The sequence below is a fragment of the Anomaloglossus baeobatrachus genome, chromosome 5, assembly GCF_048569485.1.
Source record: "Anomaloglossus baeobatrachus isolate aAnoBae1 chromosome 5, aAnoBae1.hap1, whole genome shotgun sequence".
In the NCBI taxonomy this organism is placed as follows: domain Eukaryota; kingdom Metazoa; phylum Chordata; class Amphibia; order Anura; family Aromobatidae; genus Anomaloglossus; species Anomaloglossus baeobatrachus.
This window is the reverse complement of record NC_134357.1, coordinates 326,504,765-326,648,943: the sequence shown is the minus strand read 5'-3', so window position 1 is coordinate 326,648,943 and position 144,179 is coordinate 326,504,765. Positions and strand designations below refer to the sequence as shown.

Genomic DNA, 144,179 nt, shown 5'->3' with positions numbered 1-144,179 from the left:
ACAAGTCATGGTTCAGCAAAGATTTAGCTAACTACCCCGGTGTCATCCTGGGGATGGTTAAGTATGGCGTATTTTTTAATGTGCTTGATGCAAATCTACCTGTGAAGTGTACAACTAGGGCACAAGTGCTGCTACTGATGGGGTGTGTGTGGGGCCCAATTTTTGGAAAAAAGGAGACTCCGCTTGGAGTAACCCTTGCTTGCTGTGTTTTTTAAAAGGAGCCAAGATGAACAGAGCTGGGATCAGGAAAGACTTAGCTACCTACCCTGGTGTCCTCCTGGGGATGGTTAAGTATGGTGTATTTTTGAATGTGCTTGATGCAAATCTACCTGTGAAGTGTACAACTGGGGCACAAGTGCTGCCACTGATGGGGTGGGTGTGTGTGGGGCCCAATTTTTGGAAAAAAAGGAGAATCCACTTGGAGTAACCCTTGCTTGCTGTGTTTTTTAAAAGGAGCCAAGATGAACAAGTCATGGTTCAGCAAAGACTTAGCTAACTACCCCGGTGTCATCCTGTGGATGGTTAAGTATGGCGTATTTTTGAATGTGCTTGATGCAAATCTACCTGTGAAGTGTACAACTGGGGCACAAGTGCTGCCACTGATGGGGTGGGTGTGTGTGGGGCCCAATTTTTGGAAAAAAGGGAGACTCCGCTTGGAGTAACCCTTGCTTGCTGTGTTTTTTAAAAGGAGCCAAGATGAACAAGTCATGGTTCAGCAAAGACTTAGCTAACTACCCCGGTGTCATCCTGTGCATGGTTAAATATGGCGTATTTTTGAATGTGCTTGATGCAAATCTACCTGTGAAGTGTACAACTAGGGCACAAGTGCTGCTACTGATGGGGTGTGTGTGGGGCCCAATTTTTGGAAAAAAGGAGACTCCGCTTGGAGTAACCCTTGCTTGCTGTGTTTTTTAAAAGGAGCCAAGATGAACAGAGCTGGGATCAGGAAAGACTTAGCTACCTACCCTGGTGTCCTCCTGGGGATGGTTAAGTATGGTGTATTTTTGAATGTGCTTGATGCAAATCTACCTGTGAAGTGTACAACTGGGGCACAAGTGCTGCCACTGATGGGGTGGGTGTGTGTGGGGCCCAATTTTTGGAAAAAAGGGAGACTCCGCTTGGAGTAACCCTTGCTTGCTGTTTTTTTTAAAAGGAGCCAAGATGAACACAGCTGGGATCAGGAAAGACTTAGCTACCTACCCCGGTGTCCTCCTGGGGACGGTTAAGTATGGCGTATTTTTGAATGTCCTTGATGCAAATCTACCTGTGAAGTGTACAACTAGGGCACAAGTGCTGCTACTGATGGGGTGTGTGTGGGGCCCAATTTTTGGAAAAAAAGGAGACTCCGCTTGGAGTAACCCTTGCTTGCTGTGTTTTTTAAAAGGAGCCAAGATGAACAAGTCATGGTTCAGCAAAGACTTAGCTAACTACCCCGGTGTCATCCTGGGGATGGTTAAGTATGGCGTATTTTTGAATGTGCTTGATGCAAATCTACCTGTGAAGTGTACAACTAGGGCACAAGTGCTGCCACTGATGGGGTGTCTGTGTGGCCCAATTTTTGAAAAAAAAAGGGAGACTCCGCTTGGAGTAACCCTTGCTTGCTGTGTTTTTTAAAAGGAGCCAAGATGAACAAGTCATGGTTCAGCAAAGACTTAGCTAACTACCCCGGTGTCATCCTGGGGATGGTTAAGTATGGCGTATTTTTGAATGTGCTTAATGCAAATCTACCTGTGAAGTCTACAACTAGGGCACAAGTGCTGCCACTGATGGGGTGTCTGTGTGGCCCAATTTTTGGAAAAAAGGGAGACTCCGCTTGGAGTAACCCTTGCTTGCTGTGTTTTTTAAAAGGAGCCAAGATGAACAAGTCATGGTTCAGCAAAGACTTAGCTAACTACCCCGGTGTCATCCTGTGGATGGTTAAATATGGCGTATTTTTGAATGTGCTTGATGCAAATCTACCTGTGAAGTGTATAACTAGGGCACAAGTGCTGCCACTGATGGGGTGGGTGTGTGTGGGGCCCAATTTTTGGAAAAAAGGGAGACTCCGCTTGGAGTAACCCTTGCTTGCTGTGTTTTTTAAAAGGAGCCAAGATGAACAAGTCATGGTTCAGCAAAGACTTAGCTAACTACCCCGGTGTCATCCTGTGGATGGTTAAGTATGGCGTATTTTTGAATGTGCTTGATGCAAATCTACCTGTGAAATGTACAACTGGGGCACAAGTGCTGCCACTGATGGGTTGGGTGTGTGTGTTTGGCCCAATTTTTGGAAGAAAGGGAGACTCCGCTTGGAGTAACCCTTGCTTGCTGTGTTTTTTAAAAGGAGCCAAGATGAACAGAGCTGGGATCAGGAAAGACTTAGCTACCTACCCCGGTGTCATCCTGGGGATGGTTAAGTATGGCGTATTTTTGAATGTGCTTGATGCAAATCTACCTGTGAAGTGTACAACTGGGGCACAAGTGCTGCCACTGATGGGGTGGGTGTGTGTTGGGCCCAATTTTTGGAAAAAAGGGAGGCTCCGCTTGGAGTAACCCTTGCTTGCTGTGTTTTTTAAAAGGAGCCAAGATGAACAGAGCTGGGATCAGGAAAGACTTAGCTACCTACCCCGGTGTCGTTCTGGGGATGGTTAAGTATGGCGTATTTTTGAATGTGCTTGATGCAAATCTACCTGTGAAGTGTACAACTGGGGCACAAGTGCTGCCACTGATGGGGTGGGTGCGTGTGGGGCCCAATTTTTGGAAAAAAAGGAGACTCCACTTGGAGTAACCCTTGCTTGCTGTGTTTTTTAAAAGGAGCCAAGATGAACAAGTCATGGTTCAGCAAAGACTTTGCTAACTACCCCGGTGTCATCCTGGGGATGGTTAAGTATGGCGTATTTTTGAATGTGCTTGATGCAAATCTACCTGTGAAGTGTACAACTAGGGCACAAGTGCTGCCACTGATGGGGTGGGTGTGTGTGCGGCCCAATTTTTGGAAAAAAAGGAGACTCCGCTTGGAGTAACCCTTGCTTGCTGTTTTTATTAAAAGGAGCAAAGATGAACAAGTCATGGTTCAGCAAAGACTTATCTAACTACGCCGGTGTTTTCCTGGGGATGGTTAAGTATGGCGTATTTTTGAATGTGCTTGATGCAAATCTACCTGTGAAGTGTACAACTAGGGCACAAGTGCTGCCACTGATGGGGTGTCTGTGTGGCCCAATTTTTGGAAAAAAGGGAGACTCCGCTTGGAGTAACCCTTGCTTGCTGTGTTTTTTAAAAGGAGCCAAGATGAACAAGTCATGGTTCAGCAAAGACTTTGCTAACTACCCCGGTGTCATCCTGGGGATGGTTAAGTATGGCGTATTTTTGAATGTGCTTGATGCAAATCTAGCTGTGAAGTGTACAACTGGGGCACAACTGCTGCCACTGAAGGGGTGGGTGTGTGTGGGGCACAATTTTTGGAAAAAAGGGAGATCTCCGCTTGGAGTCACCTTGTCGTGTTTTACATGATTTTAGAAGGGCGTGCCATGCCTATATCGGTGTCTCCTCCTCTTTTTCCTTGTCCAGCTCTTTTGTTTTCACATAAGTATATGTCCTTGTCACTTTCTCATGTTTTTGTGTTGTGTTGTGAGTTGTTTGTCACCTTTTGGACACCTTTGAGGGTGTTTTCTAGGTGTTTTTATGTGTTTGTGATTGCCTGCCATTGTTTTCTATGCGGTTCGAGTTCAGTTCATCGAACGTTCGCCGAACTGAACTCGAACGAGACCTCCGTTCGACGAACCGAACTTGAGCCGAACCGCGGCTGGTTCGCTCATCTCTAGTAGTAACCCTGCATGAAGTCAGAACCAAACAACCACTACCTCCGCACATATCTGCCCAAGAAGCAGAACTTCTCGCCCTTATCTGGGCAATTGAGTTTCTGGAAGAATGAACAGCGAACATCTACACGGACTCAGCCTATGTATTTAGCATTGTGCACGATTTTGGCACTATCTGGTAAGCTAGAGGATTTCTCACAGCCACAGGAAATCCCATCAGGCATAGAGCCTCAGTGAAAAAACTAATGGAAGTAGCCTTGAAACCAAAGCAGCTGGCAATCATAAAGGCTGCTGCACAAACCAAGGCCCAAACACTTGAGGCAAGGGGAAATCACTTGGCCGATCAAACAGAAAAACAAGCAGCCTTACTCCCTTTGAAGGAGACGGAAACAGTGTCAACGACGGAGGAAAAGATGCAGAACCTCTCTGAGACACTGAAAATGCCTCTGAGGAAGAAAAGGCCGGATGGAGGGCCAAGGGGCACAAAAAGTGGAGGGGACTTGGTGCCTAAACGGACTCTCTGTCCTGCCATGCAGTTGGTTCCCTGCCATTTTCCAAATACTCCACTACCCTACGCACGGTAGCACAAATTCAATCATGAACCAGATGCAACCTCATTGGGTAGCCCCCGGTTCAGACAATACACCTCCCAGAGAATAAAAGCTTGTCACATCTGTCAACAGCATAATCCAGGCCAGCTAACAAAACCCCCGCAAAGACACATTCCAAAGACGTTTGCCACGTTTCAAAGAGTACAAATAGACTATATCCAGCTGCCAAGACATGGCATCTACGAATTTGTACTTCTCTGTGTAGACCTCTTCTCAGGATGGCCAGAGGCCTACCCTGTCAGCTCAGCCACGGCCAAAATCACAGCAAAAAAATTGGCCTGTGAGCTTGTACCCCGGTTTGGACTCCCCGAAGTCATAGAGTCAGACCGAGGTACCCATTTCACTGGACAAGTGTTCCAGAATACCTGTTCCCTGTTAGGCATTCAGTCAGCCTTACATACGCCTTACCACCCACAGTCATCAGGGAAAGTGGAAAGTTTAAATGGGACTTTAAAGCTCAAACTAGACAAGGCAGTGGAGGAGACTGGTAAACCTTGGACAGAATGTCTCCCCATAGATCTTTACTCTATAAGGACCACCCCGCAGGGAAAGCACAGGCTCTCACCTTTTGAAATACTGTTTGGAAGTGCCCCCAGATTAGGAGGCTACTTGCCACAGGAATTACACCTGCAATGTGATAGCCTAACATCATATGTTGTCTCCCTGCAGCAGACTAACTGAAACCCACCAAAGGGTCTATTCTTCTCTGCCCGACCCTGATGCCGTTCCAGGAACCCACTCCCTAAACAGGGAGTGGCCCCCTTCTTAGTGAGCTGGACATTTCATTCTGTGAATCCCCCTGACTGTGTGTGTCCTGTTGGGACCCGGTCGCTCTCAGCCCTTAGCCACATTGAGGCCTATTTTAGACCCATGGTTAGGTTTTAATATTAGAGAGTGTAGGTACTATCCAAACTGGGTACACCTTGACGTTTGGTGGGATAGCTTTATGCTTTTTTTGATCAAAAACAGTGTTTACTAAGTACCCTATGTTTATATGCACTATGCTTTTATTTATTTAGTTACAGCAGGGTATGTTTTCACAATTTTTTCCTTGGTTTCACATAGTAGAAGATTGCATTTGCTGAGAATCATATGACTTCTGGTGGGCTTCCCCATAACGCTTTGCAGCTTTAATAAAGCATAGCCAATCAGAACAGACTTTGATATCCTGTATAAAAGCCGATGCAGGAAATGCAGCAGTAAGGCTATGTCGCAGCTCACAGCTTTACCATAGAGATAAGTAGAGGAAGCCATAAACACTGAAGAAAAATTAGAGAGAGGCTATCTTCACACAGGGCTTTTTTAGTAATTTTTTTCCTAACCGATACCTGATCTTGTGGCAGGAAATCTCTTTTGAGTCTGCGTTTTTGGTGCGTTTTTGGTGTGTTTTTCATGGCGTTTGTAGTGTGGATTTGCCGCTTTTCTTTCTACAAAATGTGTTGTATCAATGAAAAAACGCAGCAAATCTGCAGCAAAGAATTGATATGCTCATTCTTTAAAAACCTGACCAAAAACGCAGGTATTTGACAAAACATTCAGGGGAAAAAACCTGATGTGTTTATGTGTGTGGGCATGAGATTTCAGAAATCTCATAGACTTTGCTGGGACTGTAAAAAGCAGCTTTTTATTAGCATGGATTTGCATAAAACCAAGGCAAATCTGCAGCTAAAAAATGTAGCAAAAACTTACCAAAAAAGTCCTGTGTGAACATAGCTGTGACGCCCTGGGCAAGCCAGGGGTCACAGGTCACAACACCACACGCACCCCACATTCCCTGCAGGTACACACAAAGTCAAAACAGAAATCCTTGTTGCCTTCCTCCAGGGGCTGGTGTCCACACCAGGGGGTGGGCCAGGCGGTTGGCTCCACCCGCCGAGGAGTTCACAGCTCTGGAGGCGGGAAAACCAGGCAGATGAGTGTTAGAGTTGAAAGTGAAAGGAAGTGAAGTGAAGTGGTAAAGGAGGAAAGTAGGAGTAGTGACAGCAAGAAGCCTGAATTTAGTCCAGGTGTGTGCCCCGGACTGAGACAGCAAGGTTGGCAGACGGCGGTGACCGTCTGCAGGCGAGACTGATTGGAGGTTGCCGAAAGGACCGTGGATGGGTGGTGACCCGGCGGTACCGGAGCGGTATACGAAGATTAGTCAGCACCAGGGCAGGGGCCTTTCGGATCCCGGCAAGGCTAGGAGTCGCCATAATTTGCCAAATCCGTCAGTGAAGGGGACGACTGTCTCCCAACAACCAAGTCCCGATTGAAGGCAACAGTCCAACCGTTAAGGGGAGACACCGCCACCGCCAAGGCACCAGTTTCCCAGGGCCAGCGCCTGAGGGCAAGAGTGGAGCTCCTCCGGCACCTCCACAGGCCCCCCTACCCGCCTGCCCACCATCCCAACCCCATCACTGGGCCCCGGGATCACCAACCCCTACCCACGGAGGGGCAACACAACAACTGGCTGCTCCACACCATCACTCCCGGGATCCCCAGCCAGAGAAGCGGTGGTGTACACTCGATCACCACAACCGTGGGTGGCGTCATGGACAATAAACAATCCCCACACCTAAAAACCCCCTTTCACTCACGGGCGAGGAGCGCCGCTAGAGTCCCCGGGATCCGGCCCATCGCTCGAGCCACCGAGCAGCAGCAGGCTGCGGCAGCCGCGGCAGCCGGACCCGAGCAGTGGGAGAGCGCGGCGTCCCCTCCTCCGCCCGCGACAACTTGGCGTCACGAACAGGATCTTACCGCTCTGCTGTCTGGTAGAGGTGCGCCTTGTTACCGCCGGAGGTGTCCGGCAGAAAAATTTCAGAAGCCGCCATCTTTGGCGCGAAGAGTTCCCGCTCGAGCGTCTTCTCGAGTAGCAGAGGCGCGAAGGCCAAAACCCCGCCCCGATAGAGGAGGGGCCGGAAAGAAGCTAAGGGGGACGGAAACAAAATGTCTGCGCCCGACGGAGCCGCTGGAGGAGTGGTGGTCCCAGCCGCGGTGGCACCCGTGGATGGGAATGGGCCTGCCCAGGTCCCGGCCGCGCTGGCGGGAGGTGCCGCGGCCCCCACTCTCGCTCAGGTGATGTCATTCTCCTTGCCCTATGCGCCCGGAGCTACCTGGCTACCGCAGTATGACGGGAAACCTGATGCTTTACAGGTCTTCCGGAAAAAGCTTAATCCGCTTTTGGAATTGTACCCCCTGACTGATAAGCAGCGTGCAGCGGTAGTGCTGGGCCAGCTAACCGGCGCGGCTGAGCAGGAAGCGGAGACCTGGGCCGAGGGGGACCGGCTCTCTGTAGCCACCATATTCGAGAAGTTACAGACTGCCTTTGAGACCCGTACTGAAGCTGAGCTGAGGATGCAGTTTTACCAGTGCCGGCAACGACTTGGGGATAGCATTCGGGACTACGCTTTACGCCTGCAAACCGCTCTTCGCACCCTAAAGCGGGTGGACACTATCAATTAGGCGGATAGCAACAAAATGCTAGTAGAGCAATTCGTGCAGGGGATGAAGTCCTCTGAGGATCGCAAGCAGCTCTGGCTGTGGGCCCTGTTACACCCTGATGTGGACTTTGCTGTATTAAAGGAACGGGCCATTAAAGCACTGCAACCCCCAGCTTCGGAAATCTCGGAGCCAGCCTCGTGGCCCATTGAGACAGCCCCCGTCGTGGTGGCCCCTGCTCCACCAGCCTCTTCAAGACCTGCAGCTTCCAGCAGCACAATGGAAGAACTAGCAGCCCAGGTCCGCCGCATGGACGGAGACCTTGCCAAGATTCTTGCTGCACTCCAACCTTTGACCAGATCCCAGCCTCCACCCAGGATACAGCTAGCCGACAGCCCTGAGGATGTCCCCTGGATGCAGCGGAGGAGTGCTAACAACTCACGGAACAGGCCTTCCACCTGCTACAAGTGCAACCAGCCTGGCCATTACTTCCGACAGTGCCCGTTAAACGAGCAACCCCTGGGGCCACGGGCCAATCCTCAGGAGTAGAACCCCGTGGCCCTCCAGACTGGCGGGACCGGTATATCGGTGCCCGTCCCATCATTCCCGTGGCTGTGGACGGCATCCCGGTGATGGCTCTCTTGGACACTGGATCACAGGTAACCACCATACCATACACCTTATACTAGCGGTATTGGGGGACAGACGAGCTGGCACCCCCAGATACTAGTATAACACTGATTGCCGCTGAAGGACTCCCATTGACCCAAGTGGGTTATAAACAAGTGGCTATGACTGTGGGGTGAGCTGAACTGCAACACCAGGGTATGATTGTGATTATGAACGAACCCAGTGACCATAACCCGAAGATAGTGCTAGGAACCAATGTGATGGAGCACTGCATGGGTGATGTGTTGGCCCTACTGCAGCAGTTGGCCGCCACGGCAACGGGAAGCCGGCAGAGAGCTGTGCAGCGTGAGATCCAAGCCCTGATGTACCGCCAACATGTGAACTCAACAGGAGGAGAGATTGGTGGGGTGAGAGTGATGGATGCTGCTCCATTGATTGTACCCCCTAGGAGTGAAATGATGATTTGGTGTAGAGCGGCAGAAGGGCCTCAGGGGTGTGACTACCCTGCCATGATAGAGCCCATGCCCTCTGAACACTGGCCCACCGTAATGGCCGCCCGAGGGGTGGTAGATGTAAAGAAGGGGAGAGTGCCCGTGAGGGTGCTGAATTGTGGGGAGGAAGAAGTCAGGCTTCCCCGGTATGCCACCCTTGCCAAACTGCTCACCCTAGATCCTCACACGATTCACGAGGCAGCTCCCCCGGTCTCTCCGCCTACTACCAGCACTCACCCGCCTCAAGGGGAGTTAAATGAGTGGCACCAACAGCTACATGTGGGCACTGACGACACCCCTACACATCACAAAGAAGGGGTGTACAGGGTGGTGCGGGAGTATGAGCAAGTTTTCAGCAAACATCCCTTAGACTTTGGGCAGATTAAAGGGGTCCAACACCACATCCCCACCGGTGAGCACCCCCCTATCAAAGAGAGGTACAGGCCTATTCCCCCTGCGCATTATCAGTGCGCCAAAGATATGTTGAGGAACATGAAGGAGGCAGGGGTTATTCGGGACAGCTGTAGTCCCTGGGCTGCCCCGTTGGTGCTGGTCAAGAAGAAGGATGGCACCATGCGGATGTGTGTGGACTACCGGAAGATTAATCAGATAACGCATAAAGATGCTTATCCGCTGCCCCGTATTGAAGAGTCTTTGGCCGCACTGAGGACTGCAAATTACTTCTCTACCCTTGACCTTACCAGTGGATACTGGCAAGTGGCCGTGGCACCGGAGGACCGGGAGAAACTGCATTCACCACCCCAATGGGGCTCTGTGAATTCAATAGTATGCCGTTCGGGCTGTGCAATGCCCCAGGAACCTTCCAACGGCTGATGGAGTGCTGTCTGGGACATCTAAACTTCGAGACCGTCCTATTATACTTGGATGATGTGATTGTGTACTCCCAGACGTATGAAGCCCATCTGGAGCACCTGGCCGAGGTGTTCGGGTCCCTTGCCAAATACGGGATGAAGTTGAAGCCCTCCAAGTGTCACCTGTTGAAACCCCGAGTGCAGTACCTGGGGCATGTGGTGAGTGCAGAAGGTGTCGCCCCCGACCCGGAGAAGATCACTGCCATCCAAGGCTGGCCGAGACCAACCACAGTGAGGGAAGTAAGGCAGTTTCTGGGTCTGGTGGGGTACTACCGGCGCTTTATCAAAGGGTACACGAAGATGGCTGCCCCCATGCAAGATCTCCTCGTGGGACAGAGCAAAGGTGGTAGACCCATCGGAGCCCCACTGGTGTGGGAAGAAAGGTATGAGGAATCCTTCTGCCAGCTGAAAGCGGCCTTGACCGGAGAAGAGGTCCTAGCGTATCCTGACTATGGCTGCCCATTCATCCTCTACACAGACGCCAGCAATGTGGGATTGGGGGCAGTCCTGTCCCAGGTCCAGGATGGGAAGGAGAAAGTGATTGCTTATGCTAGCCGGAAGCTTCGGCCAACTGAAAGGAACCCTGAGAACTACAGCTCCTTCAAGCTCGAGCTCCTGGCATTGGTATGGGCTATCACAGAGCGGTTCCGCCACTACTTGGCCGCAGCAAAATTCACCGCTTTCACGGACAACAATCCGTTGACTCACCTGGACACAGCCAAGTTGGGCGCATTGGAGCAGAGGTGGGTGGCCCGGCTAGCCAACTATGACTTCACCATCAAGTACCGAGCTGGTCGTGTCAACATTAATGCTGATGCACTCTCCCGAATGCCCCATTTGTCAGAAGAAGGGTGCGAGGATGACGACCTCGAGGAGATAGAGTTGCCTGCATTTCACCAGCCACCAACTGAGAAGGTACATGTACACCAACACCGGGTGGACCTGGATCCACGGCCCAGTCAGGAGTGGCAGGAAGCTCAAAACCAGGCGCCGGCTGTCCGCCTCGTCAAGACCCTGGTGGAACAAGGTGCCGTTGGGATGGACCCTGCCGCCCCAGCTGAAGCCCAACGCTTGTGGAAGGAACGGAAACGGCTGTATCTACATCAAGGGAAGCTGTACCATGAGCTGATCAACCCAAAGACTCATGAGAAAATCTGCCAGTTGGTTATTCCCCAAGCTGATGTGGCCACTGTTTTGCGGGCATACCATGATGGTGCCGGACACATCGGGTGGAAGAAGCTGGAGATGCTGTTGAGAGAGCGGTTCTACTGGAGTGGGATGCGGGAGTCGGTAGAAGCCTGGTGCCGAGAGTGTGGTCCTTGCACGCTGAGGAGGAAGGACGAGGCCAGCCAGAGGGCGCCCCTACACCCGATCATCACACATCAGCCGCTGGAGCTGGTCGCCCTGGACCATGTCAAGCTCACCCCCAGCCGAAGTGGGTACGCCTACGCGTTGACCATCGTAGACCACTATTCAAGATTCATGGTGGTTGTCCCAGTCAAGGACCTAACTGGTCGAACTGCCGCTAGAGCGTTCCAGGCTTATTTCTGCCGACCACATGGATATCCAGAAAAGGTGCTTACTGACCAAGGCCCGGCCTTTGAAGCAGAGGTGTTCCACGAGTTCTGCCAGCTGTACGGCTGTAAGAAGATCCGGGCCACCCCTTACCATGCCCAGACCAACGGCATGTGTGAGAAAATGAATCACTTGGTCCTGGGACTCCTCAAGACGTTACCGCTGGAAGAGCGGAACCTGTGGCCGGAGAAGCTACCCGACTTGGTCGATATGTACAACAATATCCCGTCCAGCTCAACAAAGTGTACCCCAGCATATCTGATGAGGGCTCGCCCCGGCCGCCTGCCAGTGGACCTGGAAATGGGATTGGAGGCCCCTGAAGCACTCCCCTCGACAGCTGAATGGGAAACTCGGCGGAGGGTACAATACCGGCAGATTCAAGAATATGTCGAGGAGAACTTGAGTCGGAGTCGGGAACTGCAGGAGCAGCGCTTTAATCAAAAGGTGTCTGCTGGCCCTTTTCAGCCCGGAGATGTCGTACTGAAGCGGAAGAGGAGAACCCACAAGCTGGATGATCAATAGGAACAAAACCCGTACGTCATACAGCCCACAGGATGGGAAGATGGGAAGGCCTACCAAATCGGCCGTGATCAAGGAGGCACTTTGGCCACAGTTTCCCGGGACCATCTGAAAAGGTGCCCACCAGCCTTAAGAGCGGCGGCAGAAGTACCGATTCCCCTACCAACAGAAAAGGCAAAAGAGGTGATCCACACTGCAATGGGAGACTTCCCAGCGGACTGGCCTACACAGAACGGCGCGGTGATTCTTGCAGTGATACTGTTCCCACAACCCGTGGATGAAGAAGTGATGGGAGAGGTCAACCGTGAGTCAGTGCCAATGCCCAGGGATGAACCTGTACCCAGCTCCCCTACGCCTCCGCCTGCCCCACATGAAAGCAGGGAGGAGGAACTGATTGTTCCCTCTGCCCCGCTGCCTAGCCCTACTTACACCGGACCCCGGAGGTCCACCCGTCCCAACCTAGGTAGACCCCCACTTAGGTATAAGGAGACCGTCCTTTAAAAAGGGGGGGGGGGGAAGAAGTTTGCCTGTTTATGTTTGAAAGTTTAAAATGATGATAAGAAATGAAACCGAACAGTTACCTGATTGTCATACTGTGATTGAGAAAACCGGCCGTTGCCGGCACCGTTGTCCCCGTGAGGACCGTTTAAAAAGTTGCATAAGGGACTCCTTATGGACAAGCCCGTGAACTTGCAGGGCAACCACAAACGTTAGTGGAATATAAATAAAAATCTGTTTGTTGCAGCTACCGTTACCGCCTCCGGAAAGGCAGGTTGGAGGAAGGGCCCACAGTAGAGCCGGCTGGGGCCCAGCCGCCACAGGAACCGGTGGCTACCCTCTGGAGGGGAAGGACAGATCCCGCTCGGGTAACTTGTGCTGGACTGGGGTCAAGGGGTGCTGCCTGGGTTTTAGGGGCAGCATCAGGGCCAGGTTACTTGGGTGGGAGAGAGTGGCAGCCGCAACCGTTTGTTACCGTAACGTTTAAGAAATGTGCCTCCCGATGTGGGATGATGTCATAAATTGTAAATATGTTACCATTTTCTACTTTTTTCAGAAAAACAAAAGGAAAATAAAACCGATGTTGGACGGGCAGCCCGAGGACGGTCTGCGTTTTGCTAAGGGGGAATGTGACGCCCTGGGCAAGCCAGGGGTCACAGGTCACAACACCACACGCACCCCACATTCCCTGCAGGTACACACAAAGTCAAAACAGAAATCCTTGTTGCCTTCCTCCAGGGGCTGGTGTCCACACCAGGGGGTGGGCCAGACAGTTGGCTCCACCCGCCGAGGAGTTCACAGCTCTGGAGGCGGGAAAACCAGGCAGATGAGTGTTAGAGTTGAAAGTGAAAGGAAGTGAAGTGAAGTGGTAAAGGAGGAACGTAGGAGTAGTGACAGCAAGAAGCCTGAAGTTAGTCCGGGTGTGTGCCCCGGACTGAGACAGCAAGGTTGGCAGACGGCGATGACCGTCTGCAGGCGAGACTGATTGGAGGTTGCCGAAAGGACCGTGGACGGGTGGTGACCCGGCGGTACCGGAGCGGTATACGAAGATTAGTCAGCACCAGGGCAGGGGCCTTTCGGATCCCGGCAAGGCTAGGAGTCGCCATAATTTGCCAAATCCGTCAGTGAAGGGGACGACTGTCTCCCAACAACCAAGTCCCGATTGAAGGCAACAGTCCGACCGTTAAGGGGAGACACCTCCACCGCCAAGGCACCAGTTTCCCAGGGCCAGCGCCTGCGGGCAAGAGTGGAGCTCCTCCGGCTCATATCCAAGCTGGGGAGCGGGTTACCAGTGGGAACCCATCGCTACCAAACAACAACACATAGGTGCAGGGAAGAGACCGTCACCGTCAACTGCAGGGGATATCAGCAACGCAACCATCTGAGGGACCCGTCCAACCAGCCGTTTGTTTACCGAGAACTGTGTCGTGTTTACTGGCTGAGTGAGTACCTCCGTGCCGTGCGGCACAGCGCTGCCCCTGCGCCCCTGCACCTCCACAGGCCCCCCTACCCGCCTGCCCACCATCCCAACCCCATCACTGGGCCCCGGGATCACCAACCCCTACCCACGGAGGGGCAACACAACAACTGGCTGCTCCACACCATCACTCCCGGGATCCCCAGCCAGAGCAGCGGTGGTGTACACTCGATCACCACAACCGTGGGTGGCGTCACGGACAATAAACAATCCCCACACCCAAAAACCCCCTTTCACTCACGGGCGAAAAGCGCCGCTAGAGTCCCTGGGATCCGGCCCATCGCTCGAGCCACTGAGCAGCAGCAGGCCGCGGCAGCCGCGGCAGCCGGACCCGAGCAGTGGGAGAGCGCGGCGTCCCCTCCTCCGCCCGCGACATAGCCATAGTGTGTGACAGCACAGCAGTGAAGTGTGCCGCCCCGGGGTGGTCGTGGCTCGAGGGGTCCTTACTCGGGCTCGGCAAACACTCCGATCCTTGAAATGGGGTTATTTACAGGGGAGAAGTTTGTCACGCGCACCTGCAGGTTGTGGTAATGGGAGTACCGCCGCTGCTGGAAGGAGTAATGGGGCAGATGGTGTGGAGCAGCAAGGTGTCAGTCTCTCTGCAGGTAGGGAAGGCCCCAGCCTCTGGGGTTTTTGTGGATATTTGGGATCGCAGGGTGCAGGGGACCAGGATACTCACTGTGGGTTGTCGTGGTGCTGGATGAGGATTATAAAGTAGACACTCACACTTAGAATAAACCAAAGTCTCTGTGCATCACAGTAACTACGGGGAGCCCATCCAGGTGTCCGCTCCCACCGGTGTCACTTGGTAATCCGGAGCCGCCTCCGTGCACAATTTAGTTCTCTGTTGTGGCCCCTTGGCTTGAAGCTGTTAGGGCCCCGCTCACTATATTTAGTGTAGCTGTGCTCTCGATGGCTGGCACTTGGGATTTTAGTAGGCCGCTTTACTGGAAAGCCCTATTCCCCGCGGTGTGCTGTCACCTTCAATCTCTGAGCTCTTAGGGAAGTTCATGAAGATATCTCCTTCCCAGGTTAATTATCAGGATGTTTAATTGGTTACTGACTTAGGGTCCTGTACCCTGTCGTGCTCGGTACCGGTCAGTTCTTTTGGGTTTCTGATGCCGACAGTCCTCCTAAACTATTTCCGTCGCACCCTTTTCCAATGTCACTGCCGCCGGTCCCCGACTCCTCTGGTCCCGGACCACCGCCTGCGACCAACCTCGGTCTAGCTCCCCGGGAGATAACACTCCAGCTCCTCACTCTTTGAGGGCTCTCACCACTCTGCTCACTTCCTCCCACCAGTCTGCCTGACCCCTAGGTGGGTGGCCCTATTCCAGCTTGATCAACCCACTGGTGTGTCTGACATCCTCATGTGTGATTGGGATTTGTGGTGCTGATGGTAGTGACACCGGTTTCTTAGGAACCTGGAACCATGGGGGTAGGCCCTGCACCCTGGGTAAGGATTGCAGTACCCTGTGTCATCCTGATATACTCAGGGGTGCCACAGAAGAATATCAGTGTGAGGGAAAAAAGAATGGAGGCATAGATTTTTTACACTTGAATTTGTGGCTTTTGAGTACTTTTGATTAGGTGGATCAGTTGAATTAGTCTTACAAAGATTTGCTCATCTCTATGAAATATAACACATTTATCCTCTTAAGAGTTGTCTAACAGGTTTTTAAGGGGTGCGCCTTCCAGTAAAATGTTCTTGGGAAGCAGTAACCGACAGCCAGGATGAAGCTGTCATTTCATGTTTTCACTGCAAGCTTCAGCTCATTGGCAATCATCCCACTAACACCTGGATTGCTGCAATAATAGACGTGCAAGAGCAGAAACAAAGGACTAATGTTCAGAACTAGTTCAGTTGGAAACAATATCACTCACCCCTTGCACTCCTTGTTTAGTAGCTACATTTACAAGCTTTCTGCAGTTTGTAATTAGGCAATAAAACAGAAACAATGGAAATAATATAACAAGAGGTTTGTCTAAATCCAGCACAAGATTCCACAGTTACTGACTACATCACTCCATGATCAATATCTTTAGTAGTTCCTTTGGCTGTTATGACCTATGCAGGCACAATGCATAAATAAACACCAGTTTTTGGCAGCGTTCCTGAGGGATCTATTCCTTGTGTGCAATGGGGTTCAAAGTCAGGAGTGTTATGCGAGCAAGGGATTAGCGGACCCACTGGGTCACAGCTGACTATGGAACCACACCTGGTTTTCCCCAGAGCCTCTAAAGGTGAGGGTGTTGCACTGCAGGTGTGAGACCGACTGCCACTCAGGAAGACTGATGCTGCGATGGCTGTCCCAGGGGTATGGACAGGGGCGGATTAAGGGTAACCAGGGCCCCGGGCTGTTCAGGACCTGTGGGCCCCCCCCCATCCCTACACATGGGTCATGTGACCGGTCCATCATCATACACCTGAAACAGATCATTTCTGCAAAATAGTTGCCGAAGCTATAACCTTAAAAACATCCACTTATCTAATAAGTATACCCTTCAGCTAAAAAACCCCACTAAGGCCCGTTTCACACGTCAGTGAAAAACAGTGACGTTCTTCACTGACGTGTAAAACACGCCCATGTCTCTCCGTGTGCCGTGATTCACGGCACACGTGGGTTGTCTAAGTGCAATCCGGGCTCCGTTCTCCGTGGCCCGCGATTGCACTTAGAAATCAACTCACCTGTGCCCGCTCCCGCTCTCCATGGTGCTGATCGCTCCCGCGGTGCAGCATCCGGCCGGCGCTGACCCCCGCAGCAGCTGCTTCCGGGTCGGCTGTGTCGTGCATCATGAATATGCGCGACAATATAAAGCCGGCTCAGAAGCAGCAGGCAGAATGGGCTGCAGAGAGTGTCGCTGGAGCCGGGTGAGTAAGAATGCTTTTTATTTTAGAAGCACGTTTTTTTCTGTCACGTGTTTCACGGATCACACCATAGTGTGGTCGGTGGGACATCCGTGATGCCAGAAAAAAATTGAAATGTCTCCGTGCGGCAGTCACGGACACGCGGGCATGCTGCACGGAGACACGTTCAGGGACAAATCACTGACGTGTGAGCAGACCCATTGATTAGAATGGGTCTGCGTATGTCAGTGATTCTGGTACGTTTAAAAAAAAGCACAAACGTACCAGAATCACTGACGTGTGAAAGGGGCCTAAGGCCCGTTTCACACGTCAGTGAAAAACACTGAGGTTCTTCACTGACGTGTAAACACGCACATGCCCCTCCATGTTCCGTGATTCACGGCATACGTGGATTGTCCATGTGCAATCCGTGATCCGTGATTGCATATGGACATTACTCACCTGCCTTCGCTCCTGCTGTCCATGGTGCTGAACTCCTCAGCTCTGCAGTGTCCGCCCACTGCTCTCAGCAGCTACTTCCGGGTCAGCTGTTCCTGCTTTCATGAATATTCCTGAGCCGGGCAGGAGCTGCAGAGAGCGGAGGCTGCACAGCGCATCGCTGGAAAGGTGAGTTGAAAATGTTTATTTTATAATATGTCAGTGTTTTTCTGGTATGTGTTTCACGGATCACACACAGATCACACCATAGTGTGGTCCGTGGGTCATCAGTGATGCCAGAAAAAAACTGACTTGTCTCCGTGCAGAATCACAGACACGGGTGTACGCTGCACGGAGACACGTTCAGTGAAAAATCACTGATTTGTGAGCAGACCCATTGATTATAATGGGTCTGCGTATGTCAGTGATTCTGGTACGTATAAAAAAAGCACATACGTACCAGAATCACTGACGTGTGAAGGGGGCCTAAGGCATAGTATTGAACAGTCCAACTTTAATCTGTAAACAAGACTATTGCCAAAAAAAATGAGCAAAAAACCCCCTGTGTGAACATAGTTTAACAAATACTGAAGTAAAAAAACTCATCAAATTCTCATTCTGTGCACAAGGCCTTAGGCTACTTTGACACATTTTTTTTCCATCAGGCACAATCGGATCCGGCGCCGGATCAGTTTTATCCCCATTGATTTGTATTTGCGCCGGATTGTGCCTGACGGCCTTGCGTTGCATCCGTTTTTTGACGGATCCAGCGCACTTACTCAATGTGGTAACTGGATGGAACGTCTCATTGAACATTTTTTGTCTCTAAAAAAAAAAGTATTGTACCGGATCCGGCGTGATTTACAATGGAAGCCTATGGACGCCGGATCCGGCAAAAAACGGATGCGGCCGCCGGATCCGTTTTTAAACTGAGCATGCTCCAATTTATTGTAAAAACCGGATCCAGCAAAAAACCGGATGAAACTGATGCTCCGGATCCGTTTTTTGATGGATCCGGTATACCGGATCCGTCAAAAAAAAAAAAAAAGATCCAGCGTATCCGTTTTTGCATATTCTGCGCTGGATCTGTTGCATCAGGCAAATGCCAGATTGTGCCTGATGCCAAAAAACTGATGTGTGAACATAGCCTTAGGGGTGCTTCACACACAGCGAGATCGCTGCTGAGATCGCTGCTGAGTCACGGTTTTTGTGACGTAGCAGTGACCTCATTAGCGATCTCGCTGTGTGTGACACTGAGCAGCGATCTGGCCCCTGCTGTGAGATCGCTGCTCGTTACACACAGCCCTGGTTCGTTTTTTTATTGTTGCTCTCCCGCTGATAAGCACACATTGCTGTGTGTGACAGCGAGAGAGCAACAATCCTGAATGTGCAGGGAGCAGGAGCCGGCGTCTGACAGCCTGCGGTAAGCTGTAACCAAGGTAAACATCGGGTAACCAAGGTGGTTACCCGATATTTACCTTAGTTACCAGCCTCCGCCGCTCTCACGCTGCCAGCGCCGGCTCCCAGCTCTCTGCACATGTGGCTGCAGGACACATTGGGTAATTAACAGTGCTCAGTGTGCGCGGCTCCCTGCTCTCTGCACATGTTGCAGCACAGTGACACGTGTCGTTATGATCGCTGCTTCTGCTGTGTTTGACAGCTAAGCAGCGATCATAACAGCGACTTACAAGGTCGCTGCTACGTCTCAGAAAATGGTGACGTAACAGCGACGTCGTTGTCGCTGTCGTTTAGTGTGACCCCAGCTTTACACAAATGATAGTAAATTCTTCCTGTAGTGATAACAGGGCACTTGAGGTGCCTTGCCTTTGATACATTGTTCTCATTGAAGCCTTGTCTTATCTAATCGGCACCACTCATTATTTTTAAGTCTGCAAAAACTTCACACACAATTAGGGTAAGTTCACGCAGTGCGTTTTTCGCGGCGTTTTTGCGCGTTTTTCGGGTGCGTTTTTGCTCAGAAAACGCTGTGACATTGCTTCCCCAGCAAAGTCTATGAGTTTTCATTTTTGCTGTCTGCACACAGTGGTTTTTTTTTAGCTACGTTTTTGTGGTGCCCACAAAAACGCAGCATGTCAATTAGTTTTGCGTTTTTCACTGCGATTTCCACCCATTGAGTTCAATGAGATGTTCAAAAATGCAATGAAAAACGCAAATTGAAAATATAGCTGCGTTTTAGTGCGTTTCTATGACTAAAAACGCAGCTATAAACGCAAGGGATGGGTAGTAAAGTGACATGTACAGGAAGAGGATTCCTTCTGTCAGTAAACACAGAAATGTGAATCCTCCCGGTACCGTCACTGCTGCGTCCACCTCCCGTCCTGTGCATGTCTGCTCCCGTGCGGCGCCATGGCTGGGCGGAAGGTGGAGACAGCTGTGAAATCAAAAGTGAACAGTAGAAAAAAAATGTCATACTCACGTGTCTGCAGACTCCCGGTGCCATGTCCGCTCCCAGCTCCTCTCCTGGTACCGCCGCTCCGGCTGTGTGCAGTGTCCCCGGGCACGTCCGATGGCTGCAGGACCTGGCGATGGATCACCTGGTGCAGTAAACCAGTCTTTACAGAGACTGACAGCCAGGGAAAGAGATAGAAAGACAGAGAGAGACAGACAGAGAAAGAGACAGAAAGACAGAGAGATATAGACAGAGACAGAAAGACAGAGAGAGACAGAGAGAGAAAGAGAGAGGCAGACCACATACACATATACACACAGTCCTACAACAGGCACATTTCCTTACACACTATACATTACCTCATGTTGCAGTGCAGGAGAGCAGACACTGGGAGCTACACGGAGGCTGCAGCAGCTGAATAACAGGACCTGCCACATCACCGATCATGTGATCAGGCAAGGTCCTTCATCTCAGCCTCCGTTCTGCTCCAGTACATTTCCAGTCCTCCTCTGCACCGATCATCACATAGATCAGAGCAGAGAGGACATCTCTCTATGAGCGACCCGGGCCCCCCTTACTGCTCTGGTGGCGGCCCCGTCCCCTGGGGCCCGGTGAGCAGAGGAATGAAAGGGGAGGGGCCCGGGCTGTCATTGTGTCCGGCCCCCTCCTGGCTTCTGCTCATGGGGCCCCTACAGGAGTCATGATTGTAATACCCTGAAGCCGCTCCCGTCCTGCCGATGTGCTGCAGGGCGGGCAGATGACCCAGCAGCTTAATGCTTCATGCGGATTATAATGGGGGCAATTTACTTTTCTGAGCATGGGCCCCCTGGAGCCTCGGGCCCCGGGCGGTAGCCGAGATTGCCTTCATTATAATCCGCCTATGGGTATGGACACATACAGTCTCTGACGATACGAACAGAAGCAGCATCCGGGGTCTTGAGATCAGTAGGTATGTAAGACATCCATGGCCAGTCATCAGTTCTTGTGTGCGGAGGCTGACTGGAATACTGACAGGCATGTTTAGCTGTTTTTTATCTACTGCCCTCTGCTGCTCAGAAATCCTTGCCAACATATGTGATGTTGAGTTCAAGTGCATAGGCAGTTCACAAACCAATCGGCGAGATGGCATCTGCAAGTGCTGCTGCAGTACTGCCAGACCAGCAACAGCTGTAGGTGACTTGCGGAAATGCCGCACACGCAGTGTACCTTGACAAGTAGCTCAGGCAACTGAATAGGATAACTGAAGTGAGCACTAATTATATATATATATATATATATATATATATTATGAGTGCAAGCCAAAAAATACATACTATATAAGGATAAGGCTGCACATCAAACTTAGATAATGGTATAATGCCTCAAGCATATGGAAAAATCTTGGAATATACAATGAAAAATGCTACTTGCTAATTTGAACATGTGAATAATGAATTGCATACCTGCTATGAATATTAGGAAAAAGGAGATATTTAGCAATCGCATTGATCAATGTAACTGAGCCCCAAAACCTCGTCAAGGTATATCTCTATATTGGGGTCCCTAGCTCTGTGACCCTAACTGTGTGTCATCTCATTGCAATTAAAAACTGCTATGGGTGGAGAGGGGTAACTAAGGACTTTCTTATATAGGAGATGGAAAAAACATGGCCGAAAGGGGCGGAGCTGTGTTCACATTCAGAAAAAAACTGAATGTGAACACAGCTCCGCCCCTTTCGGCCATGTTTTTTCCATCTCCTATATAAGAAAGTCCTTAGTTACCCCTCTCCACCCACAGCAGTTTTTAATTGCAATGAGATGACACACAGTTAGGGTCACAGAGCTAGGGACCCCAATATAGAAATATACCTTGACGAGGTCTTGGGGCTCAGTTACATTGATCAATGCGATTGCTAAATATCTCCTTTTTCCTAATATTCATGGCAGGTATGCAATTCATTATTCACATGTTCAAATTAGCAAGTAGCATTTTTCATTGTATATTCCAATATTTTTCCATATGCTTGAGGCATTATACCATTATCTAAGTTTGATGTGCAGCCTTATCCTTATATAGTATGTATTTTTTGGCTTGCACTCATAATATATATATATATATATATTAGTGCTCACTTCAGTTATCCTATTCAGTTATATGTAGTTTTTTTCTGAATGTGAACACAGCTCCGCCCATTTCGGCCATGTTTTTTCCATCTCCTATATAAGAAAGTCCTTAGTTACCCCTCTCCACCCACAGCAGTTTTTAATTGCAATGAGATGACACACAGGGTCACAGAGCTAGGGACCCCAATATAGAGATATACCTTGACGAGGTCTTGGGGCTCAGTTACATTGATCAATGCGATTGCTAAATATCTCCTTTTTCCTAATATTCATGGCAGGTATGCATTTCATTATTCACATGTTCAAATTAGCAAGTAGAATTTTTCATTGTATATTCCAATATTTTTCCATATGCTTGAGGCATTATACCATTATCTAAGTTTGATGTGCAGCCTTATCCTTATATAGTATGTATTTTTTGGCTTGCACTCATAATATATATATATATTAGTGCTCACTTCAGTTATCCTATTCAGTTATATGTAGTTTTTTTCTGAATTTGAACACAGCTCCGCCCCTTTCGGCCATGTTTTTTCCATCTCCTATATAAGAAAGTCCTTAGTTACCCCTCTCCACCCACAGCAGTTTTTAATTGCAATGAGATGACACACAGTTAGGGTCACAAAGCTAGGGACCCCAATATAGAGATATACCTTGACGAGGTCTTGGGGCTCAGTTACATTGATCAATGCGATTGCTAAATATCTCCTTTTTCCTAATATTCATGGCAGGTATGCATTTCATTATTCACATGTTCAAATTAGCAAGTAGCATTTTTCATTGTATATTCCAATATTTTTCCATATGCTTGAGGCATTATACCATTATCTAAGTTTGATGTGCAGCCTTATCCTTATAAAGTAGCTCAGGCAAACATGGGTAGGTTTTCAGAAAGTGCTGAACCATTACGTTGAGCACGTGGGTGAGGCATAGTACGTGTGGCAGCTTACCAAGCTTCAAAGATGTCACCAGGTTGTCGGCCTTTATCAACACGATGATGCTTGGTTGAATGCCACAGATATGTCTGGTCCATTAGCGCTTTCAACAACTCTGCGAAAGTATGCTGTTTTTTACCTAACCATATGAGTTTTAGCAGAGTCTATTGCTGCTTCACCAAGGCAGTGCTACAGTGCTTCCAGCTAGTGACGGACATTGACAACAATTTTGATATAGAGGATGAGGAGGAGGGGTTGCAGGAACTGGTGTAGGAGGTGGAAGAAACCGTGATCGAACTAGGGCCCGCAATTCTAGGTGTTGGTAACACATGTACTGTCCCAGGGTCTGACTCAGTAATGGTGTTCAACAATGTAATGTCCCTGGCCACAAGCAATTGTTTAACTTGTACAGTGGAACTTCCCAGTAACTGCATTGGTCAGGGCATGGATAATGTTATTGGACACATGCTTGTGAAAGGTGGGTATGGCACATTGGAAAAAATAGTAGTGGTTTGGGACCAAGTACCAAGTGATGGCCGCCACCGCGAAAAGCCTCAGTATCCACAAGCCTAAATAGCCACATTTCCAGAGGAAGTAGTCTGGAAATGTGGTTGTTTAAGTGGGCTTTACACGCTAGAATATAACGATGTGTCGGCGAGGTCACATCGTAAGTGACGCACATCCGGCATCGTAAGTTATATTGTAGCGTGTGAAACCTCCGTGCACGTTAATTGCACGTTAAAACGTTCATCGCATGCACGACGTTCAATTTCTAAAAATTGAACGTCAGGTTGTTCAATGTTCCCGAGGCAGCACACATCGCTGTGTGTGACACCCCGGGAACCATGAACTCGGCTTACCTGCGTCCCGCGGCTCCCGCTGGCAATGCAGAAGGAAGGAGGTGGGCGGAATGTTTACGTCCCGCTCATCTCCGCCCCTCCGCTTCTAACTCCGCTGTGACGCCGAACGTCCCTCCCACTCCAGGAAGTGGATGTTCGCCGCCCACATCGAGGTCGTATGGATGGTAAGTACGTGTGACGGGAAATAATCGTTTGTGCGACACGGGCAACAAATTGCACGTGCCGCACATACGATGGGGGCAGGTCACATCGCATACGATATCTTATGTGATATCGTAAGGTGTAAAGCAGCCTTTAGTGTTTAGGCCTGAGTGAGTGGCTGGGTATTTCTGCTTGCATTCCAAGGCCTTGGCTAGAGACAGCTGAATGCTGCACTGGGACAAAGAAGTGGACTTGATTGGTGATGTGTGATGCCGGCTTCCCTGCACTGCTCATCCCCCTCCCAGCAGGGATGCCAATTCACCTCTATGGCCAGTCCGCACCGCCCTGCCTGGTTTACCCATGCCGCGGTCCTCAATATTGGTCTCTCCTGCTTCCTCCTCCTGGGTCCTGTTCACACCGCAAAGGTCCTCTGGGAGTGCGCGCATACCTGCCCATCTAAAGGAGCAGCCTCTCATTTCCTGGAAGTGCCTCTCAGCCTATCACTGAGAGGCACTGGTTACTTAAGGCACTCTTCCACTACAGGATGTGCCTGATCAACATGGTAAGTTAGTTAGGTGTTGTTTCCCTAGCTAGCTAGTTGTAAGGTCCCCTTGTCCACTGTGCATCCTCATTCAGTGTGCACCTTCATTTCTTGTCACCAGGTCCTGGCCGTACCCCTGGTACCGGCCTGCCCCTGTTGATGATAAGTCTAGATGACGACTGTTTGTTGTTTTCCTACAGCAGGCACAGTTAGCCCTGGCCCACAGCTTCTGCGTGCACCATCAGTGGGACATCCATTTGATCGTCCCTTACCACATGTCTTGCACATTTTATATTAAGTATGCAGCTAATAGCGGTATTATTAGAGAATATAGGCCTGAAGAGGACTTAACGTAGCAGCAACAAGGAATGTAAGGCAATAATCAGTTCCCAGATGTCTCAAAAACTATCCCTGCTCCACCAGCTAGTCCTACACTAATTACAGCTAAGAGTGGTATTATTAGAGAATAGAATATATTTTAATTAGTCCTGAAAAAGACTTTTGGGTTAACAAAGCAGCAGCAAGGAATGTACGACAATAATCACTTCACTACACTATCCCTTCTCCAGCAGCTATCCCTACATTATTTCCGGGGTACAGTGCGCCAAGCATGGCGTCACTGGGTCATATATTAACCTGATGACGAGATGCGGCTGGCCAATCACAGTAATGCCTGTGCAACGTGGCTACGGTATTACTGTAATTTACAGGCAATCCCTCTGTGTTTAGTGGCTGAAAAACAGGTGCGAAACATGCGGGACAGGGACTTAAGCAAAGTGTTCAAGCACAAGGATACTCAATAGAGTACCGAGCAGTTTCACGCATGCTCACTTATTATCAGTAAAAAAAAAATACATATTTAATATTAAAGTGATTTTTTTAATATTTTTTTTTCTTCACCTCTAGAACACAGGTACATAGAAATACACTGCTATTGTCGCGGGCGGGGAGGAGGGTGTCAGCACACTACGCTCACCCCTTCTGCTCGGGTCCGGAGGCCGCTGCTCAGTGGTGGCTCGAGCTGTAGGCCGGATCCCGGGGGTTTCTTGAGCGGCACTCCTCGCCCGTGAGTGAAAGGGGGGTTGTTGGGTGTGGGGATGATTATTGTCCGTGACGCCACCCACGGTTGTGGTGATTTCACCACCGCTGCTCTATACGGGGCTCCCGGGGATGGTGATGCGGAGCAGCCAGGTGTTGTGTTGCCCCTCCGTGGGTAGGGGCTGGTGATCCCGGGGCCCGGTGATGGTGAGGGCCTGGTGGGTGCAGGGACGCGGGGGCAGCGCTGTGCCTTGCGGCACTGTGGTACTCACTCAGCCTGAGACGTGACACAGTTTTTACGGTAAACCAAACGGCTGGATAGACGGTCCCACGGACGGCTGCACTTGCTCTCCCGGTAGGTGACGGTGATGTCCCTTTTCCTGGCACCTTGATGTACTGGTTGGTTGCGATGGGTCCCCACCGGTAACCCGCTCCCCGGCTTCAAGCTGGACCGGGGGAGCTCTACTCTTTGCCCGCAGGCGCTGGCCCTAAGAAACGGGTGCCTTGGCGGTGGCGGTGTCTCTTCTATACTGGCTGGGCTGTTGCCTTCAATCGGGACTTTGTTGTTGGGGGATCTACGTCCCCTTCACTGACGAATTCGGCAAATTTGGCGACTCCTAGCCTTGCCGGGGTCCGAGAGGCCCCTGCCCTGGTGCTGACTGTCCTTCGGAACACTGCTCCAGACCGCCGGGCACACAGCCAACGGGGTCCTTCCAGGAACTTCCAAACGGTCCCCCTCCAGACAGTCACCGCCGTTGCTGACCTTGCTGACCTGGTCCTACACACAGCTGGACCCTTCAGGCTTTCTTTCTTTCTTGTCACCTCACTTGCTTTCCTCCTTTTCTACTTTTACTTGTTTACTCCTCCACTTAACTCCTCACCCTAGCTCTTCCCTGAGCTTTCTGCCTGGTTTTCTCGCCTCCAGAGCTGTGAACTCCTCGGTGGGCTGAGCCAACCGCCTGGCCCACCCCCTGGTGTGAATCATCAGACTCCTGGAGGAAGGCAACAAGGATTTTTGGTTAGCTTAGATGTTCCTACCTGGGATGTAGGGTGTGGTGGTGTGTGACCTGTGTCCCCTGGCTTGCCCAGGGCGACACATTCCCCCTTAGCAAAATGCAGACCGTCCGCGGGCTGCCGTCCAACACCGGTTTTATTTTTCTGTAAAAGATAACATAGAAATTTAACATATTTACATTTTTAATAATAACTCTTTCCAAGACGGGAGGCACATTTTCTTTAACGTTGCAAACGGTTTACGGTTACGGTTTCCGCTCTCTCGAACCCAAGCAACCTGGCCCTGATGCTGCCCCTAAAGCCCAGGCAGCACCCCTTGACCCACAGTCCAGCACACGGTACCCGAGCGGGATCAGTCCTTCCCTCCAGAGGGTGGCCACCAGTTCCTTTGGTGGCTGGGCCCCAGCCTGCTCTGCTCAGGGCCCTCCCTCCAACCTGCCTCTCCGGAGGCGGCACTGCGGAAAACGGTAACGGTAAACAACATATTTACAAGCCACTTAACGTTTGTGGTTGCCCTGCAAGTTCACGGGCTTGTCCATGGATAGTTCCCATGCTAAACTTTTTAAACAGTCCCCACGGGGACAACGGTGCCGGCTCCAGCCGGTTGCAATCACAAAGCAAATCAGGTAAGGCATTCGGTCATCATCATTTTTCATCATTTTCAAACTTTTTCAAACTTTTCAAACTACAAACAAAGTGGTGGTCCCAACGGGGACGGTGCAACGGGCATCTGCGGCCCTACTCCGGACTTTCAGGTGCTCCTTCCCAGGGAGGGGGCGCGGCGCTCGCTCGGGCCTCTGGGCTGCCCCTCAGTTTAGCGTCCAGCGCGAACCACCCCCGCTCCCCAAAGAACCGGGTGTATTGCACGAGATCTCCCGACATCAGATTACGGCCGGGATGCTCCTCGGGCAGGTGGGCATTCACATCCCGCCGGGCTATAAACACTTCGGCCTCCAGGCCCAGCTCGTAGATGAACCCATAGCCCTGGCGGACATCAAACCGCCTCACCTGCCCCTCGTACAACGGTCCCCGGGCACGGGCGGTTGCATGCCGGAGGTGCTCCTTCTCTCGGATCGCTCGGGCCACCAGTTCGGCCTTCTTTCGTTCTCTCTCGGCGATCTCCGGGCCCAGCGGTACCGGCTCCCTATCCCAATACGTTGCTGCCGCCAGCGCCGGCGCACGGGTCGGGCCCCGCGGGACATCCAGGACGTTGCCCACTGTCAGGACTCTGGGCGGCATGTCCCGCGGTGTCTTGGCCTTGGGCGCTGCCTTGCAGCAACAACCCGGCGCTACCTCAGCCGAGGTGTGGGGGATGGGCATAGCGGCTTTCCGCTGCTGGGCCTTCGGCTCGGAGCGGGTCATCGGCTCCGGCTCGGGGAACTTCTTAGGGGATGCCTCCGGTTCCACTTTCGGAGTCTTCCACGGTAACACCTCCGGGGTGCCGCGGGCTCCGGCTACAGGTCGGCCCGCTTGGGCGGGGACGCTGGGTACTGCTACCGGTTGCGGTGGTAGCAGGCCTAGTGGCGGGGTCACGGCCTCCGGGACGGGTGGCGAGGGAGGCAACGGGGAGAGAGGGCTTGGACCGGGCCCCACAGCCGCGATGACCGGCCCTTCAAGGGCATCGGGACGTGGGTCACTCACCCTCCCTTTCTCCGCTTCCTCCTCGCATCTCCGCACGGTGGCTACAACGTCCGCCATGTCGGCCTCCCACTCCTCCATGAGGAGCTGCATCCTGACCTGCAGCCTTTGGTAGAGCTGCGCGGTTCGGATCTCCACCCACGCCGCGGTTCCAGGCGCGGGGGCTACGGTGTCGCGGGACGGCATCCACATGATGGCTTCTTCTTTTGCTTCCAGGAACGGTATGTTTGCAGAGTCCTGGCGTCCCTGCTTTTATAGCCGCAGCTACATGCGTCCAGCCGCCATCGCGTCCCCCTTAGCTCTTTCCGGCCCCTCCTCTTTCGGGGCGGGGTTTTGGCCTTCGCGCCTCTACTGCTCGAGAAGACGCTCGAGCGGGAACTTTTCGCGCCAAAGATGGCGGCTTCTGAAATTTTCCTGCCGGATCCCTCCGGCGGTAACAAGGCGCACCTCTACCAGACGGCAGAGCGGTAAGATCCTGTTCGTGACGCCAAGTTGTCGCGGGCGGGGAGGAGGGTGTCAGCACACTACGCTCACCCCTTCTGCTCGGGTCCGGCGGCCGCTGCTCAGTGGTGGCTCGAGCTGTAGGCCGGATCCCGGGGGTTTCTCGAGCGGCACTCCTCGCCCGTGAGTGAAAGGGGGGTTGTTGGGTGTGGGGATGATTATTGTCCGTGACGCCACCCACGGTTGTGGTGATTTCACCACCGCTGCTCTATACGGGGCTCCCGGGGATGGTGATGCGGAGCAGCCAGGTGTTGTGTTGCCCCTCCGTGGGTAGGGGTTGGTGATCCCGGGGACCGGTGATGGTGAGGGAGGCGCAGGGCCTGGTGGGCGCAGGGACGCGGGGGCAGCGCTGTGCCTTGCGGCACTGTGGTACTCACTCAGCCTCAGACGTGACACAGTTTTTACGGTAAACCAAACGGCTGGATAGACGGTCCCACGGACGGCTGCTCTTGCTCTCCCGGTAGGTGACGGTGATGTCCCTTTTCCTGGCACCTTGATGTACTGGTTGGTTGCGATGGGTCCCCACCGGTAACCCGCTCCCCGGCTTCAAGCTTGACCGGGGGAGCTCTACTCTTTGCCCGCAGGCGCTGGCCCTAAGAAACGGGTGCCTTGGCGGTGGCGGTGTCTCTTCTATACTGGCTGGGCTGTTGCCTTCAATCCGGACTTTGTTGTTGGGGGATCTACGTCCCCTTCACTGACGGATTCGGCAAATTTGGCGACTCCTAGCCTTGCCGGGGTCCGAGCGGCCCCTGCCCTGGTGCTGACTGTCCTTCGGAACACTGCTCCAGACCGCCGGGCACACAGCCAACGGGGTCCTTCCAGGAACTTCCAAACGGTCCCCCTCCAGACAGTCACCGCCGTTGCTGACCTTGCTGACCTGGTCCTACACACAGCTGGACCCTTCAGGCTTTCTTTCTTTCTTGTCACCTCACTTGCTTTCCTCCTTTTCTACTTTTACTTGTTTACTCCTCCACTTAACTCCTCACCCTAGCTCTTCCCTGAGCTTTCTGCCTGGTTTTACCGCCTCCAGAGCTGTGAACTCCTCGGTGGGCTGAGCCAACCGCCTGGCCCACCCCCTGGTGTGAATCATCAGACTCCTGGAGGAAGGCAATCAGGATTTTTGGTTAGCTTAGATGTTCCTACCTGGGATGTAGGGTGGAGTGGTGTGTGACCTGTGTCCCCTGGCTTGCCCAGGGCGACACACTATGCACAAAAGTATCTTAATGTACTTGTATAATCTTCTTCTGGGTTCTCTATCTGCACCACAGGTCTAGTATACCAAATTCTATTTCTCTCAGTGTCGGCGTTAGAGCTACAGAAAAGGAGTTCACGAGATGGAGTCTTGGGGAGACTAGAGCAGAGAAGCCTTTATTTAAATGATGTGCAGAGAGATCTTGGCCCTGCCCCCTGAGGAGAAGGAGCTACAGAGCCAGTGGTGAGAGATGAGAGGAAGACAGGACAAATCCCTGACTGCTGGAACACAAGGATTGAGGCCTCAAATCGGGACAGCCCTGCTTTTTGCACGTAATCTTGGGAGGTTACTGGGAAGTGGTGGAGGAGGTGATTGTGAAGCTCCAAGTTATTCTATCAAACACAATAAGTGGAGACTGGTTTACTAAACTGATAAAGGGGCTAATTCCTACTTTGTTTCCTCTATCAAGATTTAAGGCAGTAAATATGTGGCGCCCTGGACTTTCCAGGTCGTCACAGGTACTACAACACAACACCCCCCCACCCCAAGATAGGCACATCAGTCAGACACAAATCCTTGTTGCCTCCCTCCCGGGCTGATGTCCACACCAGGTGGGGTGGAGCCAGGCAGTTGGCCCCGCCCACTGAGGAGTTCACAGTCCTGGAGGCGGGAAAAGGAAGCCAGTTGAGTGGAGGAGTGAAGTTAGGGAGGTCAAAGTGAGAGGAGTAAAGTAGTAGTAGAGGAGCAAACTGACTGTGTCCGGGTACGTGGCCCGGGCACCAAGAGCAAGGTTGGCAGACGGTGGTGGCCGTCTGCAGGAGAGGCAGATCAACGCGGAACCGTAGGACCGGGGACGGGCGGTGGCCCGCCGGTACCGAAACCGGGTAGCGAAGTGAAGCCAACACAAACCGGCAGGGCCTGCGGACCCTGACCAGGCTTGGAGTCGCCGTTAAACAGGTCAAATCCGTTAGGGACCGGAACCCCAGGGGTTTCCAAACAGCCAAGACCCGATTGAAGGCAACCGTCCAAACAGCAAAAGGGAAATACAGCTACCGCCACAGCTAGAGTTCCCAGGGCCAGAGCCTGCGGGCAAAAGGGCTCCTCCGGCACATATCCACGCTGGGGAGCGGGTTACCGGTGGGAAGCCATCGGGACCGAAGAGACACAAAAGGTGCAGGGAAAGGCAGCCATCACCAACCGTCCGGGAGAAACCACAGCAGCCGGCTGCGGGACCCGTCCATCCAGCCATTTGTTTTACCAGAGACTTTGCATCCATTTGTGGCTGAGTGAGTACTACCGTGCAGTCCGGCACCGCGCTGCGCCGTCCAAGCGCCCCTCCACCTTGCCCAACCCTGCCTTCCCGTCACCTCACCGGGCCCCAGGACCACCAACCCCCTACCCACGGAGGGGAGAGAAACATCCCAGCTGCTCCCTGCCATTTCTCCCGGGATCCCCGTCAATAGCAGCGGTGGTGCCCAATCTCACCACAACCCGTGGGTGGCGTCACGGATGAAATCCCCAAACCCAAACTACCCCTTTCAGTCACGGGCGAGGAGCGCCGCTCGAGTCCCCGGATCCGGCCCACCGCTCGAGCCACCGAGCAGCAGCAGCAGCGCCAGACCCGAGCGTGGTGAGCGCAGCGCCCTCCCCGCCCGCAACAACTAAGTATTCAAATATCCTAATGCACTAGTCTATTACAATCTCGGTTTGTGTTTCTGCTGCCATCCAGTGTCCAAAAAAGATATTACACTCGTTTCTGAAATTTGAAGTCTGCACAGATCTCCATGGATCACTAGACATATAATATACCATTTTGGGAACCAATCTGAGATACAGAGGTTACTTTCCACCCCATCTTAACTCCAATATAAAGTTTTATTGGTCAATCCAGAATACAACGGTTCACAAACTATCACAAATAGTAGAGCATTTCTTACTGTGCCTATCTTTTATTGACCAAAATAGCCTACTATAGATCCCAGTTGTCTACTAATAATAAATCACTGATCCACCACGTTTATTCTGATAACTAGTTGGTGCAGGTACAGGGCTCAATTGAGATTATATGCTATTTGTGCTGTGTGGACCCAGACACCTGATAAGGACTTTTTTCTTTATCTATGTCCTTGGGGAATAGGATATTCATCTTCATTGCTCCGCAGGCCTACAGAGAAATTCCATATGGCAGTTTTTCGCACCAGTTATCGTAGAGGTGTCTTGCGCCTTTTTAGCTCAGCTGGCATTGATGCTTAAGCCACCAGTTAACTCATGTGGAGCCCCTAGGATACCCAAGGAGAATATAAACCCACATTCTGTGATGGGGCGTTTATCCAGGGAACTAGTGTGATTGCCGTATGTGGAGTCAGGAAGGAATTGTTTCCCTTAATGTGGCGCTTATTGTCTGCCCCATGAGGTTTTTTTGCCTTCCTCTGGATCAACATGTTAGGTTAGGTCATGGGTTGAACTTGATAGACCTAAGTCTACCTTCAACCTTAAAGGGAACCTGTCTCCAGTTTTTTCAGTATTGACTCAAAAATATCACCTTCTGCAACCCCTGGGCTGCATTTTATGAAGGTACACCTTGTTCCTGACTCCCCTTGCAGGCCCCAAAAATAACTTTAGAAAATCTGACCACCACGTATGCAAATGACCTGTTATGGTTGGATGGGCGTGCTCTATTTCAGCTCCTGTCCACCCCCTCCTGCCGCTGTTTTCTGTCCTCCTTTGATGATTGACATGTCTAACGCCTCCGTCATCATCCACGTAGCTGGGCTGAATCTCGTGCTTGTGCAGTCATTCCCCGCTCACGCAGGCGCACTTCACTCTGCCCCATTGCGGGCAGAGCCAAAAACATAGGTGCACTTGTGCGAGCCCGTGAGCTGTCTGCGTAGACGCGGGATTGTGAGCAAGCTCACGGGCTTCGCACATGCGCACCTATGTGAGCGAAGTGCACCTACGTGAGAGAATGACTGCGCAGGCCTTAGATTCAGCCCAGATTTTATAAAGTTATTTTGTTTGTTTCTCCATTGAATGTGCCAGTGTGGCGTCCCTGAGGCTCCATTCACCAAAGAGGTACTGCACCTCAGGCATAGGTGTGGTATTCCATTCCTGAGTAAGGAGGAGGCCACAGCTCGTTGCACACAGACACACACACACACAATCCATCAAGCCAGGGGTTTCTGTGTGTAGGAAGGAAAGTGAAACTAATATAACAGGTCAGAACAAGTCTGGAGGAAAATGGAGTAGGTCGTGCAGGAGACAGATCCTAGGGGACTTGAGCTGAAGAGGCTCACCCTTGGACCAAAAGGAGAGAAGGGGTCCTAGAGCCCACGGGAAGTGCGCCATACACCCGTGGTCTCATTCCACAAACGGCATAATGGAGTGGAGGCACTTGGCCGCAAAGGGGACTGGCCCCTCAACTAGTGGAGAACTACATGGTTCAACTAGCAAAACCGGAGGCTAAGGTTACTGCAAGTACCAAAGCTACATCCACACACATCTAGTGAAAAGGTGACTACATAGGACCAAGGGATAGAGCTTCAATTCACCAGACAGGGTCCGCGGACACCAGCTTGGGGCTCTGTGTGTGAGGGCGCAAGGCAGGAAGGAGAAGCCAGCACAGGAAGTTGACCAGGGAAAGAACACAGAAGGGTGTACCGGGTTGTGCCTCTGAACTATCTGGGGATCGACTGGGGCCCATCATAGCAGGTCTCAGTGCTCCAAAGGCAGCATCTCAAACAGTGGGTAAAGAACTTGTGACTAGAGATGAGCAATGTTTGAGGTTCGCCAATTTCATGTTCGAGAGATTTTGGGGGGTGTTCAAGAGGTTCGTCGAACTCGAGCTTTTTGCTAAAAGCTCGACAGTTCGAGTTAGGTTCGAGCACCAAAAACGTGGCTTTTCACAGTAAGGCTGTGTGCATATGTTGCTATCTGCATGCGTTCTGCGTCCCCAGCACAATCCCTCTCCCTTTCCTACTCACCGATCACGGGCGCCTCGCTGCACGTCTGTCACAAATCTGCGGCGTCTTTTCCTCTTTAGAAAATGGCTGCCGCTTCATTAGTCAATCAGTTATTCCGTGCTTTCCCCGCCCACCGGCGCCCATGATTGGTTGCAGTCAGACACGTCCCCAAGCTGAGTGACAGCTATCTCACTGCAACCAATCACAGCCGCCGGTGGGCGAGTCTATATCGTGCAGTAAAATAAATACTAAATAAAAAAATTGCGGTTCCCCCCATATTTGATACCAGCCAGGATAAAGCCATATGGCTGGAGGCTGATATTGTCAGGATGGAGAGCACCACGTTATCGGGAGCCCACCACCCTAACAATATCACCCAGCAGCCGCCCGGAATTGCCGCATCCATTGGCAATCTGGGTAATAATGAGTTAATCATGGCCGGCGTCTCCCCAAGATACCTTCCATGATTAAACTGAAAGTGAAAGTAAAGAAACACACACAGCAAAAAATCCTTTATTTGGAATAAAAGACAAAAAACACCTCATTTACCTCTTTATTAGTCCCCAACCAACAATCCAGGTCCGAAGTAATCCACACGACACTGTCAGCTCTGCTACATGAAGCTGCAGGAGAACCGCCGAACACGATTGCTCTGTATCAGCTCCACGTAGCAATGAAGTGAATCGCGCTGTCAGCAGAGACTTCAGTGTGCAATGCAGACTTCAAGATTACCAAATCTGCCTATCTTTATCAGTAGAGCCAGTGGCTCAGAGGATAGAGCACTCGCCTAAGAAGCATTAGTTCTAGTCCCGGCCGCCCTGGAAAAAAAAATTCATTTATTTTTAATTTTAAATTATAATTATTATTTATTTATAATTATAATTTAATTTAATCATGCACTGAGGGGAGGAGCCGGATATCAGCTGTGAGCCACGGGACACACCTCTAAAATCGGAGAAGTTCACAGAATGAGGCTGCATTGCTCTCTCCTCTCTCTCTTCTCTTTCTTCTCTCTCTCGTCTCTCCCCTCTTCTCGCTCTTTCTCTGTCTCTCTCTCTCTCTCTCTCTTTCTCTCTCCCTCTCTCTCTTTCTCTCTCTTTCTTTTTCTCTCTGTCTCCCAAGGAGAGAGAAGAAAGTGTTTCAGGGAGGACAGTGTAAACATACTATAGACAAGGAGAGGGATGAAAGTGTTTCAGGGAGGGCAGAGAAAACATACTATGGACAAGGAGATTGAAGAAAGGTATTCAGGGAGGGCTGAGAAAGTATACTACAGACAAGGAGAGGGAAGACAGTGTTTCAGAGAGGGCAGAGAAAACATACTATAGACAAGGAGAGGGAAGAAAGTGTTTCAGAGAGGGCAGAGAAAACATACTATAGACAAGGAGAGGGGAGAAAGTGTTTCAGGGAGGGCAGAGAATGCATATTATAGACAAGGAGAGGGAAGACAGTGTTCCAGAGAGGCCAGAGAAAACATACTATAGACAAGGAGAGGAAAGAAAGTGTTTCAGGGAGAGCTAAGAAAACATACTATGGACAAGGAGAGGGGAGAAAGTGTTTCGGGGAGGGCAGAGAAAGCATATTATAGACAAGGAGAGGGAAGGCAGTGTTTCAGAGAGGTGAGAGAAAACATACTATAGACAAGGAGAGTGAAGAAAGTGTTTTAGAGAGGGCAGAGAAAACATACTATGGACAAGGAGAGGGTAGAAAGTGTTTCAGAGAGTGCAGAGAAAACATACTATATTATAATGTAATTATTATTTATTTATTATTATAATTGAATTATGTACTTAGGGGAGGAGCCGGACATCAGCTGTGAGCCTTTGGACACACCTCCAAAATCGGAGCAGTTCACGGAATGAGGCTGTATTTCTCTCTCCTCTTTCTCTTCTCTCTCCTCTCTCTCTCCTCTCTCTCTTCTCTCTCTTCTCTCTTTTCTCTCTCTCTTTTCTCTCTTTATCTCTCTCTCTTTTTCTCACTGTCTCCCTCTCTCTCCTCTCTCTTTTTCTCTCTTTCTCTCTCTATCTCCTCTCTCCTCTCTCTTTTCTCTTTCTTTTCTCTCCTCTTTTTCTCTCTGTCTCCCTCTCTCTATTCTCTCTTTTCTCTCTCTTTTCTCTATCTTTTCTCTCTCTTTTTTCTCTCTCTCTCAGACCTGGTGATGATCAGCTGATGCGGTCACCTGACGGAATCAGCTGATACTATAAGTCGAGTGGTGAGGCCGGCTTTTTACCACCCGGCCAGCTAAACTATCAGCTGATGCTGTCGGACAGGAGTCTGCACTGAATTGTGTATTTTTTTTTTTTTGCACTGATGCATTAGCTGATTGTATAAAAGCTGTTTATACAATCAGCTGCTGTGTCATGTGATTCAGGCCCTTGAACCTGACACATCATCTGATTGCTTTGCCTTCCAGCAAACTGATCAGATGATATTGGATCCGGATTGGACGGCGCGGGACCCTTGACCCAGGATTACTGCGGAGGGGGATTTTTATTTCAATAAAGATGGAGTCACTAATTGTGTTGTGTTTTATTTCTAATAAAAATATTTTTCTGTGTGTTGTGTTTTTTTATATCTTTACTAGAAATTCATGGTGACCATGTCTAATATTGGTGTGACACCATGAATTTCGGGCTTAGGGCCAATTTATAATATACAGCTAGCTCTAACCCCACTATTACCCAGCGAGCCACCCATCACCAGGGCAGCTGGAAGAGTTGGATACAGTGCCAGAAGATGACACTTCTATGAAAACGCCATTTTGGGGCGGCTGCAGACTGCAATTCGCAGCATGGGTGCCCAGAAAGCTTGGGCACCCTGAGCTGCGGATTCCAATCCCCAGCTGCCTAGTTGTACCTGGCTGGACACAAAAATTGGGCGAAGCCAACGTCATTTTTTTTCTAATTATTTCAGGAAATTCATGAAATAATTAAAAGAAAAAAGGGCTTCCCTATATTTTTGGTTTCCAGCCGGGTACAAATAGGCAGCTGGGGGTTGGGGGCAGCCCGTAGCTGCCTGCTGTACCTGGCTAGCATACAAAAACATGGCGAAGCCCACATAATTTTTTGGGGGGGCAAAAAACTCCTGCATACAGTCCTGGATGGAGTATGCTGAGCCTTGTAGTTCTGCAGCTGCTGTCTGTCTGTATGGAGGAGAGCAGACAGCAGCTGCAGAACGACAAGGCTCAGCATGCTCCATTCACTAGTGTATGCAGGAGAGCAGACAGCAGCTGTAGAACTACAAGGCTCAGTATGCTCTATCCAGGACTGTATGCAGGAGTTTTTTGCCCACCAAGAAAATGACGTGGGCTTCGCCATATTTTTGTATGCTAGTCAGGTACAGCAGGCAGGTACGGCTGCCCCCAGCTACCTATTTGTACCCATCTGGGAACAAAAAAAATAGGGAAGCCCTTTTTTTAATTATTTCATAAATTTCATGAAATAATTAAAAAATAAATCGACATGAGCTTAGCCCCATTTTTGTGTCCAGCCAGTTACAACTAGGCAGCTGGGGATTGGAATCTGCAGCACAGGTTGGCCTGAGCTTTCTGGGCCCCTCTGCTGCAAATTGCAGTGCGCAGCCACCCCAGAAAATGGCACTTTCATAGAAGCGCCATCATCTGGCGCTGTATCCAACTCTTCCAGCAGCCCTGAAGCCAGGTGGCTTGCTGGGTAATCATGAATTAATACTAGCTTTGTTTTACTAGCTAGTATTAAGCCAGAGATTCTTAATGTCAGGCAAGTTTGACCTGGTGTTACGTCACCACCGGAGTCCGCTCCATCGACTTCTACTCCGATCGCCAGGCGACACCGTCTTCCTGCCGTGGATAGTGCTGGTGATGGGAGAGGAGTCGATGCCAGCGGCGCTGGTGGGCGCAGGCTCCGCTCATCCACTGGTCTGGGATTCCTGGGGATCTGCAGTATCACTGGCTCACTGTAGGTGGCGGGTGTCTCCCAGCTGAAGTACCATCATTCAGCTACAGCCAATGGGAAGACACCACACACTTCTTAATTCCCCTCCTGTCTGCTGACCTCTGCCAGAGATAGTTCTGATTTCCTGGCTCCTGTTACGTCCTTTTCTGTTTGGTGATTCCTGTGTGCTGACTTCTGCGTGTTTTCTGACTACCCTCCAGCCTACTGTTTTTGTACATCGCTGCCTGATCCGGATTTGACCTCTGCTACATTTTCTGACTATGTCTTTGCCTGCCGATTCTGTCCTTGTTCCGCAATTCCTGGTTTGACCCTGTCTGACTACTACTCTCATTGGACTGCAGCCTTCCACAGGTAGTGATCACCGGGGCCCTGTGTAATTCCAAATCCCTGTATAGGGGTGTAAGGGTTTCAGGGTTTTGGGGGTCCTGCTTGGTGAGTGGCTTCCCTCTAGCCTCCCCATTATAGCCCATCTGAGTCTGTGGATCCAGGCAGGCATTACACCTGGCCATTAAAAATCTCCAATAAAGGGTAAAAATAAAGACACCACACAGAGAAATAATACTTTAATAGAAATAAATACACAGACACACTTAGAGACTCCATGTTTATTAATCCCTCTCATCCCTCCACGATCCATGGTCTTCTGTCTTCTTTCTCCTTCAACCCATGCAGCTCTGCTATATCAAACAGCGCTGCATGGGAGGAAGGATGCTACTGCTCCCTGTGCAGTCTATATTACTCAGTGAGAATGAGCAGAGGCTGCGGGCTGTAAGCGGTGACGTCACCGCTGACAGGCGTGTTGCTATAGCTTGTTGATCTCCGTTATTGACAGGCTGTGGCAGCCGGTGAATAACGGAATGGGGAAGCAGAACGGGGAAGCCGACCATGTGCCAGAACATGTCGCCGGTACACGGAGATGCTGGAACGAGCTCTGTGTACCGGAGAGATGCAAAACCAGGACCTCTCATGATGTCTAGCCATGTGACCAGTCTGTAGCCAATGAGATAATAGACACGTGACTGGTCACATGCTATTTTGACGTCATGATAGGTCCTATCATCAGTGCTCGTTACCGGGAGGATGCAGCGATCATCGGAAGGAAAAGCGGCGGGAGACAGAGTGCAGGACGCGTCGCGGGGACCTGTAAGTGTTATGGTAATGTTTATTAACTGTATGTGTACATTTATAATGTGTTTTTATGTGTTTGTGTTTGCCTGCCATTGGTTTCAATGGGGTTCGAGAGGTTCGTCGAACGGTTCGTCAAACCGAACTCCAACGGAGCCTCCGTTCGACGAACTGAACTCGAGCCTTCAGAAGCTCGCTCATCTATACTTGTGACTGCATTCCAGTGTTGCCCAGTTATTCCCTGCGCCTAAAACCCTGCACCCCGCCATTACTCCACAACACCATCTTCAGCCCTGGGGACTCAGCTCTACCTGTGCTATACCAACTCAGCTGCTTCACCATCGATCCCTAAGGGAACTGAATAGCAGTGGCGGCACATATCTGGCCGCATACCACAGGTGGTGTCACAAACTCATCTCCCCTTGTAAAAACTTTCCCCATTTAAACGGCACTGCCAGGGTCATGAAACCGGGCCCTGTCGCCGTGACATCCTCCGAGCAGAACAGAGCTATCCAGGTAATGAGTAACCCCTAGGTCCAGGTGCGGGCGTGTCACCAGCAGTATGGGATCGACGTGGTTCCCCCTAATTGGATTAAGGTGGACCAGGATTAAAGGGAACCTTTCAGCAGATTTGGGGCCTATAAGCTGCGGCCACAACCACTGGGCTCTTATATAAAGCATTTTAACATGCTGCGTATAAGAGCCAAGGCCGCTGTGTAGAATGTAAAAAGCACTTTATAATACTTACCTAAAATGGTCGCTGCGGTGGAGTTGGGCCATGTGGGCGTCTCCGTTGTCCGGTGCCTGTGCCTCTTCTTACAGCCATCTTCATCCTCCTTCTGAAGCCCGTGTGCATCACGTGTCCTACACACTCACCGGTCCCGCGCAGGCACACTACAATACTTTGCGCAGGACCTCAGTGACGGCGAGTGTGGATGACGTAGGACGCATCATGCACCCCAGCTTCAGAAGAAGGGCAAAGATGGCCGAAAGAGGAGGCGCCGTCACTGGAGAACAGAGACGCCCATCTGACCAGTCTTCCCCCGTACCGACTGTTTAGGTGAGTATTATAAAGTGATTTTTATTTTTTTTGTATTTTTTTTTTATTTATAAAAAAGCAAATAAATTGGTGAACGAGGGCTTGAGTAGGGGGATTTTTGTTCAAATAAACTTATTTATTCTCCTTTGAACTACTGGGTTAGTAATGGTGGAGTCTGCAAGACGCCACCATAACTAATACCAGGGCTTGATGCCACACAAATACTACCCCATTTGCACTGCACAAGGGCAACAAGAAGAGCCATGTCTAGCACCAGCATTGGCACATCTAAGGGATGCTCCATTTTTGGGGCTGCTGCAGAGTGTTATTGTTAGGGCTCTTCTCCACTGGCATTTTTTTTCTCCAAAACCCATCGCCTGGAAAAACGGATTGCAATCTGTGTAATGATTTCCTATGAGGCTGTCTCTTTTTACCTGTTTTTTTATGTCTATACACGGTTTCACCTTCAAATCGCAGCATGCTGCGATTTAATGCGATTCTCAGCTCTCTTACCCCCATGAAATCCTATGGGGGCGAGAGAAAAGTCAGAATCCGGGTGTCACACGGATCCTGACACTTGCATATCGCGTCAGACTGGCTACCGGAGAAATCTCCTGTAATACCAGTCCTGGCCGCGGCTACATGCACTGAACCCCGGAGCTGTCACCTGAGCTCCAGAGTGCAGCCTGAACAGCGAGCGCCAAGTGATTGATTCCCCGGCGATTGCTGTTCAGGTCAGCACAGCTGCAAACAGATCAGGCAGAACGCTGGAGCTCAGGTGACAGCTCTGGAGCTCAGTGCAGGTAACCGCGGCCAGGACTGGTTTTACAGGAGATTTCTCCCGCAGCCAGTCTGACGCTGCTTACCTAAAAACTCACATAGCACTCGCATGACGCTCACATGTCATACGGATGCTATGTGAGGGAAAAAAACACACACCGTACGCGGATCACACGCAGATCACACGCAGGATACTCGACTCACATTTTGAGCCGAGTATCGCTGTGATTTATTAAACGCAAGTGGAGAAGAGCCCTTAGGCTGGAAAGGGCCAAATAACCATGGACATTCCCACCCTAATAATATCAGCCCCCAGTTGTCTGGTTTACCTTGGCTGGTTTTAGTGAAATAGAGCGGATCCCACGTCTTTTTTTTCTTTTGTCTAAAAATAAATAATCTGGAAATAAATAAGCATGGGATCCCCTCTATTTTTAATAGCCAGCCAAGGTACAGCAGAGAGCTGAGAGTTGTAGCCTGCAGCTGCTGTTCCTGTGCTGGATATGAACATTTTCATTTTTTTTTACATTAAAAATTAAAAATGCTGTAAAGCAGCTGTCCAAGCTAGCTAACTGTATATCTATTGAGCTCCATTCAGACGTCCGTATTTAAACAGGTGCAAGCCACACGTACCGGTATGGTCATCCGTGTGACATCCGTGTGACGTCCATGTTTGCATACGTGTGGCATTCGTGTGACTGGTATCGATAAAAGAAATTCATGATACTGAAATTAATGGTTTCTTAATGTGTAAAAAATTGGCAAAGCCTGAAAAATTATAGATGGATATAGAAAGATAAATGGATAGAATAGATAAGATAGATAGATAATACAGTAGATAGATAGACCAGATAAGATAGATAGATAGATAGATAGAACAGATAAAATAGATAGATAGATAGATAATGGGATATAAAGAAAGAAAATAAGAGAGAACATATAAAATAGACAGAGAGAAAGAACAGATAGAATAGCTCAATAGATATAGAGGTAGCTAGTTTGGCCAGTTTTTTTACAGCATTTTTATTTTTTAATTAAAATAAATAAATAAATAATTATGATGTGGGGTTCCCCCCAAATTTCATATCCAGCACAAGAACAGCAGCAGCTGCAGGTTCCAACCCTCAGCTCTCTCCTGTACCTTGGCTGGTTAATAAAAAATAAAGGGGGTCCCACGCTTATATTTTTAAATTTTTAGATTTTTAAAAATAATTAAAAAAAAGACGTGTAGTCCCCTCCATTTTGCTAAAACCAGCAGACAAATGGTGGCTGATATTATTAGGGTGGGAATGGCCATGGTTATTTGGCCCTTTCACCTAACAATAGCAGCCCGCAGGCGCCCCAGATATGGCGCATCCATTAAATGTGCCAATTCTGGTGCTGGACCCGGCTCTTCCCATTGCCCAAGTGCGGTGGCAAATGGGGTAATATTTGTGGGGTTGATGCCAGCTCCAGCTGTAATCAACCCCTGGTATTAGTAATGGGTGGCGTTCAGCAGACACCCCCATTACTAACCCAGTAGTTAAAAGGAGAATAAAAAAGTTTATTTGAACAAAACCCCACTGACTCCAGCCCTCATTCACCAAATCATTTTTTTTTTTTAAATAGAAAAAATACAAAAGGTCCGCTATAATCCATGGTGAGGTCCCACGACATTCCCCAAAAGCAAACCTGAAAAAACATTAAAAGAGAAAATTATTCAATAAATAAAGACAAGAGACACCCTCTTTTCCAATTTATTTGCCGGTCAAAGCCTTAATCCTGGTCTGCTGTAATCCAATTAGGGGGGCCCACATCGATCCCATACAGGGGTCACAGGTAACAACACCACCAACACCACACACACACCCCCATCCCTTGTGAGGACACACCAGTCACCCGAAAGGGAGACCTGATGCCTCCCTCAGGGCAAGTAGGGCACACCAGGTGGGCGGAGTCAGGTGGAAAGGCATGCCCACCGAGGAGACTACTGTCCTGAGGCAACAATACAAACAGTTGGAGTGAGTTCAGAGAAGAGTGTAGAGAGTGACAGTGACAGGAGGTGTAGAGAAGTAGAGCTGTCTGGGACCCGGGTAGCAGCCTGGGATCCCCGTAACGTCAGGCAGGCAGACGGTGGTGGCCGCCTGCAGGAGTACTGGTATAGCAATCGGCGGAACCATAGGGACTGGGCCAGGGTTGGAGCCCGCTGGACCTGAACCGGGGAGTCAACCGTTTACCGGAGCACCAAAAACCGAGTACTCAGACCCCGTCCTAGCTTGGAAGCCACTGAGTGTAGGCAAATTAACTGATTGCAGTCTGGAACTCACGGGTCCATTGTTAAAAATAGGATTTGACATATATTGTGCTTAGCCAGTATATTAACGATTGAAGAGAAATAGGTGCAAAATCATATGTGGATTTATTCAATAAAGGTTAAAATCATTACAGAAAAATAATGTTTTGGCTTTAGTTAGTGAAGAGAGAAAGATAAGAAGATAGAGAAAAAGAGTCCATTTATCTTACATAGCTGGGATGTTATGATAAGCCGTCTTCTCTCTCGTTCGTCTGGTTGAGAATGGTCCCATTCTAACCTCTTTGAAGTGTGGTCTGCCTAAATTTAATTAACCACATCCCCTGATTCTTCTTGTCTCTTTAAATGGTCTTGGAACATTATTTCAATCATTTTTAGCTATGGCATTATGTCATATCACGTGGTCCAAAATCTGCAGAGTAAGTCTCATGCGCAGTACAGACTTGTAAAACGAAACAATTTACCCTTAAGCATAGAATGTATAAACCCTTTGAGGCTTGCTTGCCCTTGACCTTAGTGTAACACTTAGAAGGGGTTCAATGCTAATTTCAGGTCTTTGCTCAAATACCAGATAGAATATAGCACTGAGCTGTCAGCTATTGATGTACCATGACAGATGGCTTGGTCAGTGAAATCTCCAGCTTTCAAACATACTTCATCCCCAGCTAAGGCCAATCCATTACTATACGTACAAGCTAATGGCCTGTAAGTAAGAGATATATTATGAATCAAATATTCATAATAAACTCACTATTTTACAATCCCTCCTTTTGAAGATTTGATGAATCCCGTGAAACCCTAACTCATTCGTGTCATCATTCGTATCACATACATTCTTGTTGAAGATTCTAGACCAGTATCTGACTTGATAAACCAATCTGAAACTTTTTGTCAAAAAGTCATCTTACGATTTAACATTCCTCTAAGAATGTTATCTCCCTGTTTCATTTCTATTTTTATATTCTTATATATCTTCTGAATTCTACACATCACAAAAACTTGATAAATAATACACATCAAAACTAATAAAAATATGATTATGATGGGATTAAATAAAACATTTCTAACCGCTGTCTGAAATGATGACTGAGACCAGGAATGTACTGACTTCCTAAAACTTTTCCACCAAGTTTTACCTGACATTCCGTTCCATTCGTGTTCAATATCATTTAATTCACCTTGTTCATGCCTGAATATAATTTCTGCATTCTTTAACTGTTTCGTTAATAAATCTAACAAACCCTTATCTTTCTTTATTTCTCTTGTCCACAACATATCCCAAGGGAAATCATTTATTTGTGATAAATTGAATTGTATGGGAAATGCCGTTAGGTTTCTCTTTCCTATAGAAGTGATATGAAAACTTCCTTCCTTCTTTGAAAGAGATCTCACATTTCCTTCTATACAATACAAACCCATAGGTAGATTTTCCTTATGTACACAAGTAGAATAGAAAGCAGAAACCGTTTCTGTCTCAGACATGACCTGGAAACAAATCTTATTTGGACTTACTGGAGTCACCAGATCATGTAGTGTCTGTACAGTCTCTATTCTCACATGACAAGAGTGATTATGGAAACATGAATGATAGATCACCTTATCCCGTCCAGGTAAACACATCACCTTAGAAACAAAATGTAAACATGAAGAAATGTCTAATTGTTCAGTGTTCACTCCATCAAATGCAAAATCTGTGTACTGCAGTTGATAGAACACCTGTTGTGTGTTACTCACAGGTATACCCAAAACTGTAACAGGAACAATAGTTCCCTCTCTTCCGATCACCGGGATTAGTGATGTGCCAACACAAATGTTTCGTTCACATCCTAACCACTTATTTACCCACAAATCCGTATGATTCAATGCAAAATCATACTCTACAGGTAAATTTCGCAGTATTCCCAGTGGAGTAATTCCACTCTGTAAAGCCTGTGCAATCATTTTCAAATTAGTGGAATACTCTACCTGTATCTCCAGGCACGCTTTAGCTACTTGTGTTTCGTGAGTACTTTCCACAAGAGCTAGTGTAGCATCCTGTAGATGTGACACAGAAGACCCTAGTACAGCAGCTGTATTCATAACCATCTTTTCAAGAAGTTGATTCAAACTTTTCTGAATCTTTACTCCTTTTCCTCCAATAAAACCAATATTATCCAAATCTGACTTAAGTGTCTGTATATTCATGGCATTAGTCAGACTTCCCACTGTCCCAATTCCTCCCAGAATTCCTTCCAACACTCCTCTCTTACTTCTAATCTGAGCTGTTCTTCTCCCAAACCATTGTTCTATCCCCATCTCCATGTTAGTAAGATGTGATTGACACTGAGGAAACCTGGTAGAGATTTTCCAATGACACATATTGAAAGTCCATACTATTGTCATAAATTCTCCATCCCTTAATAAGGACTTAGACTGAAATTGATTGATTTGGAAAGGAGTAGATGGCATGAATCTTGTGTTTGTGCATGCATTATCTGCTGCTGACCAAATATTCACACTAACATCTTTACATTGTCTGTAATGAGTCTTTGTTTCCCACTACACTGGTAAATTCCAGAGTTCCTGGAAGATGGATTTTCTATGGAAAAAATGAAAGTATCATCCATCCATCTGATATTACCAATCTGACCTCTGTGAATGACATTAGTTGGACTGTTTAAAAAACTTCCCAAAAATGATGAATGTTTGGTCCATGTCAACAGAGACTCAGAAGGCAATTTCAACCTTGTGTTACATGTTAACATTATGGGAAATGTATTTTCTTTATTATGTACTGTCTGTGGTGAAACCCTTATTTCCGGAACTATAGTGTTAGTAACGGTAAACACTACAGATACCTGAACTTGTACAGGTTCCCGTGTTATCTGGAAATTCCATGTTTTGACCCAATCTTTATCTCCTTCTGTAATGAAGGATCCAGAATTTTCTCAAAAGCCTGAGTTTTAAACAAAATTTCTGTTTTGGATCTTCCAAACTTTCCCCTAGCAATCATGTCATTTGTAATATCACCGGACCATACAGCAGGTTCATCACCTCTGATCTCTATGTTCCAGTATAGTACATCTGTAGGAGAACATTCCCATGTACCTGTTTTATTATTATGTACATATTTTCCTTGTAATTGTGTGAATCTAGTTTTAGGTCCTGCAATAGCATGTAATATTATGTCTGTGTCGTGTATGAAATGTAATTCAATGCAACATTTTGTTCCATATCCCATGCAGATATTTCCTGTTATGTCCACAGAATCATCCGTGATGTTCTCTGTCAGTAAGTTCAGTGTCTCTGATCCTCTCGGTCTTCGTGAATGTTGAATCTCTCTGGTCCACTCATTCACATCATTGGTGATTGTTCCTTGATGTAACTTGTAGACAATGACTGAAATAAAGCAAAGCAGCAGGAAAATAGTTCCCATTACATAGAAGCTTTTCTTGAGCTTGGGAAAATGTTCTTTTTCCGGAAGGCTTGATGTCATCTTTCCTTCAAAGTCTTTAGGTTCCTTATTCCAGTTCTTATAGGAATCCATTTCTTCATGGAAAGAAATGCAGTATCATTATTTTGCCACAAATATCTTGCATTGATCAATGTGGACCCACACTTTTTGCGGGTATTTTTTACCACATTTGATGCTCGTTGCACGAGAATCATGACTTGTCCCATAGTCTCAAGGACTTCAAATGGACCTTCCCAATTACACTCCCATGGACCACTCTTGCGAAAGGTTTTGATCATCACTAGAGCACCTTTCTTGAATTTGGACTCATAGGGTGGCTCCATTTTCTGCATTCTCGATGCCGCATATGGCAGAATCACTTTCAGGTTTTCCTGTAGCGATCTCAACCATTGGGACCTTGAGATAGCATCTTTTTGTGGAGTGGATAAAAATGGCTCATGTGGAAACCACAATGGCATTTTCCTTCCCGTCATCAACTCAAACGGAGTGAATTGAGTTGTAGAAGAGATAGAACCTCTTATACTCATGAGTATGAAGGGTACTTTGTCAACCCAGGTGTTACCTTTATCCAAAAGCATCTTTGCAATTCTGGATTTGATTGTTCTATTCATTCTTTCCACAATTCCCGCAGATTGTGGATGATAGGGGACATGAAGTTGCTGTCGTGCCGCTAGAATAGCACAAGCAGTTTGCATGATTTTACCTGTGAAATGGCTTCCTCGATCGGAGGTAATCATCCTTGGGATCCCCCAAGTACAAAAGACATGTTGTACCAATTCCCTTGCTGTGGACAAAGCATCATCTTTCCTAACAGGTAATATTTCTACCCATTTTGAGAACACATCTACCACAATCAATGCATACCTGAGACCATGTTTACCTGAGGGTAAAGGACCAATGTAGTCTATTTGCAGTGTAGACCATGGACCATCTGCAGGTGCGATTCATAGAAGTGGTGGCTTCTGTCCTTTAGGTCTTGGATTTATTTGGGCATAAATGAGACATGATAGTACAACACTTTGAACTGTTTCGTCCATTTTTTCCCAATAAAATTTCTCCTTGAGAATGACTAACAATTTCTGTTGACCCAAGTGACCTAAACTCTCATGGTTATATCAAGTGAATTCTACCTGTAGATGTTTTGGTACAATGGGACGCAATTCTCCATTTGAATTGTGACACAAAACCCCATTTTCACAGATAAAAGGAGGCTTTGGATCATCCTGAGAAGTAACAAGAGAAGGATCTTTTCTCTGTTCTTCTGCAAATGAAGGTATGTATGTATCTGTTCTTTGAACCGCTGAAATCTCAGAAGGTTCGGAGTCAAACACTTCCTCTCCGGTCAGGGCAGCTTCTTTGGCTAGAGCATCTGCGGTTGCATTTCCTACAGATAACTCATCATCAGATTTTTTATGTGCAGCGACTTTCACTATAGCAAACCTATTTGGGGCCCTTGATGCTATTTCAAAAATAGTTTTTAGAGTGTCGCTGTGCACCAAGGTCTTGTTGGAAGAATCCACATAACCTCTTCTCTCCCAGATAGGCAGATAATCAGTTAGGGACCTGACAACATAGGAGCTATCACTGTAAATTACCATTGGCGTCTGATCATCAGCTTCATTCAGCTGTAGGACCATTCTTACCGCTTCTATCTCTGCCCTTTGAGCTGAGAAATGACTCGGTAACTTGTGTTTTACCACTTGTCCTCGCTTGGAATAGAAAATTCCATATCCTGTGTGATAGTGTCCTTCCAGAAAAAATCTAGAACCGTCTACAAACACAGGTTCATCTGCGTCTTCAGACTGTCGTCTGAAGAGAGATGGACTTGGTTCATGGAACGTTTGTAGGCAATCAAGGGTTTGTCCTTCATATTGCATCAATTGAGGAAGAACATATTTGGCCTTATAATCTACCTCAATTTGATTTGGAGACAATGAGAGCAACCAATGGGCAAATCTCTGATGTGACACACCTGGGATGTTTTTCTCAAAGAGAAGCTTCAGTGTACTATGTGGCGTTTGGAGAATAACCTTTTGGAACCCGATGATGTGTTGAGTTATTTTTATCGCAAAATACACTCCCACCAGGTGTCTTGCGCACACCTCAAACCCCCTCTCAACAGGTGAGAGAAGCTTAGAGAAGTAACCCAAGATTCTCCATTCCCTCCCTTGCAGCTGCAGCAAAACCACAGAGATGCTTGTCTCTGAAGTGTGTGCTTGAAGCGCAAAAGGTGCGTTTTTTTCTACCATACTTAACGCAGGTGCGTGTTGTAGATCATGTTTCAATTGTGTGAAGGCTTTTTCCTGTTCGACACCCCAGGGACCAAAATAATCATCATTATCACCTTTTAAAAGAGCATACAAAGGTCTGGCTTTGTCAGCAAAATATTCAATGAAATCCCTTGAGTAATTTACAAGTCCCAAAAAATGTCTTAGTGCCTTATGTGATGTTGGAATTGGAAGGGATGCAATTGCCTCAATTCTGTCCTGTAGGGGTCACCGTTTACCTGAACTCCTAAAAATCTGACCTCAGTCTGCATCAGCTTGACCTTTTTGGTATTCAATTTTAATCCTGCATCATGCAGCAGCTCAAACAATTCTGCCAGTAGAGAAATATGCAAATCCTCATCCTCTGTACTCAGCAAGATATCGTCCACATACTGCAATAAACATTCCGGACGAAAACATTTCGACAAAACATTTGCTGGCGCCTGATGAAAAATGCTTGGCGACATATTAGCCCCTTGAGGAAGCCTAAAACATACGTATTGTTGATCCAGGTGATTAAATGCAAGCCTATGCTGACAACTCTTAATCGGTATACTGAAGAAACCATTACTGATATCCAATACTGAGAAATACTTTGCCTTTGCATTCAATCTCAACATCATGTCATGTGTATGAGCTACAATCGGTGCAACATTGGGAGTAAACTTATTGAACATCCTCAAGTCCAATATCATCCGATAGCTACCATCACTTTTCAGAACACACCACAATGGATTGTTACAGACAAAATTTGCCTTACGTATCACACCTTGAGCCAAAAATTCCTGAATAATTTTAGACATCGGAGCCACTGACTCTGGAGGCAACTTATACTGACACTGTGGAGGCGGGTCCCTCCCTTCAATTTTAACAACAACATCTTTCATAGTTCCTACTTCATTCCTGTACTGAGCCCATAAAGAAGGAAACCTTTGTACTATCTCAGTCAATACTTCATTACCACCAGTTTCAGGCCACAAATGTTCTGATGACACTACATCGGTCAAACAAATGGTCCCGACATGACTATATTCATTTGGATCAATAACTACCGCCTTACAACCGTTAGAGTCTTTCCAAACTGTTTTGTTACCCAAATCAATAATCCAGCCATGCTTTTCCATAAAATCAGTGCCAATTATGTTCTCAGTATCCTGACAACACCAAATATCCATTTTCGTTTTAAAGAAAACAGGTATTTCCAAAGAAACATCCTGCGTTAAAGTTACCTTTGTTCCATTTTTGCCACTGAAACCAACAATTGTACATACAGGGGAATCTGGCTTTAAATGTAAATCAACATTTGTGACACTCAATTGTGCACCTGTATCAAGGAGAAATGTTACTTCCTGGCCTTCAAGATTTACCTTTAGAAACGGTCGACCACAGCTATCCATTGAAACTCGAGTGACAAATTCCAGTGGATGGAGCCTGGGCACCGGCTTCGCTAGTCAGGATGATGGAGAAGGGAGAAGAGCAGCAGGTGTCTTGCTCCTTCCATCCAATCCCTGTATGGTCATTTCCCTTATTTGTTCGGTCAGTGGTGCATATGGTGATTGGTTATTTCTGTTGTCAGTATGAGTGGGCGTGTATGAAGGTGGAGGTGCTGAAGATGGGGAGGTGCACTAGATGTATTTGGCATCAGTCCATTTTCTCTACCCAGCCTTTCCTCAGCTCCCGCCCTTAGGAATTTCTTGCATTCCCACTTCAGATGTCCGGGTAGGTCACAGAAAAAGCAGTGGATTGTGCTCTGTTACCCCCCCACCCCTTGAATTCTTGTTTTTAGAATTCAGCACGGGTCTTTTATTTTTAGTTTGTTTTTCTTGGGATATTAATGTGTCATTTGTCTCCTCTACCGTGGCTATTTTTGACTTTACCTGATTTTGCTTCATTTGTCTACGTATTCTATCAATAAATGAAGTGGCCTCCTGTAGGTTGTCCAACCTAGAAGCAATTTCGAATGAAGCAGGGTCCAAATATTTAAACTTTTTTACAAAGGCCTTGACCATGGAAGTCGGTTCTTGATCAGGTCCGATTTCCATTATCATCCTATAGGCCTGTTTGAATTTCACTAAGAAGACGAACGGATCCTCCTGTATGTGTGTTTTAAGGTTTTCTAACAGTTCGACTGTTGGGGTAGACTCTCCTGTGGTAAATAGAATTAACTGTCTCAGCCTATCTTCCTTTGTGTCATGGATCAAGTCATCGTGTTCGTCTGGCCTAGGTGTGGCTTGTAACCTTTTTGCCATGTGGGAGGGAAGCCATACCCTGAATATCTTGTTTCTCTGATCATCTGTCAGATTATATTTATCCGAATGTGATTCAAAAATGTTCGCATTATGGAAGTAGTCCATTTTATCATCATATTTGGGTATGTCTTTAATGATTTTCATTAATTGATCATGGATTTTAATGTTAAGACGGGCTGCCTTTTCATGTAACTTCTTTTTCCGCAGTTCCTCCTCATTCAGACTCTTGTCAACAGCTGTGTCCAGCTGTTCCGGGACGTCTGAACCTGAGGCAGGTGATGCTGAAGCATCTTTCTTGTTCTGTCTCGTATTAACAGATACATATTTAATATCTTTCCGTAATTTTGATATCAAATCTGCTCTAGTTTCCAACTGATCCTCCAGATTTTCAATATGTTCTGCTAATATCGAACAATTTGGACAATCTGTTGTTTCTGCATCTGCTATGTGTGTATCTGTTGTATTGGGTGTATCTGTCACCATGCAGATGGTGTGTGCTGGTTGCTGTGCCCCACCCACTATGGAGTTGTAAGTGTAAACCATACCCAATACATTCTGTATCTTTTTCTGTAACCGTTTCACAGTAAAAAACTTCTCATCTAACTTAGTATTCTCAATTTCACATTGCCGGTACAGATTTGACCATAATTGTGCGTCAGTATGCTTATGATCAAATGTATACTCCACATTACTTTTTCTAGAATAATCATGAATGAAATCCATATCTCACCAATATGTGATGCGTTGTCCTAGAATGGCTCCAATCGTCTGTGGGTCGATCCTCTGTGTCCTGGTTCGATGATCCAGATGTCTCAGATGTCCGTCAAGGCCCGACACATACGACCTCCGTGCAGCTTGTAACGTCAAACCTCTTCTAAGGTTCCGTGTGATTTAGACACAGTGTGCGTCTTTCCTGTATTCTTTGGACAGATATATTACTCCACGACCCCCCCTTTTTGGACAAAAGGCAGGGAAGACATAACAATAGAAGTCCCGCAGCAGGAAAAGTAGTGTGAAAAAAATCACCACACACAGAAAAAACAGCTGTGCCTCTCAATCATTCAGGCTGGCCTCGCCAAGTATGTTAAAAATAGGATTTGACGTATATTGTGCTTAGCCAGTATATTAACGATTGAAGAGAAATAGGTGCAAAATCATATGTGGATTTATTCAATAAAGGTTAAAATCATTACAGAAAAATATTGTTTTGGCTTTAGTTAGTGAAGAGAGAAAGATAAGAAGAAAGAGAAAAAGAGTCCAATTATCTTACATACAGTTAGGTCCAGAAATATTTGGACAGTGACAAAATTTTCGCGAGTTGGGCTCTGCATACCACCACATTGGATTTGAAATGAAACCTCTACAACAGAATTCAAGTGCAGATTGTAACGTTTAATTTGAAGGTTTGAACAAAAATATCTGATAGAAATTGTAGGAATTGTACACATTTCTTTACAAACACTCCACATTTTAGGAGGTCAAAAGTAATTGGACAAATAAACCAAACCCAAACAAAATATTTTTATTTTCAATATTTTGTTGCGAATCCTTTGGAGGCAATCACTGCCTTAAGTCTGGAACCCATGGACATCACCAAACGCTGGGTTTCCTCCTTCTTAATGCTTTGCCAGGCCTTTACAGCCACAGCCTTCAGGTCTTGCTTGTTTGTGGGTCTTTCCGTCTTAAGTCTGGATTTGAGCAAGTGAAATGCATGCTCAATTGGGTTAAGATCTGGTGATTGACTTGGCCATTGCAGAATGTTCTACTTTTTTGCACTCATGAACTCCTGGGTAGCTTTGGCTGTATGCTTGGGGTCATTGTCCATCTGTACTATGAAGCGCCGTTCGATCAACTTTGCGGCATTTGGCTGAATCTGGGCTGAAAGTATATCCCGGTACACTTCAGAATTCATCCGGCTACTCTTGTCTGCTGTTATGTCATCAATAAACACAAGTGACCCAGTGCCATTGAAAGCCATGCATGCCCATGCCATCACGTTGCCTCCACCATGTTTTACAGAGGATATGGTGTGCCTTGGATCATGTGCCGTTCCCTTTCTTCTCCAAACTTTTTTCTTCCCATCATTCTGGTACAGGTTGATCTTTGTCTCATCTGTCCATAGAATACTTTTCCAGAACTGAGCTGGCTTCATGAGGTGTTTTTCAGCAAATTTAACTCTGGCCTGTCTATTTTTGGAATTGATGAATGGTTTGCATCTAGATGTGAACCCTTTGTATTTACTTTCATGGAGTCTTCTCTTTACTGTTGACTTAGAGACAGATACACCTACTTCACTGAGAGTGTTCTGGACTTCAGTTGATGTTGTGAACGGGTTCTTCTTCACCAAAGAAAGTATGCAGCGATCATCCACCACTGTTGTCATCCGTGGACGCCCAGGCCTTTTTGAGTTCCCAAGCTCACCAGTCAATTCCTTTTTTCTCAGAATGTACCCGACTGTTGATTTTGCTACTCCAAGCATGTCTGCTATCTCTCTGATGGATTTTTTCTTTTTTTTCAGCCTCAGGATGTTCTGCTTCACCTCAATTGAGAGTTCCTTAGACCGCATGTTGTCTGGTCACAGCAACAGCTTCCAAATCCAAAACCACACACCTGTAATCAACCCCAGACCTTTTAACTACTTCATTGATTACAGGTTAACGAGGGAGACGCCTGCAGAGTTAATTGCAGCCCTTAGAGTCCCTTGTCCAATTACTTTTGGTCCCTTGAAAAAGAGGAGGCTATGCATTACAGAGCTATGATTCCTAAACCCTTTCTCCTATTTGGATGTGAAAACTCTCATATTGCAGCTGGGAGTGTGCACTTTCAGCCCATATTATATATATAATTGTATTTCTGAACATGTTTTTGTAAACAGCTAAAATAACAAAACTTGTGTAACTGTCCAAATATTTCTGGACCTAACTGTAGCTGTGATGTTATGATAAGCCGTCTTCTCTCTCGTTCGTCTGGTTGAGAATGGTCCCATTCTAACCTCTTTGAAGTGTGGTCTGCTTAAATATAATTAACCACACCCCCTGATTCTCCTTGTCTCTTTAAATGGTCTTGGAACATTATTTCAATCATTTTTAGCTATGGCATTATGTCATATCACGTGGTCCAAAATCTGCAGAGTAAGTCTCATGCGTAGTACAGACTTGTAAAACCAAACAATTTACCCTTAAGCATAGAATGTATAAACCCTTTGAGGCTTGCTGACCCTTGACCTTAGTGTAACACTTAGAAGGGTTTCAATGCTAATTTCAGGTCTTTGCTCAAGTACCAGATAGAATATAGCATTGAGCTGTCAGCTATTGATGTATCATGTCAGATGGCTTGGTCAGTGAAATCTCCAGCTTTCAAACATACTTCATCCTCAGCTAAAGCCAATCCATTACTATACGCACAAGCTAATGGCCTGTGAGTAAGAGATATACTATGAATCAAATATTCATAATAAACTCACTATTTTACATCCATCGTCACCCAAAGTCCCGAAAGAAGGCAACAGCCCACTGATACCGGGTGAGAGCCACCGCCAAAGGCCAAATACCCGATGGGCCAGCGGCTGCGGGCAACCGACGGCTCCTATGGCAGCTAAACGCCGGGGAGCGGGCTACCACTGTCCAGGCAGGGGAGCCAACAGCCAAAACAAGAGGTGCAAGGGAAAGGGGCCACCATCAGCCTCACAAGGGACACAAGCAGTCGGCTGCAGGACCCGACCATACCCGAACTTTGGTTTACCAGTGACTCTGAGTGTGAATTAATAGTGAGTACACCAGTGCTATCCAGGCACAGCATCACAGCGCAGTACAGCACCTTGCACCCCGACATCACTGTCGCCCGTCCCACCGGGCCCCGGGACACACCGCCCCTACCCGCGGAGGGTCTAACATCCAGGCTGCGCCTTCAACACTGATCCCGGGAGCCCCCTTCACTCCGGCTGCAGCGGTGGTGCATCCCATCACCACGACCCGTGGGTGGCGTCACGACCCGTCCAACGACAACGCGCCCCCCCGGCTGCAAACCTCGTCCCACACCACCACCCCACTGCTTCTCCTTAACAGAGCGACGTGGCCCCCGGTCCGGAGGCGCTCGTGCCACCGATAACCCGAGCCCGGACCTCGAGCGACTTGACCCGGTGAGGAGAGCAGCCGAGCCCCTCTCAGGGCGGTACAAACCCGTGAAGTCACAGTCACTACACCTGTGGTAGCGTGGGTGTCTGTTACGTCACCGCCGGAGTCTGCTCCAGCGACTTCTGCTCCGATCGCCAGGCAATGCCGTGTTCCTGCCGTGGATGGTGCTGGTGATGGGAGAGGAGTCGATGCCAGCGGCACCGCGCAGGCTCCGATCATCCACTGGGCTGGGTTATCTTGGGATCTGCAGTACTGCTGGCTGACTGTCGGTGGCATGTGTCTTTAAGCTGAAGTTGCCAGCGTTCAGCTACAGCCAATGGGAAGACACCACACCCTTCTTATTCCCCCTCCTGTCACATGACCACTGCCAGAGATAGTTCTGTACTCCTGGCTCATGTGCTGTTTTTATTTTGATTCCTGTGATTTCTGCATGTTTCCTGACTACCCTTCTGCCTGCTGTTTTTGTACCTCGCTGCCCGACCCGGATCTGACCACTGCTACATTTTCTGTTTACGTCTTTGCCTGCCGATTCTGTCCCTGTTCTGCTATTCCCGGTTTGACCCTGCCTGACGACTACTCTCTCGGACTGCAGCCTTCCACAAGTAGAAATCTCCAGTACCCTGTGTAATTCCAAATCCCTGTATAGGGGTTAAAGGGTTTCAGGCTTCTGGGGGTCCTGCTTGGTGAGGGGCTTCCCCCTAGTCTGTCCATTACAGCCTGTCTGAGTCTGTTGATCCAGGCAGGCGTTACAGTGTCAAAGGGGTGTCATCAGGATATCATCGGAGTTCCTTGGATACTCCGGTGACCTACTGACGTCACTGCAGACACACACTGCTGGATACTCACCTGTCCCCGACACTGATGTCTCCAGCGCTGCTGCTTCTAGGTCCTTTGTTCAGTGCATATGCATTGAGCATAATGAATGGGGATCAGAAGCAAGGGACAGCAGTGCCGAAGACAGCAGTGTTGGAGACAGGTGAGTATAGAAATTAATTTTATTTCAAAGACCCGTGTTTTCTCCGATACGTGTCACACTGATGTCACACGGATCACATCAGTGTGCGATTCTTCCTTGCTGCCGGAGAAAAGACGTACATGTCTCTGTGTGTGCATGCAGGGCTACACGGTCCGTGTGAAACCGTCCAACGACAACGCGGCCCCCGGCTGCGAGCCTCGTCCCACACCACCACCCCACTGCATCCCCTTAACAGAGCGATGTGGCCCCCGGTCCGGAGGCGCTCGTGCCACCGACAACCCGAGCCTGGACCTCGAGCGGCTCGGCCCGGCGAGGAGAGCAGCCGAGTCCCTCTCAGAGCGGTACACATCAACTCTTTCTGGCGTCACAAACAGGATTCGGACAGTCCACTCACCTGTGGAAGTGCACCTTGGAAGTATCCGTCAGCGGCGTCCTGTCGAAAAAGTTGAAGATCTGCCATCTTGGCGCGAAGGTTTCCTGCTTGAGTCGTCTTCCCTGAGCAGTGAAGGCACGAAAGAGAAGCCCCGCCCCCAGGAGGAAGAGTGCGGAGAAAAGACCAAGGGGGAGGTGGGCGAAGAGGCTGCCTGATGTGACCAAGAAGATAAAAGGGCAGGGACTCAAGGACCCTGCATCCATTCCGTTCCTGGATCCCAACAGTGCAGCAGAAGCATGGCAACTCCCGTCCAGAGTCCCGAATTCCTTGAGCCCGCGCCAGGAACAAAGGCGTGGGTGAAGGCCCGGACGGAGGAGATGTGCCGCCGCCTCCAGCACCAGGTAAGCTTTCTGGTGGAGCACTGGGCGGCGGAGATGGGGGAGATAGTGGCTGCCGTGCGGGCCCGTGAGAGGATGACGGTGTTGGCAGGGTGGGAAGGCGACCCATATCCCTATGCCCTTGAGGGGTCGGCCATCGTGGCTGAGGGGCCCGGTCTGCTGCTACCCGCCATGCCGCCTCCTCCATTGCCCGCAGTGGTTGTCGCTGCTCCTCTGCCCGTATCCCCACCCCACGACATCGGTGGCGGAGTCCGTCCCGGGCGCTCATGGGAAGCTGCTTGGGGAGGCTGGCTTGGACCTGCTGTGGGAGTCAACCGCGATGTGTCCGTTGTCCGAGGGGACCCGTTACCGGCCAGCACCTGGTCCCGAAGCAACGTCGGCTGTTCCGGAAGTGACCGCGCCTAAGAGCGCACAGGCCCCGGCAGTCCGCCCGGCCAGAGTGCCCAGAAAGTTAGGCAGGCTGCTCCAGGGTCGCGGGCCTCGGCTGAGGTTCCACGGGGAGGCAGCTGCAAGGCAGCAGAGCCGGCCGCGACACAGCGAGGCTCCCCTTTGAGAGTGCCGATTGTGGTCGACACCGGGGAGCGCCGGCTGGGCCAGACCCTCACTGCAGTAGACCCCGGGCGTGCGGATGCCTTGTATTGGGAGCGGCAGCCTAGCCAACTGAGCCGGGAGATCGCGGCCAGGGAGAAGAGGAGAGAAGAGGTCCTTGCCCGCACCATCGAAGGGAAGGAGCATCTGAGGAGCACCAGATATTGGGTGCGGGGCCCGACCTACCATGGCCAGGTCAGGAGGTTCAACCGGAACAAGGGCTGGGGATTCCTGTATGACCCCAATTTGAATGGAGAAGTCTTCTTTTCCCGGCGGAACGTGAATGCCCATCTCCCGTTCGGGCACCCAGACCATGACCTCCTGCCCGGTGACTTGGTGCACTACACTCGGCACCACGGGAGAGGGGCTGGTTTGCCCTGGATGTCCGTAGCGGCAGACAGCCCCCTCCTCTACCGTACAGCCCCGATGTGGAGGTGGTAGAAGAGTCCCCCGTTGATGAATAAAGTGTTTACCGGTAGCCGTTGCTGCTAAAGACCCTGTCCCCGTTGGGACTTGTGTTGATCCCAGTTTAACCCCTGTTGCGTGAGTGACTGCTCATGGACATGGCCGTGGACTTGCTTGCCACCCAGAAACTATTGGGCTTGTAAATATTGCCCCATCCTGCCCCCTTTACATGCCTTTCCGTCCTGTTAGCCTCCGTAGAGGCAGATTGGTGGTAGGACCCACAGCAGAGCAGGCTGGAATCCAGTCACCACCGGGACAGGTGACCATCCTCTGGGGAGCCCTTGAGCAACTGCCAGGTGCGCCGCCCCGTACCTGTTCCCGCCTGGGTGATCTGGCCATGTTCCTATTTCCGGACTGGGGAAAAGGGGTGCTGCCCATTTCTTAGGGGCAGCATCAAGGCTAGGTTGTTTGGGTGGGAAAGGCGGAAGGACATGAACCCGTCCCGTTAATAAAGTTATGCAACGTTAAAGCAAAATACCTCCTGTTATGGGAAGACCTTGAGAAATCCTATAGTTTGTAAAAATGTTATTATAATTGTGGATGTTTCCCGTTTTACGTTTGACAGAAAAAGAAAACAAAAATAAACCGGAGTTGGTTGGGCAGCCCGCGGACGGTCTGCGTTAAACCAAGGGGGAATGTGACGCCCTGGACCCCAGGGGTCACAGGTATCAACACCACCAACACCACACACACACCCCCATCCCTTGTGAGGATACACCAGTCACCCGAAAGGGAGACCTGATGCCTCCCTCAGGGCAAGTAGGGCACACCAGGTGGGCGGAGTCAGGTGGAAAGGCATGCCCACTGAGGAGACTACTGTCCTGAGGCATGAAATACAAACAGTTGGAGTGAGTTCACAGAAGAGTGTAGAGTGTGACAGTGACAGGAGGTGTAGAGGAGTAGAGCTGTCTGGGACCCGGGTTGGAGCCTGGGATCCCCGTAACGTCAGGCAGGCAGACGGTGGTGGCCACCTGCAGGAGTACTGGTATAGCAACCGGCGGAACCGTAGGGACCGGGCCAGGGTTGGAGCCCGCCGGACCTGAACCGGGGAGTCAACCGTTTACTGGAGCACCAGAAACCGGATACTCAGACCCCGTCCTAGCTTGGAAGCCACTGAGTGTAGGCAAATTAACTGATTGCAGTCTGGACCTCACGGGTCCATCCTCACCCAAAGTCCCGAAAGAAGGCAACAGCCCACCGATACCAGGTGAGAGCCATTGCCAAGGGCTCAAACACCCGATGGGCCAGCACCTGCGGGCAACCAAGGGCTCCTCCGGCAGCTAAACACCGGGGAGCAGGCTACCACTGTCCAGGAAGGGGAGCCAACAGCCAAAACAAGAGGTGCAAGGGAAAGGGGCCACCATCAGCCTCACAAGGGACACAAGCAGCCGGCTGCAGGACCCGACCATACCCGAACTTTGGTTTACCAGTGACTCTGAGTGTGAATTAATAGTGAGTACACCAGTGCCATCCAGGCACAGCATCACACCGCAGTACGGCACCTTGCACCCCGACATCACTGTCGCCCGTCCCACCGGGCCCCGGGACACACCGCCCCTACCCACGGAGGGGCTAACATCCAGGCTGCGCCTTCAACACCGATCCCGGGAGTCCCATTCACTCCGGCCGCAGCGGTGGTGCATCCCGTCACCACGACCCGTGGGTGGCGTCACGACCCGTCCAACGACAACGCGGCCCCCGGCTGCGAACCTCGTCCCACACCACCACCCCCATTGCCTCCCCTTAACAGAGCGCCGTGGCCCCCGGTTCAGAGGTGCTTGTGCCACCGACAACCCGAGCCCAGACCTCGAGCGGCTCGGCCCGGCGAGGAGAGCAGCCGAGCCCCTCTCAGGGCGGTACAAACCCGGGAAGTCACAGTCGCTACACCCGTGGTAGCGTGGGTGTCACAGGGGTGTCATCAGGATATCATCGGAGTTCCTTGGATACGCCGGTGACCTACTGACGTCACTGCAGACACACACTGCTGGATACTCACCTGTCCCCGACACTGATGTCTCAAGCGCTGCTGCTTCTAGGTCCTTGGTTCAGTGCATATGCATTGAGCATAATGAATGGGGGTCAGAAGCAAGTGACAGCAGTGCCGAAGACAGCAGTGTTGGAGACAGGTGAGTATAGAAATTAATTTTATTTCAAAGACCCGTGTTTTCTCCGATACGTGTCACACTGATGTCACACGGATCACATCAGTGTGCGATTCTTCCGTGCTGCCGGAGAAAAGACGCACGGTGGCTCAGTGGCTAGCACTGCAGTCTTGCAGCGCTGGGGTCCTGGGTTCAAATCCCACCAAGGGCACCAACTGCAAGGAGTTTGTATGTTCTCCCCGTGTTTGCGTGGGTTTCCTCCGGGTACTCCGGTTTCCTCCCACATTCTAAAGACATACAGATAGGGACTCTAGATTGTGAGCCCCAATGGGGACAGTGTTGCCAATGTATGTAAAGTGCTATGGAATTAATGGCGCTATATAAATGAATAAATAAATGAATAAAATTATTATTATTAATATTATTATTATTATTATTATTATGTCTCTGTGTGTGCATGCAGGGCTACACGGTCCGTGTGAGTAACACCACAGAATAACATGGGTACGATGCCACACGTACCTGAAATACAGATGTCCGAAAGGGGCCTTACACTGTGTCTGCTTCTTGCTGTAATCTGAGCTTGCCCCCTGGGCTGTCCAGATGACAGTGCGGGGAGGAAATCAGTGCCATCTTGTGGAGCTCACGGTGTATATACTGTACATTCCACTTTCCTCCTGAGCACAGCAGCGATCTGGAGTGTGAGCCTAGTATTGTATTATAGATGCCAGGCTGTGATCACCTCTTGCAGCAGTATGTACTCACCTCGGAGCTCTGCTATCGGCAGCTACTCCATTACTTTCCAACTTTTGAAGACCAGAAAGAGGCACAGAGCATGCAGCGTGCTGCAGCAAAATTTGACCTCGCCCCTAGCCACACCCCAAACAACACCCATTTGGCACTGAGTGATGTTCAACATATGCCCCAGACTGTTCATTCATTCATAGTCGTATCATCCAGAACTTTCTCATATTTATATATGCGTCACTATATGACGTGTTGCTTTTTTTGTCTCTGTAAGGCCCGTTTCACACGTCAGTGAAAAACAGTGACGTTTTTCACTGGCGTGTAAAACACGCACATGTCCCTGCATGTGCCGTGATTCACGGAACACGTGGGTTGTCTAAGTGCAATCCGGGCTCCGTTGTCCTTGGCCCGTGATTGCACTTAGAAAACAACTCACCTGTGCGCGCTCCCACTGTCCATGGTGCTGATCGCTCTCGCGGTGCAGCATCCGGCCGGCGGTGACCCCCGCAGCAGCTGCTTCCGGGTCGGCTGTGTCGCGCATAATGAATATGCGCGACAATAATGAGCCGGCTCAGAAGCAGCCGGCAGAACGGGCTGCAGAGGACATCGCTGGACGCCGGGTGAGTTAAAATGTTTTTTATTTTAAAAGAACGTTTTTTTCTGGCACGTGTTTCACGGACCACACCACTGCGTGGTCCGTGGAACATCAGTGATGCCAGAAAAAAATGGACATGTCTCCGTGCGGCAAACACGCGGGTACGCCGCACGGAGACACGTGCAGTGAAACCACTGACGTGTGAGCAGACCCATTCATTATGTCAGTGATTCTGGTACGTTTAAAAAAAGCACAAACGTACCAGAATCACTGACATGTGAAAGAGGCCTAAGGCCGTGCTCACACGTTGCAGAAATGATTTTTGTTTTCTGCAGGTGTCCGCATCAAATTATACAATAACATTCTCTGGTTGTTGTATTTTTGCTGCATTTTTTTATTCCTTTCTGGTTATCTCATGCGTTTTTCGTGCAGATGCGAAGCTGCATTTTTTTGGTGTTTTTATAGTACAGAAAACTTTTTAATTCTCCCCCTAAAAAGTAACTGCAGTTTTTTCCATGTGTTTTTTTAAGCTCCACACAAGATTGTAGAGGAAAAAAAATGCCAGCATTTGCACTACATGTGAACACAGACTAAATGTCCAAGCAGAGTGGATGAAACGTCATGAAATCTCCGCCGTTGGTGCGTCTAAAGACGCTGCTGAACTCTGTAGTTTTGGTGTTTTTTTCTCTATAGGCTTCTTTGTGGAGTCTGAAAAAAATGCAAGCAAAAAAAAAGTGCCATTACATTTTTAAATGCAGAATCAAAGCTTCTCTGTAGTATTAAAGCATTAAAAACCCGGATTAACATCTGCACCAAACATGTATGAAATATTAGGGAAAACGCATAAAAAACGCAACAAACACGCAATAATCAGAGAGGATAGTTATTGCGCTTGTGGCGCCCCTGAGGCTTCCGTCGCCACAGGTCATTGCACCCCATCAGTGGTGTGATGCCCCATTCTGGGTGAGGAGGGGAGTGAACTCCGGTCCCCTGGTAAATCCACACTACACCCATTGCTAGGAACACACTGGGACCAGGGAAAGTGGCAGACAACCCTCCCATGCTGCATGCTGGGAGGGGTCGTAAGACCCATCCCTGCTCCTATAGGGTAGAACAGGGCAATTGGGGAGGTGGGAGGAGCCATCTGAAAGCAGACACAGAGAGGAAGGTCAAGTTTAGGTAGTTTACCTCAGGGAGGGAGAGAGTGAGGAGCCAGCATGTAGAAGGAGAACGAGAGAAAGTGGGGAAGGAGGAGGAGGCCTGCTGGAGGCAGGCAAGGAGGAGAAGAAGTAACAGAAAGAAAGCTCCAAGTCAGTCAGGAGCTGAAAAGGAAGAAAGAGACGCTTCCTGGTGAAGATCATGGGACTCTGAGGGTCCAGGTGACACCACGCAGAGAACAGAAAGGGTCCCAGGGCCACGGGTAGTCCTAGAGGTGCCACGGGTAGTTGTAGAGCTGCGGTGGCCTGCTCCACAAGAACATCGGTGGAGGGATCAAGCTGCAACAGGGGATGGTCCCTAGAGACTGGAGGAGTGCAAAGACCATCTCCAAACAGTAAAAACCGAGGCCCAGGGAATGTTGTAAACTCCCCGGGCCAGAACCCATAGCAGACCTTTCAGAAAAGGGGTAATCAGCCGACAGGTGACCCCCCAGCCTGGAGGCTGTAGAGGAGGCCAAGCCAGGTTTATCCTATCAAAGGCAAGGCTAAGGAAGACAGCAGAAGATAGAGACACTAAAGAGAAGGGTACCGGCTTTTACTCTCAGAACCACCCAGAAACGGCGGAGGTCCCTGACAGTGGTCCCAGCAGTCCAAGGGCCCTGGGCTCCGACAAGAATTGTGAGTAAAGAACTTGAAACTGTACCATTGAAGTTGCCTCTGTTATTTCATCTGCATAGACACTCACAAGCACCAACTGTGCCCCGGGGCATTGCTCCACCTGTGGGGAGTAGTACCACCATTGCTGCCATATCATCCCGCGGAGGCCTCATACAGCAGCGGCGGCCTATTAGCCGCATACCACAGGTGGCGTCACGAACACAAACTTTAATTCAAGCCACATATTCTACTGACACCCACGAGGGCCACGGAGCCGGGCCCAGCCACCACTGACTACCTCCGGACTAGTCCGGCCCGGCACCGGGTGTCCCATAGCCCTGGGGTGGGCGAGTCACGCTCGTGGTGCAGAAACCTGCTGAAATAAAAGGCAGCATTTACACTACATGTGAACACGGCCTCAGTGGCACATTTTTATTATATTTTTTCATGGGTTTAATAGAGAAAAACAATCAATTGCACAAATAATCTGATCACTGTGTTGTTCGGGTTGTTACGATTACACGGAGACCAAATATGTCCATGTTATTTGCGGATTTGTGATATTTATTTAAAATTGCAATAAAAATCACATTCATCTGTTTTTTGTAATTATTTTTAGCAATTTTATTAGAAGATAATTTTTTCCTCTTTTTCTAATATACAGGACACAATGATACTTTGCACTGTACAATGGAGCTCTGTGTCCTGAGTAATCAGAGGCTGCATTGCAGGTTCATCTATGTAAAATGCTTCCTCTCACATCATCAAAGCTGGTGGCTCAACAGCTAGGACAGCTAAGGCTGCTGTTTGAAAGTTGCTGGTTTGATTCCAATGGGGTGGTGAAAAATAAAATTATATTTTTTTCCTCATTTCTTTATAGTAGTTTTATGAGAACAAAAGGCTTTGACTTATTCCTTCAGCTACATGGAGATGTAGTGTATATGTATCTATATCTCTATGTAGCTGAATAATTTATTTCTGGGTTCTCAGCCTTCAATACAGGTCAATATTACCAAATCTTTCAATGTTTCTCTATACAGGCAGTGGCTGCCTATGGACAAAGCTTACAAGCTGATTAGTTCAAGTTCTGTCCTAGGAAATCAGAGCAGATGAAAATTTAATTTATGCACTGCTTATTTAATTTATAAGGAAGGAGTCGGGACAAGAGCTGTGAACAGCAGGAGAGAGCCCTCAAATCAGGACAGTCCCTCTGAAACTGGGAGGTATGGCTTTGCCGAGAGACACCAGGCCAGAGATGGCAGCCAGTGTATGAGGCCTCAGAAATATCGAGGCACAGGAGTATCATGGCAGAGTATATGGGGCCCAGTATATAGTGGAATACTATGCCAGCTGTCCTTGGTGACACTTTAGACAAATTAGGATCACTTTGTAGTAGTTAATTTATTAAAGTATTGCGATTTAAAGAGATTTAATTTGGTGTTGATGTCTAGACCTCTAAAGTTGATATCTGATTTAGTGTAGTATCACTTTGTAGTCACCAACAAAATGACTCCGCACTGGGCCCCTAAACTTCATCTCCCCTTATCCTTTTAGAAACACCCAGAATGGGAGGGGGAGGTGACATCACACACAGGAGAGCAGACTCCACCCACTTTTACTGCAGTTGTAATCCAGGTTAGTTTTACACTTTGTTTTCAGCAGCTGCTCCTCCTAGTGTTTAAGAGTGGAAAATATCTAACTTTTCATTTTTTTTATATTTTGCTCAATTAGAAACAAATAATAATATTTAAACATAACATTAATACTTTTCATTTTTTCAGTTATTGAAAACTTTTTTTTTTATGACACCTTCCCTTTAAGAAGAGATAGTCAAGTAATATCTTGCACTTCACTCATCAATTTAGCCCAGTGTCGGGTCCAATCAGTGGCAAGCCAGGAGGTCCACGTCATCCCAGTTAGACCTCAATTAAACATTCATACATATGCTAAACAAATTATTTATGTGCAAATATATATTTTCATTATATGTAAATATGTGCTACAGCGATACATTTTGACCACAATTTTTATTTCTGATTACATAATTGAATAAGGGACTCATTTTTTCAGGTCAAAGGATTCAGCAATTCAGCTCAACCGACTCTAGAAACAGCACTACTTTATTTGTGAATTCTCCCTGGAAGGTGCTGGGCTGTGATATCAGACACAGCCCATATACAACAGGAGCATTGTTTCTCTGATCTTTTGTCACACAGTTTCACTGAAAACTTGCAGAGTATCATGGCGGCATCAGACACAGTTTACACTACAGATCCTGACACTCCACACTATGGTTTCTCTGGTGTTTCTGAGTTTCACAGGCAGACTCAGGCGTCGTGCTCATTATTGGTCAGGCTAGCAAGAGTTTAAGGCTGGGGCCACACGGGCACTACTGCGATCCACTTGCATGACACTCGGCTCGTGCTGGCAGTACAGCAGAGCCGAGTGTCATGCCTGTGTCCTTGCAACTGAGGTCCGTTCGTGCGAGCAGACCTCAGCTGCGGGGGGCGGGCCGGCACTCAGGAGGGGAGGGAGGGATTTCTCTCCCTCTCTACTGCGTAGCCGGCTATTGCCATTCTCGCACTGCACTAGCAGTACACCGGTGTACCGCGAGTGCAGTGCGATTTTTCTCTCGCCCCATTCACTTGAATGGGTGCGAGAGAAAGAGCCTCGGCTTACAATTGCTGCATGCTGCGATTGTTTTCTCAGTCCGATTAGGGCTGAGAAAATAATCGCCCATGTGTGCTGACACACAGGCTAGAATTGGTCCGAGGGGAATGCGATGTTTTATCGCACTCCACTCGCACTGTTTTCTCGCCGTGTGGCTTAGCCCTAACGCTACTAGTCTGCTAGTTAGGCTGGAGTCACACTTTCAAGTGACTCACATGTAATACGCGCGAGTCTCACATTGCATCACCAGGCGCAACTCACATAATAATACATGCAGCCGACCTGCTTCTGTCAGGAGAGTGTGCGGCCATGCCGGGTGATGCAATGTGAGACTTGCGCGTATTACACGTGAGTCACTCGAAAGTGTGACTCCGGCCTTACCTCTGGGATCACATTGTTGGAAACCTATCACATTCACTCCCCGCATTTTTAAGATGGTGGAATGTGTCTTCCCTTGCCAACAATAGTTTTTTGCTGTGTTGGACTGTGTGCTGTTGTGTCCCAGTCCTGCTGTTGATTATATTGGATGGTGCTTTCAGTTGTTGTGGAATCCTCTTGACATCATGTTGTTTCCTCTCTGCTTCTATTTAACTGCTTATCTCTTATTGCCTTATTTCTTTGTGTGAGCATACTGTGAGATAGTTTTAATTTCCCATTTCTATCTCTGTTGGTTTTACCACACTCCTGTCCCGGCCCTCCCTTAGGGTAGAGAGGGACGGGGTATAAGATCAGGGCTGGTCAGGAGCAAGGTCAGGTTGGCGGCTAAGACATTCTCACCTTCACAGGTAACTCTGAGATAAGGGTCAGATAGGGCCAACCTAGTTTAAGGGCCAGTCTAGGGGCCCCGATTCCCTGCTCTCCCTACTCATCATGACATCTTTTTTCTGAAGTCAGATAACTCTTTAATTTGTCAATATCCTTATTGAAGGAGTTGTCCACTGGAAACAGCCTATCACCTATCCACTGCATAATGCATTGATCATCAGAATGTGGAACTTTTATCTCTGTTAGAATGGAGTTGCAGTGCACTACACATGGATATGTAGTGCTCCTGAAACCATCAGGGTGCTACAAGGTTCTGCATCCCCACAAGGATGCAGGGCCAGCCCCTTAAGGACCCAGAACCCCAGTGCCAGTAACACCAAAAACCCAGGTAATCCCAGTTTTCCCCAACAATCCCCCATACAATGGTACCTATCTAGGGTGGGACCATAGATGGCTGCCTAGAGGTGGAGCCACTCCAGTCCACTAGTTGACTAGGTGGGAGGGGCAGACTGTGGAGAGTAGTCAGGAACACAGGAAGACAGTAGTCAGAACATAGAAGGAAGTCTGAAGTGAAAGGGAGCAGACATAGTCAGTTGAGTAGTGACTGTGGAAGTGTGAAGGTGGAAGTGAAGTGACACCCTGACTTGGTTGATGGTGACCTGGTACCCAGAGGAAGTGGTTGCCGGTGGAGTATGGTGGAGTGTTCCCGAAACTACACACTGATGGGGTAAAGGACCCTAGGACAGGAAAGAGCTTCAAGCCGACCTGTTTACACCTGCACAGTAAAGCGGACCATCAAGGATCTTGCTGACCCTAAAGAATCAGAAGACTCAGTGTCGCGGGCGGGGAGGACGCCGTCAGATGCGCTCGCTAATGCTCGGGTCCGGCGCTGCTGCAGCTGCTGCTCGGTGGCTTGAGCGGTGGGCCGGATCCGGGGACTCGAGCGGCGCTCCTCGCCCATGAGTGAAAAGGGGTGGTTGGTTTGGGAGATTTAGTCCGTGACGCCACCCATGGGTTGTGGTGAAGATTGGCACCACCGCTGCTGGTGACGGGGATCCCGGGAGCGATGGTAGGGAGCAGCTGGGATGTTGTTTTTCCCCCTCCGTGGGTAGGGGTCGGTGGTCCCAGGGCCCAGTGGTGAGACGGGGAGGCAGGGTTGGGAAGGTGCAGGGTTGCTGGGACAGCACGGCGCAGTGCCGGATGGCACGGGTGTACTCACTCAACAGGAGATGCACAAAGTCCTCGGTAAACCAAACGGCTGGATGGACGGGTCCCGCAGGCAGCTGCAGTGTCTTTCCCCGGACAGGTGATGACGGCTGTCTTTCCCTGCACCTTTGTGTACTTGTTTGACTACGATGGATTCCCAACAGTAGTCCGCTCCCCGGTTTATGGTTGCCGGAGGAGCCCGTTTGCCCGCAGGTGCTGGCCCTTGGGTCTCTAGCCTTAGGCGGTAGCTGTTACCCTCACGGTGTGGGCGGTTGCCTTCTGACGGGTCTTTGGCTGTTAGGAAACCTCTAGGGTTCCGGTCACACTCGGATTTGGCTGTTGACGGCGGCTCCAAGCCTAGCCGGGGTCCGTCCCCGGTCCTACGGTTCCGCGTTGATTCACCACTCCTGCAGATGGCCACCACCGTCTGCCAACCTTGCTGTCAGTGCCTGGGCCACAAACCCAGACACTCTCCACTTTACTCCTCTCACTTCAACCTCCTGAACTAAACTAAACTTTTCCCGCCTCCAGGCCTGTGAACTCCTCGGTGGGCGGGGCCAACCGCTTGGCTCCGCCCCACCTGGTGTGAACATCAGACCCTGGAGGGAGGCAACAAGGGTTTTGTGTTTGGCTAATGTTACTGTCTAGTGGGGGTGGGGTGTTTGTGTGTTATCTATGACGACCTGGCTAGGCCAGGGCGCCACATCAGTAGCAAAGAGAGAGCCGGGGACAGGACCAGAGACTCCATCCCCACAGGGCTCATGCTACCGTCTGGTGGACAGAAGTGGACAAACCACAGACACCCAGTGTTCTATACCCACTTACCAGAGAAAGGTGCAGGGGAAGAAGGTACCAGAGAACCAGACTGGCACTGAGACGAAGGAGACCTGGGGGTGAAACCAGACGGCCTCGGGCAACCAGCTAACATCTCAGCAGTGAGTAAACCAGTTGCATTGGATTTCTGTCTGGACTCTTTCTTCCGACGCCCACCGCACCATACACCCGCTGGGGCAATTCCCTACTTGCGGAGGGATTACCATACTAGCTGCAATACCATCAGACCCAGTAGAGACATTCTGCAGCGGCAGCTTCTTATACTTAGCCGCAACACTGCAAGTGGCGTCACAAATAAACTCTATTCACAAATCCCCTGTAAATATCCCCATTACAAAAAGGGCCCAGAGCACGGAACCGGGTAACGGCCACCATCGTGACATTCGCAAGGCGGACACTGCCTGGAATCGAGTACCCCATATCCCTGAGTGCTACAAAACTTTTTCCTGGCGTCACGAAGAGGATTGAACTGAAACCTGGTGATGTGTGCCTTAAAAACTGTATTGTATAGACTGAACTTTATTGTTTGAAAAAACGCTGCCATTTTGCTGTGAAAAATAACTGTGCCACAGCAGACCAAAAAGGCGCTAAAAGAAAGCCCTGCCTCCTGGGAGTATCCGGAATGTCAAACGAAACCGGAAGCAGGGAGTCCAGAGGCCCTGCATGAGAATGCCTCCAGGACTGTTACAGGAAACATGTCTGCTCCAAGGGATCGTGCCAGTGTCCCAGTTCAACCAAGGACCTGGACCGCTGAAAGGCTAGAGGCGGAGGTCCAGCGGCTGTACTGGGCTCTTCTAGCAGAACACCTGCAGCGAGTCGAGGAGTGGAAGGCGGAGATGATGGAGGTGGTGGCAGCCATGAGGGCTCAAGAGAGTGGAGCACCGCTTGATCCCGCTGCACCAATACAGCTACCGGGATCCGTCCTGAACCAGGCCGTGTCACCGCCAGAGCCAGTAAGACCAGAAGCGGTCACTTCACCTTCTGTCAGCAGGTTTTCACCCCCCAAACTATTGATATGTGCATGTAGCTCTTTCAAACAACACCAGTAATACGATGACTGTCAGCTTTGATGTTGTATGACTTCAGGCAAAGAAGCCATCAGTCAAGCAAGAGTAGGCACCACTGCGGGGAATAGATGAGAGCTGGAGTGACAGAGAATTCAGATCTACAATAGTGCTGCAGCCTCGTATGCGTTCAATAAAGAAGAAATTGACTGGTCAAGTAAAGGGATTCCTTAACTTGTCTTTAAAAGAACTGCATTCACATACAAATAGTTTTGGGGGGTGAAATCCTACTGACAGACTAGGTTAAAAACATAATTTTAAGTGACCAAGTGAACATAATAATTCTATGATGATAGGATTTATAAACAACTGCCATACATATCTGGGGTCATTTATTTTGGGGAAATGGATAGATAAAATTTAATCCAGATGTAATTTCACTTTATAAAAAGAAAAAAAAAAAAAAGAAAGAAATAACCCCAAAAATTATTTTGAGGCATCTAAATGTAAAAATGGCTCTATTTATATATTTACAGTTGACTTTTGTACAGTCGCTAAACAGTTACATTCAGGCCTCATTCAGATGTACATGATTGCCGTCGTAGGTAAAACATGGACCATTCTTCTTCAACGTTTTGTATCTGAACTTCATCAGTGTTTGGTCAGTGTGTCTGGTTTTACTGTCAGTGTTTCATCGGTTACTTTTCATTGGGTAAAAAAAATTGCAAATCTTCTCCTATATTAATCATGGACAACATATGGATTGTACACATCTGTGTGCTGCCTGTTCTGTTCTTTTCAAAGACCCATAGACTTGAATGGATAATTTTAATTTGTGGCTTAGGTCAAAAAGGTGCTACACTGTCACAGACATGTTATCAGCTCCATAGACTATAATGTGTATATGTTCTAATGTATTAACCATGGATAAAACACGTATCTGACTCATGGATATCTGAATGAGGCCTTCTGATGATATTCTGGTGGGTAGATGTTCCATTATTTTGTCTCCTAGTCCTCAATGAAAATTCACGATCCTTGGTGGTCGGATGTAGAATATTCCACTTGTACATTATCTGAAGCCGCATGCTGCAATTCTACTTCATATCAGCTGCCAGTATAGCAAATCCCTGAAATAAAAAAAAAATGTAATCGTAATTATAGTCAATAGTAACAAAACCTCTGTCAATGAGATACTGAGTTGCTGCCCTTTGTGAGCCACAATATAGATTAGTTGCTCTTCTGGAGGCTCAATCATAGGATAGCCAGATGTACTGCAGCAAATTGTGTATATATGATGCAGCTGCTGCCTCCAAAGCTAAAGCTGGGTTCACACATAGCGACAGTGACAACGACATCGCTGTTACATCACCATTTTCTGTGACGCAACAGCGACCTTGTAAGTCGCTGTTATGATCGCTGCTTAGCTGTCAAACACAGCAGATGCAGCAGCGATCATAACGACACGCGTCGCTGTGCTACATGTGCAGAGAGGAGGGAACCGCGCACACTGCTTAGCGCTGGCTCCCTGCACTCCTAGCTACAGTACACATCGGGTTAATTACCCGATGTGTACTGCAGCTACATGTGCACAGAGCAGGAGCCGGCACTAGCAGCAAGAGCGGCGGAGGCTGGTAATGAAGGTAAATATCGGGTAACCAGGGAAAGGTCTTCCCTTGGTTACCCGATGTTTACCCTGGTTACAGCTTACCGCAGCTGCCAGATGCCAGCTCCTGCTCCCTGCTCACTTCATTTCGTCGCTCTCTCGCTGTCACACAAAGCGATGTGTGCGTCACAGCGAGAGAGCGACGACCAAAAAATGAAGCTGGACATTCATCAACGAGCGGCGACCTCACAGCAGGGGCCAGGTCATTGCTGGATGTCACCCACAGCGACAGCGCCGGGACGTCGCTGCTATGTCACAGAAAATGGTGACGTAGCAGCGACGTCGTTGTCGTCGTCGCTGTGTGTGACACCACCTTAAGGCTCTGTTCAAACGTCTGTTTAACCCTTCTGTTTATTTATTCAGTTTTGAACAGGCAAACAAAACAGATAAATGGAATTAGTATCTTAAGCTGCTTTCACACATCCGGTTTTTCCTGTGCGGCACAATACGACGCTTTGCAGAAAAACCAAAACCGTTTTTTTTGCCGCCGGTTGCGTTTTTTTTGCATAGACTTACATTAGTGCCGTATTGTGCCGCATGGGCTTGCGTTCCGTCCGGTTTTTGCCGCATGCGGCAGATTTAGCCGATGCGGCGGCCGGATGGAACGTTGCCTGGCACGGTTTTTTGTCCGGCAAAAAAACCTGCATCGCGCCGCATCCGGCTGATGCGGCGTGATTTGCAATGCATGCCTATGGATGCCGCATGTGGCGTCCTGCTGCAAACACCGCATCCGGCCGCCGCATGCGTTTTTTTCCACTTTGCATGCTCAGTAGCCTGCCGCAAGCGACAAAGACCGGATGGGCCGCATGTCTAAAACTTATGCAAACGATGCGGTTTTGTCGCCGCATCCGTTGCATAGGTTTTAGAGCCGGATTGGCCGGCTCTGCTAAAACTGGAGGTGTAAAAGCAGCCTTTTTTGAATGGAAACAGAGGGGCCCCATTGAATTATATGGTGTCCGTCTGGTTTTCACTTTTTTGTGTCTTTATTTTTAATATTAAAGTCCTGCATGAAGAAATAAGCACATGGAAACTAGGCCGACTCCTGTGCTTCTGATTGAAACAGGAACGCACAGGATACTAATTAAGTATATCTGTTCTAAATGGAGTAGACAAACAGACATAAAGGATAAATGAAAACAGCCAAACCCTGAAAGGGAACCAATCACCAGGATTTTCATATATAACCTGAAGCCACTGCTATACTGGCACTATAAGGCTGATTCTCTACATACCTATAGTGGTCAGCTCGGATGTTTAGGTTTTGAAATCCAACAAAGTAAAGTTTATAAAATCAGCAGCTTCTTGAGTGACAGCAGCTGAGGAGCAGAAAATATCTGGGGGGTATTCATAGTTATCCCCTCTCCAGTTACAATTAGCATAAGTATTATTCAATCAATTTACTTTTACTTGTAGGACCTATGGTGAGGTCATACCCCCTAGATATTATCTACTCCTCAGCTGCTGTCACTCAAGAAGCTGATCATTTTATAAATTTTACTTTCTTAGATTTCAAAACCTATACATCCGAGCTGACCACTACAGATATATGGAGAATCAGCCTGATAGTGCTAGTATAGCACTGGCTTTAGGTTATATACGGAAATCCTGGTGATTAGTTCCCTTTAAACGTAGCTGGCAATGGTGGGGATCTTCTGCCACTCGAGCTCAAGTGACTCTGTCCCTCCAATTATGCCACAGATATACAGTATATATAAAACTACCTTCTCACCCCCACTGTGGTTGGTTATTTGTCCTTCCTCATTCTCGGGTCCTCTACCAGAGGCCTGGGAGTTTGAGGGTTCTGCGCAGGATCTTAGTTGTTCCCAGCACCGCTTTTCTGGACAGAGAGTTCAGATGTTGCTCCTGGAATCTGTTGCAGGCATTTTTCCAACTTATGGGTCACTGCTCCAAGGGCTCCTATCACCACTGGAATTACTGTTACCTTCACCTTCCACATCTTTTCCAGTTGTTCTTTAAGGCCCTGGTATTTCTCCAGCTTCTCATATTCCTTCTTTCTGATGTTACTGTCATTAGGCACTGCCACATCTGTTATCATTGCTGTCTTCTAATCCTTGTCTACAATCACAATATCTGGATTGTTATCTACCACTTGCTTATCCGTCTGGATCTTGAAGTCCCACAGGATTTTAGCCCTTTTATTCTCCACCACTTTTTCTGGGGTCTCCCACCTGGATGTAGATGGACTTAGCCCATATGCTGCACAGGTATTCCTGTATACAATTCCGGCTACTTGGTTGTGGCGTTCAGTGTACGCTGTTCCTGCTTGCATTTTGCATCCTGCCACTATATGTTGGATTGTTTTCGTGGTTTCTTTACATAGTCTGCATCTTGGGTCTTGTCTTGTTTGGTAGATCTCTGCTTCTATGGATCTGGTACTTACCGCCTGCTCTTGTGCTGCTATGATTAGTGCCTCTGTGCTGTCCTGGAGTCCAGCTTTCTCCAGCCATTGGTAGGATTTCTGCATGTCAGCCACTTCCATTATCTGTCTATGGTACATCACATGCAGCTGCTTATCTTGCCATGGCACTTCATGTTCTTGTTCTCCCTTCCCGGACTGTTGTTGCTGCTGTCTTAGGCTCTCCCCCAGCATCTCATCTTTTGGTGCCATTTTTCATGGATGAAACAAGAAGTATACAGGAATATATATATATATATATATATATATGTATATATTTATTTATATACGGTATATATATATATATATATATATATATATATATATATATATATATATCTGTGGATCCCATATTTCGCTATCATTCACATTTAGTCAGTGCATAATTTGTTGCCCTGGATCCTTAAAAGTCCCAATTAAGACTATGCTACATGTTGCGGGGTTTTTTTTTATCCGGCCCACCAGTTTACTAGTAGAAACTGATGAAAAAGTCGGTTGACAACGGATTCTATTTTAACATCTAATGTGGTGCAAAAAACTGATGGCCCAGATATATGGAAAGCAGGACTTAAGGGTGCTTTACACGCTGCGACATCACTAACGATATATCGTCGGGGTCACGTCGTTAGTCACGCACATCCGGCGTCGTTAGCGACATCGCAGCATGTGACACCTAGGAGCGACGATCAACGATCGCAAAAACGTCAAAAATCGTTGATCGTTGACACGTTGCTCCTTTTCATAATATCGTTGGTGGTGCATGCCGCTGGTTGTTCGTCGTTCCTGCAGCATCACACATCGCTATGTGTGACACCACAGGAACGATGAACATCTCCTTACCTGCGTCCACCGGCAATGAGGAAGGAAGGAGGGGGGCGGGATATTCCGCCCGCTCATCTCCGCCCCTCCGCTTCTATTGGATGGCTGCCGTGTGACGTCGCTGTGATGCTGCACGAACCGCCCCCTTAGAAAGGAGGCGGTTTGCAGGCCACAGTAACGTCGCAGGGAAGGTAAGTAGTGTGACGGGTGTAAGTGATGTTGTGCGCCACAGGCAGCGATTTGCCCATGACGCACAACCGACGGGGGCAGGTACGCTCGCTAGCGATATCGATAGTAATATCGCAGTGTGTAAAGTGCCCTTTAGAAGCGCTCCACTATCAGAGTTTTTCCATATACCCGTACCTCTGTCGCTATGACTAGAGATAAGTGAACCGAAGGTTTGGTATTTGTACCAACACAGACTTTACAAAAAAAACAGAGTTCAGCTTCGGAGTGCAGGTGCTTTACGTATGCAAACCACTAGCTTGAGCATCACTGTTTGATCAACTTTCACTGGGGTAACAACAGCATGATCGGATGTACTGTGCACCAAACAAAAAAAAAATGGAAAAATCCCGGCCACCCCATGAAATGCTCTGTTTGTGGCTGGCTGTATGTGGGCAAAGACCCAATCTGCCCAATTAGTGACTTAAATTGGGTTTCAGGTCAAGTCTGGGTCCCAAACCGAACTTTATCTACACTGTGTGCAGAATTATTAGGCAAATGAGTATTTTAATCACATGATACTTTATACATGTTGTCCTACTCCAACCTGTATAGGCTTGAGAGCCAACTACCAATTAAGTAAATCAGGTGATGTGCATCTGTGTATTGAGGAGGGGTGTGGTGTAATGACATCAACACCCTATATAAGGTGGGCTTAATTATTAGGCAACTTCCTTTCTTTTGGCAAAATGGGTCAGAAGAGAGATTTGACGGGCTCTGAAAAGTCCAAAATTGTGAGATGTCCTGCAGACGGATGCAGCAGTCTTGAAATTGCCAAACTTTTGAAGTGTGATTACCGAACAATCAAGCGTTTCATGGCAAATAGCCAACAGCGTCGCAGGAAGCGTGTTGGGCAAAAAAGCCGCAAAATAACTGCCAATGAATTGAGGAAAATCAAGCATGAAGCTGCCAAGATGCCATTTGCCACCAGTTTGGCCATATTTCAGAGCTGCAACGTTACTGAAGTATCAAAAGCACAAGGTGTGCCATACTCAGGGACATGGCCAAGGTAAGGAAGACTGAAAAACGACCACCTTTGAACAAGAAACATAAGATAAAATGCCAAGACTGGGCCAAGAAATATCTTAAGACTGATTTTTCAAAGATTTTATGGACTGATGAAATGAGAGTGACTCTGGATGGGCCAGAGGCTGGATCAGTAAAGGGCAGAGAGCTCCACTCTGACTCAGACATCAGCAAGGTGTAGGTTGGGTACTGGTATGGGCTGGTATCATCAAAGATGAACTTGTGGGACCTTTTCGGGTTGAGGATGGAGTGAAGATCAACTTCCAGACCTACTGCCAGATTCTGGAAGACAACTTCTTCAAGCCGTGGTACAGGAAGAAGTCAGTATCGTTCAAGAAAAACATGATTTTCATGCAGGACAATGCTCCATCACATGCATCCAAATACTCCACAGTGTGGCTGGCCAGTAATGGTCTATAAGCTGAAAAAATGTTGACATGGCCCCCTTGTTCACCTGATCTGATCCCCATAGAGAACCTGTGGTCCCTCATAAAATGTGAGATATACAGGGAGGGAAAACAGTACACCTCTCGGAACAGTGTCTGGGAGGCTGTGGTGACTGCTGCACGCAATGTTGATCATAAACAGATCAAGCAACTGACAGAATCCATGGATGGTAGGCTGTTGAGTGTCATCATAAAGAAAGGTGGCTATATTGATCATTAATGTTTTTGGGTTTTGTTTTTGCATGTCATAAATGTTTATTTCTAAATTTTGTGCAGTTATATTGGTTTACCTGGTGAAAATAAACAAGTGAGATGGAAATATATTTGTTTTTATTAAGTTGCCTAATAATTCTGCACAGTAATAGTTACCTGTACAAACAGATATCCTCCTACGATAGCCAAATCTAAAAAAAACCCACTCCAACTTCCAAAAATATTAAGCTTTGATATTTATGAGTCTTTTGGGTTGATTGAAAACATACAGTAGTTGTTGATCAATAATAAAAAAAAAATCCTCTAAAATACAACTTGCCTAATAATTCTACACATGGTGTAAACTTCGATGGAACCGAACTAACACGGGTCTGCTCATCTCTAACTATGACCTTTGCCCCTGAGCATATTGACTGCTATAATGCCATCATACTCTCCCTTGCTGTTTTCTCTGCAGCTTTCCTCTGCTGTATCACTCACCCTCTAGGTCGCCCGGCTATTGCGGAGTTGGCTGTTTCTTCTATAAAGGCTTACCTGGCACTCTAAAGCAGGTTTACACGCAACGACATCGCTAACGAGATGTTGTTGGGGTCACGGAATTCGTGACGCACATCCGGCTTTGTTAGCGACGTTGTTGCGTGTGAAACGTATAAACGACCGTTAACGATTAAAAATACTGACCTAATCGTTTATCGTTGTCCAGTCATTGTAATCCCGATTATCGTTGCTGTTGCAGGTGGCAGGTTGTTCGTCGTTCCTGCGGCAGCATACATCGCTATGTGTGACACCGCAGGAACGAGGAGCAACCTCGTACCTGCGGCCGACCGCAATGAGGAAAGAAGGAGGTGGGTGGGATGTTCGTCCCGCTCATATCCGCCCCTCCGTTTCTATTGGGCGGCCGCTTAGTGACGTCGCTGTGATGCCGAACGAACCGCCCCCTTAGAAAGGAGGCGGTTCGCTGGCCACAACGACATCGCTATGCAGGTAAGTACATGTGACGGGTGTTAGCGATGTTGTGCGCCACGGGCAGCGATTTGCCCGTGACTCACAACCGATGGGGGAGGGTACGCTCGCTAGCAATATCGCAGCGTGTAAAGCCTGCTTAAGTGGTCCCAGTGACACACTGCCGTACTTTCCCCTCTTTATAATATGTGGTGCTGCAGTGGCATCCTCGTGTGGAAGGGACATTAAAGAAGTAAATTAAGTGCACAAAACCAGACTCAGATAGTGTAGGCATAATGAAGAATTCTTACACATACAGTATTTTGTTATGAAGCACGTGTATTTTACTGTGCAACCCCATACAAAAGCACTGTGTCTCCTGTTCGCAGCATATGGCTATGTTTTGCCAAAGTATCTGCCTAAATCATCATACACCATAAATCATAAATTACTAATGAATGGCATTATATAGGAAGAATCCTCTCACCTGGTGAATACTGAAAGAACTATTTTTCAGGAAATTGCTGGGAATAAAAATTCCTCCTGCAAAATTTTCTGCAAAGTAAAATATACATGAAATAATTAATAACAATACGAAAGGGAAAAGTTCTCAAATTAGGGTAGGATTGTATTTCTCACCATTAACAACTGGCATTACAACGTCCTGAAAGAGCTGCTGGACTCTATTTACTGACACATCCACCTGGGATAAAGAAAGTGTGGTTACAATGACAGAATTCATGGCATTTTAGAGAAGATCTATAAATCGTCATTGTGTCTATATTCATTGAAGGTTGGGTATGCACCTTGCTTTTTCCCCATTGTAGTTTATAGGAGTTATGGTGAAAGCTAAACTTGGCTATGCCTGCTATTCTTTGATGGAGGCAGGTACATGGCTAGAGACGCATTCCCCCAATAAAATATTTGTAGACCCCACCACCCATCAGACATTTATGAATAAAGTTTTACCCCTATACATGTCACTAGGGTGACCACACTACAAATTTTGTGTACACGTCTGGTCTCCAGTGTATAAATAAAGACATACCGTAGATTAATTACAGTAGGTGCAGAGAAGAGCAACCAAGGTTATTAAAGAAATGGGTGGACTGCCATACCAAGACATGCGGGGGCTGCAGCTGATAGCTGTATGCTTTATCTGTGCTGGGTATCATAATATGGGGGGGACCCTATGCCAATGTTTTCATGTATTTATTTTTACACCAATATAGACACACAGACAGAAAAGCAGTCAGACATGCAGCCACTCAGGGTGAGGGCGCGGTCAGACAGCAACCAATCACAGACGTGGGGACTCCTGGTGGGAGGGGAAAGCAGTGCATATGCATGAGGGATAATAAGTGGCCTGGAAGTAGTATGAGAAGGCCGGAACCATGTACAACCACGCAGGAGACTTGGTAGGTATAACGTGCCAGCTTTCCCCTTTTTTTCTTTATTTTTCCTTTAGTCTTTTTATTTACCCAAGTTGCCGGACCTAGATCGTTACCCAGAGTTCTCTGAGAACTTCGGTCCTAGGGTCAGTGTTTGGGTATCTTTTGAACCCTCGCAGATCTGGACTTTTATAGTCCGGGTCCACCCTACACTATTCAGGAGGAAAAAGGAAAACTGTGAGATATTTCCAATGTGGGTGTCAAATTGCAGAACAGATATTGAGATCCGGGCGCCATGTTGGTCTGTCTGCACGGTGACTCAGTGGTTAGCTCCAACAGCCTTGCAGCGCTGGGGTCATGGGGTCAAATCCCACCAAAGACAACATCTGTAAGGAGTTTGCATGTTCTCCCCGTGTTTGCGTGTGAGTGTGCGTCCCACACTCCAAAGACATACAGAAAAGGAATTTAGATTGTGAGCCCCAATGGGGACAGCGTTGCTGATGTATGTAAAGCGCTGCAGAATATGTTAGCGCTATAAAAAGATTATTATTAAGAGTCCCAGGCATAGTTGAAGCCATGTATGTCCTTTCATGAAGTATTTCACACAATTATTGTAGGTCAAAAAGATATTTATAATTATGTGTACACTAAATCGCTTTGAAAACATCAACACTGAAGCACATTCAAGAAATTTGTTTGGTTGTCCAGTAACGTTTTGATTCAACCCTGCCCACCATGGTCCAAGAATATCTATATACGTATACTCAAATGCCACTCTCTTCTGGGAGTGATAATAAGAAGATGAATAAAAGTATAGATGCATCAGATTCCCATTGTTCAGACATGTGACTGCTGCAGGTGTGGCGCCCCTGAGGCCTCAGTCGCCACAGAGGTACTGCACCTCATCCAGAGGTATGGTATTCCATTTCGGGTAAGGAGGTGGTCAACATCGGTTCACACAGAACCACGACAACCAGGCTCAGAAACACTTCATCAGACATGGCAGAGGGCATGATTATACCTGAAGCCAGGCTGGGGGGTGGAGTCGTAGGAGTGGGAACACATCAGTACAGTGTGAACACAGTGTAAAGAGAGAGAAAGAGGAGCAGTGGAGAAGCTAAGTCCCGCAGGTTTGAGCAGGTACCGCTCGGCCCGGGCACCAACAGAAAGGGTCTTAGAGACCACAGGAGCTAACCTCTCGTGGCTTTGTTCCACACATAATCTAGAGGTAGAAGGACTAGGTCGCACCATAGGGATTGGTCCCTAGGCTGGAGGAATATAAACTATGGGCTCCGCTAGCAAAACGAACAGCTGAGGTGACTTTAAGCACCGCAGCCACACACCGCACACAAATTCACTGGAAGGTGACCCAAAAGGACTAAGGGATAGAGCTTCACGCCACCCCACAGGGTTCACGGGCACTGATACAGGGTTCAGTGATTGAGAGCGCAAGGCAGGAGGGCGAGGCAAGTGCAGAGACGACCAGGAAAGAGAAACTTAAGAAAGGTGCACCGGACTCGACCTGCGAACTACCCAGGATCGGCTGGAGCCCATCACGGCGAATCCCAGCACTCCAGAGGTGGTCACTGGTATATCATGTTATCTGGAAACATGCTACAGTGAGTAAAACCCTTGAGACTGTATCTCTGTGTCGCTCCGTTATTCGTCTGCACCCACCAATGTAGACTACTACTACCACTCCTATCCACCCTGGGGCCTAGCTCTACCTGTAGGGAGCTGCACCATCTAAGCTGCGTCACCATCTGCCCCGGGGAGCCCCATCTTGCAGAGGCGTCACCTAACTTGCCGCATACCACAGGTGGCGTCACAAATAAACTGTGATCATTCCCTTCATATTCCCTAAACAACACCGCCGGGGTCATGGAGCCGGGCCACGCCACTGTGGCGCCCCAGAGCCAGAGCCGCTGCCTGGTAACGAGTAACCCCCACGGCCCCGGTGCAGGCGTGTCACAGGCAATCACTGCCCACAATAGTGTCCCGTTGATCACTGCTGTAGTCATTGACTGGATGCAATGGTAATGTGGCGCCCCTGACCTGGTCAGGCACCACTGAGTATTGCACCCACGCCTGGGTTAGTACAAACAGGTAATCCCAAAGGCTGAGCAGAGTGTGTACACACAGGCACCCTTTGACCAGGACACACATACACATTGGAGGGGACCCCTGGGCAGACCCAGAAAGGGGGCGTAGCCCTTGCATCTAAGTTAGTGTGGTGCTGTAGTAAAGCTGGGAGGAGTGTTGTGCAGTGGAAGTCAGAGGAGAAGGAGTGGAGCAGCCGTGTCTGAAGTGTAGGGCTGAAGAGCTGAACACTGTCAGACCCTGCACGTGCAGTGGCTGCTGGCGGGGGAGAACATTACCACCAAGTCAGACTGAAAGACACCCGAAGGAGAGCAGTAAGGAGTCGAGTACGGGGACTCCTGGTAATGAATGCACACACAGGGTACAGGTCCCTAGAGCCAGATATCCCTTTATAGGGCTGCTAAATCCTGTAGGCGGTGGGATTACAGGTTCCACGCCAACCAACACAGAACCTGCAGCAGCAACAGCAACGAGGGGGCCCATAAGGAGGATAGAGCCTGGAGCTATCTTATCCTTGGTTCACGCTGTCAGCAAACGGCTCAGAAAGGGGAGAAAGGCAGTAGCGACTTCCCGGGACGCATCCCACGAGATACTTCAAGTCAGGGGTGGTCCGAAACAAAGGTGCAGGAAGGCAAGTCAGCAGTCATCCCTATATCAGCCTGAGGGATACCTGGTTCCACCTGGTTCATCATAGCATCGCCCGGGTGGTCTCACTCTACCAACTGAGCGTGAGTAAAAACCCTGAAAGATATTGCTAGCTGTGTGTGAGTTCTTCTGCGACCTGTGGTACTACACACTTACACCTGAGCCCCTGGGGCCAGCCTCACTCTCGGGAGGCCATAACACCAGACTGCATTTACCATCAGCCCCAGACGCCCTCTAAATGGACAGAAATCAGCAGGTAAATGCATTTTTGGACATGCTGGGCTAGTTTGAAAAAAACAAAAACAAATTCTATCTACTAATATTATACAAATGTATTCATCATAGCATCATGAGAAATGTGCAATTACTAGACGTCTCTCTGCTGGAACAGAGAAGATCAGTTTAGTCCACTATTGATAACAGCATGATGGTTATTTATTTTACCTTTTGTCCTTTAACGGAAGGATGACTCCCTTCAATTTGTAACCTGGAAAGAGGCAAATTTTTACTTTAGTAATAGATCTCAATATTATCTATTCAGATCACAAACTTGTTATAGCATTACCCTCCTTAATCGGGCTTTACACGCTACAAATCGCTGCCCGTTGCGCACAACCTCGCTTACCCCCGTCACACGCACTTATCTGTCCGGTGACGTCGCTCTGGCCGGCGAACCGCCTCCTTTCTAAGGGAGCGGGTCGTGCGGTGTCACAGTGACGTCACACGGCAGCCGTCCAATAGAAGCAGAGGGGCGGAGATGAGCGGGACGTAAACATCCCGCCCACCTCTTCCTTCCGCATTGCCGGTGGAGGCAGGTAAGGAGATGTTCCTCGCACCTGCGGTGTCACACACAGCGATGTGTGCTGCCGCAGAAACGACGAACAACATCGCTAATGAAAGGTAAACAATTTTTTGTTTTAGGACGATTTTTGCCGCTTTTGCGATCGTTTTAGATCGCACATAACTGTTACATGCTACGATATCGTTAATGACGCCGGATATGCGTCACAAACAACGTGACCCCGACAATAATTCATTAACGATATCGTAGCGTGTAAAGCCTCCTTTAGGGAAGTGCAAAATCTCTAAGGATGGAGGATGTACTCCCAGACTCAGTGCGTCACCGGATGGCGCTCTTTCAGGTATCATATGATGATTAATATCATATTGCCACTGCAAGGGATATCTAAGCGTAACCGTCAGTTCATTTTTATTTCAAAAATCAATAGTGCACATGAAAATAAACAACTTTGTAATATATCTTATCAGACATATCTGCTTCTTTCTCTGCCAGAATTGATCAGTCATTATCAAAATTCTCAATTCTGAGGTAAAATCTGTATTCAGTGAAGACTTTCCCATTACTGAGATTGGAGATAGCAGCTGTTACTGAAGAGATTCTATCATGAGGAGGGAAGGGCTGGAGCTAGAGGCAGAGGGAGAAGAGAAGATAGAGGCAGAGTGGGGAGCTGGAGGCAGAGGGAGGAGCTAAAGACTAAGCTCCACCCCTCCTCCCTCTATCTGCACAGAATCTCATCAGTAACAGCTGCTATCTCTAATCTCAGTAATGGGAAAGTCTTCACTGAATACAGATTTTACCTCCAAATTGAGAATTTTGATAATGACTGATCTATTCTCGCAGAGAAAGAATCAAATTTGTCTGATAAGATATATTACAAAGTTACTTATTTTCATGTGTACTACTGATTTATTAAATTAAAAGTAAAATGACCGTTACACTTAAATATCCCTTGCAGTGGCAATAGGATTTTAATAATATGATATCTGATAGAGCGCCATCCGGTGACACGCGGAGTCTGATTAAATTAATACAATGGTTACGCTTTATATGCCGGCCATTTACACTTCCCACAAAACTATCCATCTGCTAAGCTTCTGCTCTAGGATATGCATCATGTACTGTATTTTCAGTGTGACTGTCTCCTGTTAAATAAATGGGCGACCAAAAAATTATCTGGGATAAGAAAAGAAGGAATGGTAGAAAAGGAATGGTTGTAACTTAAGCTTTATGATTATATGGATAATAAAATAACCTTTACAGTAGGCAACATCTCATTACACTACACCACAGAGAGTCAGACAATCCACGCCACACAACCCTCATATACATTAGATTGTCATCAGCCTATCCCTCCGATATTGATGGGTTGGGTTCATCCGATAGTCTAATTTGTATAGGGACCATGGACAGATGATTCTTGTGAGAATTAGGGATCCGATTTTGGACTGCCGATTCTTTTCCTTTCCCAAAGATAAGCTTCTTTAATAGTGAACATAGGCAGAGACAGCCACTTACAAGCGCATCTCAATAAATCAGAATATCTTCAAAAACAATTTATTTCAGTAATTCAAATCCGATAACGAAGAGTAGTAGAATAGGGTTTTAACACCGCGCCAATGACCGCTATGGACGTCTGTAAGATTTATGTTACTTTTTATTTCATTTACAGGTCATTGTAATTCAAATCCAACAGGGAAACACATATATTATACAGAGTCATTACAGACGCAAAGATCTATTTCAAGTGTTATTTCTGTTAATGTTGATGATTATGGCTTACAGCCAATGTAAACCCAAAAGTCATTATCTCAGAAAATTAGAATATTATATAAGACCAACTGAAAAATAATTTTAAACTCCGAAATGTTGGCCTAATAAAAGTATGTACAGTAAATGCACTCAATACTTGGTAGGGCTCTTTTTGCTTGATTACTGCATCAGTGCGGCGTGGCATGGAGGCAATCAGCCTGTGGCACTGCTGAGGTATTATGGAAGCCCAGGTTGCTTTGATAGCAGCCTTCAGCTCATCTGCATTATTGGGTCTGGTGTCTCTCATCTTCCTCTTGACAATACCCCATATATTCTCTATGGAGTTTAGGTCAGGTGAGTTTGCTGGCCAATCAAGCACAGTGATATTGTTGTTATTAAACCAGGTATTGGTACTTTTTGCAGTGTGGACAAGTGCCAAGTCCTGCTGGAAAATGAAATTCCATCTCCAAAAAGCTTGTCAGAATAGGGAAGCATGAAGTGCTCTAAAATTTCCTAGTGGACAGCTGCGTTGACTTTGGTCTTGATAAAATACAGTAGACCTACACCAACAGGGGACATAGCTCCCCAAACCATCACTGATTGTGGAAACTTCACACTAGACCTCAAGCAGCTTGGATTGTGTGCCTCTCCAATCTTCCTTCAGAATCTGGGATCTTGATTTCCAAATGAAATGCAAAATTTACTTTCATCTGAAAACAACACCTCAGATCACTGAGGAACAGTCCAGTTCTTTTTCTCCTTGGCCCAGGGAAGACGCTTCTGGCATTGTCGATTGGTCATGAGTGTCTTGACACAAGAAATGCGACAGTTGTAGCCCATGTCCTGGATTCGTCCATGTGTGGTCGCTCTTGAAGCACTGACTCCAGCGCTGCAAATGTGACACCCTGGCCTATCAGGTCGTCACAAGAGTGTCGTGAAATCTGCCCTTCTGCATGGTACACGCTCCTCCTTGGTTATGGGTCCTGTCAATTTGGTGTTACTACCAACAGGTATACCTAAATCCTGAGGAACACTCTGCACCACACCCACCAAACACCCATTGGGCAGCCTGAGGGGAATAGGGCCACCCAGATGGAGCGATGGAAGAGGGAGGGCAGAGATGTCAGTTGAGTAGTAGTTGAGCAGTGAGACAGCGGTGACAGGACAGGTCATGCTGTGGAGCTGGGCTCCTATAAACGTTCCATGTGCCAGACGTTGGCCTGGCCAGAAGGAGCTTGAACCCCGGTCGCAGGGGGTAGTGACAGGGGGCACGGTGCTGCTACAGAGAGCAGGCTGGCTGACTTGTGCTACAACCGGACAGGGGCCAGGGCACGATGGGGTACGCGGACCCTAGGCTGGGAAGAAGCTTCATGCAGCCCAGTAATTCACCCGACGGGAACGGAGTCTTCAAGAACCGTTCCCCACCCGCTCCAAAATCGGGGTACTAGCGCAACGAGGTGGGATAGTGTAACAGTGTGTCCTTCCCCTGCCTTTGCTCATGTGATAATAGTCTGTCTCTCCTTGACTGTCCTGTATGTACAGTGCCTACAAGTAGAATTCAACCCCCTGCAGATTTAGCAGGTTTGATAAGATGCAAATAAGTTAGAGCCTGCAAACTTCAAACAAGAGCAGGATTTATTAACAGATGCATAAATCTTACAAACCAACAAGTTATGTTGCTCAGTTAAATTTTAATAAATTTTCAACATAAAAGTGTGGGTCAATTATTATTCAACCCCTAGGTTTAATATTTTGTGGAATAACCCTTGTTTGCAATTACAGCTAATAATCGTCTTTTATAAGACCTGATCAGGCCGGCACAGGTCTCTGGAGTTATCTTGGCCCACTCCTCCATGCAGATCTTCTCCAAGTTATCTAGGTTCTTTGGGTGTCTCATGTGGACTTTAATCTTGAGCTCCTTCCACAAGTTTTCAATTGGGTTAAGGTCAGGAGACTGACTAGGCCACTGCAACACCTTGATTTTTTCCCTCTTGAACCAGGCCTTGGTTTTCTTGGCTGTGTGCTTTGGGTCGTTGTCTTGTTGGAAGATGAAATGACGACCCATCTTAAGATCCTTGATGGAGGAGCGGAGGTTCTTGGCCAAAATCTCCAGCTAGGCCGTGCTATCCATCTTCCCATGGATGCGGACCAGATGGCCAGGCCCCTTGGCTGAGAAACAGCCCCACAGCATGATGCTGCCACCACCATGCTTGACTGTAGGGATGGTATTCTTGGGGTCGTATGCAGTGCCATCCAGTCTCCAAACGTCACGTATGTGGTTGGCACCAAAGATCTCGATCTTGGTCTCATCAGACCAGAGAACCTTGAACCAGTCTGTCTCAGAGTCCTCCAAGTGATCATGAGCAAACTGTAGACGAGCCTTGACATGACGCTTTGAAAGTAAAAGGTACCTTACGGGCTCGTCTAGAACGGAGACCATTGCGGTGGAGTACGTTACTTATGGTATTGACTGAAACCAATGTCCCCACTGCCATGAGATCTTCCCGGAGCTCCTTCCTTGTTGTCCTTGGGTTAGCCTTGACTCTTCGGACAAGCATGGCCTCGGCACGGGTGGAAACTTTCAAAGGCTGTCCAGGCCGTGGAAGGCTAACAGTAGTTCCATAAGCCTTCCACTTCCGGATGATGCTCCCAACAGTGGAGACAGGTAGGCAAAACTCCTTGGAAAGGGTTTTGTACCCCTTGCCAGCCTTGTGGCCCTCCACGATCTTGTCTCTGATGGCCTTGGAATGCTCCTTTGTCTTTCCAATGTTGACCAAGTATGAGTGCTGTTCACAAGTTTGGGGAGGGTCTTAATTAGTCAGAAAAGGCTGGAAAAAGAGATAATTAATCCAAACATGTGAAGCTCATTGTTCTTTGTGCCCGAAATACTTCTTAATACTTTAGGGGAACCAAACAGAATTCTTGTGGTTTGAGGGGTTGAATAATAAATGACCCTCTGAATAAACTTTTCACAATTTAAAAAAAAAAATAAAAAAAGAAATAACATTCTTTTTTGCTGCAGTGCATTTCACACTTCCAGGCTGATCTACAGTCTAAATGTCACAATGCCAAGTTAATTCCGAATGTGTAAACCTGCTAAATCTGCAGGGGGTTGAATACTACTTGTAGGCACTGTACTACTGGTGGGGGATTGTTTGTTCTTCTCAGCATGGGACTTCTTCAATCCACAACTTGGTAAACAGAACAGAGCCAGCAGTCTAAATTCCATTCATGTATCAAGTATCCAGGCAGAGTTGGACTCTTCTGCCCACCTAAGGGGCTGATCCCAGGAGAGAAGAACAATGAGGCCCATGTTAATTCAGTTAGTTGGATCTCGGCTGGAGAAGAACTAGGATCTATTGCTGAGGCTGGATCCTAGAGCCTGTGTATGGACTGTCACAGACTGGAGATCAGTAGCCACGTGGGATTGCGTTTTGTTGTTCACCCTGTTGGACTCAAGGAACTCATATAAGGACCATTGCCGTATTCTCCCTGGAATCGGAATACCGGGAGGTGCCCTGGATCTTTTGTTTTGTTGTGGACTCCTTGCAGACTTTAAGGATTTATATTTGTTTGGTGCTTTATCTTTGTGGTTCCAATAAAGCCCTTTGGATTGTTCCTTGGCCTGGCGTCTCTTACTGCTCTGCCGCATGCCCCGTCACAAACTGGTTGGCAGAGGCGGGATCAGAGCAGAAAGAATGGAGGACAACGGTCCATTAACATCTGGAATCAGAACCTCAGAGTACAAGAACTGAACTGTGGTGAACCTACAAACAAAGGCGGGGGAGGGACACACTGTTACAGATAGGACTTCCCAAAATCGTCCAGAAAATCCCAAGCGTGAACCCTGAGAGCAGGCTCACCTTGCTAGCCACGCAGGTGAGCGGACCCGAGTAGTTTTAGGTGAAAGGGATCCACCAAGTTACACACAGTGCCAAGGGACAAGGCTTCGGACCAACCAGCAACACCAAAGGGGCACGGACCCAGCGTGCTCGACCAACGGAGACGGAGCATTCAAGAGTTTGGTTTACCTGGTGTCAGTGTCAGTGACATTGGACTGTGTGAGTACCCGATATCCCTTCACCTCCGACGAGTTCCCCACTCCATCCATCACCGAGTCCCGGGACACCACTCCACCTACCCACGGAGGGGTTAACATCTTGAGCTCCCACACTATCGTCCCCGGGCTCCCCCCAAGCGGCAGCGGAGGTCCCTCACATTACCACACACCGTGGGTGGCGTCACGAACATTATCCCATTCACCACCCAAAACAATCCCCCTTTTTATTCCGGGTAGCCGCGCGACCCTGCCTCGGATCCGAAGACCCCTCAAGCTACTGTGGATCTGGGTCCGAGAAGCCCGTCGGCTGTCGCAGGGGCAGCACACAAAATCCTTGTGAATCTCCCTCAAATTTTTGAATGACCTTTTCCTAACAAACTTATCAAGGCTACGGTTATCCCGGTTGGTTGTATTCTTTTTTCTACCACACGTTTTCCATCCACTCAGCTTTCCATTAATATACTTGGATACAGCACTCTGTGAACAGCCAGCTTCTTTAGCAATGACCTTTTGTGGCTTACCCCCCTTGTCGAGCATGTCAACGGCTGCCTTCTGGACATCTGTCAAGTCAGCAGTCTTCCCCATGATTGTGTAGCCTACTGAATCAGACTAAGGAACCCTTTTAAACGCTTAGAAGCCTTTGCAGGTACTTTGTTGTAATTATTCTAATTTACTGAGATAATGACTTTTGGGTTTTCATTGGCAGTAAGCCATAACATAAACATTAGCAAAAATAAACATATGAAATAGATCTCTCTGTGTGTAATGACTCTATATAATATATGGGTTTCCCTTTTTGTATTGAATTACTGAAATAAATTAACGTATTGAAGATATTCTATATTATTGAGATGCACTTGAGTCGTGCGAGATAGCTGCTGGCCGAATGATCAGCCAATGATCATCGTTTGTCCTGACAGGTATCTAAGGTGTATAGAAGTCTTCAGTGGATCCCTTCTAACAATATGCGAATGACTTTTAGTATTTTCTATAATCATTACATTCAAAAGAGTATAAATAAATGACATACAAAAGTAAGACAATGAATACGATAGACAATGAATTTACCCATTGAAGGTCAGAAAACCTGTGAAATTCAAGCCCTGCGCTCCTATGGCGTCTGCCAATGAAATACTGACTTGGAAGGTGGCCACCTATACAAGAAATACACATATGTTACAGTATGCATTATATGCAGCATCTAGTAGAAATGCTTACTATGTTACTTACTATGTTAGCACTGAAGACATTCTTGGTTTCGTTCTTTGTATTATAGACATGTGTTTGTAGAGAGCCACCAAACTGAACAGTCATGTTGTTTGGCCTCAGGAATACTAATGGAGGCCGCGTAGAATGCAATTGGATTTTCACTGGAGTAGGGTCTGGGAAATGTTGAGAAATCTAAAAAAAACAGCAACACAATAGTTCATGGGTTGTCAAATGGAGTCCAAAGGATGAATTCAGACATTATAGACTTATAGAATCAGACGCAGAATTTTGCAGTACATCGTTGGTAAATGGGTTAACTGCATAAAAAAATCTATTGTGAATTGAAGGCTTTATGCACATTTGCAAATTTACAGTATGCTCTATCTTTTGCACAAATACCACTGACTTTCACTGTGAATTTTATTTTTTTACAGTGCGTCAAAATCAACAACAAAATCTGCATATCAGTACACTTGCATTGAGCAAGGCCACACCTGTCTAGTCAAATTTCGGCCAGGAGTCTGTAGATCACATACTCATGGCCACATGACCGCTGTTCCCGGCTCTGACACCAGAGAATCATCATAGGACACAGTGCATGGGATGTGAAGACTCATAAGTCTACAGTCACATAGAGTGACACATAGAGTGATTGCAGACTTGTGGATTTAGACCAGACAGCCCTTTAAACGTTCCCACAATGTGTTTTTGGTGAGATTTTGACTTTTTCTGCATCAAAAAAGCAGCATCTTACAGTTCCAGCAAGCCCTTTAACCCCTTTACGATCTAAGATGTACCCATATGTCCTAGGTCGTATCTGTCCCTTTAATGCGGCTAGCCCACATTATTCACCGCACATATCTGTTGATCTGATCAGCACACATGTGCAGCTAACAGGTGCAGGTGTTACCAGATAGATGGCACTGTCAAACATTGACAGCACAATCTAATGCGCTCCGTCGGGATTGCGCCTTTCCCCACCGCCATCAACAGCCCCATGACTCGATCATGAAATGCTAATGGGTTATCATGACAGCGCGTGGACAGTTGATGAGTCATTGATGACCCCTGTCGCTGTCATAAACTCACTTCCTGTGAAGGCCAGCAGAGTGCCAGCACTCACAGGAACACAGCATTTCTGCTGTTTAAAGGGCTGTTGATGCATCATGCTAATAAGCAGAAGCGATCGGACAAAGCAGTCATAAAGTCCCCTAAGCGGACTAGTACAATCAATAAAAAATGTAAAAAAGTTTTAAAAATAATGAAACAATTAAAAATAAAACTTCAAATCACCCCCCTTTGCCTCATTGAAAATAAAAAAATAATAATAAAAAAACATATATTTGTTTATTTTCTGCTGACACGTTGCAAAAAAGCAGCTGAGAGGGTAAAAGCACCCAACCACAAGAACATCTGAAGAGCTCAGTCCATAAAGGAGGAGAAACCTGATCACAGCTGTGCCTTCCTGAAAATTCCCAGAAAGCACTTAAAAGCTTATTATAAACTAGTATATTCATTAATGCAATACACTCACCTCTGGTATGTAGTTCGCCAACTCTGCAGTTGTTAACTCTTTGGAGCCCTGCACAATATAATTATTGTAATCAATCAGTAACAGGTAAGACAGTATAACATCTGTGATCTACTATCCTGATCATTCCTACTTACCGCCATGTGAGAAACCTGAAAAGTCAAAAAACCAGCAGAGTAGTAAGCAGAGCTGAGGGACTCCAATGAAGACTGGGATACTCCAATATAAACCATGGCGCCATTCTGGACTGGGATTGTTATGGGTGCAGGAGAGAAAGAAGTCCCACTAAGTGATTTATTAGATGAATGGAAAAGACCCTGTATGGAGGAGAGAGTCTCATTTTAGGGAAATCCATAGTAACACTCAAATTTGGATGTAGTCATACAAATAAACAAAAACAATATTATTACGGAGTAATTCTTCCTATAAAGTAATTATATTTGATTGTGATAATAATTAAAATGTGGCACGCTTTTACATTTGGTCTTATACTCATAGTATAAAACAATCAGGGCAGACATGGACAATACATGGCTAGAAAAGGTAGACGAACTTTCTGTTAGCCTTCATTTTTTTTTTACAATAAATTAGGAATACGGACAGTGTAAAGATGGATGAAGAAAAACAGAATAAGAATATTCTTGTGTAATAAAAATATCTAATATCAGAACTCATATGATGGGAGGGGATCATTTCCATTAATAATATCATAGTAAAGATCTGTTATCAGATATCAGAATATAAATGAGATACATTGCTACATACTGGAGCTCACGTAGACCCAATGTACTTACTTTGAAAATCCACTTCAGAATAGCTGTATAATCCAGAAATTAAAATGCTCATTTTATTCTCAGCTATTCTTACATTTGTTTTGGAGTAAAGGCTGCTTTACACGCAACGACATCGCTAACGCGATGTCATTGGGGTCACAGAATTCGTGATGCACATCCGTTCTCGTTATCGACGTCGCTGCGACACGTACGAGCAACCGCTAATGATCAAAAACACTCACCTTATCGTTGATCGTTGACACTCTGTCCAGTTCCCAAATATCGTTGCTGTTGCAGGATGCAGGTTGTGCGTCATTCCTGCGGCAGCACACATCGCTACGTGTGACACCACAGGAATGAGGAACATCACCTTACCTGCGGCCGCCTGCAATGAGGAAGGAAGGAGGTGGGAGGGATATTCATCCCGCTCAATTCTGCCCCTCTGCTTCTATTAGGCGGCCGCTTAGTGACGTTGCTGTGACGCTGAACGAACCACCCCCTTAGAAAGGAGGCGGTTCGCCGTTCACAGCGACGTCGCTAGGCAGGTATGTAGAGTGACGGGTCCGAGCGATGTTGTGCACCACGGGCAGCGATTTGCCCATGACACACAACCGACAGGGTGGGTACACATGCTAGTGATATCGGTAACGATATCTCAGCGTGTAAAGCGGCCTTTAGTGCAACAGCCCCATCAGGTCTCAAAAATCTATGTAATAATGTATGCAGTTTTGTATTGTGAAATCTAGTGATAGATTGCTTTTAGAGATTTTCTATTTAAATAGTCACTTGTCTGAAAATAACAGTTTTGGAACAGTGCTCCAATAATATTATTTTATGCCATCCATCTATTATTTCTCCTGGAAGTGTTCGCCAAAATTAATGAACAGGTGTACAACTAAAGGACTACGAGGCTACCTTTGAAGATCAATGAAATATAAATAAGTGCAACACTCTGTGCAGATTACTTTAAAGGGACCCTGTATGGTGCAATATGTACCCTGGACCACAAGCAGTTCCTAATCATCCCTTTATCTAGTAGCATAGATAAAGAGATCTTTAGAAAAAGTATTTCTAAAGATCTTTTATGATATGCTAATGAGTGCAGGGACTAGTTGTAAGGGCATTATATCCCCCTACTAGGCTGCCCTCTTAGCATCACAGCACGCCCACAGGGGCGTACCAGCATGCTATTCAATTCAGTATCACAAGCGGTGAATCACGCACCTGTGTTCGCTGTGACCGCGCTTCTGAATGCCGGGCACTCCCGGTCATGGGCAATATGATGCTGGGTGTACGTATCCCGGCTTCAGAGAGGTCTACTGTGTATGACTGGAAGTGCAGGGCATTCAGAAGAGCAGTTACAGTGAACAGAGGTACGCATAGTACCTATGGTGATGCTGAATTGAATAGCATGTTAGTACATACTAAAATGGAAAGAGGGCGGACTAGTCGAGGGAAATAACGCACTTGGGATTTGTCCCTGCGCTCATTAGCATGAGATAAAAGATCTTTAGAAATACTTTTCTAAAGATTCATTTATCTATGCTAGTGTATACAGGGACAGTTATGCAAGGATTAGCAATATACACCCAGAACTGCTCGTGGTTCTGGGAGCATACTGCACCTAACAAGTTCCCTTTAAAAAAATAATAAATAACATGCAGCTTGGTCATAACAGCCAATCTCTTGGCTCAGTGGTCTTGGGATCTCCACCTAGCCCACTGTAGGCTGCAGTAGTCACTTGTTACCAGTGCAGCCCTGTCAGAGTAACACAGATAGAGCACTGGAATGATAGAGAAATAAGTAGGAAACTTAGGGTTTGTGACACGTTGTAGTTTTGGTAATTTATCCCAACCCTCCCGAATTTAGCAAGACTGTCCCAATTTTAGGGCTAAGTCCTCCATTGTTCTGACTTTTTCTCACCTCTTCTTGCCTGCTTCATAATTCCTCCTCCCTAGGGGCTGACATCTCTGCACACACATGAACTAAAATACAATTCTCTGCTCTGATAATCAAACTCACAACTGCAATGTATGCAGGTAGTAGTTCTAGGAGTGAGCCACCACACACAGAATAGGCAAATTTGGTATACTTGAGGTGTATTGCAGGCAATGAACCCTGAAGCAGATTATACAAGTACATAGAGAAGCATCTGTACATAGTCATATATTTCTATGTACTTGTATTCTAGAGGTGAAGAAAAAGCCAGATTTTGTTGTTCCAATAAAACTGCTAAATATATAAAAATAATAGTAAACAATTACAAAAATGTGTTATTTTTTTTTTTGTAAATTTATCCCATGGGACTTGAACCATTAAGCTTCAACATTGCAAGCACTAGCTAAAGCCTATGAGCCACAGACTCTGGTGATGTTATTGGGGAAATTTTGTAATCTTGAAGATCCATTGCAGGATCTGACTCCACAGACAGATTATACTGGTACATAGAGACACATTATACATAACAGTGTATTTTTATATATCTGTATTCTATAGGGAGAATAAAATATTTTTTCTTCCTATAAAATAACTTAAACTACTAAAAAACAATTACAATAATGAGATTTTTATTGCACATTTAAAAAAAATTATAAACATCACAAATCAGCAAATAACAGATATATTTGATGTGGCAGTAATCGTAATAATTCGCACAACACAGCGATCAGATAATTTGGTAATATGGTGTAAAAGCTTAACGTAATTGATTGTTTTTCTCTATAAAGCCAGAAAGAATTGTAATAAAAATGTAACTGTCAGAGTTCCGGGATTTCCAGTTTTCTTTTAACCCCTTAAGGACGAAGCCAGTTTTGTCCTTAATGCCCAGGCCATTTTTTGCAATTCTGACCAGTGTCCCTTTATGAGGTTATAACTCTGGAACGCTTCAACGGATCCCGGTGATTCTGACATTGTTTTTTCGTGACATATTGTACTTCATGATAGTTATAAATTTAGAACGATATTTTTTGCTTTTATTTGTGAAAAAAATCGGAAATTTAATGAAAATTTTGAAAATTTTGCAATTTTCAAACTTTTAATTTTTATGCCCTTAACCCAGAGAGTTATGTCACACAAAACAGTTAATAAATAACATTTCCCACATGTCTACTTTACATTAGCGCAATTTCTGAAACAAAATGTTTTGGGGTTAGGAAGTTAGAAGGGGTCAAAGTTCATCTGCAATTTCCCATTTTTTCAACAAAATTCACAAAACCATTTTTTTAGGGACCACATCACATTTGAAGTGACTTTGAGAGGCCTAAGTGACAGAAAATACCTAAAAGTGACACCATTCTCAAAACAGCACCCCTCAAAGTACTCAAAACCACATCCAAGAAGTTTATTAACCCTTCAGGTGCTTCACAGGAACTAAAGCAAAGTGGAATGAGAAAAGCAAAAAATAAAATTTTACCCAAAATGTTGCTCTACCCCAAATTTATTGACTTTTAGAAGAAATAACACAACAAAATGAACCCCAAAACTTGTTACCCACTTTCTTATGAACGCGCCAATACCCCACATGTGGTCAGAAACCTTTGTTTGGACAAATGGGAGGGCTCGGAACAGAAGGAGCAATATTTGAATTTTGGAAAGCAAATTTGGCTGAAATAGATTGCGGGCACCATGTTGCATTTACATGTCCGCTAAGGTACCTAAACAGCAGAAACCCCTCACAAGTGACACCATTTTGGAAACTAGACCCCTTAAGGCTTCTATATAGGGGTATAGTGAGCATTTTGGATCCACAAGTACTTCACAGATTTTGATAACGTTACGTTGTCACATTGAAAATTTTCATTTTTTTCTCAAAAATGTTGCTTTAACATCAATTTTTTCACTTTTTCAAGAGGTAATTCCAAAAATTTGACCCCAATGTTTGTTACCCACTTTTTTATGAGTGCGGTGATACCTCACTTGTGGTCTGAAACCTTTGTTTGGAGAAATGGGAGGGCTTGGAACGGAAGGAGCAATATTTGAATTTTGGAAAGGAAATTTGGCTGAAAAAGATTGCGGGCACCATGTCGCATTTGGAGGACCCCTAAGGTACGTAAACAGCAAAAAAACACCACAAGTGACCCCATATTGGAAACTAGGCCCCTCAAGGAATTTATCTTGATGTTTGGTGAGTACCCTGAACCTCCAGGTGCTTTACAGAAGTTTATAACATTGAGCCATGAAAATAAAAAAATAAAATTTTACCACAAAATTGTTACTTCAACCAGGTAGCTTTTTTTTTCACAAGGGTAACAGGAAAAAAATCACCATGAAATTTATTGCGCAATTTCTCCTGAGTTTGGTGATATCTTATATGTGGTGGAAATCAACTGTTTGGGCACACTACAGGGCTCAGAAGAGAAGGTGTGCAATTTGACTGCAAAATTGGCAGGAATCAATAGCGGACGCCATGTTGCATTAGGAGAGCCCCTGAGGTGCCTAAGCAGTGGAGGTCCCCCACAAGTGACCCCATTCTGGAAATAAGACCCCTCAAGGCTTTAATCTAGGTGTATATTGAGCATTTTGAATCCACGAATACTTCACAGAATTTGATAAGCTTAGGTTGCCATATTGAAATTTTCATTTTTTTCACAAAAATGTTGATTTAGCGACACATTTTTCACTTTTTCAAGAGGCAACAACAAAACGTGTACCCCACAGGTTGTTATCTAATTTCTTGTGAGCGCAGGGATACCCCACATGTGGCCAAAAACCTTTGTTTGGATAAATGGGAGGGCTTGGAATGGAAGGAGCACCATTTGAATTTTGGAAAAGTTGAAGTAAATTGCGCGCACCATGTCACATTAGCAGGGCCCCTTGGGTACCTATACATCAGAAACCCCCCACAAGTGACCTCATTTTGGAAACTGGACCCCTCAAGTATTTTATTCAGGAGTATAGTAAACATTTTGAATCCACAGGTACTTCACAAAAATGTTGCTGTAGCAACAAATTTCTCACTGTTAAGGGGGCTTTACACGCTGCGACATCGCTAATGCGGAGTCGTTAGGGTCACGGAATTGGTGACGCACATCCGGCCGCATTAGCGATGTTGCTGCGTGTGACACCGATGAGCGATTTTGCATCGTTGCAAAAACGTGCAAAATCGCTCATCGGTGACATGGGGGTCCATTCTCGATTATCGTTACTGCAGCAGTAACTATGTAGTTCGTCGCTCCTGCGGCAGCACACATTGCTATGTGTGACGCCGCAGGAATGAGGAAGCTCTCCTTACCTGCCTCCCGGCCGCTATGAGGAAGAAAGGAGGTGGGCGGGATGTTCCGGCCACTCATCTCCGCCCCTCCGCTTCTATTGGTCGGCCGCTCAGTGACGTCACTGTGACGCCACACGGACCGCCCCCTTAGAAAGGAGGCGGTTCGCCGGTCACAGCGACGTCGCCGGGCAGGTAAGTATGTGTGATGCGTCTGCGCGATGTTGTGCGGCACGGGCAGCGATTTGCCCTTGTCGCACAACAGATGGGGGCGGGTACCCACGCTAGCGATATCGGGACAGATATCGCAGCGTGTAAAGTAGCCTTTAGGCTATGTGGCCATGATCCAGCGACACGGCGTCTAGTACCCAGTGTCAGCCTCCTGCAGAAATGTGAGTGTTGTCCACGGGAGAACGCAGCTGCCCATGCCCACGATTTGGGTTCAGGCTGCTGTGGAGCTCTATGCTACCTGCAAAGAACACTCATCTCCGCAGCATAAATTGACATGCTGAGGCTCGGGAAGCTGCGCCACAGGTCGATTTATGCTGCGGAGAAAAGAAACAGTGGGCACGGGATTTCTAAAAATCCTTCCACTGTGCTTCTACTGCACAACGCAGCGTTATGGACGCAGGGAAAACACTCTGCCCCCAAAACGTTGCAAACCCTGATTGTGGGCACATAGCCTAAAATGCTACAATGGATGAATGGATAGATGTCAAACATATATAACGTCCCACCCCCCTGCATATTCTAAGCTGGCGCCCTTTAGTGCCTTTCATGTGACACTAAAGGATGCCTAGCCTTGTATTTAGCCCAAAAAAAAAAAAAAATAATTAAAATAAATGACGTGGGGTCCCCCCTATTTTTGATAGCCAGCTAGGGTAAAGCAGACAGCTGTAGCCTGCAAACCACAGCTGACAGCTTCATCTTGTCTGGTGATCAATTTGGAGGGCTCCCCAAGCTGTTTTTTTTTTTTAATTATTTATAAATAAATAATTAAAAAAAACAAACAAATGTGGGGTCCCCCCAAATTAGATCACCAGCCAAGGTGAAGCTGACAGCTGGGGTCTGGTATTTTCAGGATGGGAAGAGCCATGGTTATTGGACTCTTCCCAGCCTAAAAATAGCAGGCCGCAGCCGCCCCAGAAGTGGCGCATCCATTAGATGCGCCAATTCTGGCGCTTCGCCCCAGCTCATCCCGCGCCCTGGTGCGTTGGCTAACGGGGTAATGAATGGGGTTGATACCAGGTGTGTAATGTCACCTGGCATCAAGCCCAGCAATTAGTTATGTCACGGCGTCTATCAGATACCCGACATAACTAATTGACAGTAATAAAAAAAAAATTGACAACAAAAAAAAATTTATTTGAAAAAACACTCCCCAAAACATTCCCTGATTGACCAATTTATTGAAAAGAAAAAAAAAAATCCACTGTAATCCATTTGGACGTCCCACGTCGCCTCTGGACCTTCTAGAATATGGGGGGCACGTTCAGGGAACGTATCCCCCATTTTCTAGGAGGGCAGACCCTCCATTTGAGGAGAGTGGGTGCAAAGAATCTGCACCCACTCTCCCCGGGTCACAGCTGCAGACTCAGTGCAGCAGCAGCTGCAGCCAGCGTCCTGAACACAGGAAGCTGTCAGCTGCTCTGCACATGTGACCGGAGTCTGCAGAGAAGGAGCCGGAGGAGGGGGCCGCGGGGGATCAGCGCTCCGGTATGTATGACACCGGGGGACACCGGGGGACACCAGGGGGAGGGTAGGGGGGGACCCGGCAGGGCCTAGGGAGCAGGTTTCTGTCGTATGTGTTATGGCACATACGACAGAAACCATAGGAACACTGTAAATGCGGCCGGCGCGCTGCTGTGCTCTCCGATGCGCGCGGCCATCTTGGATTTTCGGGAGGGGGTTGGGGGTCGGGGGGGGCACTTTGGGGATACCGAGGGGACCGGAGGGAACCGGGAAAAAGATTTATCTCCCATCTGGCATGTTTGATCATGCCAGATGGGAGATAAATGATTTTTTACCGGCGCGGTCATTTACTATAACTTGATGATCGGTATACGGTGTATACCGGTCATCAGGTGAGCGGGGACCGGAAAAACCGGCCCGAATCATGATCTCCAGGGTCTCAGCTACCCCCGGCAGCTGAGACCCCGGAAATTTTCTGACTCTGGGGGGCGCTAGATCCTTTTTTCCGACCGCCGTTTTAAAACGGCAGAAAGGAATAAGTACCCTTTTTTAGTGCCGTTTTAAAACGTAACGCGGTCGTAATGGGGTTAAAGGAACTTGCCCTTTGTTAACATGGAGTTTTCTGTTCTGTTGCCCTACTTCCTGTCCATCTGTTTAAAAGCCGCCCCTAAGCTTAGTCCAGTTGTCTGAGTATACTGCTTCCTGTGTACTCCTGCCCTGCTACTCTTGGTTCCTGATTGATATTTGGATCCTCTTGAAAAACAACCGACACCGACTCTGGACTTCACCTGGTCTCATCTAGCTGTGCCCGGACTCCGTCTGCCGTCTTTGGTCAGCACTTCTGCCCGGTTCCTTCCGTTTCGTAACCACTCTGGACTCTCATCACGTACGGACATTTTTGGACTATACCTATTGCCCTTTGTGTCCCGGCTGCTGCGCATTTAGGCCTTCTGGGGTGATTGCCAGACAGTCCCTGTATAGGGGTTCGCTCTTGGTGGTCTCCCTGGGGGAGTCCCGTGTGTGGCCCCGGGAATTCCCCTTCGCTCCGATCCTGGAAGGTATTTCATGTGTTTATGTTCTACTGTGTTTTTGTTCTGTTTATGTACATATTGTCGGTTGCATATTATAAACGTTCTTGCACCAAGAACTCGTCTCTGGTTGTCATTGCCCTAATGCAATCGAAATCCTCAGTACATACAATAGTATTACAGTAACACTGAGACCGTGTTCACATGTAGCATAATTGGTGTAGATATAAATCCAAGTTTTTAATGCTTTTATAATAGTACAGAAATAGGACAGAAAAGCTTTGACTCTGTTTAAAAATGCAACAGCATTCTTTTTTACTTGCTTTTTTTTCAGGATCCACATAGAAGTTTATAGAGGCAAAAAAAACAACAAAACGGCACAATTTAGCAATGTCTTTAGACCCACCGAGATTTCATGAAATCACCTCCATTTCCTTGGAATACTGAACATGTGCATATACCCTAATGCTTATTTGGAGATTTTAAAGCATATCCAGAGTTTGAAATTTATTTAATGAAACAGGACAACCACTTTTATTACAGCATTCTGATTATCCAAAATATACTTTTGGTATCACTTTATCACGGGTACAAGACTGAGCTGATAACTGTACTATAACATTGTATGTACTGAAACTGTTCATTACACTTAAAATAACCAAGCACCATACATTTATGGTGTTTAGTCCTTGGCTTCAATGATGAGTCATTGTAATTTTATAGGACAGGGTTATAGCTCCTGCAATCTCCCAGGAGCAGGTTCAGTCCCTGGGTAGAAGACAGAAGCAGTGTATTACCCCTTCTGTCACCTCTTCTGCCAGTTATACAGTTTTTAAAGAGTAAATTCAGTAAACAGAAGCATGTACATTGTAAATGCTTCTGTAGGATGAGGCAATCACATGATCAAAGGGTCGCTGCCTGGCATAGCAGAGCTGCTTGATCCTAGCAGACCTCGATCAGATTTCCCTGTTCTTTCAATCACTTTTGAGAGGTGTTGGCCTCTGTAACTGAGGCTCCAATAAATAAGTTACAGTGGAAAAAGCAATAACCAAACTTAAAAATACAAAAATGATATAGATATAAAATATCTGAAAATTAAAATGATAATTAAGAATAAAACATCCCAAAAATAAAAAACCATCTTTTTTTAATCTTATTTTTTTCAAATTGAGTGTTTCTTTATTTACATATAACAAAGTGAATCTATACATATTAGATATTTACGCAACTGTGAAATTTTAGCAAATTACGGTAATTTACCTTATTTGCGGGCCAGTAAAAATTAAAATAAATTAAATCAAAACATGCATTTTTCTATATTGCGTCTCAAAATAATTAGATAAAGCAAATTACATAGCAATGTATATGTGCTCCAACACATTTCAATAATAATACAATTTGCTGTGTGAAAACAAAGCCTAATATAGCCATGTCAATAAAAAAAGCTACTGAAAAGACAGGCAAAAAGCTAAACAAATTGTCCGCTTTCACTCAACCACAGGATAGGTGATGCCTTACTGATCAGGCGGTCAAGAATGCACAATGCCTTTCCATTCTGAAGAGGATAAAAGTTCCAACACTTTTCCCAATCACTGTGGTCTCAGCGGTTTGACCCTTACCAATACAAGTTATCACTTATGCTGTGGATAGGCGATAACTTGTTTTTAATGATAAACCCCTTTAAGGCCTATTTAGGGCTGGTCACTAATGGGTTACAAAAATCAGAAAAGTTTTTTTCCCCTAGGGCATACACAATGAAAGCTTTTATGGAGAGACAGCAAATATTGCAAAATAGTATAATATTACAGTTAATGACTTTTAGATGCTGAATCTGGACAATACAAACAACTGATTTCTCTAAGTAGTGGTAAGAAATGAACCTTTGGAATGATAATTTACCAAATCTTGGAGATGGTACGGCAGATAGAATCTCTTACCTTTAGTCCCATGTTAGCATAGTGGTCAGAAATTTCTGGATTACCCACAAGTGATAGGTCAAACTTGATTAAAGGATTTAGAGTTAAATTCACTGAAAGAAATGTAATAAAATAATATAAATCTATTAGTTAATATATTTTTTTAAAATAATAATATTAGGTTCAGGAATAGACAGTTTGGGCATAGAAGATAATGTCAGACTACAGTTTCATCCTAAAATATCATTGGTGGCTGCAGTAGCATCAATCATGGTTTTGGAAAGGATTGGTGAGCTGCATAGTCTGGCTAAGAGAGCAGATTATAACTCCCCAATAGTTACTAAATGATTCCGGCACAGGAAAAACTGACGGCTCTGACTAGCTACTAATGTAAATGCAACAATAATATTAAGTAATAGTAGGGAGGTGGACATAATGACCACGTTCCTCCTTGAAGAAACTAGTACTGTTATGATGTGTAATGTGTATTATGAAGAGTTATTGTCTTGGATTTTTTTTTTATCCATCAGTATGGAGAGTTAGAGTTAATGTTTGGGACTAGCCCAGAGGGGGAAGGGCTAAACTGAAGGGAAAGAGTCAGGAAATTAGATAGGGCCCAGCATGTACTAGAAACACACCTTTCATCTGACTCGTGAGCAGAGCCGCATGACGTGGGTGTCTCTCAAGTGAGTAAAGTTTGAGACGTAGGATAGCAATATCCTGAGTAAAGTGGAGAAAGAGAGAGAGAGTTGACCAAAGGACAGAATGATCAACTGGAAATGGGTCCTGGGATAGGATGCCTGTGATTGAGAGGAGACGGGTCTTGGTATAGGATGTCTGTGATTGAGAGGAGACGAGTCCTGGGATAGGATGCCTAGCAGTACAGCCCCTTATTTATAATTCAGAAAGGTAAGGGGCCTGGTCAAGAACGTGAGACAAAAAGAGTGTCCCGGGTGGGAGTTCCAGAGGCATCACTAGAACGTGAAGCTTGGGTCCGGCCATACTGGCAAATAAATTCCTTTCAGAGGAAGAAGATGCAGAAACACAGGATTGAGAATAGGACTTTCACTAATTGGACTGTAGAAAGGAGCTGGGTTGCAATAAAGATTGATGTGTAAGAGAATCACCAGTGAGTAAAGAGAAAGGGAATTAAGATTGTGTGTGAAAATGCTTTGCATGGAAATGCTACATAATGTGATGAAGATGTTCTTTAAGCTGCTTTTCCTCACCAAGTTACTGTTAAGTAAAAAAATTATTTTTAAGTGGTGGTCTGCCTCATTAAACTGTCCAACATCTGATCCTAGCCAGCGCAAGTCATTGGTAGCATGCGGCTTGCAATAGCATAGCGCCCCTTTATATGAAATCCACACACCCAGCCAGGACCCACACCTTCATTTAATGTGCCGGAGCGCAAGAGACAATGACCCCGCCCACAGCTATCCATGTTACATTCTAACAACTAATTGTACACGGCAAGTGATATTTGAACAATCCTGACAAATAAAGTGTCTGGGGCACTGACGTGTTGCCAACCATTTTGTACCCATTTTGGCAGTGCCTATTTCATACTTACAATTTAACTGACTAAATGACTGATCCCATTTCTTTACTTCATTTCTCATAGATGAACACAGCTGTAATAGAGATAGTAGATTATTACATGACCTATTATAATCCACATAGTAAAATATATGTATATGGTTGACGGTTTGCACACATCTCTTCTTGCTTACATTGGAGGTGAGTCTGGAGTATTCTCAGGCATATATATATATATATATATATATATATATATATATATATATATATATATAAAATTATATTTAATCTATCCCTCAATATTCACCTTGTGCACAGGTATTTGACCATATCATCATTTTTATGTAGATTTTTGAACACCTGGTTATGTGCATTCGTGTAATGAGGAAGGGTGAGACCTAAGAATATCATCACTGTTTATCAAAATGTGCAACATTATTAGGCAGCTTGCTTTCCTCAGGCAAAATGGGCCACAAAAAGGTTTAACAGAATCTGAAAAGTCAAAAATTGTTAAGTCTTACAGAAGGATGCAGCATTCTTGAAATTGCTAAGATATTGGGACGTGATCGCAGAACCCCCAAACGTTTTGTTGCAAATAGTCAACAGCTGACATTAGCTCAAAATTGTGTTGTCTTTAATGGGTGCATGCATGGGGCGGGCTCAGGATCTGCAGCTGACATCTGCCTATAACAACTCTGATTGCTGCTGTTTAACCACTTAAGTGCCAATCGATCAACTCGATTTGTAGTTTTTCAAGTGCTGCACATACCTAAAAAATGCAATAAAAAGTAACCGAAATATCACATCATGGCGTCAAACAAATCTTCAGTGTTGGCATTCAAAAATCAATATCTCATACAACTCCAATATTGGAAAAATAAAAAATGTGTATGGGTCTCAGCATATGTCTACTCAAGTCGATTGTAAAAATGACCAACTTTAGATGAAAAAAGGTAAATAAAAAATGGGTTGTGTCTTACAATCCGGTGGTGCCTTACCAGGAGTGGGCGGTAGTGGTGGTGGAGCGGGATCACAGGAAGGTGGTGGAATAGGGCGATGCTGCAGTCGCTATGCTGGTGCTGCGGTTGCTATGCTGGAGCTGTACTGTGCTGGGTCTACAGGTCAAGGGCACTGTGCTGTGCTGAGGCTGTGAGCGCCATCCTGAAAATGTTGGCGGTGCAGACTTCAAATAATGGCGCTTAGAGTCGGCGCATGCGTAGATGGAGCTCTATGCTCAAGAACTCATCTGCACATACACCGCCTCCAGCCTATTGCTCTCCCAGCAGTGGACGTAAGGAAAATTGCACCGGGAAGTGGTGTGTGTGCAGATGAGATCATAAGCCAAGACCTCCTCCGGGTGACATTATTTTGAAGTCCGCACCGCCAACATTTTCACAATGGCGCCCGCAGACCCAGAACAGCATTGCTCCCTTGCTCCAGCACAGCATCTGCAGCTCCAGCACAGCACCTGCAGCTTCAGCACAGCGCCCTCCAATCGGCCGCAGCACAGTACCCGCGGTAAGGCTCCTGCGACCAATTTCCACCATCCCCGGTAAGCAACATTCGGATTTTAAAATGCACCCCTTATTTTTCTCCCAAAAGTTTGGGAGGAAAAGTGATTTTTATAATCCGAAAAATCCAGTACATATTTTTCCCCATTGGACCACACTGTTTTCAAGTACATTTTATGTTACAATGAATGATGCTATTTCATCTATAACCCATCCAACAAAAAGCAAGCTATGTTAATGGGAGAGAAAGGTATAATGACTCTTGGAAGTAGGGGAAGACAAAAACGTGTGTAAAAATAAAAACTGGCTATGGCGGAAAGGGATTACCGCCTGTAAGGAATTACACAAACAACAATTCCCTAATAGGAGAGTCCTCACAATACAGACATATTACTGCAAGAAGTCCACATTAAGCACCAGGTTAGGAATTGTCTTTTATGCATTTCATTATTTTTACAATATATGTTGTCTAAATGCATACAAATATTATACTACATAGGGTTTGGCTGCATCTAGATAATTGTTTATAAAATAATAAGGCTACATGTCCATAGCTAAAATCAGACGAAGTATTAATTTTTCATAAATACAATCCCAGATATCAGTTTATTGCATGCACAGCATTATTTTAATGGCTATCACGAGGGCAGTCGCACCCAGGCAAAGATTTTCCCAGCATTTGCTGCTGCAGGTGAATGAGCATTACATGATGAATGCCAATCCATGTAATGCATATCCATGACCAGAGTCTGATTGTTTCCAATAATGCATGGAATGTGTTGACCTGATAAGACAACCCCTTTACTACAAAGGGTATAATCATTTATCTATTAGGAATACTGCACCTAAACTTCCACCTATAGTTATATGAGCTATTGAGACGCTCACCTGCTGGGTAACACTTCGTTTGACCACTTGTTGAATGGGTTCTTTTAGGCTGTCAAAGATATAGCTAGAAAACAGAAAATAATTCTTTCAAGAAATGCATAGAAGATTGCAGAAACTTAGGCTCCGATTCATAAATGTGATTATACTAAAATTCTGGTGTAAATTGCCTTGAAAATGTTGTGACTTTTGAAAATTTCATGTCAGTGTCACCTAACTTTGCCAAAATGGTAAAACCCAAGAGAAAAACACAAAATGAGCATATACACTATAAGGCCTCCTTCACACGTCTGTGATTCTGTTACGTACGTTACTGGTTTTATACGTACCAGAATCACTGACAAACGCAGACCCATTAAAATCAATGGGTCTGCACACACATCAGTGATTTGTCACTGACCGTGTTTCTAAGCGGTGCAAAAACACATGTCTGTGTGTTCCACATGGAACAAGTCTGTTTTTCTCCGGGAGCACTGATGTCACATGGACCACACAGTGATGTGGTCCATGTAACATGTAGCAGATAAAACATGTATCTTTGAAATAAAATTATGTTTATACTCACCTGTCTCCAGCGATGCTGTTTTTTGGTTGCTGCTGTCCCCTGCTTCCAGGCTAGCTAATTATGCTCATGAATATTCACTGCACCGTGACCTGGAAGTAACAGCAGCGGTGAGACAGCAGCGGCCGGAAACAGGAGAGCCGGAGACATCAGCACCACGGACAGCAGGATCATGGATAGGTGAGTATAGGAGGGCCTGCTCTCCATGTGCTCTCACGGATAGCACACGGATAACACACGTGTGCACATGGAGGGCCATATGTGTCTTTAACATATCAGTGAAAACGTGTGTGTTTTTCACTGATGTGTAAAAGAGGCCTAATAAAGTTTAATAAGTAAATAGTAGTAGTACATTTAAATAACATAGGGTACTTGGTTTACACTGTTTGATGAAAAAGCGTAAATGCCATCCCACCATGACAAGGTGTGCCCAATCAGGCAAGTCCAATCTTTAGTATTAAAACCTTACCTTGCATCAGTGACATAAGTGTAAATAAGGGCAGAGAAAGTAAAGACCCAACCTGCAAACACCTTTCCTGGACAGCTATATAGAAGAAGTGTCAAGCTCAGAGGGTAAAACAACACCCACATAGTAAAAAAAAAAAAAAAAAACAGAGAAAAAAACAAAAGAATGAGTCGGAGTATCAGTTGGTATATGTTCAGTAGGAGCACATTCACACCGTGGCCGTTTTTCAGACAAAACCCAACAGAAAAATACAAGCTGAGCAAGTATTCGTTTGTTTATTTTTTTGGACGGTATAAAAATGGGGGTGATCCCTCTCTCTAAGCTAAACACTTCATTGACTGTATATAGCCTACCATGGTACTGTAGTCAGAGCGCTACATTTCTCTACCCTTATTCATATTGATGTCACTGACGCAAGGTAAGGTTTTAAAAGTAGAGTAGGACTGTCCCGATTTGGCACACCTTGTTTTGTGGTGGCATGGTTTTTATGCTCTTTGATCAGGGTTTACCAAGTGTCCTATGTTACTTAAATTGTACTACTACTACTACTACTACCACTACCTCTACTACTACTACTACAGTATTAACTTATTTACTTTATTGTAGGCTATATGTTTTTTTCGCTTCGGTTTTGTTTATGAAATGGCCACAGTGTGAATGTATTTCTATTGCAAATATACCAACCTATACTCTGGATCATTCTTTTAGTTTTTCTGATACCATAAAATGAGCATAGATAGGGCGAGATGGGGTGTGATGCCACAGCTGGTTTAATTCATGACTACTTGTGGAGCTCCTTATGCCAGAAATCTTACTTCAATCTCCATCTGAAGTAATATTAGTAGCGAGGCACACAGAGGTGCACGCCACTTGTCCGATGCTCCTGATTCATTGAGAGGCATGTACCTCTCAATGACTCAGGAGCATCTGACTCTAGTACACATCCTAATGAAGACTGGTGTGTACAGAACTGATTTTGATGAATAGGGGCTTTGTCATTGTCAGATTTTCTATGTTAAATTATTTGGACATAAAATGTAGCTAAAGTGAGGGTAGTCCATCACTCAGGATAAAAAGTCAGTTCTTCTTTATTTCATCAGAATATACTGTACATGATATAAAAATTTTAAACAATCAACCCGATTTGATCCGAAAATTCACTCTTACCCCTAGTGTATTACAAACCTCAATGAATGCCCAGGGTCTTGAATAAAAACTGCACATAGATTAAAATACGAGTATATGGCATGGTGGAAGGAGCTTTACTTGTTTCTGAACACAATCCTTTTTTGAGATCTACTTGCTGGTACGGATAATCCATAGATGATATCTTCATTATCTGGGAGGATCATGAATCCCCTGTACCAGCTTAAATCTTTTATTTGAAAGATAATCTGCTAAATCTTCATTTTAGATTTCAATCTTGTCAAAGTTTTATACATTTTTGGGATTTGAATTTGGTTGGAGATGTGCAATCAGAGGAAATCATTACAGGTATTCACAGGAAACCGACTACCAACAATACCATTTAAGAAGGCTACTAGAAATTACCCAAAAAATACAGATAGGGAAGGAACTAGATGGACTTTGTTAGTGAAAAGATGTAATAGTGCCGCTGGATTCCCAGGTTACAGAGGAAGCATAGAGCACAGCATGGAGGAGTGTGAGAGAGCAGAGGGTTGGTTAGCCAGACAGGCCAGGAAGTGAGTCAGTTCTGCCAAGTGTTGCTGAAGCAAGGACAAGCTCTGTACTAAAGTCCATCACGGAACCAGGAGGTACCCTCTATGTGGTCTGACTAGAAAGCTGTTCAAGGGCTTTGGAAACAGAGTAGAAAAGCCACAGGAATGAGAATTGAAAGAAGTAGAAGTCAAGACTCAGCTACTGGAAGGCTAATACCCTGGGTGAGGGCTAGAGCAAGAAAAACCGTAAAGTAAGACAGCGGCAGAACAGGTGTATAAACAAGGTGGCCATGTCTGTCAACACGATTAAGATTAAGTCAAATAAAACATTTGTTGTTGTGTTGCACATAATCTCTCTGTGTGATGTGTTGCTCTGCTACGTCTAGGATGGTGACCGGCAGTGGGGTGGTGAACGCACCCCAAAAGACCCAAGTAATGCGGGCTTTACACGAATCGACCAATCGTACCCGCCCGTTGTTTGTGCGTCACGGGCAAATCGCTGCCCGTGTCGCACAAAGCCGTTAAAGCGCCATCACACGTACTTACCTGTTGTGCAACCTCGCTGTGGGCAGTGTACATCCTCTTCCTGAAGGGGGAGGGACGTTTGGCGTCACAGCGACGTCACACAGCAGCCAGCCAATAGAAGCGGAGCAGCGGAGATGAGTGGGACGTAAACATCTTGCCCACCTCCTTCCTTCCGCATAGCCGGTGGGTGCCGCGGGACGCAGTTAAGCTGTGTTCATCGTTCCCATGGTTTCACACGGAGCGCCGCCACGGGAACGATGAACAACCTGCACTAGTAAAAATAAACGATATTTTAAAATTAAACGACCAGTACACGACTCACGATTTGTGAGCGATACTGCGTCGCTCACAGGTGTCACACAAGACGACGTCGTGTACGATGCCGGATGTGCGTCACGAAAACCGTGATCCTGACGATGCATCTCACGATCAGTTGTCTCGCGTAAATCCCGCATAAGTGTCACACCTCCCGCTGGGGCAGAACACATACACAGGTGCAATCTAGTAAAGGGGAGTGGAGCCCTACCGGTCATCACCCGGCTCCACTCTACAATACGCTGTAAGTAAAAGAGGTTTTTCCACTCCTCTTTGATGAAATAAAGAAATTACTTCTTATTCTGAGTGCTGGACAACCATCACTTTATCTACATGTTCTGCCTCTGGGAAGCAGTCCTTCTATTTTGCCTAACGTTTACTTTATACTCCTTTCAGACTATCGTTATGTCCTTTCAAATTTGGTAGGTATGCTTAAAGGGTTATTCCTATCTCCAATATCCTATGACAATATGTAGTAGTTGTAATAATAATTAGCAAATACCTCCAGGTAGAAATGTAGTATAGATCTTCTGATTCACTATGTCTCTTAGCTCATGTGCAGGGCATTCCAGGAGCTTAGGTATCCATGGTTACGAACACGAGCAACTAACTGTATCTATATACATAAGCTACTGCAATGCCCTGCGCATGAGGTAAGTGACATAAATCAGGAGAACTATACTACATTTGTCATTGGAGTTTTTTGCTAATATTATTATGCAAACTACTACATATTGGGATAATATCTTGGAGATGGGAATAACCCTTTAACAGTATGTTTAATTACAGTAAATATTATGTAGTGCTGTAGTATGTATATATATATATATATATATATATATATACTAAATACGGCCATTCAAGTTTTATTACCTCACTCCACCCAGAATCTGGACATCAACATCTTGAATACTAGACTGGCAGTCAAGCAGGTATATGGAGGGTACACCTGGATCGATTCGCCGAATGCCCATCATAATGTTGATAGATAACCCACTTAAGCTCAGCACACACGATCCACTATCATTACTGAAATTAAAATAAAAACATCGTTAATTTTTACTGTTTCACTTTTAAAATGCAGCGCCAATTTCCAGCCATTGACATGCTTACATTAGCCAGCTTTCTAGTTTCCAGTTAGCGTTGATTACAGTTTTGCCATTTTCCATTAATACATGCATTCCGGTCTCAGGAACCCACTGAGAAGAAATAGTTCCAGGCTGAAACTTTACTATTCGTATCCTAAACAGATGAACACAAAGCAAGAGGGTTAATTGCAGCTTTGTTATATTATTAGTATATTTTCTTCTTCATCAGTTGACAGTGTTAGGGTGCCACATATATTTCTAATATAGGTGTAACAAACCAAACCTGATAGTAAAGGGTGCTTTACACGCTACGATCTCGCTAGCGATCTCGTTAGCGATGTGACACGCCAGATTGCAGATGCGATCTGCCGACATCGCACATAGGTCGTTTTCATAGTTCCGGTCACATCTGCGATCTGGCGTGTCACATCACTGACGAGATCGCTAGCGATGTCGCAGCGTGTAAAGCACCCTTTAATGTCGGGAGAAAAAAGAATCGGTCATGGTCAGTGTCAGTAGTCAGTATTCCAGCTTTAGAGAAAGTCTTCATCTTTTCCATGAATATCTAATGCAGGAGTCAGGGACCTATGGCTCGCGAGCCAGATGTGGCTCTTTTGATGGCTGCATCTGGCTTGCAGACAAATCTTTAAACCTAGAACACGCAATCACAGAGATATCTACTTTTTCACATACCCGGGGCCTTATAGGCCTGTGTGTAAATAACATGGAGTAACTCTAATAGAAATACTTTTCAATGTGTATATTAAAACATTATAATTATGTGCATAAAACAAAAAAAGTACTTACAAGTAACCTAGCAGGCCTGCGAGGCCCCAGGTATGCGTTCTAGGGTTAATAAAAAAATACCGTATTTTCCGATTTATAAGATGGACTTTTTTCCCCCAAAACTGGGGGCAAAAATGGGGGGGTGTCTTACACCCCACATATGGCTTACAGGGGCGGCATTCGTGGTGCAGGGTCGGCGATACTGCGGGCTTGTGGGGTGTTGCCGTGGACTGCAGGCTGCTTTGAATCTCCCGCAGTTGATAAGATCGACTTCAAGAAAATGGCCACAGATAGAACTCCGTGGTTATTTTCTTGAAGGCCATCGCATCGATCTGCGCACGTGCTGCAGCCATTTTATTGAAGTCGATCTTGTCAACTGCGGGAGATTCAAAGCAGCACGCCAGCAGATCAAAGGCGCCTGTTGCCATGACACCCCACAAGCCCATAGCAGTATCGCCGACCCTCTGCACATTGACCCTCTTGAGTCGCAATGCCCCCTCCTCCGTGCCCGCAGCATGACCTACCCTGCCTCCTAGGACCTTCTGAGCCGATCCACTACCATCGCTCCCCCCGGTGAGTATGGCTCTCACGGAATTACATTTTAATATATGTGGCGTTCATGGCTCAAAGAAAAAAGGTTCCTAACTAGGGATGATCGAATACCTCAAATATTTAGCTTCGCAAATATTTTCCGAATACCTCGCCACTATTCGACTATTCGATGCGCAATGTAAGTCTATGGAAAGCCTGGATAGTACCGTATAGTTGTTATTCGGGTTTCCCATAGACTTACATTGCGCACTGAATATTCGCGTATAGCGACGAGGTATTCGAATAATCTTCGCGAAGCCGAATAATCGAAGTATTCGATCATCCCTATTTCTAACCCCTGATCTCATGTGTAAGGCCTAAGCCACATGGCGAGAAAAATGGTTCGTGTGAAGTGCGATAAAACATCGGATTCCACTAGTCCAATTTTAGCCTGTGTGTCAGCGTACGTGAGCGATTATTTTCTCAGCTTTAATCGGACCGAGGAAACAATCGCAGCATTCTGCGATTGTAAAGCGAGACTCTTTCTCTCGCACCCATTCAAGTGTCGCTCGCACAGTCGGACCTCAGTCGCAGGGACACTAGCATGACACTCGGCTCTGCTGTGCTGCCAGCGTGAGCCGAGTGTAATGCGAGGATCGCACTAGTGCCCCGTGTGGCCCCGGCATAACTATTATTGTGTGTTTCAGATGATAGTACATGGTTTCTAGGTGGCCTGTATAATAAGGGCCAGCTCTCTATTACTCCTTCTTCCTCTGTGTTTATTAAAATATACCTCTTAATCAGACATAGCTAAATCTTGATAAATAGATATGTGAACACATATCCCTGACCCTCAGGGGTGGGATTCAAATTTTTAACAACAGGTTATCTGTAAACCCCGCCCATTTGAAAACCACACCCATTCTGTAACCACACCCACTTTGTTAGCCACACCCATTTTCACGCACTTTCCTCAACCAAAAATACAAGTAATTTAAAGTATCATCTCTTTCCCCTTCTTCCCCTCCTCTACCGTCACTCTCCTGTCCAGTACCAGTTGTTCCCGTCACTGTCAGTCATATTATATTAAATGGTTTTTCTACAGTTTTTAAAAATTACTAAAAATTATTGCTAAATTGGAACGGACGACCTTCCCCATACAGATCCCATCCCATGTGGTCTCTCCCCCCCTGCAGATCCCATCCCATGTGGTCTCTCCCCCCCTGCAGATCCCATCCCATTATGGCCTCTTTCCCCTGCAGATCCCATCCCATTATGGCCCCTTTCTCCCTGCAGATCCCATCCTATTATGGCCCCTTTCTCCCTGCAGATCTCATCCTATTATGGCTCCTTTCTCCCTGCAGATCCCATCCTATTATGGCCCCTTTCTCATTGCAGATCCCATCCTATTATGGCCCCTTTCCCCCTGCAGATCCCATCCTATTCTGGCCCCTTTCTCCCTGCAGATCCCATCATATTATGGCCCCTTTCTCCCTGCAGATCCCATCCCATTATGGCCCCTTTCTCCCCTGCAGATCCCATCCTATTATGGCCCCTTTCTCCCTGCAGATCCCATCCCATTATGGCCTTTTCCCCTGCAGATCCCATCCCATTATGGCCCCTTTCCCCCTGCAGATCCCATCCTATTATGCCCCCTTTCTCCCCTGGAGATCCCATCCTATTATGGCCCCGTCATCGCGTCGCTGCACGCCGGGTCAGTGAGCCGAGGTTGCACTGAACCAGGAAGTGCGGCACGGAGGTATGCAGATTCATTTGTGCTAGTGTCTTAAAGAGACACTAACACAAATGAATACAGCAGGGAACCGGATCTCCAGAGCTGTTTCTTGCCGGTTCTGGGAACCGGCTGCTATTTTAACAACCGGTTCTCCAGAACCGGACAGAACCGGCTGAATCCCACCCCTGCTGACCCTAGATAAAATCAGAGTTCACAAACGTCATAGGATGAAAAAGTGATCAGACAGTATACGAGTGTAAGTATTATTGGGTACTGAAATAATCCCCACTCGATCAGATAGTGGGGAGCAAACATTTTTGCAATTACACATTTTGTTATACACATGACATGTTTATTTGTTTTCTGTATTGCAATAGCACAAATAAATAAGAGAAAAAAAGGAAAATTTGACGTAATTTCACACAACCCTCCAAACATGGGCAAGACAAAATTGTTGGCAGCCTCAATTTATTATTTTGTTGCACTCCCTTTACAATAAATAGCTGCAATCAATCACTTCCTATAACCATCAACAAGCTTCTTATACCTCTCAACTGGAATTTTCGGACCACTCTTCTTTTGCAGACTGCTCTATCTCTCATATTTGAAGGGCGCCTTCTACAACAGCAATTTTAAGATTTCTCCTCATGTGTTCAATGGGATTTAGATCTGTACTCATTGCTGCCACTTCAGTACTCTCCAGCACTTTGTTTCCTTCCATTTCTGGGTGATTCTTGAAGTATGTTTCGGGTCCTTTACCTGCTGGTAGACCCATGACCCAGGACACAAACCCACGTTTCTGACACTTGGCACTACATTGCAATCTAAAATTTTTTGGTAATCTTAAGATTTCCAGATGCCTTCACACAATCAAGGCACTCAGTTCCAAAGACAGCAAAAGAACCCCAAAACATCTTTGAACCTCCACCATATTTCACTGTAAGTACTCTGTTCTTTTCTTTGTAGGCCTCATTTCAGTTTCAGTAAACAGTAAACTGATGTGCCTTTTCAAAAGCTCAACCTTGGTCTCATCTGTCTACAAGATGCTTCCCCAGAAGGATTTTGGCTTGCTTACATAGATTTTGGCAAACTGCAGTCCATCTTTTTTATGTTTCTATGTCAGCAGTGTCCTCCTGGGTCTCCTGACATAGCTTTTCCTTTCATTCAAATGTAGATGGATAGTTTGCGCTGACACTGATGCATCCTGAGCCTGCAGAACAGCTTGAATTTTTTGGAACTTAATTGGGGCTGCATATCCCCCATCTGAGCTATCCTGCGTTGCAACCTTTCATCAATTTCTCTGCTTCTTACATCCAGGGAGATTAGCTACAGTGCCATGACTTGTAAACTTCTTGATTATGTTGTGTACTCTGCACAAAGGAACATCAAGATCTCTGGAGATTATTGATATTTTTCCACAATTTTTGTTCTCAAGTCCTCATACAGTTCTCTTCTCTTCTTTCTGTTCTCCATGCTTAGTGTGGCACACACAAACATGCAATGCAAAGACTGAGTCAAATTCTCCCTTTTTTTATCTGGATTCAGATATGATTTTCATGTTGCCCACACCTGTTATTTGCCACTGGTGAGTTTGAATGAGCATCATATGCTTGAAACAAAGTCGTGTGCCCACGATTTTGAAAAGATGCCAACAATTTTGTCCAGATCATTTTTGAAATTTTGTGTAAAGTTAATTTATGGCCAGTTTGCTTTTTTATTTTTTAGGGTTTTATGTGTTATTCCGATATGCACAAAGGAAATAAACATGTGTATAACAGAACATGTGTAATTGCAATAATCTTCTGGAATAAATACTGCATTTTCTGGTATAGTTTCAAGAGTGCCAACACTTTCAGCCTTGACTATATCAGTATTTCCAAACTGTTTACTCACTGTGTGAACTCATAGTTCATATCTTCAGATGCTATATTTTCTGTCCCGGCCATATTTGGTAGTTTGAAATCAGTGTTATTTGACATCATTTGATTCACCAGATATTCAACGCCTATCAAATAATATAGAGTAATGTTACTTTGTTTTGTAGAAATATTTATTCTTATAAATGGGTTGTTTTGAAAAGAAATGTTATACATCTGGTACAAAAACAAAATAAAGATTAAATATTTATGTTTTTTGTGTTATTTGTTGTACTGTAGAACATTTACATACTATATGTTATATATGTGTAGTTTCTCTGCTATGTATTAGGTAATATGTGCAGGTACTCATTGGGTATAAGTGTTTCTTATCAAATGCAGGTCTCTAATCAGACTACAGAATTGATATGGAGCTATTCAACTCCAAAGACAACATTGTCAAGTCTTAGGGGTGCTTCACACACAGCGAGCTCGCTGCCGAGATCGCTGCTGAGTCACGCTTTTTGTGACGCAGCAGTGACCTCATTAGCGATCTCGCTGTGTGTGACAATGAGCAGCGATCTGGCCCCTGCTGCAAGATCGCTGCTCGTTACACACAGCCCTGGTTCGTTTTCTTCAAAGCCGCTCTCCCGCTGTGACACACAGATCGCTGTGTGTGACAGCGAGAGAGCGACAAATGAAGCGAGCAGGAGCCGGCATCTGACAGCTGAGGTAAGCTGTATCCAAGATAAACATCGGGTAACCAAGGTGGTTACCCGATATTTACCTTAGTTACGAGCCTCTGCAGCTCTCACGCTGCCTGTGCTGCCGGCTCCGGCTCGCTGCACATGTAGCTGCTGTACACATCGGGTTAATTAACCCGATGTGTACAGCAGCTAGGAGAGCAAGGAGCCAGCGCTAAGCAGTGTGCGCGGCTCCCTGCTCTCTGAACATGTAGCTGCATTACACATCGGGTTAATTAACCCGATGTGTACTGTAGCTATGGTAGGAGAGCAAGGAGCCAGCGCTCAGTGTGCGCGGCTCCTTGCTCCCTGCACACACAGCTGTGCGCTGGTAACTAATGTAAACATCGGGTAACCATACCCGATGTTTACCTTAGTTACCAGTCTCCGCAGCTTCCAGACGGCAGCTCCGTGCAAGCGCAGCGTCGCTTGCACGTCGCTGCTGGCTGGGGGCTGTTCACTGGTCGCTGGTGAGATCTGCCTGTTTGACAGCTCACCAGCGACCATGTAGCGATGCAGCAGCGATCCTGACCAGGTCAGATCGCTGGTCGGATCGCTGCTGCATCACTAAGTGTGAAGGTACCCTTAAGAATTGATCAAGAATGCAAATTAAATCATTCAAATTCAATAGATAATACATTATCTAGAACCATGACCAGAGGAGAGTGACTACAGATATTTTGTTGTTAATGGACTTGGAATCACATAAATACTATTAATTTGTATGTGTCAACTTAAAGGGGACTTTAACATTGATAACCTATCCTGAAGACACAGCTGTATCGATAGAATAGTGGCCATGACCAAGCACTGCACATCTGCACCCTATTGAAATATATATATATATATATATATATATATATATATAATATATATATATATATATATATATATATATATATATATATATATATATTATATATATAATATATATATATATATATTATATATATATAATATATATAATAATGTATATTTTACAATTAACCCTATGGAGCCTCGTTCTGATACTCCATAGACTTACATCGTAAAAGCCACTTCTATGTCACACTGCATCCTGCATGACCCGGATGTGGCTTTCCCAATGTAAGTCTATGAAGTGAGAGAACGAGGCTCTATAAGCTTATATTTTAAAGAAACAACCTGCTCACTCTAGGACCACATGCACATGTTGAGTATTTGGTGAGTATTTTACCTCAGTATCTGTAACCCAAAACTAGGAGTGGGTAAAAAATACAGAAGTAGTGCCCGTGTTCCTATTCTACTTTTCATCTGATTGTTCCACTCCTGGTTTTGGCTTTCAAATACTGAGGTAAAAAACACACCAAATACTCAAAAGTGTGCACGTGGCCTTAGAGCCTGGAGTGACCCAGACAGTAGATATTGTGGTGACATCACCTACAAGTGGAGCAGAATGGCACTCAATCCGTATCCCAAAAGCTTACATTGTACACATAACCTGAAGAGGGGTGATGTTCATGAGAGTATATTAATACATTCACACAATACTACATGCAAATACACAAACATTTAATTAAAAACACTGTTATTTGGAGTGCTTCTTTAAAGAGGACATTTTACCAGTTTGAACATGTTAAATTGACCATATCTTGGAATATGGGTTGCAGAGCTATACAAATCATAATTTTCATTTTTTTATTTTCTCATCTCCATTGTACAGATATTAACTTCTAAAGCTTAGCTTCTAATTTCTGCTAAGACCAACTGGGTGTGAGCAGAGATTTTTTTCCACCCTGCTTGACATTGATCATTCATTTACAGGAAGGCATCATGCAAGGTAAAATAAAGAACATATTCCTAGAGAATGTCAGAAGAATTTTTTTTTGTGAGACACATAATGACAAACTGCTCTACTTTCCTAAATGACCTTACAGCCAGTATCTAATGTTATTACAAGCAAATTAGAGGGGTAGAGCAGAGCTGTGTCATTACAAACACCTCTGCAACTGCAGCTCTAATCTCATGGCACTGTTGGATCTATTCTACAACCTCTTCTCTCACACTGACAGTGCCATGGCATGAAAGCTAAGAAAACATCCTCTTTCAAGGGCCACATATGTGCCTGTCTCAATGAAGAAAAGCTTAGCTATCTTTGGCAATCCAGTAAATAATGGAACAGAGGTGCACATGCCCAAACTTTAGTCTTTTCTTGTTCTTCTTGATCAGTTAGACCCCAAGACATTATTAAATTTTCCCCTATAGTATGGGTAGGATATAATTTACAATTTTATTAACAACCTTTTAAATAGAAACATGGCCTCTATAACAAGATAGGAGGTTCAAAAACGAGAAACCTACAGTATATTATATGGGTCGGATCTACTTGCACAATGAATAAAGGGTAATTGGAAGCTAACCTTTTAGTAATTTAATAATTAAACCATATATATACCCAAATATATAATTTACAACTTTTTTTATAGTTAATATTAAGTAACTAAATATATAATTTGATTACATACCTTTTTGCAGGCCCTGTTCTGTAATGAGAATCTTGGCCCCAGGATTGCTTCCATAGCAAATGGTTGACAGGGTTAATAGAAGAAAAATTATATTTGGAACCCACATCCTTGTCCTTTAATATCTGGCAAATGAAATACAGCACAAAGTGATAGATAACATAATAAAGTCATTAAACCAGCTTTTCATTTTCCTACATGTTGATAAATAAGATTGATGTTGTCCACCGTCTACTGACTTTTATGCTTTCGGAGCAAACATATATTTTTGGGGGCTTTATATGCTGTCTTGCTAAGCGTCACAAACTATGTGGCATGAATACAGTATAAGTTCCATTGACTTAATTTTATATTCTGAGACTTAAATTACTGTGCATACAAAGGTAGAAAATATATCAATTTATAAAGAAGTTTGATCTACCAATGTATGATATATATATATATATATATATATATATATATATATATATATATATATATATATATATATATATATATGTATATATATCACTCTTCTGAACAGAATAAGTTATTTTTTTATTTTACCAGGAAACTATGCTTGTAGTGTACATTTCAGTGTGAAAAAAAGCAATATTCAATTCTTAAAGGGAACCTGTCAGGTCATTTATGTGTTCTAACCTAGTAGCAGGGTGATGTGTGTGCTAGTAACCCCTTCCTACCCAACCCTGTGTTGTAATAGTGTGTAATGTGAATGTATAAAAATGTGTTTTATTACTTATGCATACCCTATGTAAATGATCAGGGGCTCTAGCCCCATGGGTGTCACATCGCCCTGTGGGTGTTCGCATGTTTTTCATGGTATCACGCCCCTGTGGGCGTGGAACTATGAATTTACATCAGCGATGTGACCGTCGCTACTTCAGATCCCGCGCGTGAACACTTATCATTCCCACAGCCTTGTAATCCGTGTGCTTGCTTCTCGTCTTCAGAAGCGCATGACCGGAACCGCAGAAGACTTCTGAGCATGCGCAGAGCACGTCTGAAGATGAGAAGCAAGCGCCCAGATAACAAGGCTGCGGGAATGGTAAGTGCGCGTGAGTGGGATCTGAAGTAGCGACGGTCACGTCGCTGATGTAAATCCATGGTATCACGCCCACAGGGCCTCTGATCATTTACATAGGCTACACATAAGTAATAAAACACATTTTTATACATTCACATTACACAATATTACAACACAGGGATTGGTAGGAAGGGGTTACTAGCACACACATCACCCTGCTACTAGGTTAGAACACATAAATTAACTGACAGGTTCCCTTTAAGGCTTTCTGCCTGGAATAAAGGCTTCAAATTTGGCCAATGAATAAATAGAAGCAGAAAGAAATATCATGCACAGAAAATGCTTTAAACATTTTTTTTTACATGTAGATCTTGAAAATAAAGGTACCAGTCTGATCTAAAGTGAGAGTTTAATCTCATGTAAGGGTTAACTTTTATGTCTATGGAAAAATGGCTTTCAGCTTTGAAATTCTTATGAACCCTTCTGATGTCTCACCTTGAACACCAGCTTTGTAAAGAAAACTAATACAGCTCACCCATTCTCTGTCTGTTGATTCCTGCCTCGCCTCTCTTCCCTCGTTACTAGGCTCTATATTCCATGTCCTGTGTGACTAGTGATTTACTGATTGCATGTTTATCATTGCCCCTTCTTACCAAATCTATGGTCTATCCGTTGTGTCAAGCAAATGTAAATGTCTATGTCTGGGTACATACCTGTACGTGATTTCAGAAGCAATCTCAGATGTTCCTCACTGCAGTGTCACCTGCTTCTCATTTGTGAAGATCACTGACAGAAGGCTAATAAATGATCATTGCAATGACTGATCTGGTTCTTCTTCTTTTATTTCGGGTGTGTATATAGGGAGGAGTTAGTTGCATGAGACATTATTTTCATATATCTATGTCTAAAATAGTAGACAATAATACATATCAAATACTTGCTTTTAGTTTGACAATCTTTATTTCTAAGCAATTTTGTTATTCTTAAGGGGTGTTTTTTCCCACGGACAAAGTTAATTTTAAAGTTTTAGTTTAATCTATAGATCTTGGAATAATAATAATGTCTACAATAAGATGTGTTTAAAAAAATGTTCCTGTGCTGAGATAATATTATAAATTTGCCCAACCAGCCAAGGTAAAACAGACAGCTGGGGGCTGATATTATCAGGGTGGGAAGACCCATGGTTATTTGGCCCTTCCCAGCCTAAAAATAACAGCCCACAGCAACACCAGAAGTGACACGTCCATTAGATACTTCAATTCTGGCGCTTTGTCCAAAGTAGTCCACGGAATCCAAAGTGGTCTACAAAAGAAACCTGAAAGACATAAAAATAGAGAATTAAAGAAATAAAAACAAGAGACTCCCTCATTCACCAGTTTATTACAATTTTTGCACTTCTGATCATGCACAGTGCGCCTCTCTGATGCCAAGACGCATACACTCGGCTTCTGCCGTAATAAACTACTTGTATGGACAAGATTTCCAGGAGCTGTGATGACGTCGGTTCTTGGAAATCATATTATCATGCCCACCGGGGCGTGATAACACAAAAAGAGGGCCGACTAGTCAGGGGAAACAAAGCCCCTGCAACTAGTCACAGGCCTATTTAGCATTGAAACAGCGCATTTTATAAATGCTTTTTTTAAATATTAATTTTAGTAAATAGCATTATACAGGGCTGGTTAGGCAGGGAATTTTGGCATACATGTGTGAATGCTGCTGGGTTGGAGGGCATAAGGGGCCTGACAGGTTCCCTTTAAGGGACTGGATGAACGTCAGCACCAAAATAGGTTATCAAACTTGGGGTTATTAAATTTGGTAAAACAAAGTGTCAGGTGTGACCAAATCACAATGTTCAAATATACTGTGTTTTTCCAAAAAAAAGACTTCCCACAAAAATAAGCCCTAGCAGGGATTTCCAGCATTTTCAAAGCAAGGCTTAAATATAAACCTTACCCCGAAAATAAGTCCTTGTCGCGGTTCAATAATGAAGTGTCCATGAAGCTTAAAAGTTAAAGAATACTGCAGGACATTTCATTATAGAAAGTAGACACCCCGCAATCATTCTCATGAGACGCCAAGCTGGAGGCCCTGCAGTGGATCCCACACCCACACACATCAGATCTCCCACCCGCACACATCAGATCATTCACACAATGACCCATCATATCGCACACACACACTCACCACATTAAACGATACCGATTTTGTGTGGCCGGCAGAATCCTGACACGCAGAGTAGTGGAACACAAGGACCTGCGGCTGCGGATGGAATGCTTACAGAACCTGCGATGCGTAACTTCATCCCATCTTTTCCTGTGGCCGGAGGTATTCTGTACTGCTGGATTTGGTGAGTGACTAGTGAGTATGTGTGCGATCTGACCGGTGATTGTGTGTGTGTGTGTGCAATCTGATTGGTGATTGTGTGAGTGTATCTGTATGTGTGTGTGCAATCTGATGTACTGTATGTGAGTGTGTTGGCCAGAAGCAGGGGCGCATACCTGCTGAGAGGGCCCACCGGAAATCACAGGGAGGACATGGGAGCCATACAGACGTCTGTCACGCTCCCCGGTGCCCGTGCCATGCTCCCCGATGCCCATGTCACGCTCCCCGGTTCCCCTGCCACGCTCCCTGGCTCACCTGCCACGCTCCCCGGCTCCTCGGCCACGCTCCCCGGCTCCTCTGCCACGCTCCCCCGCTCCCGGACCTCGCTTCCCCGCTCCCGTGCCACGCTCCCCGGTCCCCCGCTCCTCAGCCTCCATGCTCCATGCTCCCTCACCTGCGTCCTCCAGGCAACCCGGTCCCCGGTCCCGGCGCCCGTCTGCTGTCCTGAGCCGGCCCGGCACTCCTGCCTCCTGTACACCGCATCCTGCTCTGGCTTCTGGCACCCGGGCCTCGCGCATGCGCATTAGGGCGCGCGCGCGGTCATTGACCTTTTCTTAAAGGGCTAGCGTCCTCCAACAGGATATTGAAGATGCAGGTACAGGGTATATAGGGGGTTCCTTTCCAAGTGGGCGGGGCCTGTTCTTCGTGTTTGCTAAGCTAGGAGTCAGGTCTCCCTGTGCCTTGTTCCGTACTTACCTATCTCTCTTGTAGAGTCGCTCCTGTCTCGCCAACCGGTCCTGACGATTCCAGAACCCCGAACGGTGACTGTCCGCCATCTCGTCAGTCCCTACCATCTCCGATCCCTGGATCCGTGTGGTGACCCACCTCCTCGCTCCGTTGGTTCCGGATTCTGCCTGACATCATCTCGGCCTCCGAACCTGAGCTCCGTCACCCGGACTACCCTCAGAGACTCCGTGGTCCCAGGGACTTCTTCACTCCACTCCTCTGTACGGACTGTCCTGCTACCCGTAGTGCTCCGGCTACCGGGCACCTTGCCCTCGGTGAGGTGTTCAGCCCAGTGGATCCACCTCCTGGGCCTACCCGTCCTCCTGGTCCTAACAGTAACAGTAAGAACAGGCCATGGATCCCGCCGAAGCACTAGCGGCCCAGCTGGGCAACTTGCAGCAGGAACTCGGATGACAGCGCGAGACTCAGTCCCGCATGCTGGCCTTCATGTCCTCGGTGGATACCCGCCTGATCATGCTGCAAGCAACTGCCACGTCCCTTGCATCTCAGGCTTCAACAGCACAGTCCACGGCCGCAGTTCCAGTGGCGGCTTCCTCGGAAGCCTCTAAACTCCGCTTGGCCTCTCCACCCCGATATGCCGGAGATCCTAAGACCTGCAGAGGATTCTTGAATCAGTGCTCCCTCCACTTTAAGCTGCTTCCGCACCTGTTTGCCTCCGACCAAGCCAAGGTGGCGTTTGTGATGTCCCATCTAGAGGGTGAGGCACTGGCCTGGATGAACCCCTTGTGGGAGAGGGAGGAACCTGTAACTACTAACATCCAGGAATTCCTGCAGGCGTTTAGAACCACCTTTGACGAACCCGGACGTGCCGCCGCGTCCGCCTCATCACTCCTCAGGCTACGTCAGGGGACCTTGATGGTGGGCCAATATGCCATCCGCTTTCGCACCTTGGCCTCAGAATTGGGGTGGAACAATGAGGCCCTCACCGCCGCCTTCTGGGAAGGACTCTCCAGTCGTATTAAGGACGAGCTGGCAGGCCGCGATGTTCCTTCCCCTCTGGATTCCCTGATTGCACTAGCCACCCGTGTTGACCTCCGTTTTCAGGAACGATCCAAAGAGGTGTCCCGCGAGAGACGTCCGATACGGCATTCCTTTCCTCCGCAGAAGCCCGTCGTACCTCAGTCGGCATCGTCTGGCATCTCTGTCCACGAACCCATGCAGATTGATCGTGTGCGGCAGTCCGAACAACGCCAAGCAGAACGGCTCGCCAAGGGTCTCTGCTTCTACTGCGGAGCGGGCACACACCTTCTACGTTCCTGTCCAGAGAGGCCGGGAAACTCCAAAGCCTAGGGTTGGTAGGAGAGGCCACCTTAGGTGCTGGGACTCTCTCAGACCCGGTTACGTGGACTGTTCAAGTGACAACGGGAGAGACGCGGTTCACGGCAGAGGCGTACCTCGATTCCGGGGCAGCAGGCAATTTCATCCAGCAGGCCACGGTGGACAAGTACCAGGTGCCGGTTACTCCACTCGACAAACCCCTCGTGATTGCCTCTGTAGATGGGAGACCCCTCTCTGACACCATCTCGTGGATCACCAAGCCAGTAGAACTACGTATCGGTGCCCTGCACACCGAGAACATCACTCTCTACGTCCTCCCACACATGTCTCATCAAATCCTGCTGGGACTCCCCTGGTTACGGACACACGAACCGTCGGTCAGCTGGCGTACTGGTGAAATTACCCGATGGGGCTCCTCTTGCCACGAGAACTGCCTGAAGTCCATACAGCCCATCCGACGACCTCCGGTTCCGGAGTTCCTATCAGGACTGCCTTCGGCCTATTGGTCCTTCACGGTTGTCTTTGATAAAAAGGAGTCAGAGGTACTGCCGCCACATCGTCCTTACGACTGTGCCATCGACCTACTCCCGGGAACTACACCACCTCGAGGACGGATATATCCTTTGTCCCCTGATGAAACAAGAGCCATGTCTGCCTACATCACTGAGAACCTGGCAAGGGGATTCATCCGGAGATCCTCCTCTCCTGCTGGAGCAGGCTTCTTCGTTAAGAAGAAAGAGGGCGACCTGCGCCCATGCATTGACTACCGGGGATTGAACCAAATCACCGTAAAGAATAAATACCCCCTGCCGCTCATCCCCGAATTGTTTGATCGGCTTAGAGGAGCTCGTGTGTTTACCAAGTTGGATCTTCGGTGTGCCTACAACCTGGTCCGCATCCGCTCTGGGGACGAATGGAAGACCGCATATAACACTCGCGATGGGCACTACGAATATTGTGTGATGCCCTTCGGCCTGTGTAACGCACCAGCAGTCTTTCAAGAATTAGTGAACGACGTGTTCCAGGACCTTCTCTACGTCTGTGTGGTGGTATATCTGGATGACATCCTGGTCTTCTCTCCGGACCTCCAGACCCACAGAGAGAACGTGCAGCTGGTACTACAAAGACTGAGAGAGAATCGTCTGTACGCCAAGTACGAAAAGTGTGTCTTCGAGCAGTCTTCTCTTCCCTTCCTGGGTTACGTAATCTCCGATACCGGCCTGCAGATGGACCCAGAGAAGGTCTCTTCCATTCTCAACTGGCCCCCTCCTTCCGGACTGAAAGCAATTCAACGGTTTCTTGGATTTGCGAACTATTACCGTCAGTTCATCCCTCACTTCTCTGCCCTGACTGCGCCTCTCTCTGACTTGACCAAGAAGGGGGCTAATCCAAAGGACTGGTCACCTGCGGCCGACGCCGCGTTTGGCTCCCTGAAACGGGCATTTGCTTCCTCTCCTGTGCTCCACCGTCCTGAGTTAAACCGACAGTTCACCTTGGAGGTGGATGCCTCCTCCTCTGGAGCCCGAGCAGTGCTCATGCAGAAGTCCTCCACCGGGAAGATGGTTACTTGCGGTTTCTTCTCCAAGAGCTTCTCAGCGCCTGAATGCAACTACACCATCGGTGACCGAGAGCTATTAGCAGTCAAACTAGCTCTGGAAGAATGGCGCTACCTTCTGGAGGGAGCAGTGTACCCCGTGATCCTTTACACGGACCACAAGAACCTGGAATACCTGTGGTATGCTCAGTGACTGAACCCACGACAAGCCAGGTGGTCCTTGTTCTTTGCCAGGTTCGATTTTCAGCTCCATTTTCGGCCCGCGGATAAGAACGTGCGAGCAGATGCCTTGTCCAGGTCATTCGTGCCAATGGAACAGGAGGAGGAGACATCCCAGCCCATCATCTGCCCAAGTAAAATCATTCCGGTGGCTCCTGTCACTCTGGCCCAGATACCGCCCGGGAAGACCTATGTCTCTGAAACTGACAGACAAAAAGTGTTGCATTGGGGCCTCGAAAATAGCCGGCCATGCGGGTCAGAAGAGAACATGGAGTGCAATTGTACGTCACTACTGGTGGCCATCCCTTCGCACGGACGTCGCGTCTTTTGTCTCAGCCTGCTCCTCTTGTGCCCAGAACAAGACGCCTAAACACCTGCCATATGGTCGCCTTCTGCCGCTGCCAATTCCCTCCGTTCCGTGGCAACACATTGCAATGGACTTTATTACAGACTTGTCCTTGTCCGCCGGACACACAGTCATATGGGTCGTGGTGGATCGGTTCTCCAAAATGGCTCATTTCGTCCCTATGGCTGGACTCCCCTCTGCCCAGGAACTCGCTGACGCCTACATACAGCACATCTTCCGGTTGCATGGCTTTCCCTCACATTGTGTCCGACAGAGGAACTCAGTTTACCTCCCGCTTCTGGAGGGCCCTCTGCAAACATCTGGGAGTGGCTCTGGACTTTTCTTCAGCCTACCATCCTCAGTCGAATGGCCAAGTGGAACGAGTCAATCAGATCCTGACCTCCTTCTTGCGTCACTACATTAACACCCATCACGACGACTGGTCCACGCTCCTTCCTTGGGCTGAATTCTCCCATAACCATCACATCAGTGAGTCCTCCTCCAGCTCTCCCTTCCATGTCGTTTACGAACTTCAGCCTTCCGTCCCATTACCTGTATCTTCTTCCTCGGATGTCCCTGCTGCTGATACCGTAGTCCGTGACTTTTCAACGATTTGGGACTCTGTCAAGACGTCCCTTGGACGTGCTTCCCTGCGGATGAAGAGACACGCGGACAAAAGGCGTCTGGATCCTCCGTGTTTCTCTCCAGGAGATCTGGTCTGGCTTGCTTCCAAATATGTCCGTTTGAAGCTACCATCATACAAGCTGGGTCCTCGCTACATCAGGCCATTTAAAGTCATCGGCAAAATAAATGAGGTCTCCTACAAGCTGCAGCTCCCGGCCACGATGAGGATACCCAACTCCTTCCACGTCTCCCTGCTCAAGCCGGTTGTCCTTGGTCCCTTCTCCGCTGCTGCCAGTTCTGCTCCTCCTCCTATTGCTGATGATGACATCTATGCGGTAAGGGATATCATGGCCATGAAGACCGTACGGGGCCGACAGTTCTTCCTGGTGGACTGGGCTGGGTATGGTCCTGAGGATAGGTCCTGGGAACCCCGGGAGAATGTGGGTACTCCTCTGATACGTGCCTTCCTGTCCCGGTTGCGGGGAGGGGGGCGTGGGGGAGGGGCTACTGTCACGCTCCCCGGTGCCCGTGCCATGCTCCCCGGTGCCCATGCCACGCTCCCCGGTTCCCCTGCCACGTTCCCTGGCTCACCTGCCACGCTCCCCGGCTCCTCTGCCACGCTCCCCGGCTCCTCTGCCATGCTCCCCCGATCCCAGACCTCGCTTCCCCGCTCCCGTGCCACGCTCCTCGGTCCCCCACTCCTCAGCCTCCATGCTCCCTCACCTGCGTCCTCCAGGCAACCCGGTCCCCGGTCCCGGCGCCCGTCTGCTGTCCTGAGCCGGCCCGGCACTCCTGCCTCCTGTACACCGCATCCTGCTCTGGCTTCTGGCACCCGGGTCTCTTGCATGCGCATTAGGGCGCGCGCGCGGTCATTGACCTTTTCTTAAAGGGCCAGCGTCCTCCAACAGGATATTGAAGATGCAGGTACAGGGTATATAGGGGGTTCCTTTCCAAGTGGGCGGGGTCTGTTCTTTGTGTTTTCTAAGCTAGCAGTCAGGTCTCCCTGTGCCTTGTTCCGTACTTACCTATCTCTCTTGTAGAGTCGCTCCTGTCTCGCCAACCGGTCCTGACGATTCCAGAACCCCGAACGGTGACTGTCCGCCATCTCGTCAGTCCCTACCATCTCCGATCCCTGGATCCGTGTGGTGACCCACCTCCTCGCTCCGTTGGTTCCGGATTCTGCCTGACATCATCTCGGCCTCCGAACCTGAGCTCCGTCACTCGGACTACCCTCAGAGACTCCGTGGTCCCAGGGACTTCTTCACTCCACTCCTCTGTACGGACTGCCCTGCTACCCGTAGTGCTCCGGCTACCGGGCACCTTGCCCTTGGTGAGGTGTTCAGCCCAGTGGATCCACCTCCTGGGCCTACCCGTCCTCCTGGTCCTAACAGTAACAACGTCCAGGGTCTGGTAAGTATGAGTCTCCTTGGAAGGGGTAATTCTTTTTTGGGGGCATAAACCTACCCCCAGCCATGTTTCTCCAATAATAAGACCTACTCCAAAAAAAAGCCCTAGTGCTTTTTGGAGAGGGGGGCATAAAAAGTATAAGACAGTGTCTTATTTTTGGAAAAACACGGTATGAAAGGACAGTAGATCTTTTTATACTTAGACCTGTTATGATGACAAGGGGGCATTCTCTATGTCCGGAGGAAAGAAGGATTAATCCTAATCACAGACTTTGATTCTTTACTGTAAGAGCAGTGGGACTATGGAACAACCTGCCACATGTGTAATGGTTGATTTACTAAAAAGTTCATGGAGGGCTTTCTTGTAAAAAATAATTACAGGTTATGGGTATTAGATTTTGAAATGGGATGTTGATTCAGCAAAACTAGTCTGATGGCTGTATTTGGAATCAGGAATGTTTTTTCTCCTTAATATGGGGCAAGTACCATCTGCTTCATTGGCTTTGTGACTTTTTAATCAACCAGATAGGTTATGGTTAAATGCAACAGACTTGTGTCTTCTTTCAATTATAAAAACTGTAACTTCTTTATTTTTTGCATCTGTATAAATACAAATGCATGTGATTTCCAATCTGATTGCTTTATTTCATTGCTGCAGTTAAAATAAAATCACTAACAACACATGGTACAGTAATTTCTAGAATATCTGTCATATGCTTATGACACATTGTTATATATAAGGGTCACCAGGCAACCGGAATTCATCTCATATTCAAGTGAGCCACTTCATCAGATGATTGGTAAAAGGAGCGTTAGTCAGCACATCCCAAAAAATGTGCTGTGACTGCAGTGTGGAAATTTTCTGAAACGCATGACTGCACTATTGCAGATGCTTCCTTTCCCAGCAGATGCTTCCTTTCCCATTATCTCTGCCATTCCCCAAACCAAAACAAGACATTTCCCCTTTTCCCACTTAGTCTCCCTAAATAAACACATAATACATTTCTTGGATAAATTGGCCAAAGTGTCCCTTTATTATACAATAAATAACTTTCTTTTAAAGAGAGAAAGGTTCATGGAACTTCAAAACCTGGTGGACACCCATATAACGATAACAAACCATCCAGCTTTGACCTTAGCCGCAACCACAAGCTTGGGGGCGCCTCTGTTGCTGGAAAACCTGTTGCCTAACACCAATTCCCAGGGGACCCTACCCTGGAGAGCCCCAAAATCCACCACAATTTTGCCTCCAACTCCAAGAACCACCTCACCATCGCCACAGTGAGCATTACCTGACTCCTCATAATGCAAGTCACCCCACCAAATGAAGTGCCCACTCCATTCCTTCCTGAATATTTAAAACCCATAAATCTATCCCAACTGCATTTAAGTGCACCCCATCACTCCGCCAAAAATTCCCTTCCCCTGACTCCAAATCTGTGTGTTTCACCAAAACCCCTCCTTTCTGAGACACAAAACTCCTGACTTCTCTGTTCACCTTTTCTCTGGTCTTATTGATTCTCTCTATTTTCCTAGGCACAATAGCTAACCAAATTATCTTCATTTGTGGGCAAGTTGACCATAGACAGATATCTCTAATTAACTCCCTGCAGGGGTGAATTGCCAAATCATTTTCCCACACTTGCAACGTTAGCATATAGGGGAAACGATCCACCTCAAAAAATGGTGAAAATCTGGCAACACTTGTCGCCAACTCATACCTCGTATCCCCATCCACCTCACTATTACCTTATCTCTTAACCAATCCAGCTGCCTTCTGTTTCTATCACCCGTTTTTCAGTCATAAATGCCCCTCAATAGACAAAAGATTGGCCAAAAAGCCATACTACTGTAGTTGTGCTCCTCCTATTAGAAAAAAGAGGGAGAGAGGTGGTGGAGGGGAAGGATTAAGGGGGGTGAAACGACACTGTATTGTGTATGTATAAATTATACATTCAAATTACTTATTTTATCAAAATAACCTCCCCTTTTAACCCCACATCCCCATGGTGACCCTCCCCCCTTCAGACCAAATAAGGATGCATGTAAAGTTTGCACATACTGGACTTTCATTTACCTATTTTCTGCACCACCACACCAGGAAGTCTCCATTTGTCTGACTTTGTCGTGGACCCAATTTGGAAGAAGTGATCACAGAACTTAACAGCTTCCAACCCTAACATTTTTAGGCACTTCCACAAAACTGCCACAAACTGATACTGGGACAAGAAAGATCCGTCCATCTGCTTCAGCAATGGGCTTGAACAATTGGCCCCCAAAGCTATATACCTTCTGAAACACTCCACCAGACACATTAGTCACCCCCTCAATGCCCCCAGAAAAACCCTTTTTCCCCTACCAAATTGATCCGTTTTTGACCGTTGCATTCAATACTCAACAGAGTCAGCTAACCTGATAGCATCCTCTCCTAATACACTACCTCCCTTGATGACGATGTGGACATCAATTTCCCTATTCTTATAGCCCTAAAAAATGACCAAGAAAATGCTAGCTGAAATAATGTCTCCTCAAAGTGGGAGTTGCACACTTGCCCTAGATGGACCCCCCCTTCTTCCAGCTGTTTAAAAGAGACAGGCCTATAAGTATCCGACTTAGGAAGCCCTTTTGTGAAACTCCTTTAAGCTTGACTAACAAAAAAATGTTTTGTGACATCAACTAATCCCCTAAACTAAAGGCTATCCCTGCCATAAAATGATTAACCTTTGAAATAGACCATCTTTCAGCTGCCACCCTACTTAACCAACAAAGCAATGCCCCTAACGAATCCTCCTCAGACTCCCACTTGCCGAATTCCTGCTTCCAGTCCACCCTGTATTTCCAAGCCACCTCGTATGTTAACCATGTACCTTCTGCAATGGACGCTCTAATCCTTGAGCCCATTGCTCGAATGCCAGCTGCAAGAGCACCGTCGGCCATTCGCCGCCGGTAGACTTTGCATCTGGCGCCAGACTTTAGAAAGCGGTCCTACTGCAGTCGAGAGAGAGAATCAGCAATTGAATTCTTGACAACTGGTACACGCACTGCCACCACCCACACGTTAATTCAAAGGCACCACAAAACGAAGTACCTTAATAGTCGCACAACAGGAAGAGAAAAACCGGACTAATTATTAATTGCCATTGCCACTGACATGTTATCGCAATGAAAATCATCAAGGTAATGAATCACCAACGGCAACCTAACCACGTCACATGCCATCCATTCTAAAAATGAACTGAATGCTTTGAAAAAGCGCAAGAAATTGAGCAACCCATCGGTAGACACTTGTGCATGTAATACGAACCTTCCCAAAAACATCCTAAGAAATGCATACTTTCAGGATGCACCAGTAGCAAATGAAAAGTTGACTCAATCTACATCTTTGCTAACAATACCCCTTTTCCATACACCCAGACCCAATGGACTGCTGGATCAAAGGAAGCATAAATCAAGGAATGAAGCTCTGGATTTATGCCGTCATTTACCAACAAACCTTTTGGAAATGACAAATGCTGAATGAGCCAGTTATTGGGCTTTTCTTAGCCTAAGAATACCAGCCTGCAGCTGCTCCAGGAGCGGCACATCAGAATGAGGCTCCTTAGGTTTTACTACAGAATCGGTGGACAACGTGGGAACGCCATGAACTACGTCAGATTTGCTGGGATTATTTTTTTTAATAATAAATTGGTGAACGAGAGACATTATCTTGCTTTCTTTCTCTTTTTTGTCTTTCAGGTTTCCATTTGTGGACTATGTAAGATTTGGTGGACTACTTCGGTATTCTTCTGCTTTTTATTATTATTTATTTTAATAAATTAGTGAACCGGGGCTCTAGTCAAGGTATTTTTTAAAACTAAGTTTTAGTTTTTTTTTCTTTAACTTACTGGGGCTGTTGATTGACACTTCTCCATTACTAACCCTTGGCCTTGATTCCAGCTGACATTACACAGCTGACATCAACCCCATAAACCATTACCCTGAATGCTATTGCACCAGGAAAATTGGGAAGAGTCGAGGGGAAGTGCCACAACTGGCACAGCTAATGTGACATGCCACTTCTGTGGTGGCTGGGAGCTGATATTTTTAGGTTGGGAAGGGCTCAATAACCATGGACCTTCCCAGCTTGATAGTATCAACCCACAGCTGTCTGCTTTAACTTTGCTGGTTATGGGGGGATCCCACGTTGTTTTTTTCATTAATTTATTTTAACATAAAAAACTGTACAAGAAGCTCCACAGGCTGCAATTTTATTTTATGTCGGGGGTTGTGCAATTATATGTCTTTCTATATGTCTGTATATCTGTCTATATCTAATATCTATATCTATCTATTATCTATCACTATAGTATTTAGTAAAAAATGCAAGTGAAAAATGCATGCAAACACACATCGAAAATGAGGCAAAACGAGCATTTTTCCTGCCAAGAGATGCAGAAATGGTGCAAAAATGTCTGCATCCAAATACTCAACATGTGTACATACCCTAATACTCTGACAACATTGTTCCCAGCAGCAACCTGGGAGTCAAAGATACGTCCAGGCGTCTTCCCCATGCGGTTCCTATTTCATTCTAATGTTGTTTTAATCCATTTCGGCTATTTTCCTACCCCCTAGACCAGACCTGGGCAAGGGGCGGCCCGCGGGCCACATCTGGCCCGCCTACTCTCTGTGACCGGCCCGCCCGTCTTTAGCCAGTGCAGTGGAGCCGGGCTGCATCGTGCCGGGCAGGGAGAGATCCTGCAGGTCCGCACAGTAAGTGTAGGCAGCGGAACGCAGGAGTCTCTGCTCTGTTCCCTGCCGGCACTTTGTCAGTGACACATGCGCGCACTCTGATGTTATCAGTACTACGCTGCGTGTGTCATTTCAAAAGTTCCCGCCTGGCAGGAAAAGGAGCAGCACAGCGGTGGCCTTCACGGAGAGAAGCAGCGGCGGGGGCCTTTCGCAGAACAGCATCAGCGCAGCCAGGGCCCGTATAAGAGAAGGAGCAGCTCAGCGGGGGTCCGTACAACAGAAGGAGCAGCACAGCGGGGGGCCTGTACGGAGGTGCCTGAGGACGGGGACAAAAACAAGGGAGAGGTAAGTAGTGACTAATAAGCTGAGGAGGGGACAATGGGGGAGGGGGGACTGGTGACTAATACTGGGGGTGTAGTGGTGTAGTTTTACAGGTGTACTATATGGTGTTGTGTATATAGTGGTGTAGTATATAGTGGTGTAGTACATGGGGTCAGGGGCGTAACGACCGCGGTCGCAGAGGTCGCCACTGCGACCTGGCCCGCAGGGTTATAGGGGCCCGGCAGCCACTCTGCAGAGCCGGCTGCCGGGCCCCTATGTGTAGTGCCGCTGTGTAGTGGCCGACAATGTGACCGTCAGGGGGCCGGCCTGTGAGTCAGGGGAGCCCAGTGTCAGTAGAGGGGCCCCTGCCCTAGAGAGGCCCACCAGCCGTTTCTGAGCTGCAGCAGAGCAGGAGTGCTCCTGACCTGCACAGCAGACGGAATAATCCATCCTGCAGGACCTGCGATGATGTCACGCCCATGTGACTGTGTGGGAGGAGACACAGGATGCCGGGCAGAAAGCAAGAGATACTGAATCCTGAAGGAGATTTGGACACATGATGACTGGTAATAAGAAAAGAAGGGACATGAGAGGGAGGGGGGGCTGCAGGGTGAGTGGCATATGAGGGAAGATGGAGTTGCAGGGTGAGTGGCATATGAGGGAAGATGGAGTTGCAGGGTGAGGGGCATATGAGGGAAGATGGAGTTGCAGGGTGAGTGGCATATGAGGGCTGCAGACTGACAGAAGGATGTGAAGGGGTGCAGAGTGTTTGAGAGGGGTAAGTTGGGGTACAGGCAGGGTGAGCTATGTGGGCAGGGTGTGTGACATATCGGGGTGTAGTGTGTGTGATATGGAGGTGCAGGCTGTATGGGAAGCAGGGTATGTGACGTGGGGGTATAGTGTGTGTGATCTGGGGGGTGCAGGCTGTATGGGGAGCAGGGTGTGTGACGTGGGGGTGTAGTGTGTGTGATATGGGGGTGCAGGCTATATGGGGAGCAGGGTGTGTGACATATGGGGGCAGGGGCGTAACTACCGCGGTCGCAGGGGTTAGAAGGAGAAGAGAGGTACTTGTTTTTTTATTTTGCTGGCTGCATGACACGTGGAGGCCTGGAGGGGCCTGGCTGCATGATACATGAAGGTCTGGGGGTGCTGACTCCATGATACATGGAGGTCTATGGGACTGCATAATAAACATGAAGGACACCTTATACATAGACTAGGGGTGCATTATACATGGAGGAGTATGGGGCTGCATAATACAATATGATGATTTATGGCGCTGCATTATAATACATATAGGACAATGGGGGCTACATTATAATATATGGAGGCTACCTTATACATGGACTATGGGTGTGTGTTATAAAACATGGAGGACTATGTGGTGCAGTATAATATATTGAGGACTATGCGGTGAATTATAATATATGGAGGACTATGGGGTGAATTATAATACATGGAGAACTTTGGGGAAATGCATTGTAATACATGGAGAACTATGGGGGTGCATTATAATATATGACAGGTTATGTGGGACCCTTTATATTATACGGAAGGCTATGTGGAGGCCATTATAGTATTTGGAGAACTATATACGAGGGGGGACAAAGATACAAGTATGGGATGGGAATTTTTTGTGCTGAGAGAAAAAGGCTCTTTCCCTCAGCACCCAGCTTTCCCATGCTCTGCTGTACATCTTTCAGCACCCAGCGTTCCTATGCTCTATTATGGGAAAGCTGGGTGCTGAGGGAAAGATGTATAGCAGAGCATGGGAAAGTTGGGTGCCGAGGACAAGATGGATATCAGAACATGGGAAAGCTGGGTGCTGATAGAGGGATTTCAGATCATGGGAAACCTGGGTGCGGAGGGTAAAAGCCAAGTGTAAGCGTCATTATCCTGTACCCCGAGTGTCAGTGTCATTATCCCATACCCTAAGTGTCGGTGTACGTGGAGGGGGGCCCCGGTCCAAATTTTGCACCAGGGCCCATCAAACTCTAGTTACGCCACTGCATGGGGTGTAGTGATGTCGTTTTATTACAGGTGTAGTATATAGGGGTGTAGTATATGGGGGTGTTGTATATAGTGGTTTAGTATATGGGGGTATAGTGATGTAGTATATTACAGGTGTGCTATATGGAGGTGTAGTATATTACAGGTGTGCTATATGGAGGTGTAGTATATTACAGGTGTAGTATATAGGGGTGTAGCAATGTAGTATATTACAGGTGTGCTATATAGAGGTGTAGTATATTACAAGAGTACTATATGGGGGTGTAGTGATGTAGTATATTACAGGTGTACTATATGGAGGTGTAGTATATTACAGGTGTACTATATGGAGGTGTAGTATATTACAGGTGTAGTATATGGGGTGTAGTGATGTAGTATATTACAGGTGTACTATATGGAGGTATTTTAACCTATAAGGAGCCCCTTTAAATCTCAAAAGTTGATTCCCATCAAAAGACCTAATACCTATAATTAAGACACAGGAATCTAAATTGCTTGCAAAAAGTGAAACAATTGTTTTTATTATTAAAACAAAGTGCATTTACATTGTAATTAGTGACATTTCACAAAAGGACCATAGTTTAGTGAAAAAGATGGAGGGAAAATAGTATAGCCACACTAATAGTTCATATGGTGATGCACCCCGAGTAGGCAGAAACCCTTTTAATTTTACCAATTTATTGAATGCCAGTTGAGACCAACCGACTACATTGTCAGGGGAATGCTGTCTATGAGATTAAACCCATGTATTCAGATCTCATCAAACATATGTGCCAACCGACCTGTTGGGGTCGAGTAATGTCACTAATTACAATGTAAATGCACTTTGTTTTAATAATAAAAACAATTGTTTCACTTTTTGCAAGCAATTTAGATTCCTGTGTCTTAATTATAGGTATTAGTACTATATGGAGGTGTAGTATATTACAGGTGTACTATATGGAAGTGTAGTATATTACAGGTGTACTATATGGAGGTGTAGTATATTACAGGTGTGCTATATGGAGGTGTAGTAAATTACAAGTGTACTATATGGGTGTAGTGATGTAGTATATTACAGGTGTACTATATGGAGGCGTAGTATATTACAGGTGTGCTATATGGAGGTGTAGTATATTACAGGTGTACTATATGGAGGTGTAGTATATTACAGGTGTACTATATGGAGGTGTAGTATATTACAGGTGTGCTATATGGAGGTGTAGTATATTACAGGTGTGCTATATGGAGGTGTACTATATTACAGGTGTGCTATATAGAGGTGTAGTATATTACAGGTGTAGTATATGGAGGTGTAGTATATTACAGGTGTACTATATGGAAGTGTAGTATATTACAGGTGTGCTATATGGAGGTGTAGTATATTACAGGTGTGCTATATGGAGGTGTAGTATATTACAGGTGTACTATATGGAAGTGTAGTATATTACAGGTGTACTATATGGAGGTGCAGTATATTACAGGTGTGCTATATGGAGGTATAGTATATTACAGGTGTACTATATGGAGGTGTAGTATATTATAGGTGTACTATATGGAAGTGTAGTATATTACAGGTGTGCTATATGGAGGTGTAGTATATTACAGGTGTACTATATGGAGGTGTAGTATATTATAGGTGTACTATATGGAAGTGTAGTATATTACAGGTGTGCTATATGGAGGTGTAGTATATTACAGGTGTGCTATATGGAGGTGTAGTATATTACAGGTGTGCTATATGGAGGTGTAGTATATTACAGGTGTACTATATGGAAGTGTAGTATATTACAGGTGTACTATATGGAGGTGTAGTATATTACAGGTGTGCTATATGGAGGTGTAGTATATTACAGGTGTACTATATGGAGGTGTAGTATATTATAGGTGTACTATATGGAGGTGTAGTATATTACAGGTGTGCTATATGGAGGTGTAGTATATTACAGGTGTGCTATATGGAGGTGTAGTATATTACAGGTGTACTATATGGAAGTGTAGTATATTACAGGTCTGCTATATGGAGGTGTAGTATATTACAGGTGTGCTATATGGATGTGGTATATTACAGGTGTACTATATGGAGGTGTAGTATATTATAGGTGTACTATATGGAGGTGTAGCATATTACAGGTGTACTATATGGAGGTGTAGTATATTACAGGTGTGCTATATGGAGATGTAGTATATTACAGGTGTACTATATGGAGGTGTAGTATATTATAGGTGTACTATATGGAGGTGTAGCATATTACAGGTGTACTATATGGAGGTGTAGCATATTACAGGTGTGCTATATGGAGGTGTAGTATATTACAGGTGTACTATATGGAGGTGTAGTATATTACAGGTGTACTATATGGAGGTGTAGTATATTACAGGTGTGCTATATGGAGGTGTAGTATATTACAGGTGTACTATATGGAGGTGTAGCATATTACAGGTGTACTATATGGAGGTGTAGTATATTATAGGTGTACTATATGGAGGTGTAGCATATTGCAGGTGTACTATATGGAGGTGTAGTATATTACAGGTGTACTATATGGAGGTGTAGTATATTATAGGTGTACTATATGGAGGTGTAGCATATTACAGGTGTACTATATGGAGGTGTAGTATATTACAGGTGTACTATATGGAGGTGTAGTATATTACAGGTGTACTATATGGAGGTGTAGTATATTACAGGTGTACTATATGGAGGTGTAGTATATTATAGGTGTACTATATGGAGGTGTAGCATATTACAGGTGTACTATATGGAGGTGTAGTATATTATAGGTGTACTATATGGAGGTGTAGTATATTACAGGTGTACTATATGGAGGTGTAGTATATTATAGGTGTACTATATGGAGGTGTAGCATATTACAGGTGTACTATATGGAGGTGTAGTATATTACAGGTGTACTATATGGAGGTGTAGTATATTACAGGTGTACTATATGGAGGTGTAGTATATTACAGGTGTACTATATGGAGGTGTAGTATATTATAGGTGTACTATATGGAGGTGTAGCATATTACAGGTGTACTATATGGAGGTGTAGTATATTACAGGTGTACTATATGGAGGTGTAGTATATTACAGGTGTACTATATGGAGGTGTAGCATATTACAGGTGTACTATATGGAGGTGTAGTATATTACAGGTGTACTATATGGAGGTGTAGTATATTACAGGTGTACTATATGGAGGTGTAGCATATTACAGGTGTACTATATGGAGGTGTAGTATATTACAGGTGTACTATATGGAGGTGTAGTATATTACAGGTGTATTATATGGGGGTGTAGTATAACAGGTGTACTATATGGGGGTGTAGACAGAGAAAGGGGGTGACCCTGCTCACCTGTACCCGAGATCAAATCCAGACCGTGCACGGAAAGAGAGAGGTAGGCAGACCTCAGCAGCAGCATGAATAGGGTAGATATCCAGCAATCTGGTCCAAAATAGGTTAAAAATAAATTTTTTCTTTATTTCATGTTCAAGTTAAAAAATTTTTTCATCATGAATTCATAGGAATACAGATGAGAGGACGCGTTTCGAACAGAGTTAGTTCTTAGTCTGTCTCTAGTAAATGGACACTGACAGAGTGATTAAAAAGACATGAAACCGGACATGGAATCGGAAAAGACTGCACAGGTTCAAGGTGATTAATTGGAGTAGTTCACTCCCATGGGAAATAAGTGATCATATCAATACACATGCAACATATCTTTCTTTAAATTCATACCCAGGGGAGTTCTAGTGTCCATTGTAAAAATCCACTTGATTTCCTTGCGACAAAGAATATCCTTAAGATTACCGCCTCTTTTTGGTAGACACACTTTCTCAATTGCATTAACCTGGAGTGATCCATATTGCCCGCATGCACATTGAGAAAGTGCTGCGATGCTCCAGATAATCCTCTAGTAGTTGCGTTATTTGCATCATATATATGTTCAGACAGCCTCTTTCTCAATGTGCGTGTCGTGCTGCCTATATACTGCAGATGACATTTAACGCATGAAATCAAATAAATAACATTGCTAGTACCACAATTAATCATTGAATTTATAAAAAAAATGTTTCCATGAGAATATGATGTAAAATTATTGGTACTAACCATGTATTTACAAAGCCCACAGGTTTTATGGCCACATTTATAAGATCCCACTGTTGACAGCCAATTGCCCGCAGTACATCCATCTGTTTTTTTCGCAGATTTTTTATTTTTATTTTGGGACAAAGATCAAAACTCACCAGAGGGAACGTTCGGATTATCTCCAATTTAATAATAAAAATAAAAATAAAAACACAAATAATCTCCATTCTGGATCTGACAGCCTTTTGCCCCTAGTGTTTTCCACCAGGTATAGCAAAAATTACCATCAAATAGTAGGAATAATAAAAAAATACCTTCCTATTTTGACAGCAGATGAGACTCTATTTAAAATCCTTGATGTAGGGGTTAAATTTGTATCAAAGAAAAACACAACACTGGGGGCTTTAATTTCACCAAGTGACCATAAAAATAAAATGTCCCAAAATAAAAATAAAAAATCTGCGAAAAAACCAGATGGATACTGCGGGCAATTGGCTGTCAACAGTGGGATCTTATAAATGTGGCCATAAAACCTGTGGGCTTTGTAAATACATGGTTAGTACCAATAATTTTACATCCTATTCTAATGAAAATTTTTTTTTTATAAATTCAATGATTAATTGTGGTACTAGCAATGTTATTTATTTGATTTCATGCGCTAAATGTCATCTGCAGTATATAGGCAGCACGACACGCACATTGAGAAAGAGGCTGTCTGAACATATATATGATGCAAATAATGCAACCACTAGAGGATTATCTGGAGCATCGCAGCACTTTCTTAATGTGCATGCGGGCAATATGGATTCACTGCAGGTTAATGCAATTGAGAAAGTGAGTCTACCAAAAAGAGGCGGTAATCTTAAGGATATTTTTTGTCGCAAGGAAATCAAGTGGATTTTTACAATGGACACTAGAACTCCTCTGGGTATGAATTTAAAGAAAGATATGTTACATGTGTATTGATATGACCACTTATTTCATATGGGAGTCTAACTACTCCAATTAATCACCTTGAACCTGTGCAGTCTTTTCCGATTCCATGTCTGGTTTCATGTCTTTTTAATCACTCTGTCAGTGTCCATTTACTAGAGACAGACTAAGAACTAACTCTGTTCGAAACGTGTCCTCTCACCTGTATTCCTATGAATTCATGATGGAAATTTTTTTTATCTTGAACATGAAATAAAGAAAGAATTTATTTTTAACCTATTTTGGACCAGATTGCTGGATATCTACCCTATTTATATGGGGGTGTAGTATATTACAGGTGTATTATATGGGGGTGTAGTATATTACAGGTGTGCTATAGGTAGGTGTCGTATATTACAGGTGTATTATATGGGGGTGTAGTATATTACAGGTGTATTATATGGGGGTGTAGTATATTACAGGTGTGCTATAGGAAGGTGTCGTATATTACAAGTGTATTATATGGGGGTGTAGTATATTACAGGTGTATTATATGGGGGTGTACTATATTACAGGTGTAGTATATGGGGTGTAGTGATGTAGTATATTACAGGTGTAGTATATAGGGGTGTAGTGATGTAGTATATCGCAGGTGTATTATATAGTGGTGTAGAATAATACAGGTGTATATGGGGGTATAGTGGTATAGTATATTACAGGTGTAGTATATGGGGATGTAGTGATGTAGTATATTACAGGTATATGGAGGGGGTGTAGTATAATACAGGTGTAGTATAGGGGGGGTGTAGTGGTGTAGTTTATTACAGGTGTAGTATATAGGGGTGTAGTTATGTTGTTGTTTTTTTACAGGTGTAGTATATGGAGGGGGTTTAGTAATGTAGTATATTGGGTAGAACGGAGTTAATTATATTAGGCCGGCCCTCTAAACCAATCCCAATTTCTCATGCGGCCCCATGGGAAAATTAATTGCCCACCCCTTCCCTAGACCTTCTCTTAGGGTCTTCTGGAAAAATGCTCAAGTTTCTCATTGACTTCCATTATATTCATCACTCAAATCATGCCCGTCTCTGCTTCCAACCTGCTCGATTCGACTACCGAGCACTCAAGCATTCTAGTGCTCGCTCATCACTAATAAAGATTTAAAAGGCCACAGATGATGTGTTACAATTTGTATGACATCTTTAAGTCACATGGACCACATGTTGATATCCTGCACCCTTTAGTGTTTGTTAGTCAAGGCCAATAAGCCAACCAAAACTCAACAATTGAAGTCATTAATTAAAAAATAATGACCTATAAGTCTAACATCATTAAAGTCAAGTCATGTCTACAATCACTCTCACGTGTATCGGCAAGATACTTGAGGGCATCATCAGTCCAATTGAAAGGAACTGTTTCTCTGACAGAAGACAACGCCTTTTCTAAGTATCCTACTTTTCCTATGAGTCACCAGGAATGTATAAAGAATTCCAAGTCTGCATATAAAATAATGGTATTATACTGTATCTGATGATGACTGTACAAACACTTTCTGCAATATAAACAATAGAAATCACATACAAGCAGCAAATAAAAAAAGGAAAAAAAAAGCTGCACCTGAAAGACTTGCAGCAGTGATTGCAGCTAAAGGTGGTCCTACCAAGTATTAACTCAGGGGGCTGAATACAAATGTACATCAACATTTTCAGATTTATATTTTTTAAATATTTAGAAAACTGTATAATTTCTTTACATTTCACATATAATTGTTACTTTTTGTTAATATATCACATAAAATCCCAATAAAATACATTAAAGTTTGTGAGTGTAACGTGAAAAAATGTGAAAAGTTCATAAGGTAAGAAAACTTTTTCAAGGCACTGTTTGCTAAAGGCACCATACTATAAGCTACAGGTGTGCTAAAGCAAAACACAAAAATGTGGAAAAACTGTAGCATTTGTCTACTAGAATCTCTGAAACCGTACATTGGACATATGATTTATAAGTCCAATGTATTCACGAGGGATTACTGTGACCGCAAAAGTCTGAACTATCAAAATATAGAATTAATTAATCTGATCTGTATGTGCTGGGATGAAAAAAAAAAATTAAAACAATAGAACTTTCCGGCAGCTGCAAAGACTGAAAAATGATTCATTAAGAAGAGATCAAAATGTGGTACATATCCCCAAATGATATCTATAAAGACATCAGCTCAGGGCACAACAAACAAGGCATCACACAGGTCCATACACCAAAAATTCAAAACGTTATAGGCCTCCAAAAATGGCAACAAATGCAATTATATTTTATTTTTTTATGAATTTCAGAACTTTTTTTCACCACTTAAATAAAATACGGTAAAACTATGCATATTTGGTATTGCCGTTATCATACAGACCTAGGGAATTAACCTACAGATCCTAGTCATTTTAATCTTATGATAAATGCTGTAAAAAATAAACCCAAAAAAACTATAGCAAAATGGTGCACTTGTGCAATTTTGCCACATTTGGAATTTGTTCCCACTGTGAAATCGTAAATTGGATGCTATCAATGATAAGTACCATACATCCCCCCCCCCCCAAAAAAAAATGCAATACCAGCTATGTCATCGGAAAAATAAAGAAGTTATGGGTTTTGGAAAGGGGGGGACTGCAAAAACATGAAATCATCCAGTTGGGAAGGGATTGAAAAAGACCGTCATCACATTTGGGATTAAAGATCTTTATTTTTAAAGCTCCCTTTCTATTATATGAGAGGATTGACAGTGTCTCACATTGCTTTTTATTTTATTAGTGCATTATGGAGTATCTGAACCTTCTATTCTTATTTTGCCTCCATATATCATTTAGCTGCCATCTGCAGGACTTCTCTTGTGCTGCCTTATGCCTTCCTAACTTTAGAGAACTTTAAGGCCCTGTGCGCACGCTGTGGATGTACCGCGGATTTGTCTCGGATGTGCTGCAGAAAATGTGTCTAACATTTCTGCAGTCATTCCCCAGCAAATCCTATGGCTTTTAAAAAATGCTGTGCGCACACTACAGTTTTTTATACCCGCGGCTTTTCCATTGCGGAATTAATAAGCATGCCACTTCTTTTCCGCAGGTACCTGCGGTTTTTGCCATAGATAATGGTAAAAATCCGCGGGGACCAACTTGTGGAAAATCCGCGGCAAACCGCGGCAAATCACAGCAAAAACACGGGTGTGGTTTTACCGCTGTTTTGCCGCGGGTGCAGGATTCTTTCATTCTTTTAGAGAAAAAGTCACTTTCTAGTGCGCACATAGCCTTAAAGTTATAAGCCTGCTTTGAGAATTTATTTCTTCAAGGAGATTTATATTACATATTTTAATCTGTCTGCAAAGACAGCGCATAACCTGACCTTCAGACATCACTTCTCTCTGCCTTATTGTAGTAAATTTCAAAGGGTTTTTACAAATTCTTGGAAAAGAGCATTTCATATAAACAAAAGACTATTTTCTCTTAGGCCTCATTCAGATTACTTTCATGTATAAGTGCGATCCATGTTTTTCAAGGACAGCACTCATATCAATGATATTTTATGGGGCTGGTCACATGTTTGATTTTTTTCCTGGGACCAAATGGTCCATGCAAAGTGGCAAAAACATGTCTGATCTTGATCCAAGTATCTGGTCAAAATTGTCAATGCAAGTCTATTGGTCTGTGAAAAAATCAGACAGCACTCGGATGCCATCCATGTTTTTTCACGGACTGATAGATTGTAGAAGCTGGAGAATTGCTTTTTTTTCCCATCAGAGAAAAACTTATTAAGCAAAGTGAGGAGGTACTCCGGCACAAAACGTCCATGCAGACAGAAATTGTTAGAGATTAAAAAAAAATCTTGATTATGACTAAAGACCCAGTGTCTGAAACACGTCAATCATGTTATCCTCACCATGTTTTTTATCTATTAGGAATTAAAGATGTTTTTTAATCTCTAACAATTTCTGTCTGCATGGACGTTTTGTGCCGGAGCACCTCCTCACTTTGATTGTCTACAGCCTCCCTTGTTCTACTGAGCACCGTCCAGGAGCTTTCATCCAGCTGAATTTACAACAAAACTGGTGAGCTGAAAACCCTTTTTTTCCTCAAAAACTTATTAAGCTCTGATCAACTTTGATAACAGAAAATCTGATCAAAAACACTGATGAAACTTGGACCATTTTGCTCGAACGTAAGGATGAGCAAACCGGAACGGTAAAGTTTGTGGTTCATAATGGACACTGGGTGTCTGGGGCTCGAACCCGAACATGGGCTTTTAAAAAAGTTGGTGTCTGAGATGGGAGTTCAGGTGCTGTTCGTATGCTAATAAAGTTTGCTGAAAGGCAGAGTGGAGCACAGCGAGAGAGAGAAAATTACTACGACCATTTTACACCACACAAGTTTGGGTCGTCGACTTTTATGGGGTTCAAGGTCAAGTTTAGGTCAAGTCCAGGTCCTAAACTGAACTAATTTATGGGTGAACCTGAACTTCCATGGGTCCGCTCATCACTACTTGTATGTGAAAATAACTCACTTCTGAATAAAGCCTTTATCACATGAAGTTTAGCTGGGTGCCAAATGCGTGTGAGCCGGGAGAGCTAATGGGACAGGAATAACAAAGGTTTTTGCTGTATTAGGCCATCTCCAAGACCAGGGTTCCCCAACTCCAGTCCTCGAGGGCCGCCAAC

The 144,179-nt window shown here is 46.2% G+C and overlaps 1 protein-coding gene across 1 annotated transcript; it reads right to left on the bottom strand.

Annotated features, from left to right (window-relative positions):
• Positions 1 to 69,676: 69,676 nt before the first annotated feature.
• Positions 69,677 to 119,679, bottom strand: LOC142311405 (BPI fold-containing family C protein-like). Its single transcript, XM_075349794.1, has 16 exons — positions 119,595 to 119,679; positions 117,861 to 117,982; positions 114,672 to 114,783; positions 109,752 to 109,880; positions 109,512 to 109,667; positions 105,095 to 105,158; positions 102,730 to 102,790; positions 101,178 to 101,269; positions 90,679 to 90,858; positions 90,545 to 90,592; positions 89,032 to 89,202; positions 88,870 to 88,955; positions 81,635 to 81,677; positions 77,694 to 77,757; positions 77,542 to 77,609; positions 69,677 to 70,431 (listed from the first exon to the last, which is right to left on the bottom strand). The coding sequence occupies exons 2-16, from the start codon at positions 117,964 to 117,966 to the stop codon at positions 70,399 to 70,401; spliced, it is 1,413 nt and encodes a 470-aa protein (XP_075205909.1). The 5' UTR covers positions 117,967 to 117,982; positions 119,595 to 119,679; the 3' UTR covers positions 69,677 to 70,398.
• Between the last annotated feature and the right edge of the window lie 24,500 nt (positions 119,680 to 144,179).

Bases quoted from the DNA above. Each gene is read 5' to 3' on its own strand.
- LOC142311405 (XM_075349794.1), bottom strand. From the start codon at position 117,966: ATGTGGGTTCCAAATATAATTTTTCTTCTATTAACCCTGTCAACCATT. The intron at 109,668-109,751 runs GTAAGCATGTCA...TTTTAATTTCAG, and splicing joins AAACTAGAAAGCTGGCTAAT to TAATGATAGTGGATCGTGTG. The intron at 90,859-101,177 runs GTAAGAGATTCT...TCCTCCATACAG, and splicing joins ATGCTAACATGGGACTAAAG to GGTCTTTTCCATTCATCTAA.